Here is a 143,312-nt window from a genome sequence, read left to right on the forward strand (position 1 = left end):
CACACACACACACACACACACTTGTTTTTAATATGAAAGATAACCATAAGCTACAGACCCGGCTTTCCTTACAGATCACCTGAGGTGAGGAGGTAGAGACAGTAGGGGAATAGAAAGGGGCAAGGCAGGAGTTGGCTGATGTCCTGGGCTAGACCAGAGAAACCATGGACACAAGCAAGGCTGGTGTGGGCCAGTCCCAGGAGCCAGCTGGGGACTTACTGGTGCTGAACAGTCTTCTTCTTATAAGTGTGGAGGGGAGGAAAAAAATTAGAATTTTCTCCACCTATCATGGTTCCTAGTTGGCAAAGCATCAAACACAGAAGAAAAACAACAGCCCTTTAATAATGTGCAACACACACACATACACGCACACTTACATACATGCACACTTTCATACACACTCCTATATATGAATACACATCCACGCACACACATACATACCTATATACACATACACACATACACACATGGATGAGGCTCAGAGAAACGAATATATCTCAAAATACAGCCTAAGTATCAGCCTCAACTGCAAGGGGAACAAGTGGGAACTGGAATGTAGCTCTCTGGGAGACCAGAAGTTAGCATGCTCCAGACCCTGGGTATATCCCCTACAGGGCACAGAGTGGGCAAGGGTTACCTCGGGATCAGAAAAAGCCAGCAAACAAGTAGGTAGCCTGAGCAGTTCTCCTTGTCTCCCTGTGTCCTTCGTTGTGATAAAACCCTGAGTAAAACTGACTTGGGAAGGAAAGGGTTAATTTCAATTTAGACCTCCACTGAAGATGGGAAGCTGGAAGCAAGAAAGACCCCAGAGAAACTGAGAAAGAAACTGAGGCTTACAGGACTTACTGTAGGTGTTTTGCTCAGTGTGTGTGTGTGTGTGTGTGTGTGTGTGTGTGTGTGTGTGTGTGTGTATGTGTAAGAGAGAGAGAGAGAGAGAGAGAGAGAGAGAGAGAGAGAGAGAGAGAGAGAGTTTCTCTGTGTAATCCTGGCTATCCTGAAACTCCCTCTGTAGGCCAGGCTAGCCTCAAACTCAGAGATCCATCTACCTCTGCTTCCTACAAGTGCTGGGATTAAAGGTGTGTGCCACCTCACCTGATGCCCAGCCTTATTTCTTAAACAATTGAAAACCATCTGCCCAGAGGTGGTACCATCCAGAGTGGACTGGACCCTCCACATCAATCATTAATCAAGAAAATGCTCCACGAGCCAATTTAATGGTGGTTATTTTTCAACTAAGAGTTCTTCTACAGGAGCTCGGTGGTTAAGACAACTGACTGCAGGGTTGGGGATTTAGCTCAGTGGTAGAGCGCTTGCCTAGCAAGCACAAGGCCCTGGGTTCAGTCCCCAGCTCCGAAAAAAAAAAAAAAAAAAAAAAGAGCACTGACTACTCCTCCAGAGGTCCTGATTTCAAATCCCAGCAACCACATGGTGGCTCACAATCATCTGTAATGTGTTCTGATGCCCTCTTCTGGTGTGTCTGAAGACAGCTACAGTGTACTTATATAGAATAAATAAATAAATCTTAAAAAAATAAAAAAGAGTTCCTCTACAGATCTGTTTGGTTTTGTACCAAGTTCACAAAAACTGACCGGCACACTTGGAATGGAGGGCCAACCTTCCACAAAGATAGAAAGTTCCTTCCTTATAGATAGAAAGTTCTCCTACCAAAGGACAGCTTTTCCTAACATGTGTCTTCGTAAGGGTCACTGTTGCTGTGGTGAAACACTGTGACCAAAGCAAACTTGGAAAGGAAAGGGTTAATTTGGCTTCTAGTATCACAGTTCACCACCAAGGAAGTTGGAACCCAAGCAGCACAGGAACCTGGAGGCAGGAGCTGATGCAGAGGCCATGGAGACCGCTGTTTCCTGGCTCGCTCAGCCTGCTTTCTTATAGAATCTGGGACCACTAGCCTAGGGATGGCACCACCCACAGTGGGCTGGGCCTTCCCCATCAATTGAGAAATGCCCTACCAGCTTGCCTTATCTTATGGAGACATTTTCTTAATTAATGTCCCTCCATTACTATAGCTTTTGTCAAGTTGACCTAAAACTAGCCAGCACACCATGTCTCTTCAGTTTCTCAAAAAATAACTGACTTGTTGTTGTAATAATATAAAAATAGAAAAGTTATGGTTGTCTTTTACCCTGCTAGCTCTACACCTCGGTGCCCAAGATATCTGCTAGATATCTTGGCGGAAACACAGCCCAGCCGCACACTTTCCTACACTCAAACCCTCACATAAAAGAACACACAACACAATAATCTTAGATCCAATTGGTAAGATATAATTGCCCACTTAAGCATACAAAGCCCGGTACCATCCATCCCTTGAGAACATTAATAACAACATGTAAATACACAGAGCAGAATCTTAACATCACCTGCCATCTTGTCCTGCCACGGCTTCTCTCTCCTCTCTTCCTCCTGTCTCTTCCTCTCTCCCTTTGTCTCCTCCTCTTCCTTCAAACTTCTCTCCCGCCCATCCTTCCTTCTCCTCCAATGACAGGCCTCCTTCTATCCTGTACCTGCCCTTCACCTGTACTTTACAAATTCAATGGGGAGGCCCTGGTGAAGTCACCTGATTCCTGAGTTGGCAGCTGTCCTTGGGGCAGTGGAATTAGCATCAACATACAGATAACTTCCGGGCAAACCACAACACTAACTCAAAATAACTCTTATGGGAAAGAAGTGTCTTTTTGTTTGGCTGCTTCTGGTCTCCTACTCTCCTAGTTTGGGGTTGTTGTCCTGGTCCCATCATTGTCTGTGCATGGGGCAGCCATACTTTCTGTTCTAAAGGCTTGCACTCCAACTGTGGGGTTATCTGGGACATTGCAGCTGAGGAGTGCCTACGATAGTCACCACTGAAGCATGAGCATTGTCAGACCAGAGAAAGAATTTGTAACAGCCTTCTGGCGGCTTTGTTCTTACACACATGAAGAGAAGGAAGAGGAGGAGGGAGATGAGGAGAGCGAGGTGTCCTAGTTGGGGCTATCACTGCTGTCATAAAGCAAGAGATGACACGACCAAAGCAACCTGAGAAGATAGTGCTTTATTTGCCTTATGCTTCCAACATCACAGTCCATCACCAAATGAGGTCAGGACTGAAACTCAGACAGGGAAGAACCTGGAGGCAGGAGCTGAGGCAAGGCCATGAAGGGATGCTGCTTATTGGCTTGCTCAGCCTGCTTTCTTATAGAACTTAGGGCTACCAGTCCAGGGATGGCACCCTCCCCCCAACCCCCATCACAGGCTGAGTCCTACCTCATCAATGAATAAGAAAATGCCTTAGGGCTGGATCTTATAGAGGCATTTTCTGAATTGAAGCTCCTTCTTTTCAGATAACTCTAGCTTGTGTCAAGTCAACATAAATGTCGCCAGCAGAGATGGGAACTCAGGGAAAGAGGGAGGCAGTCTTGGTTTGGTTTCTATTGCTTGATAAACATCATGACCAAAAGCAACTTGGCAAGGAACGGATTTAGTTGGCTTAAATGTTCCAGTCACACGCGGTCCATGTGAAAGGAAGTGAGGGCAGAAACTGAAGAGACAGGAGGAACTCCTGGAGGCAGGAACAGAAGCCATGGGGTAAAGCTGCCTTCGAGTTTGCTCAGCATGCCTTTAATACAAGCTAGGACCACCCACAAGGCCAGGCTGTAAAAGTATTTTTTATTGGCCCAATGTAATTGTCATCTCAGAGGTTTACTGCCTCATCTGCTAACCTAGGCCTAGGCCTGGAAGCTTCTCATGTCTGTACCATCTAATCTAGGTCTAGAATGTTTTCAGCTTCTGAGACTTCCTGCTGAATTCCAGTTCATCCTTCCTAGTTCTTTCTGAACTCTGGCTGGCTGGTTCAGCTCAGCTGTTCCGGCTCAAACTCTTCTCTACACTGACTGCTTCAATCTGGCTTCTCTAGGCTTCTCCTGAATTGCTCTGCTTGGCCTCATACTAACTTTAGCATTCTGTTCTAGTTGGCGGGCTCCCTCTCAGTCTTTGGTTCGTTCTATCTTCACCTGTGTTTAGCTTGTTCTCTCTCTTCTCTCTCTCTCTCTCTCTCTCTCTCTGCAACCTGACTCTGTAAAACTGCCCCTGTTATAACTGCCTGCTTCTCCTCTTCCTCTCTGCATTGCTCCCTTTTCTCCTCTGTTCTTTTTTTTTTTTTTTTTTGGTTCTTTTTTTCGGAGCTGGGGACCGAACCCAGGGCCTTGCGCTTCCTAAGCAATCGCTCTACCACTGAGCTAAATCCCCAACCTTCTCCTCTGTTCTTGTGAGAGTTAGGCATATCTTATTCTGTCAAATCTTTCTCTGATCCATCACTTTGTCTGCCACTCAATCAGACATCAACTTTCAAGCATGGGTGCTTCCTTCTGCAAACTAACTTTACCTTCATTGTTTTGGATTAAAGGCGTGTACTAAGGGCATGTCTGCATTCTAGTCAGAGGGATTAAAGGTGTGTGTGTGTGTGTGTGTGTGTGTGTGTGTGTGTGTGTGTGTGTGTGTGTTAAGGCTGAGCCATACCACAAATAGGCACAGATTTTCCAAGTAAGCGACACAGTCTCTCGGTTTACAGTATGATCAAACACTGCACATGTCACTGTCCTCCTTGGGCCAATCACTATCACTAATTAAGAAAATGCCCCACAGATTTGCCCATAGGCCAATCTGATGGAAGAGGTTTCTCAACTGAGGTTTCCTGCTTTCAGATGACTCTAGTTTGTGTCCAGTTAGCAAAAAACATAGACAGTGATGGGAAATTCAAGTTGAGTGGGCCCATAAAAAGTATTTGGGCCCTCATCTTCTAAGACTGTAAGTCTACAAGCTCTCCTTTTCATGCCCTTACCAGATGTTTGTTTACTTTTCTGTTCCTATGACTAAACACCATGGACAAAGCACTTGAGAAAGGGTTTAGGCCACAGTTCCTCTTCCTGTCTGTCTTGGCAGGGAAACCAAGGCAGCACAAGGCAGAAGCAGCCGGTTGCATTCCACCTAATGTTAGCAGAGAGCAGTGCATGTGTGCCTGTGTGCGCTCAGCTAGCTTTCTTCATCTTTATGCAGTTCAAGATTTCCCTGAGTAGGGAGTGGTGCCGCTCATAGTGGTCTGGGTGCCCCACTTCAATTAATGTAGTTTATATAATGCATCACAGAATTGGCTGGAGGCCTATTTTCTATGATTCTAACTTCTGTCTGGTTGACAGTAAACAGTGATCACTATAACTACAGTTTTGTTGTTGTTGTTGTTGTTTTTTTTTTAAGTCACATAGTCTTTCCCCACAACTGGCCAAGGTAGAGAATGAGACTATGGAGTGCTCAGTCCTAAATGGGACATCTATAGAACGCTCTTCCCTCTGAGACGTAGGGATCACTGACGGACTGTGGAAACATGATAAAAGCCAAAGGTGATAAATGTGTCAAGGACACAGTGTTCTGAGGTACAACGGGATGCTGCACATATGAACTCACGGGGGTTGTGATAGTATGCTCTGGTGGTTTGAATTGGTGTGGCCCCCATAGAATCCTGTGTTTGGATGCTTGGCCGTAGAGAGTAGCACTCTTAGGAGGTGTGGCCTTGTTGGAGGAGATGTGGACTTGTTAAAGGAAGTGAGTGACTGTGGAGGTCTTAAATGCTCAAGCTATGCCCAGTGTGAAACACATCCAGTCTCCTCCTGGTTGCCTGTGGATCAACATGTGGAACTCTCATCTCCTCCAGCACCATGTCTGCTCCCATGATGCCATGCTTCCTACCGTGATGGTAATGGACTAAACCTCTGAAGCTGTAAGGCAGCCCCAGTTAAATGCTTGCTTTTCTAAGAGTTGCCAAGGTCGTGGTTTTGGTATCTCTTCACAGAGATAAAACCCAAACTCAGACACATGCATAAGGCCCATGCAAACTTAAGCCAGACAAAATCCAAGCACGGGGAAGCGGGCAGGAAGTTCTACCCTTACCGGAAGAGCTTAGACAACTGAAATTGAATTCAGAGAGAGAGAGAGGAGAAAGGAACCAGAATAGCACAGCAAGTTGGGTAGACAGGGAGTTGAAGTGGAGCTGGGGGAGCTAGGATGAATATGATTAGAACATATTCTACAAAATTCTTTAAAAATTAATAAAATTATTAAAAATTTAAATTCACAAAAGAAATTGTGTATACGTTTTCAACAAAATTGGTTGATACTTTTCTTGCCCCCCAAAAACAGAACAAAATAAAAAGGACAGAGTCTTCCTAGGTAGCCAATCCTCCTGCCTGGGCCGCCAGCAGCCCCTCTCCCTCCTTTCCCTGGCGGGTGCTGGGAGTACCTTCTCTGGAGTCTGTCTGGCAGGCTCAAGGGCGTCCATCCGGGTTTACCGGCAGATGCTGCCACCTTGAGGTCATATTCTGCCACTGCAACGCTCCTGTTTTAGGCTCACCAGTCTGATTTTCTTCAGGGTTCCAGGGCCCCCAGCGAGGTGCTCGTTCTTCTAATATTCCTACAATAACTAGTTCTAATCCAAGTTCTTTCTCCAGTTGACTCCTGTCCCCTCTCCTTGATATGGCTCATAGCTCCCTTAGAGCCCGAGGTCTTACTAACACCCTAAACACCCACATCTGTTTTCCTGGTGTCCTGGGCAGCTCACTTTGACCCAGTTTATGAGTGTGTCTAGAGAGTCACTAGCACTCGGGTAGGTCCACTCGAATCCATGACCACCAACCCAAGCCAGGGTTCCCCAGAATTCCCTACACATCTCAGCTTCTCTTTCACTTGATTCAAATCCCAGGACCATACCCCACCGGCATGGTCTGTCCTCCTGTCCACACTTTACAGAAAAGATTAAAAAATCACCAACTAGGAGTGTTCACCCTTCCCTGTATCCCCTACCCCAATTCTGCATTTACAAAGAGGAAGTTCCTCTACTGCTGCCTACTTAGCCTGGTCCCCTCTCTACTGCTCTTCTCACTGACTACTCCCTACCCTGCTCCAGACCTCCCCTCCCTTCCTGCTCATGAGCCTCCTGGACCCACCGACCTTGGCTTTCTCACACTCTCCTCCCCACCGCATTTATTTATTTATTTATTTATTTATTTATTTATTTATGCATTTATTTGCTTTCCGATCTCTCATATTACAGCTTCCTATGGAATTGCAATCCACATAGAGATCTGTGTGCAAACCCCACATAGTGTTTGCGAATGACTACACATGGTAGGTAACAAAGCACACCCTCCACATCCAGGGCCTTGTGCTTGCTAGGCAAGCACTCTACCGCTGAGCTAAATCCCCAACCCCATTAGTTACCTTTCTTACTCCTGTGATAAGCTATGGTGCAGAAGCAACTTAATGACGGGCTTTTCTTGGCTCCCAGTTTGGTGGCTCCCAGTCCTCCATCATCATTGGGGAAGGCCTGGTAGGAAAAGTGGTGGTTCTGACTGTTGCTGGGACCTGAGCTGGATTCCCTGAGCACAGTATAAGCAGCTTCTTACTGTGACTCTTTAGCTTCTTGCTGTGGCTTTGTTGCATGGTGATGGTCTCTGTCTTTTATTGCTGTGAAGAGACACCGTGACCAAGGCAACTCTTTTTTTTTTTTTTTTTTTTTTTTTTGGACCCAGGCCTTGTGCTTGCTAGGCAAGCGGCTCTACCACTAAGCTAAATCCCCAACCCCCTAAGGCAACTCTTATAAAGGACAACATTTAATTGAGGCTGGCTCACAGTTTTAGAGGTCCAGTCCATTATCAACATGGTGGGAAGCATGGCCGTGAATAGACAAACCTTGTGCTGGAAAAAGAGCTGAGAGCTCTACATCTTGATCCAAATTCAGCAGAAGAGAATTATATTCTTCACTGGGTGGATCCTGAGCATAGAAGCCCTCAAGGCTCACCCCGACAGTGACAAACTTCCTGCAACGAGGCCTCACCTCCTAATAGTGTGGTTCTCTATGGGCCAAGCATTCACACACATACGTGCATTCTAACCACCACAGTCTCTGAGGATGATCATCTTTTTGTGACCCAGGACTTATCCAAGGTGGATTCTCACTGGGCTGACCTCCAATTCACTGCTTAGCCAAGGATGGCCTTGAATTCTAGATCCTCCTGTGCTGTGGCATTAGGGTTGTACATCACCACACCTGACTAATATTCATCTCTAGATGGAGGAATTGTTAGGCTCCACTAGGCTCCTCCCAGGGACCTAGCAACAGCTTACATCATCATTTGTTCACTTGCTGCCTGCCAAGCGCTGGTGATCTGACATATAAAATGACTGCTTGTTGTCCCAGCGCCTCTCTCTCTCTCTCTCTCTCTCTCTCTCTCTCTCTCTCTCTCTCTCTCTCTCTCCCCTATGTGTTCCTGGCTGGCCTTTCTGTCATTCTCTGTCCTTGCCCCACCCCACGCCTCTGTGACTCTGCTCCATCTGTCTGCCCCTACCCCTTCTCCAGATCCTTATCCCCTCTCTTCCCCCAAAACAAACCTCCCTTATCCCACCAGGTCTGTCGCATGGTGTGATTTTTCAGGGAGACTCCTTGGCATGGGCCCACCAGATACTCGCTTACCTCCACCCACCGCCGTATTATGTTTCATAACAGGAGTGCCCAGGTCATTTTGGAAGGAAATTGAAGCAGATGGTGAAACTGGGTCACAGAGATCCCAAGACACTCTGGTGCCACAGCCCCTGCCTGCCGGGTCTTGCGTTTCTGCTCTGCTATAGTTGAATCTACAGTATCTGAGAACTCATAGGTGTTTCCTTTCTCATTGTCACAGCCACTGCTATTTCTATCCTGGTGCACCCACCCCATGCTCGACTCCACCTGCAACCATTTCTGCTTCTATCAAGATGAGTCTTTAGAAACCTTTAGAAGGACAGCTCCCAGGGTCACCAGATAACTCAGTGGGTAAGGGTTCAGGAACCTATGTAAGGGGTGTGTGATGGTTACGCTTGGCTCAGGGAGTGGCACCCTTAGGAGATATAGCCCTGTTAGAGTAGGTGTGTCACTGTGGGTGTGGGCTTTACGACCCTCCTCATCCTAGCTGCCTGGAATTCAGTCTTCTCCAAACAGCCTTCAGATGAAGAGGTTGAACTCTCAGCTCCTCACGGTACAGGACACTGCCTGAACACTGCCATGCTCCCACCTTGATGACAATGAACTGATCCTCTGAACCTGTAAGCCAGCCCCAATTAAATGTTGTCCTTATAAGAGCTGCCTTGGGGCTGGAGAGATGGGTCAGCGGTTAAGAGCACTGACTGCTCTTCCAGAGGTCCTGAGTTCAATTCCCAGCAACCACGTGGTGACTTACAACCATCTATAATGGGATCTGATGCCCTCTTCTGGTGTCTGAAGACAGTTACAGTGCACTCATAAAATAAATCTGTTAAAAAAAAAAAGATAAAAAAAGAGTTGCCTTGGTCATGGCATCTCTTCACAGCGGTAAAGAGGATTGATGAAGAGAACCAGATCCAGAGTTGTCCTCTGATCTTCACACTGTGGTATATGTGTGCTCTGTCTCACACACACTAATAAGAAATATATATTTTAAAAAGAAGTGTCTGGAATTCTTAGTTGGTTTTCTTTTCATTTTTTGGATATTTATTTATCACCGTTTGCTTCTGAAGGTGATTTCTGTCAATCAGCTGAGTCTCATTGTTATTCCCATTTCAGACCAGAGGAGGGCGCGCCTGAGCTGCCTGGAGAAAAGCAGTCCAGTCTCCCTGGGCGGCGGTAATAAACATCAGGGACTCTGGAGATTTGGGGAGCCAGATTCTTCCTGGTTCTAACTGCATCGGTTTTCGGGCGCCATCTAGTGGTTAATTTCTTATTGTTCCTGTGGCCCGTTGGCCAAAATGTGACTTAGCCACAGCTCCCAGGGCATGTGTTCCAGGGGGCCCTGAGAACCTCATTCATTCATGCCAAGGTCTATTAAGGCCCTACCGCCCTGTTCCGCTATGATTCAGTAGGAGGGTCCCTAGAGATGAGCATCTGTGCATTTTGCCAAAGTGGAGATCTGCTGCTAAGAGGAGGCCAACAAAGACCAGCTGCCAATCATCCCTGGGAAGTGCTACGGCTGCCTCTCTAGCTCTCACAACTCAGAGGCCAGGGTGGAAGTGTCTTTAACCTCAATCTAGATACAAAGTTCTGAGGCCGTGGTGGCTTGGAAGACCCCCACCCCCACCCCTATGCCTCTATAATTTAGTCTGTCCTCACGCTGTTTTCTCACGCTGCCAGCCACTGGGCTTCACAACCTTTGCGCTGAAGACCACCTGTCCTCTCTACCCCACTATAACCACTCTCTAGGCAAGGACCCTTTCTCCCCCACCCTCTGTGTAGCACCTATAAATTTCACTTTTTATACTTGAGTTGCTCAACTTAGTTAAGCCTGGCCCATTTCCTATACCCCCAGGATATGTCTACACCCGCTGACAGATCAACACACTTTTCTTGAATGTTCAGACCAAAGACCCTGGCAGCCTCCAGGCCTATGGATTTGCTGAACATGTTTTCGTGGGTCTTGGCTACCCAGGTAGTGAAAGCAGGCCAAGTGTGTATGTGTGTGCACACAAGTGTGCATACATCATGTGCGCTGCCTTCCCCTCGCCCCATAAACACCCAGAGAACCCATGGACTTCCTTTGTCTTGATAATTTCTTGCTCCAGACTGGCTCCCCTTTGAAATGGCCCCAGAGCCAGCCATAGGCTCTAGGGAGCCAAAACTGGCAGGGCCCACAGAAACCTCACATTTGAAGCTTAGCAGACCAATGTCTGGAAGAATACCATGTGTTAACGTAAGATCAGTCTCACCACAGGACTTCCCAGACCCTTAAATGCTTGGTGGCCATCATGAACCTCCATAACCAGACCAAGATCTCTCATTCCAAACTCAGGGGACTGGAGGCCACAGGGGCTGGGAACTGCCAAACTGAGGTCCACAGGGTTATGGGAACCAGCTTATGCAGAGGTACCCATCAGTCATGAAAATTAAAATATGTAGGCTTCCACCTGCAGATTTGTTCACAGGCAGGAGAACTGACACAGACCTATCGTTTTCATTAGCAGGCACAACCTGCAGGGAGAATCTTACAGAACACAGTGTTGTCTGTCACACACTTGGTAACAATGCACTCTCCTCCTTAGATGGGGTATTTGCTGGTGTGTAAACCACCAGATCCGCACCCTGGAAGCCAATCACACACTCCCAGTATATGCACATCAAGCTCCTCCTGCCCGTACAGCATCTGACTGACCACTCAGCCTCAGTTGGGGCACATCCTATTGACCGGGCCAATGGGTGCCAGCCTAAAGCCTTCATCTCTCCCTCCTATGCTCTGTGCTTTAAGCCCTGGCCCTAACTCGGTGTGCAACTGTCAGAAGGCCCATTTTCCCTTCTGTGGGATGGGGCTATTGAGCTGGGCCAAGGACTGGAGCTCTGAATGGTTGTGGAAACACAGAAAGAACAGGACACTCCCATCTGCCACTAAAAGACACTGAGAAGACATCAGACCAGGACCTGGATTTTTTTTTATAGACTAGGAAATATAATTTATTTCATAAAAATTAATTTTGTTACAAGAGGAATGCTAAAGGTTATTTACAAGTTGTTTACAGAATGAACGGGTGGGGCCGGGACTATCCCCAGTGGATCAGAACCCACAGACACACAGCCATGTTCACAGCCTGACATCCAAGCTCCCACACACCCGACCTCTGAAGGCGGGAGGAAGGTGCTGACTCAGATGCCTGGGAGCCTCAAGATGGGGACCAGAGAGCCCTGGCAGATCCAGGGATGAGGAGGGTCTCTGTCCCTCAGGAGGTGTCTAGCCAGAGCGCAGAAGCCTGGAGCCCCCTGAGGAAGGGCAGGAGAGGCACATTAGGAGATACACGGACTGACTGACTTGGGACAGCAAACAGGCATGTCCTCCTCAGTGGCACGAGCCTGGGCACAGAGGTCATGTCCACGTGTGGGGACAAGTGTGTGCGTTCTAGGAGGGGTGCCCTGATGTGCCCAAGTTGAAAAACACAGGCAAGCACACACACACACACACACACACACACACACACACACACACACACACACACACACGATGACACAGAAATACCCTGCAGGACCCGGCAACACCAAGCTGGCCAGGAATGGGAAGGGGAGGCGCCATCTCATTGGAGGCAGGAGTGGAAACCCAACCCAATAGCCCTGCCTGGCTCTGCCCAGAGTTGGCCGACATTCCCCGGGTGGCTGCTACCAAACTATGAGGTTGGAGCCCTGCCCCAGGCTCCAGCTCCAGCCTTTGTGCTCCAGATGCTGAGCACCTCCCAAGAGTCAGACCGTAAACTGGGACTCGCTCTCTACGTGCTCCCACCAGGGCCCAGACAGGCAGGTTTCCGAGGATGGGCAAATGCAGACCACAATCAACTTGTCTCTACTAGAGTCCCAGAGGAGTGTGGGAACCTAAGGGGCCTCGTGGAGCATCCCAGGATAAAAGGACACTTAAGCCCAGAGAAAGCGGTTATGTGCCTGAAGTCACACAGCATAGCTACAACTTGGTTCCCGGGCTTCCCGTTTCTATGTGCGGGCTGAGTATGCCCACGGGGACGAGCATCTTTGGCAGGAGGAGCTGAGGACACTCTATGAGGCACCATTCACCTAGATGCCAGGAGCACCTCGGTCTCAGTCTTAGAGTCCCACTTTAGGAGCCACTGCAGAAACCCAGGGCACAGACGCTCGCTGGGTCTGTGGCCATGAAACCTGCCTCCCCACAGAGGCCCCAACTTTCAAAGCTCAGGACCTGCCCAGGCTGGTCTCAATGGGAGTTCAGGGAAGTTTTACAGCAAGTCTTGATTCTACAGTAAGTATCCTTCGATAGGATCTCTATGTCTACAGTGAGGTCCTGGTCTCCATCACTGCCTGTGGGCTGAAGGGACAAGAATTCATCTCTTCTACTGTGGCCCTGTGGAACATCCCAGAATGGGCTGTGGCCAAAGGTGGGTGGAAAAGTTACCTTCACAGCTCCTGACTCCAAGCAGTTAGATGAGTGGGTAAACAGGGTACGGACTGGCTAGTACCAGCCTAGACACAAAGCCATCCAACCTGGGAGGGAACCATCCCTGGAATAGCCCCTCCCTCTCAGTAAGAGTCACACCCTTGGCCATCACTAGACCAGGAATCACCAAAGTAAAACAGACCTGAACAGTCTCCCCCATCACAGCTGGCCTGGGCCTCCATTTGGGTTCCCCAAAACTAGAGGAGGCCACAGAAGAGCACAGAGAGTGGGAGGACCACCAGGCCAGCCTCTGCTCAAGAGTTTAGCACTTGGTGTCATGGCTAAAACCCTATCTCAGCTCCCTGCACAACTAGGGACACTGAGGCCTTGCCACAGCAAAGTATTCCCCTGTGCAGTCTCTTGCTGACCACACCCATGCACACGTGTGCCCGAGAATGCACTTGCCTATGGCCCAAACCACAAGCACAGCCACTCTTAACCACATTCAAGGATAAAAGTTTTTTTTTCTTTCCTTACTTTTTTGTTTGTTTGTTTGTTTTCTTAAAAAGGACCTATCCAGGTATCTGGATGATAAATCATTTTCGTTCCCTAAGAAACTGGGTTTCTTTGCCCTTATAGTTTTTGCACTATCATTGCCCGAGTCTCGCTGACTTCTGAGGCTCATATTCTCTCTCTCTCTCTCTCTCTCTCTCTCTCTCTCTCTCTCTTTCTAAGTTTGTGGGCAGGAGAAAGCGAGCAGTTTGCTTGAACTGAACTTGACCTTTCAGAGAGGACCCGGGATAGGAGAGCAGTCCTTAGCCGAGGACCATGTGAACACAGAACTGAAACCCGTGGGCCTCCAAAGTCACAGGGCTGAGGGTGGTGTGTTGTGGGGGGAAAGCCTCTGGCCTTCAGCTGCCCCCGAGGACTCAGCCCACCCCAGAGTGAGCTGGGGAAACGGTGGGGCCGAGGATCCCCGCCTCCTGGCAGTAGAGCACAGAGTCTTTCTAAGGCTGGTGGTGGTCTGAGGGTTGTGGTGGGGAGGGGCGTGAGGGACCATTCCAGCTGTGAGCCAGGGATGGTGGAGGTTGGACACCCCCACAGAGAGGTTGCTAGGCCTCCTTTCACCATCTCCTACTGGCCCCCACAGGCCTGAGGTCACAGGCACTCAGCAATCGCCATCAGTGGTCATGGCTACCAGCATCTCACTCTTGCCCATCTCCTCCAAGGCACTGGCCAGGCTGTTGAGGTCCCCATCATCCTGCTGCCGAGCTTCCCAGAGGTCTAAGATCACGCCTGTGGGACTAGCTTTGGTGGCGAAGTAGTTCAGGTACCTGTTGGAAGGAAACAAAGAGAAATGTTGGCACCCCTGAGGTGACCAGCCTGTGAACTGGGAAGCCTCGGGTGGTGGGAAGACTGTGGGCTCCAGAGTCCCCTGGCCTTGAGTCTGAATCCTGTGTTCCTCAGTTGTAGGCTTTGTAGTCCTAGGTAAGTCAGTACACTCTAAGACTCATCTCTCTCTTGATCTCCTGTGAGCAGGTTTTTAGAGGTGGGGCTCTGAGCAAGCCCTACATCCTGAGCGTCTGCCTTCATCAACAGATAAACCCACGGAGGGACTCAGAATCTGCATGAAGGCAGGCAAGATGGTTCTGTGGGTAAAAGTGTAGACTTGAGTTCAAATCCCTGCAGCCAACATGAAAACCACATGTCTATAATCCCACTATTCCTTGAGCACTCCGCTTCGGGGGGATGGGAAACAGACAGAGGTGTCCTTGGAAGCTCCTGGGCTAGCTAGCCTGACACACAGGGCAGAACAAAGAGACCAAAGGTTATCTTCTGACCTTCATACATGCTTCATGAAGAGTGTGCTGTGTACATGCGTGTGCAACATCTAAATATGTTGTAGGCCAGGGCTGGACCCGTGGAAGGTGGGGCATGGTGGGAGGAGACCAGTCACTGGGGTGTGTCCTGCCCTGGCCCTTCCAATCTACATCTGAGGTGACTTTGCTTCATGACAGCCTCCTGCCACAGTTGTCAGCTTTGCTTTAATGCACAGCAGCGGCAGTGAAAACTGTGCAGGGACAAAAGTCCTGAAGCTGTGTGCCAAGATCCGCCTCTCTTCCTTTTAACTTCCCACATTTCCTCACACAGCTGATGAAGCCCAAGCTCACCCAAAGCACCCTCTCCTCTTCATCACCATCACCAAAAGACACAGGGACCCTGAGAGACCTTCCGGGCAAGCACGTCCCGTTCTTTCTATAAATCTTTTTTATTTTTATTTATTTTTTTAAGAGTTATTTATTATATATAAGTACACTGTAGCTGTCTTCAGACACACCAGAAAAGGGCATCATATCTCATTACAGATGGTTATGAGCCACCATGTGGTTGCTGGGATTTGAACTCAGGTCCTCTGGAAGAGCAGTCAGTGCTCTTAACCACTGAGCCATCTCTCCAGCCCCATCCCGTTCTTTCTGGCATTCACTTTCACTCTGGGCCTGATCCTGCTGCCCGAGCTTCTCTAAGGGTCAGAGCCGAGTCTCAGACCACCTATGTAGGCTCAGCACAAGGGAAACTGGATTGGGACACGCGCCCCACTGCTCTGCCAGACGCTGAGGATGAGGGCAGCGGGGGTGACTGCGGCTTGGGATACTCACCGGTCCATGGAGAGCTTCTGTGCCAACAGCCGCCAGTCATTGCCCCGTGAGTTGGGGGCGTCCAGGCTGTTGCAGATCTTCTGGCGGATGGACAGTGGTATCTTGAAGGCATAGGGTCCCAGCTGTGTGGTGGCAGCATTGCCAGGGGCAGAGCAGAGTGCATCCAGGGAGCCAGCAGGCGTCTGGAAGGGCGGGCACCGGAATGAGATAACCTCAGCGCTACACAGGCGCTCACCCAGTCTACCTGCCTGGGGAGGGGCTTCAGGGCGGAAGCTGTAGCTTAATTGGAAGAGTGCTTGCCCAGTACCCATGATGCACTGGTTTCTATGCTCATCTTTGTCTCCTTTGGGTTCTCTCTAGCTGCCCACTTCTGGAGGGCAAGGGTTTCTCGGTGTCCCATGTCAGTCATAGCCATGGCCTAGCCTACAAAGACTAACTTTGATATAAGTGGTTTTATGTGCCAACTTGACACAAGCTGAAGTTGTCACAGAGAAAGGAGCCTCAGTTGTGGAAATGCCTCCATGAGACCCAGCTGTAAGGCATTTTCTCAATTAGTGATCAAGATGGGAGGGCCCAGCCCATTGTGTGTGGCACCATCCCTGGGCTGGTGATCTTGGATTCTATAACAGAGCAAGCTGAGCAAGCCAGGGGAAGCAAGCCAGTAAAAGCAGCATCCCTCCATGGCCTCCGCATCAGCTCCTCCCCTTCAAGTTCCGGCCCTGTGTGAGTTCCTGTCCTGACTTCCTTTGGTGATGAACAGCAATGTGGAAGTGTAAGCTGAATAAACCCTTTCCCCCCCAACTTGCTTCTTGGTCATGGTGTTTGTGCAGGAATAGAACCCCTGACTAAGGCAGTGGGGAGCAGTCTAGAGAGCACAGGTGAGCTGCCTTGGGCGGAGTTGGCTTGAGACCTGTATGGAGTGCTTTTTGCTACACTGGTCAGCTTAGGGTCTGGGCTTTATCCCCGGCTTAGTTTGGATTTAGTGGGTGGGAGCCATAGGCTGGTCCTTACCCTGACCAGGTTCAAAGCCAGCCTGATGGCCATGGATAATACATTGATAGGCCCCTCCCTGAGACTTCTTTTTCCCTTAAATTTACAATGTAGCTAAGGACAATCTTGAACTTCTGATATGATCCTCCTGCCTCCACAGCCCCAGCCCTTGAGACTTCATCTTCCACGTGGGGACCATTACGACCCTCTCCCCATGGGCGTGATACCTTGCTATGGTAATATGTGTCCCGTGAACTCAGTAGGCGACTGTTGCTTACTCTAGGTGACCAGACCCCTGCTGTGACTCAGGAGGTGAGTATCGTTGTGGCAGATGCTGGGGGGTGAGGTGCTTTAGCCCCCAGGGTATCAGTGAGCCTCACCTCAGCCAGCGTGGTGTGCAGCTGGAAAATCTGGCCTTCCCCTTCTACCTGCCGCACGCAGACCTTACAGGTGAACTCAGTGGAGGCTAGGCTATGTCTCTCCAGGGTGAAAGTGCAGTGCAGGGCTTTCTGGCTGCCGTTCCACACATGGTAGAAGGGAATCTCCTGCAGGAAAGGTGGTCAGGGTTTCAGGTTAAGACCAGGCACTTGGAGAGGTGGGTGGGGCCCAGCCTTAGAGAGGGCTGGGCTCTAGGGGCAGATGAAGTCTCTCTGAAACAGCCAGAGTAGGGAAAGACAGGTAGCTGAATGGATTTAGGTTCTGGAGGGAGTTGAGAAGTGGGCCTGTGTGGGAGGGGGAAGACAGAAGTTTGAATGTGCATAAACACAGAAGCTGGCACGCATAGGGCCTCAGTGGTGTTGTACATTCCAAAATGGAGCAGAGGGACTTGAGTGCCAGCGACGAGGAGAGTCAGTCTTCAGGCTAGCATTCAGATGGGTGTGGCCCCAGACCAGCAGCTTGAAGTATAAAAGGGGCTGAAGGGGGGTGAGGGCCACGAGCATTTGTGCTGGGGGAGGTGCAAAAGGGGACAAAAATGTGGCTGTTTGCGGCTGAGAATTTAAGCTTGGGCTTGAAGATTGCTGGGAACATGAAGAATGGTAAAGTGGGGAAGAAAGGACAGGGACAAGAGACCTAGGAAGCCGGGCTTCACTACAAAGGATGGAGTAGTGGTCCCCCGCCACCCTGCTACCCCTCCAGGAGCCCAGTGCTCACCTGGTACTTGGCCAGTAGTTTGCTCCTCCAGTGGGCATGGGGGATGTCATGGAGGGAGAGGCGTAGGTTGTGGTAACTGTCCTTAAAGAGCAAAGGCTTGGGCTCCTCCACCAAGTAGCCACCCAGAGTCCTCTCCAGCTCTAGGACCTCCTGTTGGGGGAGGGGGACAGAAGGAGGGACTTGTTACCCTTAGCCTAAGGCTCTTTGATACCTCAAGTTGCAGGTCTGGGGCCAGACCTGTCTGGTCCAGTTAAGAAGGTGTTTCAGTTGAATAGATGGGCAGATACACCAGTGGGTGAATGGAAAAATATGTGGGTAGGTGGATAGATAGATGATTGATAGATGATAGGTAGATAGACAGACAGATGGATAGATAGACAGACAGGCAGACAGATAGACCAACTGACCAATGGCACAGATAAGTGGACAGACAAACAGATAAGTAGATAGATGAATGGATGGATGCGTTGTGGTTTGCCCTGGAGCTATCTGTATTTTGATGCTAATTCCGCTGCCCCCAAGGACAATCTTGTACTCAGGACTCAGGTGACTTCACCAGAACCTTCTCCCCATTGAATTTGTAAAATACAGTTTAGGGGCAGGTACAGGATAGAAGGAGGCCTGTCATTGGAGGAGAAGGAAGGATGGGCGGAAGAGAAGTTTGAAGGAAGAGGAGGAGACTAGAAGAGAAAGGAAGAGACAGGAGGAGGAAAGTGTGAGAAGCCATGGCGGTGACGTTAAGATTCTGCTCTGGGTATTTACAGGTTGTTATTAATGTTTTTAAGGGGTGGATGGTACCAGGCTTTGTATGTTTATGTGGGCAATTATATCTTACCAATTGGGTCAAAGACTATTGTGTTGTGTGTTCTTTTATGTGACGATTTGAGTGTAGCAAAGTATGTGGTGGCAGGAGACATGGGCTGCCGAGGAGTTGGGATGTGTTTCTGCCAAGATATCTAGCGGCACCGCGGTGCTGGACCAAGCCGGGTAAAAGACAACTGAAACTTTTTTATTTTTTATATTTTTACAACAACATGGATGGATACATGGATGGATGGGATTCATGAATGAATTTAAAGGTGGCTGGATAGATAGATGAACTGCTGGGAAGGCTAAGTAGATAAACAGACAATAAACTGGATGGATCATACATGGGAGGACAGGGGGATAGGCAGACACACAAAGAGAACATGTAGGTGGTTAAAGGGAGCTTGGAAGGAGAATTACATACATGCAGAGATAGGTTAGACATACGGTAGGATACTGACAGAGGTCTGCTGGAAGGACAGGGAAACAAAGATGGATAAATGATGGATGGGTAGATGATGGATGGGTGGGTGGATGATGGGCGGGTGGATGATGGGTGGGTGGGTGGATGATGAATGGATGGATGATGAATGGGTAGATGATGGATGGATGAATAGATATATGGATAATGATGGATGGATAGATGGGTGATGGATGGGTGGATGAATAGATGGATGGACAGACAGATTGATGGACAGGTGACTGGCTGGCTGGATAGATAGATGGATGGATGGATGATGGATGGGTGGATGGATGGGAGGGTGGAAGGATGGTTGGATAGATGGATGGATAGATGATGGATAGGTGGGTGGGTGGATGATGGATGGATAGGTAGATAGATGATGGGTAGATGATGGATGGAGGGTGGAAGGATGGGTGGATAGATGGATGATCGATGGATAATTAGATGGATGATGGGTGGATGATGGTGTTGTGGATCTGGTTTATTGCTTATATTATGTTAATTACATGGGAATTTGCACGTCTACATGTAGAATGCCGAGGGTCCCTGCCCCTTGTTGGCTTTGACTGGTAAATAAAGATGTGCAAGAGGCTGGGCAGGGAGACAGAGGCAGGAGACTTTTAGGATTCCTGGGCAAGAAACACAAGCGAGGGAAGAACAGGCAGAACCGCCATGCTGGGGAAGCAGAAGGATCAGGTGTGAGAAGTACAAGACAGGGGTTGGGGATTAAGCTCAGTGGTAGAGCGCTTGCCTAGCAAGCGCAAGGCCCTGGGTTTGGTCCCTAGCTCCGAAAAAAAGAAAAAGGGGAAAAAAAATTCAGGAATATCACAGGGAAGAGTGGGTTAGCTGTGGGAGGTCTGGAAGCGCCCAACCACTGAGCTGTTTAAGGCATAATAAATATAAGGCTCTGTGTGTGTGTGTGTGTGTGTGTGTGTGTGTGTGTTGTGTGTGTGTGTGTGTGCGCACATGTGCGTATGTGTTTGTGTGTTTCATTCAGGAATCCAGAACATTGGGGCAAGTTCCTCACTACCCACTGAGTAGACTAGAGTGGATTAACCAACTACAGTAACCATCGTGATGGTTGGATCACTGGATGGATGTGTGGGTAAACACAGATAGATACACCAATGAGCAGGAATATGACTAGAACAACATCTGAAGGAAAGATACACGAGTGAAGAGTTGGATACTAGCAGGATGAGCACACAGGCTGTTTACTGAGTAAGAGTATTATGTATATACAAGGGTAGAGGGTGGACGGACAGGTGAACGAGTAAAGAATGCAATCAGGCCAGAGCGCGGCAACTTCTCCGCCGATCTTCACACCACCCTCTGGCTACGATGAATACCAGCCCACACCAGTGCCACGGGATCCACTGGAAGGGATTCCCAGGGGTGCCTGCCCCCCTTTTGGAGACCTCCTGGAATGTCAGGGTAGAACGGTCCCACAGGGGACATACTTCTCCCACAGGGCCTTTTCACCTGAGTTGCATCAGTCCCCAGAATGCAGCCTGAGAAAGCCACATGAGACAGAGTGAGTAGGAGAGACCACAACAGAGCCGGGAGGAGGCACTGGTCCTCCAGAAAGAACTGTGAGATTCCTCAGAAGGCTGCCGGAAGGGTGGAGAAGAGAGCCAACTCTATCCTCCAGTGTCACCCCCACTCCATCTCTGCCCCTGCCTCTCTCCCTCACTTCTGTCGCCACTGCCTTTTCTTTTGTGTCTGCTAGAAGCCCATGTTTTCTTAGCTAATCCCACCACCCTGGTCCATCCACCCTATTGACCAACCAATCACAGGTTCAGGCTCAACTCCTGGACACTGCCACTGTCTGAGGCTTACCCTCTGCCTCTTGTAAACACACACACACACACACACACACACACACACACACACACACACACACACACACAAGCATACCTGCAGGGAATTCTACAGAGTACCTGTGAACAGGTGTCTGCTATAGTTGGGCCCCCTACCACTGGATAGCATGACCTGAGCTTACATGTCTCTCCAGGCCTCTCTCTCTCACACCATTATACAAATGCACACCCTACACTGCTCACAATGCTGAACCACACACCTATCTCGGCAGAAGGTCGTTCTGTGGGTCCGAAATGCCCTTCCTCTTCTCTACCCAAAGTGACTACTTGCCACCCAGGGCTTAGGTCTGAGGTCCACTCTCTCAGACTTCTCAAAGATTTCTGCTGCTGGTCTCCCACCTCCAGCCCAGAGCTAGGAGCTGTGGCCTCCATCCCTGTCTGAGGGTCCAATGTTGTTCTGAGGATGGTGCCACAAAGAAGTCTGAAGGAACCACGCACCCGGGGAGGGTCCTAACAACCTGGCTGGGCTGACGCCCTGCAGTGCCCTGGCCCGCTTGTACCTTCAGTGCTGCAGGAGTGTCCTCCAGACAGTAGACCCTGAGACTATACTCCAGGGAGGTGCAGAGGGCTGGGGCGAAGATGGCTAGCTGGAGCCGCTTGACTGCGGAGCGGGAGTAGGACTCGCCCGTGAACACGTAGGTACCCAGCTGGTCCAACAGGATGTGGCAGGATTTAGCCTCTAGCTGGCAGTAGCAGGGGGTGTTCAGAGTCTCCTCATCCAAAGTCACCACCTCCTGCGGGGGACAAAGAGGAGGTTGTCATCGGGGTTGAGATTAGTCAATTGGGGGCAGTTCTGAGAGTCAGTCACCTCACCTCCCAGTGGCCCTGATGGGCCTGGGTCTTGAGCTGGAAGATCCAGTCTCCGGCAATGACTTCAGCACAGTGGGGCACAGTGAGGACAACAGGGCGGCACAGGAGGAGGCCCGTGGGCCCGCAGGTCACCGAGGGGCTCAATACTGTCTGGGAACCTTCCGAAAGTGGGCTGAGTGGGGAAGGGCAGAGGGAGGCAGGAAACAAAGGCCAGAAGTAGTCATTTAGTGAGAGATACTCTACTGTTGCGGAACTCCCAACTCTACCCAGGACCCACGCCGAGGCAAGTCTCTGCCCTCTGTGGACTGGGACCATATCTCAAAGGGAGGGGAAGGAAGATATAGCATAAGGAAGTTCTAGATTTTTGCTGTCACAGCAAAACAGTCTCAGCCAAAGCTTTGCACAGCCTTAAGACCTGAGGCTTTAGAGAACACTGTTTTTTCCTTTCCGGTCTTTAAAACAAAACAACAGAACAAAAAGGAACAAAATTGTTTTGAGCCCAGCCGCGATGACAACCTCCTCTTTGTCCCCCGCAGGAGGTGGTGACCTTGGAGGAGGAGACTCTGAACACCCCCTGCTACTGCCAGCTGGGCTCAGTGGTGCACGCCTTTAATCCTGGCGCTCGGGAAGGCAGAGGCCAGCGGATCTCTGAATTCAACGCTAGTCAAGTCTACAGAGTGAGTTCCAGGACTATTCAGAAATAAAGTTAGACCCTCATCTTGAAAAAACCCAACAATAAAACCATTTGGGGTGTGTGTGTGTGTGTGTGTGTGTGTGTGTGTGTGTGTGTGTGAATTGCTTGTTCATGTTCTATGTTCTATGTCCGTGTTCAAACTGAGATGGTCAGCTTTTCTTTGTAGCCATGATCGTTAATCTTTGCTGTCAGGTTAACTGAATGTGGGGTCACCAAGAAGATCCAACCTATATGTGGACCACAATACTTGTGGGCTGGAGACCCAGACTGAATGAAAAAGAAAGAAAAGGGAGGGGAACCTTGGACACCAGCGTTCATCCCTCTCTGGTTCCCAACTCTGAATGCTTCATGTTCTTGTGACCACAACTAGAGGGACTCTCACCATGGCGAGCCCAAATGGAGCCCACCTCCTTAAGTTCTTATCATGCATTTGCCATAGCAATGGGACATACGCAATACGGTTGTCTATAAATCCCCTTCCCATAGGAAAGGTTTGCTGTTGCATTAGAACATGCTTTCTCTGAGGGGACACTGGGCATTGAGGCCAAGCTCCAAGGGGCAATCAGAAACGCGTGTGCCCAGTGTGGGCAGAGTGGGAGGGGCGCTGGCTGACCAGGGCTGGCCTGTCTACTCACAGGGTGCTTTCAGTCTTGTTGATACGTAGATACAAGTCATAGAACTTGCCCTGGGGAATGGCTCCATTTGGTACCAACAGGCTGACCCCTAGGGAGGAAGAGAGGCCATCAGGAAGGTCACCAGTAGGGATGAGAAGGATGGGGTAGGCTCTGGTTCCAACTTAGGGAAGGGAAAGACTCGAGATGGGGGGTGAGGGAGATACAGGGAGCACCAGCGCCCTGGGCAGGAACACAGTGGCCTAACACTGCTGGGGGGTCAGAGCCTCCAGTGTTAGCCTCACTCTGGCTTGGGACAGGACTCTGAAAAGCTGCCAGTCTCTACTTCACAAGTTGACAAGAGCCTTGCTGCCAGTTAAAGCCAGGGCTGCTCTGTGGGACTAATGATAAGAACCACTCTCAACCCAAACGGAAGTGAAACCCCCTCCAAGTGGTTGACCCAAGACTTCCCTGGCCTAGAGAGGCCCAGGAAGTCTGACCTCAGATTTTCTACCAGACTTCTCTATGTATAATCTGCCCAAGCATAATCTGCCCCAAGCTTTCATTTCCCATCTGAGCAATGGAACCGGATGGAGGCCTACCTGTGCCGGGAATGGTCAGCCTCCCACCCAGGCAACCAAAGGTGCCACTGACACTGCTGCTGGGGTCTCGAGGGAGGCCCAGGAGGTGCTGGGAACCAAGGCTGGCGCTGCGCAGGTGCAGGAAGTGGGTGTCCCGGGAGAAATCGCCTGGGTATGTACCGGGTGGTAAGACACCCAGCAGGTCGGCTCCATCAGCCAGGCCAGCCCCAGAGCCGATGGTGCTGGAGTCATAGACCTTGATCTTGAGGCTGGGCAAGGGATCCAGAAGGGGTGAATTAGTCATAGGGATCTTGTCGGCAGAGTCCTGCAGGGCATACACAGGTCCGCGGTAGATGCCAGCACTGGCCGTTAGGTCCGGAGGGGCGGATGGGTGCAGGAGCTGTGGGTTGCCTGCAGGGGTGGAATGATGGTTAGAACCACCGTTCCCACTCCTCGCCACACTGGTCCTGCCCACTCTGTCCCCTCCAGGCCTTCTGTCCCAGCCACATGTCTAGCCACAGGAGGCTCAACTGCCACCTGCCACAGGAAACTCTGGGGCAAATGGGGGCGGTACTCCAGCTCTGGTGACAGCTATAATGCTCTGGGAGCCCCACAGCCATTTCTGTCCCACCAGGCTTCTCCAGGTCCTTACTGGGCCTTGCAGTCTTGAAGTTGACGGGGTGGAAACCACCAGTGAGGGCAGCAGAGGAGTCAGTGATGTCCGTGTCGAAGTCCCGGCAGTTTCTCCGGTACACGATCACTCCTACAGCCATGAGAACTGCCAGAACCACAAAGACGGCCACCACGAGGCCCGCATACAGCGCCACGTCTCCCGACGGCTCCAGGGCTGTAGACGCAGTAGGGTTAAGTGAGGGGCAGGCCCTTTGGGGTACCAAGGAAAATCTAGATTCTAGGCTTCACCCGCCAAGGCAGATAGATGGTGGCCTCAGGCAAGTCTCACAAGCTCCTCTCCCTTAATAAGTTGTCACAAAGTCTCCACCCTATTGCCCGCCCTCCCGGTACAGTGTGGAAGGAAGGGGATGGAACCCACAGGTCTGATTCACGAGCTCAGTCTGGCTCCCTGCTGAGGAGCCAGCGGTGTGAGGCTCGGAAACACGAATCTACCTACGTGATAAAGCTTTGCTGCGAGCCCACAACAACTTCCATAAGGCCAAACATCCTGGTTCCCCCCGAAACCATCTTAAGTAGTCTCTTCACTATGCATCGGGTGGGAGCTGCAGTGGGGGTAGGGGTGGGGTGAGAGGCAGAGCAATGGATGGAGAGGTGGCGAGCAGATGGTGAAAGAAAGATGGCACCCGGGGAGGCCACAGCACAGGTTCAGGTTCACCGCCTTCCTCCAGCAGGGGGCGGGGCTGCAAATTGCTACGCTCTGCTACTAAGCAGGAATGTGCAGGGTCCACAGATCATTCTAGAAGGGTGGAAATATCCTGGCCCCATCATCCTGGGTATGTGGCTACTGAAGGCTAAGCTGTGAGGGCTGCAGTCGAGGAGCTGTGTTTCCTAATGAATTTAGTTTTAATTAAGTGATACAAGAATTTTAAAAGCCACCCGTGGTAACTAGCACACCAGCCAGCTCAGGCGCAGCAAAATGGAGGCTACCCAACAGCTGCTCTTTGACCTAACTTCTTTTGGGAGCTCAAGAATCACCTGTGCATCATTAAAAACAGGGAACTCTGGGAGAGGGAGTCCGAGTTACGCCTGGCTTTCTGCACCCTTAGGCCAGCCCACAGCCACACCTGGTAGCACGGAAGGCCATGGCTTCCTGCTCTGGGAAACTCTCTACCTCACCTCAACAATCCCCCCACCCCCACCCCACCTCCCACTCCCGCAGCATCCTGGCAACCTTGGGAGGCGCTACCAACTCTTCCTCAAGGCTGGGCTCCCACTTCTCCGGAGGCTCCTGTCTTAGCTGGAGCACGCTCTCCCCTAAACCTGGCCCCACAGTCTAATAAAGTCCACACTCACACTGAGGGCCACTTGCTTGGTGATTTATACCCTCTAAACCAGCCCCCGGCCTGTCCTCTCAGTGAGTGGAAGACTTCCCTGCAGATTTTATGATTCCGGAACTATCTGGAAATTGTTCTTCAATTACCACAGGCTGCTCTGAAAGAGAGGCTGTGTTGCCCTGACATTGCTGTCACAGCGGTAAGGGCCCTTGGGGTGGGAGGGGAGTCCTTCGGGAGCTGACTCCAGGCAGCAGCACTCAGACCAGTGTTAAGCTGGGAGGTGCGGCCCAGATGCTAGGGATAGGGCATGGTGCAGAGGTGGACGGGCACACCACTGTCTCCTGAGAGAGTCCCAGAGGGACAAACACTAAGACCACCTGCTTTGGCCACAAAAATATTTAGGTTCAAGTCCTGGCTGTGCTACTCCCTGGATGTTCCTTGGACAGGTTTCTTCCTCCTCCTCTGAGACTCAGTTTCCCATTCTCTAACAGGAGTGAGTGTAAGGGGGAGTCTGGGGCCTTTCTGTCAGCCGAGAGTCTCATTGCCTCTCCGTGACAGAAGTGTGGCAACATGCTTGACGTGCAGGGATCCTGTGGGGTTGTACTGGGAGGAAATAACATCAACCCTTCCTGCCTTGGACCCCACACCCATGGAAAGCCAGCCAAGGAGAGCCAGGAATCCCCAGAAGAAAGAAGAGAGGCGTGAAATGGGACTTACGGCGGCTTTTAGGGTCGTTTAGAGTTCTCTGATCTGTCAAGGGAAATAAACGGAAAGACCATAATGACCCAGGTGACAGAGAAAGGGTGGCAGAGGAGGTGACGGGGGCATGGTATGGATGAGATGGAGGGCAGAGGCTCTCTGGCTGCTCTGCTCAGAATGAGCACAGTAGCCAAAGGCTGGGCTAGGGCAGAGGGGCCTGTCACCCTTCTCCAGAGCACTCACTCAGCACGCACAGCCCATCGGTGCAGTTCTTGGAGTCAAGTAGCGTCCCGCTGCAGTCACGGCCTCCGTTCTGGGGCGGCGGTGCCATGCACTCGCGGCTGCGCCAGTGCGCACACTCTGTGCTGCAGGCGGACCACTTGCTCCACTCAGTCCACGCTCCATCCACTGTAGGAGTACAGCATGGGCACGGACACGCAGTTAGGCAAGCAAGGGGAGACACAGAAACAACACACACACACACACACACACACACACACACACACACACACACACCAATCAGTAAATCCACAGAGCGTCGGGCTGGGGACAGTTAGATGCACTTGGTAGACGAGGGTAAAGATACTCAAGGTTACTGGCACAAAACCTGGGCGAGAAAACAGTCACACGGGGTCACACACACACACAACCAGAGCACAGGCACAGAGTGGCAAACGAACCCAGAACCAGGACAAGACAGTCAGGAAGGAGGCTGCTGACAGTATGTGTATCTGTGGCTAATGGGCATCTCAACAGATACATGCAGGGAGCTCTCTGGGACCCCAGCAGCCCCTGAAGCCAGGCTCAGCCCTGTCCAGCTGCAGCTCAATGCCTCTGATCCCAGCTCCCAAGCAGCCTGGGACTGAACCAGAAACTAGAGACCATAGAGTACACTGGACCTGGGCTCTGTACCGTCCCAACTCTATACCTATCCCATGGGCAGAGGAGCCAGGATGGGCTTGTGGCTCCTACCTGGGCACACGGTGGTGCAAGCCGTCTTCTGGAAAGCCTGTCCCTCGCAGAAGGCACCTCCATTGAGTGGGGCTGGGTTGGTGCAGGTCCTAGTACGTTTCTGCCAACCTCGGCCGCAGCGGTTAGAGCAGGGTGACCATTCTGCCCAGCTGGACCAACCTCCGTTCACTACGGGATGGGCCATCACATGACTAACATGGATTTGGTTTCCTCCAGGTCATTTCCAGCCCATCACCCACCTTTACTAACCCAGCCACGCTGGGTGGAGCCATTCACCCTTGGGGCTGGGCACTGAGATGCCACTGTTGGCACCTGAGAGGGTCTAGGAAGTCACTATCTCATCCTGACCTGTTGTACAGTGGTGCAGTAAAGTTGTTAGAGGAGTAACACCTAACTGGAGTCACACGGTGTGTGGTGGGTACTTGGTAGAGGGTAACAGTTAATGAGGGTCACCCAGTGTATGATGGGTACTGGTAAAGGGTGACACCTAACCAGGGTCACACAGTGTGTGATGGGTACTTGGTAGAGGGTAACAGTTAACTAGGGTCACCCACTTTGTGATGGGTTACCTGGGATTTGGCCTGGGACTAAATCTCAGGAGAGGACTCCCTACTAAATTTTAGACACCTCCACTGTGGTTTTCTCCTGTCCTTAGATCCAGAGAAACAGCAGAAAGCAGCAACAGGCCTGGACAGCATCCTTGGCTGTCTGGCTGTGACCCTGCCTTGGGACTAACTCAGGAGAATTGGGCTTTTTATAGAGAGGGCCAAAGGGTCCTGAGAAATAGCGTGCTCCCATCAGGGGACCCAGAGTCCTGACTTGGCCACCTATCTATCTGTACTCTCCATACAGTTTAGGGGGCCCACTGGCAGTTTAGGGGGAAGTGGCAGTGGGGGTGGGGTGGGGGTAGGGGATGGATTGCTTCAGGCCTCCACCCGAGAGCTCCCACCAGAGGGCACCCCAGGTCAGGATTGCAGCACATGCCAGCAAACACCCATCCGCACCATAGACGATGACTGTGGCCGTCGTGCTCCGGCGCTTGGCCACAATATTCTTGGCCACACAGGTGTAGTTGGCTGTGTCTGAGAGGCGCGCCTGGCGGATGATGAGGTTGTGGTCAATGGTGAGCAGGAAGTTAGTGTCCTGAGCGGGATCGATGACATCTTCATTCTTGAGCCATTCCACCTGTGGAGGGGTGGCAGTGAGGACTCATCGTCTGCCAATTGACACCAAGAATGGGTCTCCCGCAGAAGGAAGGGGGCGTCCAAACATAACTAGAACAGCGGGTCCCGCCTGTGTCGTTGCCTATGCCTAGGTTCACGCCTGGCACAACAGGTACCGGCAGGGCTGCAGCTTTACCAACTGTAAGCTGGATCTTGAACAGCGCCCACCCCATGAGGCTGGGGTGAATGTGACCTGCTGGGCTCAGAGAGGTACCAAGCAAGCATAGGCTGCTAGTGTCTGCCCCTCCCAAAGTTCCTAAAAGCAGCAGGACCCTGGGTTTGGTCCTCAGTTCTGCTACCCACCAGCATTCATAACCTAGGTGGTCACCCCATCCCTCTCTCTAAACAGTGACCTTGCCCACACTGCAGGGCTGCTGAGGAGATCAAGGCCCAACAGGTGGCAACCACCACTCTGGACCCCACCCATTGCCTAGGAGGGCACAAGCAGGAAAGGCCAGGCGCCCAAGTTTGGGGGCCTCGACGGCCAAGACGTGAATGAGAGGCCTGGCCTTTGGTAGAAGGCTACATGTCTCCCATGAATGCCTGGACACAGGGTGTGAAAGGGGAAAGAAAGGAAGGTGGTGGAGTGGGTAGCGCCTAGACACACCCACCGAAAGCCAGTGGTGTCCACAAGTGTGGTTTCTGGGGTTATGTCAAATAGGGGTGTCAGAGACCAAGACCTTTCCTTGTGAGGCTGTTCCTACGGAGGGCTGGGTGGGCTGTGGGGTGAATGGGGTTCAGAAGCACAGGCAGAACCACAGGACATCTGGAGCTGCTGGTCTATACCCTACCTCGCTGGCCATGCCCACCTCCTCACCTCAGCCACAGGCACTCCCTCTGGTGGGCGGCACTGCAGAAGGACCTCATGATCCAAGGGTACCTCCTTCGCCAGAGGCTCCTGGTCAAAGTTCTTGCGCAAGTCTGAAGAGAGTTCAAGAATAATATCAAGTGTTGAGGGCAGCGTGAAATGCCCACTGTGGCCACTAGGGGGCAGGGCACACCTAAGGAACTGTTTACAGGATCCCTTTACCTGTGGAATAGGGTTCCCCTCCCTGACTCTGGACCTTGCCTGGAATCTTCCAGCTCCCTTTTCCAGGTTGCTGGAACCCCGGAGCCTGAGGAGGCCTGGCCTCTGGGTCTAGGAGCCCGTGTAGCCTAGCATACCGTGGAGGGTATTTCTCTTCCTGACCTCAATGGGGACGTGGGGGGAGGGATAATCGGGGAGGCATACAGGCAATGCGGATGTAGGCTCGGCGACTCTTGGTGGTTCCCGAAGAGCTCCAGGCCACGCACTGACACCAGTAGTCCTCGAGCCCAAAAAGTTCCTCCACCTGCTGCCGCGACACCTCTATCTGCACCTCTCGTATTCGCAAGCCTGAAAGGAGAGGACACGTCCACGGTGGCGCCGGAAGAAACCTCTTCCCTCTACCCGAGCCTGTGGCTCGCCTGCAGAATCCCACTGGCTTCCATCTGGATCTATCTATGGCCATTTCCCGGGGCAACGTAAATACCAAAGCAGAGGGAAGGACACAGGGCCCAGAGAGGTTGTATGACTGCTCCACAGTCACACAGCCAGAGTGATAACGCCCCGGAGGGTCTCTTCTGTTTTTAAGAGGGTCTCACTCACTTGTGTAGCCCGGGGGGTTTAACAGGCCAGTATCACACTGACAGTTCAATCGGGCTTGCTTTGCTTTGCTTCTAATTCTTTTATTTATTTATTTTAGATGATTGGAATTTCAAGTCTTGAACCTGCCATCCTCCTGTCTCAGCCTCCAGAGTAGCTGAAACCACAACCATACACCACAAGACTGCAGCCCCAAACCAAAATGATCGTTGACAGAATACTGCAGACACTGCAGGTTTTGGAGCATCTTGAATGTTGTGTTTCTAATTTTGTTTTCTTTTCTTTTCTTTTTTTTCAGTTAGGGGGCACTATCTGATTCAGAATCTGAGCGAATTCAAAGTCTAAAAAAATTCTGAAATCTGAAACACTCCTGATCCCACGTGTCTTAACAAGGGCCACTCAACACGTGTGAATCTTTTCCTTTATATCAAGAACAACTTCCGACAAGGAAACATACCATGGATATAACTGGAAACAGTACAGAAAGTATGGAAAGATGGAGAGACACTGCCTGTGTTGTCTTGTCTGGTACACAACTGCAAGACTGGCCAACTGTGAGGGAGGAGGGGACCCTGAGGCCCAGGGGGCATCATGGCTCACTCTGTGGCATCTCTGAGGAGCCCAGTTGGGGCTGGCCTCACCTGTGGCCTCATCCAGGCTCTCCTGCGTGACGTGGCCTTTCTGGCTAACCCACTCGCCATTACACTTGAAGTAGATCTGTGTGGCAGGGAAGGCTCGGCAGTGCAATTCCACTGGCTTGTTCTTTACGATGTAGGCATCCTCTGGTTCCAGCAGGAAGTGAGGCAGCTGCTCCGCGGGTGCTGATGGGAAGGAGTCTGGGAGTGCCTGGCCACCAGAGTCAATGCCTGTGGAGGGAGAGTACCATGAAGTCCGGGCTGGGCACCTCATCCTGGGGACCTGCACCACCATTCATGCAACGTCTCCAGAGCCTGCAGTTTTCCGGCCTGGCCAGCCCTGGGAGGTTAGTGATCCAGAGACAAGGACACCGCCATTAGATCTGCCCATATCTCCAACTCTGGCTCTGATTGGCTTCAGTCACCTCCCACGCCGAAGCCTCAATGTACCACAGGTTGGCGCTAAAGCATAAACCAGGCCAGTTCTGCCTCAAAGCCACCATCGCCCTCTGCGGCCCCACTGGGGACACAGAGACATCCAGGACCTTCGGGGTGTGTTGTGGGGAACATGGTAATGCCAAGCCCAGGGCTCTAAGCACTCCACAGGCTCTTCTCTGGCTCATACCCGCAGCAGAACACAGGGGAACCCTTAAAGCACACAGCTAGGCTAAGCCGGCGGCCACCTCCTCCCCCATGTGGCCTGGTGGAAAAGCCTGTGTCTCTGGAAAGAACAGCACCTTGGGAGGTGAGACAAACAGGAAGGGAGGAGAGCAGGCCAGGCCTGTGATTGGCCACAATTCACTTAGGAAAATTGGCTTTACATCACAAATTCAGAACAATCAGGCAGCAGCTTGGGACAAGCAGTGGGGGGCTTGTGCTCTGTGTTCACTACTGGGAAAATGGAATCAAATACAGGGCGCCGTGTGTGTGTGTGTGTGTGTGTGTGTGTGTGTGTGTGTGTGTGTGTGTGTGTGTGTCCTCCCACCAGCAAAGTGCTTGTAGAGGCAGAGGGGTCCCGGGAGGCCTATATAGGGATCATGCACTTGTCCTTCAGGTCAAAATGTTGCGTGTGGCCCTAAGGAACCCCCCTGTAGGCAGAGGGGCAGAGGATACACAGTCCTTCCGTAAGACCAGAATAAACAAAACATGTCTGTTTTTTCTCTCTATGCACCAGGAGACTCTCCTAAGGCATGTGCGCGCGCGCGCGCACACACACACACACACACACACACACACACACACACATACACACACCCTCCCCAAACCTAGTGGTTAAGGAGAAGCCAGCCAATGGGATGCAAAGCCATTGCTTCCAGCCCTTTCTATATGGACCAGAGAGTGTGTCTTATGGGTATCCTGCTCTTGTTGCTAAGGAAGACTGGAGGGAAGTTCCAGCCTCCTGATAGGCTGCTTTGAAGATCACACAGTGGTTTGGAGTGGGCCTGGCACATTGCCCCATTTTAGTCTTAGCAAATGCCCACCTAAGCAGTGAGTCATTGAGTACTTGGGAACAGCTGAGTTAATCAAATTCTTGCAACAACCCTCTAAGGTGTGTTCTGTTGTCTTCATTCATTTGATTGCTTGTTTGTTTTTCAATACAGGGTTTCTCTGAGTAGCCCTGGTTGTCCTGGACTCACTCTATAGACCTGGCTGGCCTTGAACTCACAGAGATCCACTTGCCTCTGCCTCCTGAGTGCTGGAATTAAAGGTGTGCGCTACCACTGCCCAGCCTGCTGTCCTCATTTTATAGAAGAGAAATTGAGGCTCAGAGAGGCTGGCTGACAAGTTGCTCAAGATCATATGGTTGAGCTAAGGTTTGAACCCAAGAAACAAAAAATCTGGCTATGCCCACCACCAACATGGTGCGGCATGTGTGGTAACCACTACCAGGTCCTCTGGCAACAGCCAAGGATGAAGTACTGGGGGTTCCTGGGGGCTACTCTGCCTGGCCCTGCTTAGAGGAGAGTTCCTAGCCCCCAGATACAACTCAAGACCACCGTCAACACAGCCACCTGTACTTTCTAGCCGTTAGTCGCTTTATCAGTTTTAATGGTATCACAAGGCCACCAAGAATTTATTATTGTTGTTGTTGTTATTGTTATTGTTATGATGTAGTCAGAGCCGAGGAACTCAGTATGAAAGCTGTTGAGTCATCACTCACAGAACACCTGGTTCAGTCACACGGCCACGTGCACCACTGCTCTCCTCACAACAGCAAGGAAACTGAATCAGCATAAATGCCTATCAATGAAAGAAAATGAAAATGTGGTAGATACACACAGTGGAAGTTTATTCATCCACAAAAATAAAATTCTGCAGCGAAGGGGGGGCAGACCTGAAAATTGTCACCATAAGTATGGTAACTCAGAGTTATTTCATGTTATTTTTCATAGGTAGATCTATGGATCCTAGTTTCTAACATACACACACACACACACACACACACACACACACACACACACACACACACACACACACACCCCTTGGCTGCTTTGACAGACCAACAATGACTCACAGGTGCCACCTGCTGGCCATTCCAGTCATGACACTGACCTTGAAGATCACAAGACCAGCTTCCTGGTCTCTAGGGATCCCAACCAGCACGCTAATCATGGTGAGGTCACACAGCCACCTCACCTCACCTCAGCCCCCAGATTCTCAAACTCTTTTGTCTCCTGTCTCTAAGGCCAGGTTTGAGTCAACCCACACTGCTGTCCTCATAGGGAGGAGTTCACTGTTCTCTTGGCCAGGGACACAGGTGGATATGGGGACCAGTAAGCTGTGCAGGCACTGTATGTGGGAGATCCGAGTCGCCTTAGCAGCCTCAGTGACTGTTCTGGAGGACAGAGGATGTACCACACTTCCAATGGACTTCAGTGTTCAGGTCAGGAGACATGATGGACACGGGCAGTGGGAATGGCGAGATTGTTCAGTCCACAGGCTTCTCCCCAGCCATGAAGACACCGAGGTGTCAGGATCTAAGGCACTAGGGTAGGCAGGAGGCAGAGCAAATCTGATCGTCCTGCCCCAGCCTCCTGAGTGCTTCAATTATAGGCACATGTCACCTCACCCCATTCTAGTCCTTTTTTTAAAAAAGATTTATTCATTTATTATATGTAAGTACACTGTAGCTGTCTTCAGACACACCAGAAGAGGGCATCGGATCTCTTTACAGATGGTTGTGAGCCACCATGTGGTTGCTGGGAATTAAACTCAGGACCTCTGGAAGAGCAGTCAGTGCTCTTAACCGCTGAGCCAGCTCTCTAGCCCCATTCTAGTCCTTTTATGAAGAAGGAGTAGCTTTGCTTTCCCTGAGGTGACCTTTGACTCCAGGCTCAGGCTGGGCAGAAGTGGGCAGGTTGTCTAGAACCTTCTCTGACCTGGTTCAAATCCTCAATCCGAATTAGATCTGAGAAGGTGGTTTGCCCTTTGTCTGCTAACTTCAGGGGGTCTCCATGAGGGTTGTCACCCAAGGAACCAGATGAAAATGTGCCCCGAGAGCAGTGGTCCTGCAGTCTGGGCAGCAGGTGGGGGATGGCCTCCAGCTACGACTGGGCGAGGATCTGGAGATCTGTACTTCGGGTCCTCGGCCATGGTCACCTGAACCCTTTGAAGAAAGTTGTCTGGACCCCTGCATGTTACCAGCTCAGAAATGAGAGGCACTAACAACATCACACAACAAACTAACTCTACCAGATCAGAGTTCTGCTTCAGGCTGGCTGCCACAGGACAGGGAGGCGAGGAGGGGGTAAGGGACGTGTGCACAGAGCTGCCCCACGCTGGGCACATTTATCATCAGTCCTCACAGTGGCTCCTCAGCCCCTGGACACTAGCTAATTCTCCCAGCCCTGACTCCCACTGCATGGAGAATCTCTCCCATTCACTGTGGGCCGCTGTGCTCGGTTGGAAGCGGGCAGAGCTGGAGGAGACGAGCCAACTTATTATTATGTTTTAAAAACACAAACCCCACAGGGTGGACCCCTCCTTGGACGCAAAACACTGCCTCCATCTGGCCCTGGCTCCTGTGGGGTTCAGGCTGCGGTCCCCCTCAGAGGCTGTTACAATGCCCGTTACTCATGACAAATGGGGGCTGGCCAGCTTGGAGGATACCAAGTTGTTCCTAACAAAGAAGGCCTCTCTTACCCAGCCCTGTTCCCACACCCTCCACAGACCCATCCATGCCCATGATGTCATTTCCTGTGATGGCCACAGGAAGCAGTCTTGCCAAGAGGGCTGGGACTTGCAACCTCAGGAGGGTCTCCCTCTGAGGCTCAGACATTCCCACTTACAAGAGTGGGGATGGACACACGGTCCTTGGGGAAGCTATACTGCTGCCCTCCCTCCGGATCCTTCCCCTGAACCCTGGGTTCTCTGGCATGGACACCTTCATAGTTAACTTCAGTGCCAGGTTTGGTGGGGTCAGAGCCCTGAGGAATGGTCTTCTGCTTCCTCCTCTCCTAGGTAAGAGGACGAAGGTCTTTTATCCCCCCTCTTCCAGAAAATGACCTTCAATCTCACTCGCGGCATTTAAAAGCCTGTATGGTACCACACACACCAGCCAAACAACATGTTCCATTTTACAGGGCTAGAAACTGAGGCTCAACAGCTAAAGGATACACCCAAGACCATCCAATCGCATTGATGATCCTCTGGACCACTGAGAATAGCTGTATCTGTCGTCTTGGTGAGAATCAGGCCTTGGCCTCAAGCCTAGCATGTGGGCCCCTTCCCCTTGATCTGACCCTCCCATGTTCCAGACCTGTTTGTGGGCACCTCAGCCAAACAATGAGCTAAGCTTATACCCACAGGATCACACACTCCAAACCAGAAATCACCCATTACCATCTCCCTACACATCAAAACCATATCCTGGCAGGGACAGAGGCTCCATTCCTGCGGCCCGCTACGATAATGCTGCCATCTCTCTTCAGGGGATGCCAGCCTTCCACCCTTTTTTTTATTTGGTGACTTGCAATTTCAAATTCCACCAAACACTCAGCTGCTTCTGTGGACAAGGTGGGAAGTGCGTCCCTGGTACATGGACGGGGTGGGAGTGTGTCCCTGGTACATGGACGGGGTGGGAGTGTGTCCCTGGTACATGGACGGGGTGGGAAGTGTGTCCCTGGTTCTGTGGACGGGGTGGGAGTGTGTCCCTGGTACATGGACGGGGTGGGAGTGTGTCCCTGGTACATGGACGGGGTGGGAGTGTGTCCCTGGTACATGGACGGGGTGGGAAGTGTGTCCCTGGTACATGGACGGGGTGGGAAGTGTGTCCCTGGTACATGGACGGGGTGGGAGTGTGTCCCTGGTACATGGACGGGGTGGGAGTGTGTCCCTGGTACATGGACGGGGTGGGAGTGTGTCCCTGGTACATGGACGGGGTGGGAGTGTGTCCCTGGTACATGGACGGGGTGGGAGTGTGTCCCTGGTACATGGACGGGGTGGGAGTGTGTCCCTGGTACATGGACGGGGTGGGAGTGTGTCCCTGGTACATGGACGGGGTGGGAGTGTGTCCCTGGTACATGGACGGGGTGGGAGTGTGTCCCTGGTTCTGTGGACGGGGTGGGAGTGTGTCCCTGGTACATGGACGGGGTGGGAGTGTGTTCCTAGTACTCTCTTCTTTCACCCCACAGCCAGATGCTGTGGATAACCATTTGATGCTTCAGACCACATGGCAACCCCACTCCTTCCTGTAGCCCCGCAGCCTGCAGGCCCTTCCCCATTGGACTGGAGACTTTTTCTTTTGCCCCCCTGGTCTCACCCTGGGGCGATCTTGAGAGTCCTCTGTAGTCCCTGCAACAGCTTCCCTAACCCCACTTTAGAAACGCACATTTCAGGGTTGGGGATTTAGCTCAGTGGTAGAGCGCTTGCCTAGCAAGCACAAGGCCCTGGGTTCGGTCCCCAGCTCCGAAAAAAAAGAAAAAAGAAAAAAAAAACTAAGGTGACAAATAATACAGGAATGTTCTACACCATCCTCCAAACTCTATATACATGTACAAATAAATGTTTAAAAAAAAGAAACGCACATTTCCTGCTCTGAGCCATCTGGGCAGCTCCAGCCCCTGGGACAACCCTCCCTGACCTCTCTCTTTAGACTGTGTCCCTTCCCCAGGTTCCCAGCTCTTCCGGAACCATCTCAGCTCCAATGCTGTGAGCGCAGGGCATTCCTGAGACAAGCATCCCACACCAGCCCCTCACCTTCACTGTGTCCTTGGCGTACAGACCCTAGGTCACTACAGAGCAAACTCCATGGTGGCCCAGGGCCCTGTCTGTAGAGGTGGGCCCACTAGGTAGGCTTTTCTCTGTCTCTGCTGCCCAGCTTCCTTGGAATCAGGGTAGCAGTTGGGGTACAGGAGAGCCTGGGCCACAGAAACCGACTGGAAAGCCGGATCCTCAGAGCTCAGCTGATAACTGTCCCCCGAAACAGAACCAGAGAGGGTATGTTTGGGCCTTCGATCACACAGCACATGATCAGTAGAACCACTGGGCACTAGACCCCCAGGGGCATCACAGGGACTTTATTTTAAAACTCTTTCCTTTGAGCTGGGGGCAAAGTTCAGCAGTTCAGCACTTAACCAGCATGCATAGGCCCTGGGTTCAATCCCTGACACATATAAGTAAATTTACTTAAAAAAATAAATAAATTAATTAAATAAATTAAATAAATAAATAAATAAAAAAGCTTTGGTCCGTTCTGATTGTAAAGATAATCATACTGTTGACATTAAATGACATTAAGAATGGTTTGGGAAAAAAAAATATAAAAGTAAAACCCAACCCGTTCCACCATGCCCCTTGATGGCTTAATTTTTTTTTTTTCGTTTTGTTGTTCGTTTGTTTGATTGGTTGGTTTTGGGTTTTTTTTTTTTTTTTGGTGTTTTTAAATTTTTTGTTTTTGTTTTTCAAGACAGAACTCTGTATAAGAGGTTAGCTTTGAACTCAGAGAGATCTGCCTGCCTCTACCTCCATAGTGCTGGGATTAAAGGTGTGCACGGACACACACAGCCTAAATATTTTGTTACTTGAGAATTTCACACAGGAGCATAGGCATGACCTCTTCCTCCTTCCCCCTCCCCCTCCTCCCTCTCCTCCTCCTCCTCTCAGTCCTCCTCCCCCTCCTCCCTCTCTTCCTCCTCCCCCTCCTCCCTCTCCTCCTCCTCCCCCTCCCCCTCCATCTCCATGCAGCGGGCATCAACCACTGACACCTCACAAGCATAGGAATTTCTCATCTCTAGGCTTCTACCATCCCATGCCCTTCTTGGTCTGGAAGCCACTGGTGCTGTCTGACACCCCAGTGGGCTGTCCTCAGAGTGTCCACTTCTCACAGGGCCTTGATTTTCCCATCTGGGACATGGGATCATTTTAATTTGCTCTGCCAATTTCAAGACGCTGGGCTTCTTAAATTCAGAAAACCCTTTCTTCAGCTGGGCTGCCGTGTCAGCCACCGACTCCTCTTCCTTTAGAAGAGAAAGAGGTGGCCTTCAAAGGGGGTGCTGGGGTGCGGGCTTATAGCATTTCTTTTTTTTTTTTTTTTTTTTTTTTTGAGACATGGGTGTTGTTCTGTAGCCCAGGCTTGCTTTGACTGGCAGCAATCCTCCTGCCTCCTGAGTGTGGGATCTCAAGCATGCAATTACGCCCGGCTTGGGCTTGACGGACAGCCTCGGGTTTCCAGGGTCCCAGGGTAGACTTCCAGCCTCTGTGTGTGTAGCCTGCTCTCTGATGACACAGAGCTGTAAAAGGCTGATGCAAGCTGGAAGAAGGGAATGAAACAGACTCCGTGGGGCAGATGGAGCTGTTGCCAGCCCCGGGGGACATAGGTCCCTGTTTCGCCTGCCTGTTTGCGACTGCTGATGTAATCACCAGGCCTCCTTGGCTCAGGGCTGGGCCTGCTCACCTGGTTTTCCAAGTGAGCTGCAGGTGGCAGGTGAGAGGGCAGGAGGGCAGGGGGGATGACACAAGCGTCCACGGAACTGCAGGAGATGCACTCCAGGTCACAGGACCCACTGTCACTTCAGGGGAGCTGGCCCCATCTCTGATGTGTCCGTGGCGTAAACCGGAGACACAACAGGCTCTTGGTTAGTTCCCACCTGTGGAGTTCTTGTGTGGAATAAAGAAGGAAACTTGGATCTACGGAAGAAAAACACTTGAACGGTCCCGGATCAGCTACTAGCCCACTGGGCGACTCTGGGCCAGCTGCTTTAACCTCCTGAGACCTCAGTTTGTTTATCTGTAGAGTGGGTGTGGTAACATGTACCCACCCACCGCTGAGGCAATTGGGGGCCAGAGAGTGAAAGCACTTGGGCACTTGGGGACAGCAGTACTGGGTGGGTGGAGGAGCGGAGGATCAAGTGCTGGGATCTCAGGAAGCTAGAGCCACAGGCTGGGCAGACAGCGCTCAAGAGCCTCCCCATGGGGAGGAAGCAAGGAAGAGGATAGCCAATTCCCCAGGGTCTTGAAGGAGCCACTAGAAACATGCTGGGGCAGAGGCCTGCAGGGACCCCCAGAGGCGTTGGGAACAGTAGGCTGCATGGTGAGAGTTGGACCCTAGGGGAGACTAGGCCTCCGATTATGGCTGTGGATACTAGTCTTCTAGAGCACTTCCTCTGACTTGTCTAGGTCCAAGGAAGTGTCCCTCCTCTGCATGCTGTTTAAGTTCTTAATTGTGTGTCGGATTGACTCTGATCAATTATGGTCAGCTCTGATAGGAGACTTTTCACAAGGAACCAAAGGAAAGACACGGCTACACAGTGCAGGTCTGGTCCCTGTCTCTCCCCCCCTCCCACCGCTCCACCCCGCCACCACTCAGAGAACTGGGCGACACCAGGAGGTTCCAGTCTAGAAGCTCCGAATCTCTTTATTAACGTCTAGGTCATATATAGGATCTCAATCACTGGTGTTGTCACCAAAAGTCACATGGTTACTAAATGGCAGAGTCAAAGCTGGGTGTCCAACCCCGGGGCAATGGATGTGCCACTGGCAAAAAGCAAGCATGTCCCTTAGGCTGCTTCCCCTGGACGAGCTGTGTGCGTTTCTAAAGGTCTTTAACTTCCTCCTAATTCAACACCTGCCCTTGATTTAGCCCAGGGCACACACAGTCATTGTCACCCGGGAAGGGAAAAGGTCTCAAATATGGGGACTGGAGGCTGTGGCCTTGGTTAGCCCAGCGAATTCTCTCTCAGACTGTCCGTCCTCTGGCTCCTTTACTCGACATTTCTGAGGTTTAAGAGTGGCTTGTATCATCCGGGTGAGGGACAGCCACCAACTTCCCCGAGTCCCCTGGGATCCAAAGTTCAAAACAATAGCAGCCGGGTTGCCCTTGATGTGGACGTTTTGTAGGTGGCTAATTTTAGCTGAGGACTACAGCTTTTTCCCAGCCATGTCACTGGTCACTGTCTCAGCCCTGGCCCTGGACACAAAAGGTCTTGCTTTTCCTCCCCAGCTGGGAGCTAAGGGCTGCCTGGAGCTCAGGACAATTCCCTTTGTGCCTGCTTCCGGGTGGCTCTTAAAACTCAGAGAATGGTCAGCCTTGAGCCCTCGGCCCTAGCTCTTTGGCCCCTCAGTCTCTACCGCTTCAAGGTCCCCTTGTTATTATTCCCAAGAGGCGGCATTGGTGGTGAAAGACTAGCAAATTCCTTCCGGTCAGGGTAGAGTGAGGGACTGAAGTGCTAGCCGCAGTTCAGAGAGGGTGTGAGTGGCCTGAGGTCACAGAACACCCGGGGAAGGACTCACCTTGGACTGTGCATCTCTCTACATACATCTAGGTCAAAGCCGTATGCAGAAATTCTGTCACCTCCACCAGGGCTGCCTGAGTTTCACCTTGACACCATCTGGAGGTGAGAGGCTGCCTCCCCACTTCGCTGCCCTGTACCTGGTGACTCCTGGCTCCTTCCTCAGGCCTAACTGTCCTCCTCAGAGCCCTGCTCTGCCTGCAACCCCTGTACCACCACCAATGGAGTCCTGTTCTTCCTCTGGCTTGTTTTTCTTTATGACCCACGCCGCCTCCTACCCCATGTCAACTCCTACAGATCAGGCGCACTGGTCGCTTCCTTGTTAATATCCAGGCCCCTCCAGACCCCAGGGTCCCAGGGGACGGACGTTCTGCAATGCTCTGCAACAGCGCATTCCACACAGACAGCCGTTAATCATATGTGTGGGTGCTGAGGAATCTAAAGACCTTGGGACAGGAGCCTGGAGACCCCGCTGTGCCAACTGAAGCCACAGGGTCCTGGGAGAGTGACTGACTGAAGTTCTTGAGGCTTGGGGCAGAGACGTCTTCGCATATATTGTAATCAGCATGGCCTCACCACGTCTTCACTTTGAGACTCAGATAGAATGAAGGCACTACTCTGCCTATTACTGTGCCTCTGGGATATCTTTAGTTTTTTAAGGCGGGGCCTCAAGGAGCCCAGGCTGACCTTGAATTCACTGTGTAGGCAAGGATGACCTGGAGATCCGCCCACATTGCCACACCTCTTTCTGTAGTGCTGGGGATTGAACCCAGGTCTTCATACGTGCCAGAGCAAACGCTCATCAACTGAGCCATGTCCCCAGATGTTTCTGTGTATTGTAGATGCTTACGAAGTGCTTCTCTCGCATGAAGTACTGAAGCCCCTGGACTCTCCTCTGGAGGCCTCACCTTCCCACACAGGCAGGGGGAATAGGAAGACTTGGGGAGCTTGCCCAAGGCCAAGGACAGCTCCCACCCCCCAGCCAGCTCCCTGTGCCTCCCTGTAGAGGCAGGCCACAGAGTAGCCGGGCCCCTGCAGCCACTCCAGCCGGCCAGCATGCTGTAATTAGAGTGCTCCTTGCAGGCCCTGGTAATGAGGGGGTGTCTGGTGCCAGCCGTAATTACAGCCTGGTTGGAAGGCGCAGGGGCCGGCCTCCAAGCCACATTACAAAGTCTGCAGCGGGACTCCCGCCCGCCTGCTCCCTTTTTATGGTGCTGGTTAAAGGGAGGGACAAAGAGTTGATGGGGAAGCCAGCTCAGGCTGGGGGCTGTGTGCGGTCTTGGGAGAGTTGAGCCCTGAAAGTCCGGGCCTGTACTGCTTTGAAATTATGCTCCTGCCTCACCCCTACCCCACCCACGCCAACATTCCCATCTGAGGTAGAGGTCAGACATGCAACGACACCAACGGAGACGTCCATGGGGCTCTCACTTCGGCCCAAGGTCATAAGCCTTGGACGACAACCTCACCACAGTTAGCACACCTATTTACTTAGCTAAGGTTTAAACAACTCAGCCTCAATCACATAGCCAGTAAGGGCAGATCCTAAACACCGGCCTAGCCTGTGTCCCTGATGCCAGTGGTACAGGGCGAAGGGCAAGGACGGGCTCAGCCAAGCCTGAGAGGCCTACAGTTTGCATGCCGTTTGGAAACTTCCTCTTTAAAAGATGAAAAACTTGAGCCAGGGTGCCTTGTTTAGCATGCTCAAGACCAGACACTGGGTTTGATCACCAGGAATGGGGTCCAGAGGTAAGAATCTCAGACCCATGTTTTGGCAAGTATGCAGGATCCAAGGATACAGTGCCAGCACAGCAAGGGCCTTGTCTACACCATCCTGAGCCTTGCTGGCCTCAGGATGTTAGTGTGGATGGGAAAAGTTATTCCACCGGGTAAATTCTGTGTGGCAGTCTGGCACAGCCCCCGTCTGCCCACCAAGGCATGACAGACATCACTAATCAATAGCAGCACATCTGGACAGTGACTGCATCCGTGCCCTTTTTAACACAGAGTACAGTGAAGAAGAGATTCCACAATCCCCGATTTAACGGGTCCCTACCCACCCTCTCTCAGGAACATCACCTGGAATTGGGTGACTTAACTTCCTTAGAGACCAGTGTCCATGCTCGGTCAGCCTGCCACACCAACCTTGTGGATATGAGGCTTGGGTGGGCTCCTGTTAAACCCTAGTGCAGACCAGGGGCCATTGCGATGCACGGACCCAAATGCAGCTTTTGCAAGGAGCGTGTTCCCTGCAAAGCCATCCAACACAGCAGCAAGCATCTTTGCACTCGGCCCCTGTGCCCCTCTCCCTTCCACAGCCCAACACCAAACACCAGGCTCCAACAACTACTAGCCACTCGCCACAGGCAGCCCACCATGCCGGAGCCTCTAAGGTACTTCCTCTCGCCCACTCTGCCTGGAACCCTCCCTCAGAGCCTCTCAATAGTGCCTCTAATCCTAGCTGTTGCCAGCTTCAAGAGAATATAAGAGTTGCCCTAGAGGTTAGTGTGGGCTGGGACAGGACAGGGTGGACACAGCTCTTCCAGCCCCAATCTCTCTTTCACAGCTTAGGTCCCGGGCCTCTGGGCACTGCATGGAAGACAAGAAGCTCTTGAGGCAGGGACGCAAGTAATTGCCTCATCTGCTTTTCTGAGCCAGGACTGGAGGGCATTTTTCAGAAGGGCACTTTAATTAGGGAACAGGGCAGCTAGCCACCAGGGCCACACCCTGTGCAATCAGAGGCCTATATAGTCTAGGCCCAGCCTGCTCTCTGACCTCAGGTAGCTTCTACCTCCCGTGTGGCTTGGGCAGGGGCCACAGCACCCCCATGCCTCCTCAGACTGTGGCCTCTGGCACAGAGCACTAGATTCTAAGATGTGTTTCCCGTGCAGAGCTCAGGCTCTTGGAGGTGGGAACGGCATCAACCAGGCTAGTGGAGCCAAGCGGCCCCTCGTGACAGGGGCAAAGGCGCCAAAATCCCTGTGCTGGGCCACCGAGCCCTGCTCCTGCATGTCCCCACCAGCAGAGACAACAACAAAAGTCCCTTTTGGCCACTGCCTTGCTTCTCAGAGTTTCAGCTCAAACTCTAAGCTGTGAGGTCCCATGTGTGGTCCCCAGCAATGTCATTCACCTTAAGAACTGCGTGCCCTGCTGTCTGTCTCAGATGAGTGACCAGGACAGTGCTCCACCCTCCACCTTGCCCCAGGCACCTGGGTCGTCAGTCTCAGGCCTCCGCTCCCTTATTTACTCCTCTATAAAATGGGAGTCACACTGAGACTCCCAGGTGACAGCTAAGGCAGTTGTTGCACTATGACAGTGACCAGGCCAGCGCAGGGCAGGGCACTGGAGCTCAAGTCTGCCCCACAGACTCTTAACTATCTGGCTATGGGGCTGAGCCTTTCAAGCTTCCCAGTCTTGTCCACGGTCTTGGATAGGTAAACACTACGGTCTTATGAATGCAAAGTACTTTATAAACTGTAAAGGGCTGCCCAAGTCTAAGTTTAGTCATTGTCATTCTTCTAATTATCTACTTTAACTCAATGACTCACCTCCACCCTGCCCAGGAGAGCCACCTCCATCCCAGCTCAGCCTGTAGAACTCTAGTGATATCTGCTTTGTAGGAACCCCAACAGGCTTGCACCTTGAGGCCCGAGCTCCTCCTTAGGTAGGGCAGGGTCTGTCATCCTCAGGCAGAGTGGAGGAAGAGGGGCTTTGAATGCCTGGTTTTCTGGCAGGAGGACCTTTACCCATCACTTGGATGCTCTGCAGGACTAGGAACCAAATCCAAGAGAAACGGCCACGCATGTGTGAGGACCATGGTGACTAGCGGGCTTGGGTGGGAACAGGGTAAAAGCTGGTTGTACAAGTCCATCCTTGGCTCCTTTTGCCTTTTCCTGATAAGAATCTGGGATGATTACCCAGGAGACCCCATGCTGTTTGACTTCTGGCAAAGCTTCCCCACTCCACCTCCCCTCCTCAAAATAGGCAGTGCTTCTAAGTTCAATGGCTTGTCCTGAGACCTGGGCGTCAGGGGTAGAGGTTCTAAGAAAAGTATTTCAGCTGCTGTGGAAAATGCCATGCTATCATGGCGTGTGTGGTGGTGTTGGTGTTGGTGGTAGGGCCAAGAATAGGTATGGAGGGGTGGCTGTAGCCTTGACCCTTAAGAACAAGACTGGGGGAGGGGGGCTGGAGAAATGGCTCAGTGGTTAAGAGCACTGACTGCTCTTCCAGAGGTCCTGAGTTCAAATCCCAGCAACCACATGGTGGCTCACAACCATCTGTAATGGGATCTGATGCTCTCTTCTGGTGTGTCTGAAGACAGCTGCAGTGTACTTATAGCATAAAAGAACAAATAAATTAAAAAATAAAAAAGAACAAAACTGGGAGAGACTACCAGGCTTTGGCCTCATCTGCAAGCCTTCCTCATCTCAGTATGCTGCTCATCTGCAGCAGGCGGGCAGAGACAAGCACAAAGCAATCCGTGTGGATGCCTCCAACCCCACCAAGGTAGAGGCTTGCCTCTGCTCTACCCGGATATCTAGCTCACCCAGACACGGAGGGCGGCTTGTCCTTAATAAAAAGGAACCAACACACAGGACAGGAGCTTGGCTTCAACAGCTGTGAGATTTTAGGCGAGTGACTCGGCCTCTCTGAGCCTCATTCCTCCCCTGTAAGTCCCTAGAGAGGTAAGAATAAATCTACTCACACATGGCACCACTGGCTAGATGGCCGACATAAAGGGGATGCTCGAAAAACATTCCCTAGTTAGTTATCATTTTTTTTCTGGGACACTCTGTCTAAGTCTCCAGCCTTTATTTTCCTAGCTGCGAAGTGGGCACACTTCCATGGGACCTTCAGCAAGACACACACACACACACACACACACACACACAGAGAGAGAGAGAGAGAGAGAGAGAGAGAGAGAGAGAGAGAGAGAGAGAGCTCGAGCAGGCGCTCAGTGTTTGTGGGAACCACTGAGACCGGGTGACTTGGCAGCGTTCTCTGCACACCTGGCCACAGTCACCTCTCAGCCTTGCAACAGGCACGCGTTGTTGTCAGGTCCCAGGTGGCTGTTGGGCCCCCGGCCAGAAGCAACACCTTCCCAACCCACACACACCTCCGAGGAGCACCTGGCATGAAGAGGGAGCTCGCCGCCCAGCAGTGGGATGCCAAGGAAAAGGGATACCAGAGCCTACGCAGGTGGCCCTGGGTGCTGCCCACTTCTCAGTGGGGTCCAGCATGTGTGCACTGGCCACCTAGGTGACTGGTCCTGAGGCCTTCATCGGGAGGAGGCTGAGAACACAGCCGTTCTTAGAATCCGAACCATGGTCAGCATTTGTTCCCCATAGGCTTAGAACGCTCAACCCCTGCCTCCTGCCTTTCCTACGAGGTAATAGAATCATTCCATTTAGCAGGTGGGGGTGGGGTGGGCAGAAGCCCCGCAGAAGTGAGTGGCAGAACACGCTGAATTATGGGTGGTGACATCTGGGGTACAGTCCCTTCCTGCTTGCTCCTCAGTGCCTGACAGAGAAACCACAGGATGCTCCAAGCAAACGAGGGACCCACTTGGTTGTGGGACCAGTGTCCTCCAATGTCCTCTTGGCTTCTCCAGGTCTATCTTCTCTGCTCCCTCACCCCATGCTGGCTGGGCTGCTCCTGCAACTCAGCAGAGAGGCAGGGGTTGTGGGCTCTGGACTCAGCTCAGTAGCGTGTGACTTTGGAGAAGTCCTGACCCTCCTCCAGCCTGCTTTTTCTCCTGTCAGTGAAGGGTCAGATGAAATGCTTAGATAGTCTATGATCACCGAAGATCACTTACACACAGAGGCTGGGGGGCCGCTGAGCATCTGGGACCTCGAGTCTGAGTTCACCTCTTGAATCCCCACTGGCTGCCCAAGCAAGGTAGTCTGAGGAATGCCAGGCCACGCCAACCTCCACACAGGCACCCCCTGGTCTCCATCTGCTCTCTCCCTGAGCCTTCTCGCCTGGGCTCGGGCCTCTGTCTGAGTTCCCTAGGCTCCCATCCTGCTCTTCAACTGTGGTGGCTGCCCCTGTCACTAGATCCATTCCTGGCAGAGCTATTTCCCTCTGTGTGAGCTTCCATTAGGCAGGAAATACACCGGTTATAGGCGGGGCACAGGAGGATAAGGTGACCATAAATCACTAGACTCTCCCCTCACCACCACCAAGGCTGCCGGCTCCCCATCGCCTCCCTTCCTGGAGGAGCGGTGCGTGGCTGCGTGCACGTGGCTCAGTGAGGGGCCATCTGCGCAGGTGCAGCAGGCATACAGGGCTCACCCAGTCACTTGTGAGAAAGCCTCTATGACCGTAACAGTTCAACTTTCTTCATGGTGACACCTGGCTCTCCAGAGGGAAGGGCCCACCGACGTTGGGAAGAGATCAATTCACTGAGACTTAAATGATTACCGCAAGCTCGCAGAACACAAATCTAACTCCGCCTCAGGAGCGCCCGCTCCTCGGAAAGAATTCGACCCAGGAAATGTGGGTGTTCACATCAAAGAGCGCAGCCTCGTCCCTATTTACAGATACCTCTTCCTCGACACACCTCCCCCTTTGCAGCACGCGACGGATAGCACTTTTGTTTTGGGGGTACAGGGTGCCGGGAGTGAGGGAAAGCTCAGCAGATCTTCTGAAAGTCGCGTCTGCGCCGGGAAGGGTGAGAATCAGCCTGCTAGCTTAGCGGGGTACGGAGCCTCTGGCTTCCTCCGTGAACAAAGTTTGGTTGAGGAAATTAAAGGAGATCACAGGGGTGATATTAAAGAGCAAATTACTTTAAAGGGCTTCCGCTTGGTCCAGATCTGACTGTAGATGGATGGTGCTAATTACCAACAAGGAGTGGCCCGAGTTGTGAGGCTGGAGCTTCTAGGGGTTCTGGAAGTGAGAGCCCCCCTGCCCCGCCCCGCCAAGTGCCTCCTTCAGCCCCTCTCCCCCAGCTGGTGAGGCACGATGATGGATGGAAGATTCTGCCACTTCTGCGTCCATCCTCTGGTACTCCCGAGAATGAAGTTGGGAGGTGACTCTTACCCCAAACACACAAAGCGAGGGCATGACTTTCCACCTACAGTTCCACTTCTGGGAAACTCTCACGAGGGAGTCTACTAGCTGTGATCACAGAGATGTTCGCCACAGCATTACTTCCCAGAGTGCAATGCCCCTCTGGCAGAGTAAAGGAGGCCTGTGATGCGAACTGCAATGCGCTCAGGTATGACAGCACAAGCTAAGAAGTCTGCGGCACAATTATTCAAGGACAGTCCCCGGGGGGTGTTACATGAGGAGATCAGAGAGATACTAAGTACATGATTAAACCATAAAACAAACCCGGGCATGTGCCTGAGAGGAAATGTACTAGCAGGCAAGGAGGAGTCAGGTCTGGGTGGAATTACGAGTGTTTCTCAGAACTTTTTTTTTGTGGGGGAGGGGGACGCGGGGCGGGTGCAACTGAACTCATCTGGACAATGTAAACAAACAAGCAAACAAACCTCTTCCTGGACTCCCAGATACTTGTGAGGGCAGCCGAGCCCGGAGTTGTTTCAAAGGCCTCGGGGATTCTGGGAAGTGAGCTTCCCCAGTGAGTGGCAGTTTGGGCAGCCTGGGGGCAGGGAGCCCAGGGGCTGCAGCTCTCCATCAGGGGCTGCACCTGCTCCCACAGGAAAAAATACCTCCGGGGACCCTCATTGTTCTCTGGCTAGGAGCAAAGTGAGGGGCAAGGAACAGAGCTCACTCCAAGCCAGGAAATAAATCTCCCCTCCTTCACTCAGGTCAGCTCATTTGATGGGGACCTGCGGGTCTGAGGACTCGTGAGAAAAATCTCCCCAGGCTGGGCCCACGCCATTGAGTAGACTCCAGGGGCCCATCCCAGAAGCTTCCTTTGGCTATTTCCTGGCATTGTTGACCCCATAATCCCAGCAGCAGCAGGACATGCTACCTAGCCGCCCTCCCTGATCAGCAGACTGTTGGGACCCAGGTCTTCCTGGACCTTGTGAGATCTGATAATCTGTGAAAGAGGAAATCCCCCTAACCCCCTTCTCCATCAGCTCCACGGACACCCAACTCCCCAGGTGCTGGTTAGGAAGAAGCCATTCAAATTTGCATAAAATTTACATCAATTTGCATAGCCACCTGCTACAGTGGAGAGCGCACTGAACCAAGACTCACACTTTGGAGCCCGGTCCCAGAGATATGATTACTGACTGCATGACCTTGAGCAAATCACTGTCCTCTCCCAGCATCAGTCTCTCCCTATCTACAGAACCAGGGGGAATGCATTGTCAGGAAGTGTGGGCCTGGAACAGCTGTGCAGGACAGCAGGAAGACAGACAGACAGACAGCTGGGAGTGGGTCACTACTGTAATCCCTACTTCGGGCAGGTGCTTCTTGAAAACTTCCTGGGAGACATGGATGAGACAACATCGCTAACTTCCTGGCTTCCGTCACCGTATCCCCACCCAGGCTGTGGGGACACGCAGGGAAGCACCCACACTCTGGCTCTCCCCAGCTGTCCCAGAGCTCCTCCCCTAGGCAGCCGCTGGGAAAACAGTAACTCTGGCACCCTGGAAATGCTTTCAGCCAGGTGCCAGGGAGCTCGGCGGGGCCCCGGGGAGTAGGAGGTGAGGCCCTGGGTTGTCCTGGAACCGGTTGGACACAGCACATGCACACACATACACACACTCACACACGCACGCACGCACGCACGCACCTTAGCTTAGACCAAGACAAACATGGAGACCGGTGACATCAGTCTGTACACCAGAGTCCTTGGGCCTGCTGCAAGTACTTCCCGTGTGATGGAAGGGGAGGAGGTGGAAAGAAAACTTCATTCCTGGGGAACCGCTCTTGCGGCTCCTTGCATCAGGATCTCTTGGGCATGGTGTGGGAGGAAGGGCAGAGGTCACCAGCATGGGGCAGCTAGAGCAGCTGTGACCAGGTTTTGGAGAAAAGGGCAGGAGAGCTTTGGCAGCAGCGACATGGCACTTCCCACACTCTAGCAGGGGTGAGGCAGGCTTTGGACTGTCCCAAGGAGTCTGCTCCAGAAGCATGGAGCACAGACTGAACAGCAAAGGAACATGGGGGTTGTTGTTAGCTGCGAGAGTACTTGCCCCGCATACATCAAGTCTCAGATTCGATCCCCAGCACCGCATAACCTAGGGGTGGGGTGGTGGTACAGATCTGTCATCCCAGCACTAGGGGGACAGAGGCGGGAAGACAAGAAGTTCAAGAGCAGCTTGGGATGTATAAGACCCCGTGTCTCAGAAATAAGAAAAAAGGACTGAGCAGGTAGCAAGGGAGAATGCCTTACCCTTGGAAGTCCTCTGAGGTCTCCTGCTCTAGTAACCCTCTACCCCTTCCCATCCCACCCCCATCATGCCACACCCACGACCAGAAGCAGGTGGTGAATATAATGCTAGTGGTTTTTATATAACCCATGGTTTCCTTGGCCAGGGGGGAATGGTCCCACCCACAGTTAAGATGGCTCTTCCTATATCAGCCCATGCGATCCAGACGGTCCCTTATTCTCAGAGGCTAATCCTACTTGAACAATCCCCAACAGGTGTGCCTGGAGACCTGCCTCCTGTTGTGGCATTGGCAGTTACTGCTACCCATCATCGGTAGTGTGACCTAGGTCCGATGCGATGTGCGAGGAGAGGTGTAAGTCTTTTAAGGTGAAAAGGTGGAAGTTCTCTACGAGCAACCGGGGGATAACCCGGGGATAACCCCGTAGGAACCACTATGGAGCAGTAACAAGATGTTGTAATTTGGTCCTGGATCTATGACAGTGTATTACCGTGTCCGCAACCCAAAGCAGACATCACTAATCGATGCTGACCTGGACAGTTTCCTGTAGCTCTAGAACTCTCAGCTCAACACACCAGGCAACAGGCGCAACAGACCAGCCTCAGGCTTCCTGACAGGAGCCTTTTAGGGCACCTTTACCCTTGGGCTAAAGGCACGGACTGGCTGCTTGAATCCAGGGAGGTTGGGGTCAGGGACAGGAACTAGGCTGGGACACACAGATGCTCCCCTCAGGAATGGGAGAGAAGGCACAGAGGTTCTTGGGGAGCGATGGTTGAGGCCTCCCAGGAGGACTAGAGCATGCAGTCAAGGAAAGAGATACTGTCTGGGGTCCGGTTGAACAGATGGAAGCTCAGGGTCATTCCTGGTTGGTGGGGGAAGGCAGGGGGCTCGCTCTGATGTCTGCCTTGCTGGTGCTGTGTCACTAAAGGCGTCCAGAAGAGCAAGGGCTGCAGCTCCGGTGTGGTAAGAGGCCTTTAGCAAGCTGCTGGCTCCATGGTCAGCTCTGGGCTTCCACACCTAGAGTTGGGGGCTGTCTGGCACCAGGACAGACACTCCAGGGGATAGGGAAATGGGCACCTGTAGCCACCGCCACCCCACTTTGTACCAGGCTATGTTGGGACTTAGACTGCTTCTGCGTTCCATCTAGGCACCAGGACCAAGCTCCGTGTGCACAGTGACCCATGGCCAGAGTCATCCTAAGTCCTCTATCCCTGCAACATGGATGACCCACTCCACAGAGGACTGTTCTGCCAGCTCACTACGGGCCTTCACCCTCCTTGTGAGTTGGGAAGGAGTCAGAGGGAGTCCTGCCAGAGCCCCTTCTGAGACAGTAACAGCTGTGAAGCAAATTCAGGGCGACAGCTCCAGATCCGAGCGAGGGCCTTGCCCAGATAGTATGGAACTGAGGCGCCTGCCTACGAGGGCAGGGATACATCTCAGCCAAACAAGCTCGTGTGAGGTCATCGCTCTGGTCGCTACTGTCCTTAAGCCTGGAAAGTCAGGGGCCCGAGGTGAGGCAGGGGAAGCTGGGCCAGGATTCTAGAGGGAGCCGAGAACCAACAATCCCAAATGTGGTCCCCTTGGCAGCACTGTTATGTCAGGGCAAGAGCTTAGGCTGTGCCAAGGCCTAAGCTGGCAACGTGCCTGAGAAACCTGGGTGGAATTCACGTGTGGTGACAGGCCAGGCCTAACGAGCAAGCTGGACATGTGGCCACCTGCCTATACTCCTCATGGTCTTAGGGGTGTCGGGTGCCCCTAGAGAGCTACACAAGGAGGGACCGGATGCCTGGCCATAGAATAGCTCATGTGAATGAACACCTCCCAGAGGCCCAATGGCCCCCATCAGAAGTGGTAAGGTTGGGACAACAGGTGTATGCTCGTCACTTGCGGGAACATTGAGGGGTGGCACACGGGTACGTGAGTATCTGATGAGGAAAGCATTTATATCTTTCTGTGGGGGTGTACACACTCCAGGGAGGACCCTGAGACCCCCTTGTCTCTGTGTGACTGCCACAATGAGTGCGAACCGTGATTACAGACAGCCTCCTGGTGCGCTGGTAAGGAGACTGCCACCTTTTCCGGCTCGGCTCCAGTCACTATGTATGCAAAGAAGCCACTTTTAAAACAAAGACCTTGGACTGCAGAGAAAAAAACGCTGAGATCCGTGGGACCATGGAGCTCAGCGGATCTCCACCGGTCTACTGGGGGCTGTTACATGAACCGCGTGTCCATTCTGCCTAATGCATAAATTACTAATGTAAATTAAAGGCTAATTGAAGCCCTTTAGGCCCTCAAATTTAAATTATTTAGCAGGTAGTCAGGAATAGGAGAAAAGGGAGGAAGAGCGGAGTTTAACACCCAGAGGAAAAAAAGTGCCAGCTCAGGGGGAACAGGCAAGGCGCCCCTCCTCGCTCCTCTGCCAGCTTCCAACTGTCTGCTCTGGGACTCCTCCCGGCTCTGTCTACAAAGCCTTCCTCCCGGCCATGTAGCCTCCCAGGAGGACATTCCTGCTTAGGTAAGCACCACTGGACCAGCAGCCAGGCTGTCTCTCCTAGGGGTGCTGTGGGCAGGGCCCTGCACAGACTTCTTCAGCTCCTTGGAGGCAGGATCTGGAGAAGCCTCAGGATGACCCCCCCACCCACCCCAGGAACTGAGAACTAGAACCAGGGGGCTTGGGTTTAGATTACTGGGGGAGGAGGGTAGCCGGGGTGGCTGGCCATATCCAAAAAGGAGTTCCCCATCCTTTCCCAGAAAGCTTGAGTTGGGTCAGCAGGACACAGCAAGACCGCCAAGTCACTGGGGAGCCATCCTTCTCCAGAGCCCTGAATCCCAGGCACGCCTAGATAGCAGGGGTGATTTTCCCTGAACCTGCTGTGTATGAAGTATGGACGCTTCCAGTTTGGGGATAAAGCCATTCACTGCCCACGCCCTGACCAGGACTCAGGGGGTGCAAAGAGGAAAAGCCTGTGCTTGGGTTCCTGAGTCGGCGTGGGCATGGCGTGGGGGTAAATGCCAGGCAGAGTACAGAGTCCCTGGGACAGTGACCGCAATACCCACGGCCAACTGTGGAGCCATTAGCGAGGACGTGGGCCAGGGCTGCTGACACCTTTGCCCTCCAGCTCATGCGCTGGCTGAGAGCTCTTCTCTCAGAGTGTTCATTCAGCTCCCGTGGTGCCACGCCACTTCAGATCGGCATTCCCAGCGTCTGGGGTGTTTCCTCTTTGGCACTCCCGTCATCTCTGACTTTACAGCTTTGGGACAGGGATGTCCCTTAACTACCCTGATTGTCTCCTGGAACTTCTGCCAAATGGCTGGGGCTCAATTACTGTCCAATGACTGGCTTTCCTTCTGGACAACCTGCCGGGCCTGAACATGCCACTGGTGGGTGGACAAGGCCAATGACGTTCACACTGGGTTTATGCTGGAATCTAAGCAAAGGCTCAGCCCAGACATCGCTGGCGCCAGTGCCCTTGGAGCAGCAGAGGCAGGACCAGGCAGGTTCCTGGTCAGATGGGGGATGGGCAAGAGACTGGCAATGCCTTGGGCGGGAGGTAAGCTGCGGAATGCTCGGTGCTCCCCTGTGGGCCTAACTCAGTCTCACGCCACCTTGGACACTGCTATGGCTCTATGGTCCAAGAGGGAGAGCATGGGGTCAAAATGGTGCTTGTTCTGACAGGATAACCAGCGCTCACTGTGTATCCATATGGCTTCCCTCCTCAACTGATTACCCATCACTCACCCAGCAGTTTTTGATCGACGGTTGGCTGATCCTCAGTGCAGAAGGGGTACCAGGCTCCCACAGCACCTTCTGCCTCTCCTAGGAAGGCTCTCTTGACAACCCAGGAGGGGAGATTCTAGCATAGACTCCATCCTTCTCTAAACCCACCTGCCCCTGCGTTAGACAGCCACGAAGCCACCCTGCTCCTTGGGAAAGCCTCATTGATATTCTTTCCTGGGGCCTTCCAGCTTGCTGGGACCTCTCCATGCCCCCTCATTCCCCTCTGCAGGGCACAGAGCGCCTTCTATTTCCAAAACCCCAAGTCAGAACACCCTGCTCTCTGTTTCTACCTTTCTTGCTTTGTTTGTGTCGCCCAATGTTGTTTGCAACTCCTGATCCTCCTGCCTCAGTCTCCCATCTGCTGGCATTACAGGTGCATATCACCATGACAGCTCAGACTCTGTTTTTTGCCTAACTTTTCATAGGTGGTAGCCTGATCCCCACCCCCACCCCATTAAGCTATCAGCTAGGAGGGGGTTCAAACTTGAGTCTATCCTTGAGACACTTGCTACCTCCACCCAAGCCAGCTGCACGACTCACGGAGAGACAGGGGATGAGCCCCAGGCATGCTCAGGACATCAGATCATTTACAGAACAAGCCTATAGGCTATATTATTCAATCTATTAATAGGAGACAAGGCCACCATCCAGGACACACAGGGGCAGAATACAACTCCATGGCATCCCTGCAGAGCTCAAGGACCTCTCGACTGAGAGTGTGTGTGAGAGACCTTAGAGTACAGCGGGGGATGGGCAGGCGACTAGAAGAGTTCAGGTCTTCTTTACGAGGTTATGTGGCCAGGCTGGGGTGTGTGGTATCCAGCCTGCTGTCTTGATCAAGGCTAGGAAGGCATCAGATCTGGAAACATATACCTAACACGTCCATCTTGTCTCTCATCATCAGAAGCAGCTAAGCTAAGCTGCCTCTGATCCCTCCAGACCACCCAGAAGGACAACTCAAACCTCCAAGCTTCTGTGTCCTTGGGACCTGCCTACGCCCAGGCTGATGATGCGCTCTGAACGTGAAGGGAGGTAGGGACTTCTGGGAGCTTCTGGCTTGAGTCTGGGTGGCACTGGGACTTCACACTGTGAACTAGCTTCCAGGTGAAAATGACAGAGATGCTCTAAGGAGGTCCCAGCTTCCCTCCACTTTCCCAAGCACCAGCTTCCCAGAGAGCTAGAGTCACGGACAGCACATACACCGTGGGGTATAAAAAGAACTCTTTTCAAAAGCAGTCCCCGAGGGCGGGGGAAGGGAGGCCGATGAGAAAGGAGCCGGAGGACAATAGTGAATGGAGTTAGGATTATTTCCTGAACTCTGACTCCTCGTGGGAACGAGGTTATGAAAAGCTTTTCTTAAAATGGTTATTATTTAGTGGGCTACCCAAAATAAACACGTACATCCATCGCACGGAGCCAAGCAGGAAGCAAGAAACATCTGGGAGACATCTGGCTGCTGGAGAAGAGGGAAGTGGTGGGAAGCTGGTTGGGGAGGGGCTGGTAGGGGCCGGACGTCTGTCTGCGTGCAGTGGTCACCCATGGTTACACACTGCCATGCCAGCACGCCAAGTCCGTGGCCCAGTTTGGAACACAAATCACACACACACAGAAGCCTGCACACAAGCAGGGGGGGGGAGGCGGGGGGAGAACAGCCCCAGCTCATGGCACACCGGAGTAGATGCATTCAGAAGCAGACACCTGTGCTCAGCATCCTCCCCTCCTCCAGATTCTCTGGGAGCTGCTGTGAGGACTTCAGTGTTTTACCTGATCCCTCTGGTAACCTAAGAAAGCAGAGAGGAAAGTACACAGTGTGGAGGGGATAGGAGAGCTGGGACTACCCTGTTCTGTTCTAAGCAGGGGGAGACCTAGGGCAGTTCTTCAGGCTCCCCTGGATCTGCTGCCTCCTTCAGTAATACCAGCTGAGAACAAGCTGAGGAGGTTAGGCCCAGACCCCAGCATCCAGGAAGAGGACAGTGCCATATTCTTGAGACGTCCAAGAGTAGGAAGCCACCCTCTCGCAGCGGTCACAGGTTTAGATTGCAGACAGGAACGTCACCTTAGTCTATGGAGACTAGAGGCAGCCTCCCAATTCAACACCGGGCACCCTGGTGTTGTGACATACTTCCTGTACCTGAGAGACTCTGAATGCCACTCACCCCACAACGAGACCCAGAGGTCCAGAGAAGAAGTGTAGCACGCAAGGCAGAGGATGTTTCTGGTCTGCTGGGACACGGCCCCAACCCTCTGAGGGAACATGATGGTCTAGCAGGGGACGGTCCCTTACAAGAGCCAGAACCCCAGCGCCATCATCTTCCAACTGCAAAGAACTGCTGTGAGCTGTGTCCACCCACGCTGCCCTGTCTCAGAGGGCAAATGACAGGGGCTGGACCGCTCTCCGCCCTCTCAAAGAAGAAAGTCCTGCTGGGTAGTTGTGGCCCCCAGAAGGTGCTACCCGCCCACAGCTCAACCTCTATTCTCTCTGCGTGGGCTTCCCTCTGGGCAGAACCAGCCTGTAGGATTCTGAAGTGCCTCAGCTTCCTCATCTGCACAAATGAGACTGTCCCACTCTGGTGACACGAGGTGTACAGCAAGCCTATTACCTGCCCTGGAATGCAGAGACCCTCCCTATTCTACTGGGGTTACTACATTAGCTAATTACGAAGGGCCTTGCCCCTCAGCCAAGCAGACTGACAAAAGGGGCCATTGCAGCCTCTAAGCGCCAGGCAGTGTGTAAGTCCATCACCACCACTGGTGACTGTTCATCTCTTCAAGTGGGGTGGCACCCACTGCAGGTAAAGGGCACCTTGACCTAACTCAGGAGTTTGAAATCACTCCAAACCTGGTCATACCCTACCTAGTATCCCAGAGGCACCACTGCGATCCTGGGCCCCTGGGTGGCACTGAACACACAGAACTCCCCCTGGGCCGCTAACAGGAGGTTCCCCAACAGCTCTATCAGCCTGTGGTTTAGAGATCTCCTAGGGATGGGTCAGGCTAAGAAGACCTGGCCAGAGATCACTGCAAGTTCAAGTCCAGACCATCCCTTGCACAGGAACACAGTGACTGGCACATTTCTGTCTCTGTGCCCTCGTCCTACTTGGCGTGATACCAGGTTCCAGGAAGCAAATGCTGGCAGCTCTCAACAGCTCCCACAGGGCCAAGCTGCACATGAGACCGCACCCCATATCTAAGGCCTTCAAAGCCCCTGCGACAGGCGGGGCTTGAGTAGGACACCTTCGGGGGAGCTCAGAGTCCCTCCAGAGACTGCCTTGGCTTAGGTGACCTACTGGGCTTCTTGGACCTGTGTGGACCACCTGACCTCAATGGAAGAGAATCCCCGGTACACAAGACCTTAGAGGGGATGGAGAAATATGCAAGTTGCCTGGCTCCCCTCCTTCCTCTCCTGTAGCTGGAGGACCTAGTTTCTGCTTCCATACAGGCCGAGGGCTCCGAGCAGGCAGGCCCTGGCACACAGGAGGCCTTTTGATGGGCTCAGAGACGCACCGATTCTAAAATTAAACAATCCCACAAAACTTACAGCTTCAGGCGGCTAGCTTCAGAGAGGGTCATCCAAACCTGCCCCCTAGGCTGGAATCCTCATAAAAGCCACCTTCCACCTTCTTGGTCCTTGGGTCTATCTATGTACTGGAGAGTCTACCTAAGACACAGGCTGGGAAAAGCAAGAACACACATTCTGCTCTCTCCCTACTCCACTCCCACCCACAGTGGGACCAGGCACCCACTGGGAGGCACCAGGCTGAGGAGTAGTGAGGTCCTAATGGGTACAGGAAGACAAGATACTGTCATACTCTGGCCTCCGCTCTGATGTAACTATTCAGAGGTCACTGCACGGCGGCGTACACCTTTAATCCCAGTACTCAGGAGTCGGGGGCAAGTGGATCTCTGTCAGTTCGAGGCCAGCCTTGGCTAACCAGAGACACCATGTCTCAAAACAAACAAACAAAAAGTCACCACATGGGCCTGTGGGAGGCCAAAGTCTAAGGAATGCAGAAAGGGTGAGAGGAGACTAAACTTACCAAGCTTCACCAGTCACCTTCCCGACCCACTGCCTCCCATGCCACAGTTTGGGCCTATCACAGGCAGGCCATGGTACCAGCCTCCATGGCTGGGCTACTGGCTGCCCTCCCTGAGACCTGCCTTTCTTTGTGGAGTCTTAAGGACCCTATACTAGAGAAAGGGCAGGCGGCACTGGTGAGCAATCCACATGCCCTTGGTAGCAAGCGGCTGGCCCTGAGCTGAGGAGGGAGGTCTAGAAGGGAGGGGATAGCAATTTTAGCATAAACACAGTCAAATTACACCAAACCTGTAGTGGGCGTGAGGGCAGGCCGCACTGGTCTACTCATGAGGGGCCCAGCTCATGATCTCTGGGGCTACTGCTGTAAGCAGAGCTTCTGAGGAAAACCCAGAGGTTCAGGGTTGGGGAAGGAAGGGCAGAGCTTACTGCTCCCCACTCTCACTCGTCTTAAGCTCCCTTTACTGACTCTGTTTCCATCTAAGATCAAGGCCAGTTGTCCCACGGGCTAGCAATTCCCAGTGGACAGGCACAATGGCTTACACACTGCTATATTGAGCATCCAGCTCAGACCTACACTTTTTAAAAGAAAGCATTGCTATTTTATTATTGTTATTGTTATTATTATTATTAACTATTTCATGTGTATGAGTGTCTTGCCTGCATGAATCTGTGCACTACACACGTGCTTGGTTCCCGAGGAGGTGGTGAGCCTCCAGGGTGCTGAGAACCAAACCTGGGTCTTTCACAACAATAACAAGTGCCCTTAACCACGGAGCCAACTCTCCGGCCCCAGAGACCTACACTTCATCACGTGGAGACCACAGGACAGAAATTCAGGAAAGTGACCCAAAGAACCTAGTTTCAAGTCACCCGTGAGCCATCAGAACATCTACCACACCCACCCACCACACCCACTCCCAGGGAATCCTGCTCTGGAGGAAAGAACTCCCAGGCCCTCTCGGTGACCTCTTCATGACCTTCTCACGGGTGGGATGGAGAGGTGAGGGTCCTGCCAGGGACCTGCATGTGGAGCCCCCAGCTGCACACACGTGATGCACCTGACACACCTCGTTCATCTCGTTCCTTAACACGCTAGTTCCTAGGCTTGGAGGATTCTCTTCTGGGTAACTAGGCTCTAACTGGTGGAGCTGCTGTCTCATGCAAATTTTTGTATGGGAAATGCTTTCCCCTGAAATCCAATCACAATTCTTTTTTTTTTTTTTTGGTTCTTTTTTTTTTTCCGGAGCTGGGGACCGAACCCAGGGCCTTGCGCTTCCTAGGTAAGCGCTCTACCACTGAGCTAAATCCCCAGCCCCCCAATCACAATTCTTACAGCCGCCTGCTACCCACCAGTTAGGTACTGGGAAGACGCTTCAGCCAGCACTCAGAAGAGCCAGCACTCAGAGGAGTGACCCTTCTCTAGGTTACGAGTAGCCCGGGCGGCCGGGCAGAGAGGGCAAGCTTAGGATGGCTTGCACAGAGCCCCTCAAACCGGGCTTTACTCTCCCGCCCTCCACCTGGGGGCAGCTCAGAGATGAAAGAGAAGCAAGGAGGTTGCTTGCCTCTGTTTGCAACTCTTTCCTGAGGAGGTCCAGACACTCCCCCCTCCAAAGTCTGGAAAGAGGCCAGGAAGACAGGTTAAAAACCCAGTCATGAGCCCTGTGGGCAACAAGGAGCTGAGGTGGAAGGATATTCAACAGCATGGAGGGGTGGGAGACAGAAGCCAGAAGCCTGTAATGGTAGCAGGTCTGGCCAGTGATCCACCCAGACCAGCTCTGGCCTGATCCCCAGGGGAGCCCTGTGAGAGGCATGGTGGGTTCTGGTGGATTTTGCCTGGTTCTCCTGATCTCTACTCTGAAATATGAGTTTCAGACCAGTGCCTGGCATTCCACCTCATGGAAAGGCTGGGGTCCGTAGTCTCCGGTAGGAACTGCGGCTTTCCTGTTTCCACCCTCCTATTTATTCAGATGCCCAGATTCCTATCTGGGGGTGGGGGTGGAGGGAATCAATGATTGTAATTGTTTATGGGAAAGTTAATGAAGCACTGCCTTTGCTGTCCCTACACCTGTGGGAAGATGAGGAGGACCAGGTCCCCTGCATGGGGGAACCTCACCCCCACCTCCTTAATTCTTTCTCCCAGCTCAGGTTACAGCCTGCTCCCACTGCCCCCACCCCTACTGCAGACCCTCAGGCTGGTCACAGCTAAAAATAAACTCAGTATTGGCATACCAGCACACACCATTACTCCCCAGGAAAGATGCTTCCAGCTTCCAGACAGGGGTCGTTGGTCTGAGGGTGGAGTCAGGAGGCTTCCAGCCCAACCCACTGCACACACTGCCTATACACACTGCTTAGCACAGCGTGTATAAAGACAGACGTGGTGGTAGTGACCCTTCCACTAACTGGTGCTAAGAATGCGCCAGGCTCCGTGCTAAGGACCTTCGGTGAATTTACTTCCATCCACATTAGGGCTCATCTACCCATTTTACAGACCAGAGAGCTGAGGATGGGATCCGCGAGAAGGAAGAGCGAGTTTCAGATCCAGGCTCCAGTAGGAGCAAACAGGCCAGAGTGCTCTCTGAACTTTGTGGCAATGTTATATGGCAGAACGCTATGGATTTTGTTGTGTAGTTGAAAACGAGGCTCAGATAGGCTCAGTAGCTTATCCTAAGGACTAAGGGATGGGAGGGGCGGCTTGATGCTTGATAATCAGTTATCAGGGCTTGTGACAATAAAGAGGGGACTTTGGTGGTCCCAAGGTGGCTTCTGCTCACACCCAAAGGGACCAATTCCTTCCTTATCCTCCACTGGGCTTCTGGCCTTCCCTCACTGGGACAGGCCCCTAACCAGCCTGCATACACTCATTCTCACCCTCACCGTCCCCTAACTTTCATAGTCCTGGAGACCCACCCATGTCCAAATATCCCTCCCCCCACCTCTCTAAGGCTTCAGCCATAAGGACCCCAACTCCTGAACTGTACAATGGGAGCTCCATCTAGACAGACACTTTCTTCCTCTCTTTCTGAGATAGTGTTTCCCAGTGGAGGCCTGGAACTTGCTCTGTAGACCAGGCTAGCTTTCAACTCAGAGATCTGCCTGCATCAGCCTCCCAAGTGCTGGGATTAAAGGCACACCACCACCGGGCTATAGATGAACGCATTCTTTCGGTAAGTGAAATTCTGGGAGCTCTTTGGATGTTGTTTGGGTAGTCTGGGCACAGAGGAAAGTAGGAAAAAGCTAAGGGCTCACTACTGTCAGGACCACAGAGAGCCCTGCGATCTTTGGGATGTTCAAGGAGGAGTGTGTGCTGGGAGACCCAGAATGCACAGAGAAGAGGCCATGGTCTGGGTGAGTCAAGGCGGGACAGGAGACCTGGCTCCCAGAAGCTCCAAGAGGTACTTTACTAAGTGGGTGCCCTGCTGATGGCTTAAGGACAGTTCCTCCTGGCCCTAGGCTGTAAATTTATGAGCTGAAAGGCTGGGGTTGGGGGCAGGGGCGCTCAGGAGGAAACCAACCCAGGCCGATAGATTCTCAGCCTTAGGGCTCCAGGTCCAGGAAGCCATAAAGACTATCTCTCTATAGCTAAGCTTTCCCTCCCCGGCGGGCATTTTAGAGCTGGGGAAGGGCCAGCAGGGAGGCAGGAGGGTTGGAGGGAAGGGAAGGTAGGGAGTCTCGGGGAAGCCTGCACAGTCAAAGAGTGCTAGGTGGGCTAGCCTTTAAGTTCTGCCCTGTACTGGGGGTCCCTAGCCTGAGCTATAGCATGGGCTGACCTCATAATTATGGGTGTCCCCTCTAACCACTCTGGGAAGCTGGAAGTGTCAAGAAAATGGTGTCTGCTCCCTCCCAACCCTACCAGAAGACACCCTCAGTTAACTGCAGAAATATGAGATCCGCAGATCAAAAGGAACTTGTTCAAAATCACAGAGGTCATAACTGACAAAGATGTAAGGCAGAACAGAGGGTTCCCACCTCCCAGTGAGGCAGGGCTTGTGAGGCGGCCCTGGGAGAGAGCAGACCAGACTTGCCGGCTGGCCAGAGGGTTTGGTGTTCCCTTCTGGTCCGGAACGGTTATCCTCTCTGTAGACTGCCGGTGAGGCCAGAAACTCTGGAGGTAGGGAATGGGGTTCAAACCATCATCTGTCTCCCAGAGTCTCTTGCTGGGTTCTAGTTCTCTGGCACTCCCTCTCCTGTCCCAAAGTGTCCTGAGCCCTTTCCAGGCCAGCTGCTCCCACAGGATGTGGATGTCTGACTGGCTGGCTGCAATCTCTACCACATCCCCTCTGGGCATGATCCAGGCCCAGGGTTGAGGAGTGCTGGACCACAGAAGTGACTCCACCCTCAGTCCCATCCAGGCCCAGCCTCTAGTTTACACACTTGATTCTTCCAGAGAAAGCCAGTCAGTCCTACGCTTAGGAAACCAGTCCTGAGCTTGGGGCTAAATCTCCTGTGGAGTTTAGCAAAGACAGAGAGGGGTGAGGGGCTGGGGAGGGGGAGGGATGGTGGTGGCTGATAACTGGTTTCACCTCCGTCTTGCTCGGAGCTCTCAGCCCGGTCCCTGGTGGCCCCCTGGAGAGGGGCCGTCTGCAGATAATCAGGGGACAGATTTGGAAAGGAGGAGGAAAAAAGCACCCAGGCGCCAGACAGGATCCTTATCTGCTGGGGCGGAATGTCAGAGGCAGCACACTGGTACAAGAGGCCTGGGGGAGGCCGCATCTGCATCTGAGCCTGGGGGGATGGGGGGGAGAGACACAGAGGGGACCTGCCTTGGGTCCTAGGGGACAAACATTGGGGGGGGGGACGACTTTCTGGCCCAGACAGGGAGGAATGCAACCTACCCGGAAAGGACTAGATGCCACATCCTGTAACCCCTCCCCCTCCCCACCTCACTCCCCACCCCGCTCTAAACTCTCACCTCCCCCAACCGAGAAGGGAGAGGGACCAAGATTCCCAAGGACAACCAGACCTAGCAAGCAGTCCCTAACTGGCAGGGCTGTCTGAGTCACAAGACTAGCTGGGTCCCCTAGCTAGCTGGTGCTCCTGCACCCCAGAAACACCATGCAAGTTCTACCCAAAATTCTAGGACACTTAACCCGAACCACCCAACCTGGAAGATAATACCACACAAAGGCAGAACCAAGCAGCCCCAGGAAGGTCACGGAAGAGCACTATGGCCCCTCAGACACTCGCAGTGAAACCTCAGGCTGCATCTGGCTCCAGTGAGGAAGGCACGTTTCTGGTGGGCACTGTGATGGATTCCCTGGCTGGGACTTCTTTCCTGGCCTCTTTCCCTTGTGTCAGTGTCAAGGCACAGGCCCCAGGTTCCTGTTCAAGTACAGGATCTGCCACTGTGAAGCATCTATTGCCTGAGGCCTCAGTATCTTTAGCTATAAAATCGACTTTTCAGATCTAACATCCCAAGGCTCTACAGGGCACCTAACGGCTCCTGAGAACCTGAACTGACTGTATTGAGAAAGCCAGGAGACTCGGATAGCTCACACAATATCCACAGAACATCAAGTGGTGTCCATGTGCTCTGGGACATCATGGGCTGCCCTGGGCCACCTGTGGACCCTAGTTTTAACTTCCTGGTGACCTCTGCCAGGGGCAGTAGCTGGTTCATATCACAGGTAGAGAGCCATAGAGGGAAATGCCAGCAAGGTTCTGAAGCCTGAACTGGGGGGGGGGCATCTCTTCTGGGCCCCACCTCCAGTCCCAGGAGGGCCTGGCTGGTTTGTCCTTCAGCTGCCAGCAGCAGAGCTGGTCTCTATTAGCTACTCTGGCTGCTGAACGAACAAGGAGCCCAGGACAGAGTGCAGAGCTAAGAACAAAAGCCAGGCCAGGCAGTGGCTGCCCGTGGGGCTGAAGTGATGGACAGGGACCCGCGGAGCCACGGAGCAGGGGAGACAATGGGAGTGGGTGGGTGACCGGGCAAACAGGTTCGTTAGGTCGGTGGAAGGGACATTGAGATCTAGCAGGAACCTCCGGCATTTTCCGGGGCTGTTATTCTAAGAGGCTTTTTATTTATTCAGAGGTTGGGGATGCGGCTCAGCAACTGTCAGCTCGATATTTATTACAGGTGCATCAGCCTGGACCGCGGACCCCGTGATGAGGTGACCACAGGACCCTCTTCCCCCATCTCCTTAGTGTGGCATATACTTGGAAACCTTCAAGGAAAGCAAGGAAAGACAGTCAAAGACAGCCCTTGGTTTACTTTTGGGGGAAAACTGAGGCATCACCCTACCTCAAAAGGTCACAGAGCACACTGGTCACTGTAATAAACTAATGCTCTGAAAGAGAAAAGACCACATTCAGAAATGCAGTAGCGACCTGCCTGTCGCCCCAGATGATCCTGGTGCCAAGACTGCAGCCTTGCCTCCAAGGTGCTCAACCTCCCACTGCCTCAGTTTCCCCCTCTGCATAAGCAGGGTCAAGCCTTCTACCCTGGCTGCAGGTTGCAACTAGAATTTGCTTATTCATCTCTATGTGGCTCAGGACGTGCTAGGGTTGGGGGCTTATGTCTGTCTATAGTCACCAAGTGCCTTCCTTATTAGGTCTCTAACAAAGGCTTCTAAAGAAGGCAGAAGCAACCAATAAATCCTCACCAAGAGTCTCTTCCTAACACACTGAAGACGTGTAAATGACCCAGTGCATTGCTGGGAGTGCCAACAGGCGGAAGTGGTGGTGACATCATGCACCCATCCGGCTCCGAGCCTTCCAGCAGCCTGAGGTCAGCTCACAGAGCCATGGCACCTCCCCCCAGCAGCCCCGTGCTGAGCCAAGAGGAGCCTGGCACTGCCAGCACTGGGGCTGGGCTGCCAGCTCGGATTCCATGAGTCTCTCCTTCCTCACGTACCCTCTCTGTGATGGCTCCCCCACCACCCCAATCGCATCCCTGAACAGCATTCCCCGACAAACGTGAGAGTGCTGCTTCTCATATAACACATGAGCTGTGGTGTGAACTTCTGGTAAATGAAGATCTTATTTAAACTGCGTGCTATCAGGGGAGAAGAGACAGGTTCCAACACAGCTTAGCTGTCTTGCCAGAAAAATGGAGGTGCTGGGGGTGCTGGGGCCCAGAGCCATCAGTATTTCAGAGGCACTGGGAGAGGGGCAACAGGACCCTGGATGGCACTTTAAAATTTATCTGGGACAGACAGGATACCAAATTTCCTAATAGGGTTTGGTAAGGTTACCTTACCATGGAACTGCTCTGTGGAACAAAAGAATGCCACAAGGTCACAAGGCATCTGCAAAAGGCAAAATTTGGGTGGGACATGAGGGCCCAGAGTATACTAATCGCAGCCTTCTGCCTTTGCACAAGAGCTAAAAAGGAGCTGGAGTCCCAGCATCCAGGTCCAAGCCTACAGTCACTGTGGCTGGAAGTTCTGAACAGATCTATGTACCCACTGTTCAGCTGCAGTTGAGGGGATACAGGCTAGAATCACTGGGAGCCTTGCAAAGGCCCAATGTCTAAGCCAAACCTAGATCTGCAGACCAGGGTGGAGAATGGCAGGTGTGTGAACTCAGGCAAACTCTGGATGACCATTCTGTGACATACCTATCAAGCAAATGTTCACTGAGGCCTACTCTGTGTGGGACACTGTTCTGGGCACAAGGACATTCTCAAGGGACACAGCCTTGCCCTTGTGGAGTGAGAAGCCAGATAAAGTGGAGAAATCTGTGTACACTCGCATGAGAACTCCAGGTGGAGGCAAATGCTGACTGGCTGTTAAGAAGCTTTCTAAGAAGGGACATCTGAGATGACGCAGGCCAAAAAGGTGTCAGTCCAGGCAAGTTCAGGGTTCCAGTGCTCCACACTGGAGCAGATTTGCCCATGTAGAAACAAGGGTTCTTCTTCAGGAGCTATGGAATCCACACTCCTGCCAACACCCCTCACATTCACAGGGCGCCCATGGTGATTTCCGGCCATATTCGAATGGTGGGATGAGGTCAATGGACATTGAGAATCTCCACTGGGCTATGGAGGACATTAGAAAGTGTTCAACGGGAAGAAGGAAGGGATTCGAATCTACTAAGCTAACCTCCACCTAACAGGTGGGGAAACTGAGTCTCAGAGAAAAGTGTGCTGCTTAGATGTGGCATCTCTACCTCGAAGGGGGATGGGGACAATGACCCCCGTTGTGTCCTAGCTGCCCCTTCAAAGTCATCACCAACAACAACCCCTTGCACCAAACTCACTCCAAGTCCCTGTCACTCAGTTGCTCTCTAAACAGCCTGTTCTGGCCATGATTCAGGTCCGGGACACACTTGGGGCACCTCCAGGGCTCCCCCAGTTTGTGAAGGTAACATCGATGGCCTTTCCTCTCACGATACCAAAGCCACTGAGGCAGACAGAATGGTACCAGATAAGACTATGGAGTTGGGGGGTTGGGGATTTAGCTCAGCGGTAGGGCGCTTGCCTAGCAAGCGCAAGGCCCTGGGTTCGGTCCCCAGCTCCGAAAAAAAAAGAAAAAGAAAAAAAAAAAAAGACTATGGAGCTGGAAGCTTGGTGGGATCTGGAATCTCCCTTGTAGGGCACACAGCTCAGCTGCACCGAGAAAGAAAATAGGACACAGTTGGGTTGGAGTGACTGGCCCAGGGAGAGGGCAGATGGGAGTCTTCAGAGGTCCCTGCTCAGGAAAAGCAGGCTGGATCACTGGTCAGTCAGTGGACAGACAAGTGAAATCGATTTCCAGCCTGGCGATTGGCTTGTGGAAAGTCATCCCTGATTCTACCTTTGGGGTGAGGCCTGGAAACCGGCCTGTGCGGCCTTGGCTCTTCTGGACGCTTGGAATCAGTGGCTCCCTCTCTGAGCTCAGAGAAAGGGGTGAGTCCTGCTCAATCAGTAAAATGTTTGCCTGGAGTTTGATCTCCAAAACTCATATTAAAAAAGGTAGGCCTAGTGGAACACACTTGGCAATCCCAGCACTAGGGAGGCAGAGACAGGCTGATTCCTAGAGCAGCTGACTTAGAGCTCTACTAAGTGAATCCTACACCAGTTAGAGACCCTTTCTCAAAAAGAGGCAGATGGTCCCTGAGGAGGGATGCCCCAGACTGTCCTCTGGCCTCCTGACACGTCAACTTCACACACAGGAATACATATATACACTAAGCGTGTGAAGACCCAAGCCTCGGGAGGTGTCTAGCAGGACGTGATGCTCACACAGGCTTACTCAAGTCCAGGAGTCACTCTCATGTGCCCTGGGAACTGCTGTTTACCGTCCCTAAAAAATCAAAGGGCAGTTCCTTCTATCCATAAACACAAGAATTCTCTAGAAAGAGCCTGGGGGTGGGGGCGACCCAAGAGTCCCAGCACTCAGGGATCTTGCATGGTTTCCTTTTTCAGCAGCATCCTGGCTCCTGGCAGTGGGCAAGTGCTCTGGTTCAGTAGCCAAGGTGGGAAGCAGGGAGACTGCCTCACCCAACTCTGCCAGTGGCCCTCTCAGAAGAGGCAGACTCTCAGCCCCGCCCCTTCCTCGGCAAGGCCACAGGATCCAGGTCAGGGTGGATTGCACTTTCTAGGTGCTATAAACACTCACTGAGGGCCAAGCAAGATTCTCAGGCTCGCACACACTCTTCCAGTCATTGCCTCTAGTGCCTCCGGCTTGCCAGGCCCCGTATCTCCTGGATGAGGCTGGCACACTCCTGTGGCTACAGGGCCCTGGTAAACATGCTATCCCTGGCCATACTTAAATGGCCAAGGGCTGCCTTGAGGCTGGGGCCATCTTTAGAAGAGCCCCATCATTCCAAACCTGTCTTTACTCTGACCCAGTCACATGGTGGAAAGTCTGCACTTGAGAGGACAGCCCCAAGTCCGTCTGTTCAGTCAGCACCCGTTGCTCTACCGGTAATTGCTAAGTGTCTGCCATCTTCCTCTGGCCTTCGCGCGCGCGCACACACACACACACACACACACACACACACACACACACACACACACGCTTGCTCGTTCAGCAGCCAGGTATGCAGTCAGCAGGCTCTTTGCATATTTCCTGTAGTCCACAGAGCAGAACCCTCATCAAGTATCCTTCCAATCTCCTCTGCTTTGATTGCTCACTCGCTCGTGTGCGCTCTCTCTCTCTCTCTCTCTCTCTCTCCCCCCCTCCCTCTCTCTCTCTCTCCCCCTCCCTCTCTCTCTCTCTCCCCCCCTCTCCCTCTCTCCCTCTGGCTCCAGGCAGCCTTCGATTGGCTTGGCCTGTCCATGGTGGACCAGAAGGGAACAGACTGCACAGGCTGGCCTGCCCGTCTTCTAAGAACTGGTGGCCAGCAGAGGCTTATGTAACTTCTACCGGGCATAGCAGATGGTACACTGGCTCACGTGCCAGCCAAGCCGGAGCTGACGGTAACCTGCCCTGACATGGCACCCGGTCTCCTCTGCTCGTGAGCATAGGACACATACCAGGGCATGAGGGCATGGAGAGGTATGGAAGGTGGCCCAAACATTCGTCATTCAGTACTCACAGCCCAGCCAGGCCAGCAAGCAGGTTCCAGTGCCGTGTAAGAAGGGAACATGGTGTCCCTATCGCTGCCCCACTTTTTGGGCAGTGGCATCTCTGGGTCACAGCCTCTGGGGGGTTCAGACAACAATTTTCAAAACAGGGGCCTCGCCTCTGCAAGTTGCAATGCAAAAAAGTTGCGGGGCTGTTGGCTTACTTGTCTTTGCCCAACTCAGTTTTTGGGTTTGTTTGTTTCTTTGTTTCTTTTCCTGGTGGGTTGGATGAAAGTCCCCAAGGGTCTGTTATCCCTGGGTCACACAGAGACTCGGCCTTTGAACAGAAGCTTCCAAGCTCAGAAAACTCCACCTAGGCATGGAGTCGCGACTTGAACCTGTGATATTCTGACTCCAGGATGGACCCTGCTTATTTGATTAGAGGAAGGACAGAGAGAAAGAGGCTGCCTAATGTTACCTTGCAGATCCGCTTTGGGACTGAGATTAGAACCAAGCTCCCAAGATTCCTCTGTGTGTGTGTGTGTGTGTGTGTGTGTGACAGACAGAGAGACAGACAGACAGACAGACAGAGACAGAGACAGAAAGTGAGACAGAGAGAGACACACCGACCAGAGGAGAAGGGGAGGGGAGAGGAGAGGGAGAAGAGGAGAGGAGGAAGGGAAGACCAGACCAAGACAAAATTGGCAAGCCAGGAAATGTGAGGCCAGATGAAATTTGCAGCAGGGGTCAATGTGTCCAGCAGCCCGGTCTGCTTCAGCTGCCAGACAGGAGTTCAGATCAGCCTGTGACTCCTGGCAAGGGCCAGTGGGTACCCAGCTGTGAGGCTGGTATTTGAGCCAGGCATCTTGCTGCCTCAGCCAAGGGCCGGGGGATATTTATCTCTTAGGAATACTCTTGAATGTTAGTGCTGGATGCACCAAGGGCAGCCTCAAGCAGCCTGACCCTGCAGCCAAATCTGCCATCCTCACAAGGCCCAATTCATGCCAGGAAGCTGGGGGCAGTTGCTGTGGAGGGCTGGGCCTGGACTCAGCCCCTGGCCCTGTGCCTCCCTGCATGCTGCTTAGTCTGCACCTGCTGCAGGCTGCAGAGCCAATGACCATGCAAGGGCCACTCACTCTGCGCAGCTCCAAACAGTGATCGACGGGCTTGGGCACGCAAATCGGAAACGGCTTTATTTTTGAGATACAGTCGTATGCGGCCCTTGCTGGCCGGGAACTGGCTTCGTGCACCAAAGTGGGTCTTGAACTTATGATACTCCTGCTCCTGAGCCCTGGGGTGACAGGTGTGTGGCACCATTCCTGACCAAATGCAAATGTTCTACAACCTAGTATGTGTCTAGTCTGCTCTCTGCTACCCACGCAGCAGGGACCAGGACACCTCGATGCAAAACTTCACTAATTCCTTGTGACTTTATTAGATTTATGGAACAAATTCTTTCTCGCTCAAGGGCCCCCGACCACCTAGTACTTAGCACTTACTGTGCTGGCTCAAACAAGGCAGAGCAGAGGCAGTGAGCAGAGGGCTGGGCCCTTCCTACTCCCCAGTTACTCACCCAGGCAGACAGGCACCGGTCAGAGCTCCCTCCTGGCCAGTGGCGCCTGCACATAGTTTCCTCTCTGTCTCACTTTGCAGCCACCTCACATCTGACACTACTGGTCCTCGGACACATCAGGCTTTCCTTTGACTCCTGGTCACACAATGACTGATGTCACTGCTGACAGCCCTGTTCCCATTACTATCTCCTAGTCATTTCAACCCGTCTCCAGGAGAAAGGACACAGGTGGCCCTGTGACACCTCTGGTCACCCCTGGCTCTGCCTCTGCCCTTCTGTGTTACAAAATGACTTGCAGGGGTCTTGGAACAACTTTCCTGGCATTTCTGATTCAACTTCTTATAAGCTCCGCATCTCGAGCTAGGCGCCGAGGCCCGGGGTTGGGGCAGCCGGGCGCCTGATAGCATTACCAGCCGCTTTGCTTCAGCTCCATCTCTTGCCGCCAGTAACGCCTCCGGGCGCCACACGGGGCCTCTGGGGGATCGCAGACTACGGGTGATCAGAGCTGGAGATTCTCTGAGCTACTAGGCAGCAGGGTGGCCACCAGAAGCTTTATAAAGCTGGCCTCTTTCCTGCCACCCTGTCCCCCAGCTCTTCCCCCAAGGAGGACGCTGCCACCAGGGGCTCTGTCCCTTGTTCTCTCACAGAATCACACGGGAGAGCATGGCCCATCCCCCCACCAGAGCTCGGCCCAAAGGAGTGGTAGGGCAAGGCAAAATGAGGAGGCACAGGACTTCAGAGGACTGGACTGGGGTCAGATTCAGTCACATGGCTCACCAGGGAACTGAGAGCACCAAGAGGCTGGGCTACCTGGCCCAGGAACTGGACCAAATTAAAGCCATGGGCTCTTTGCTCAATGCTGAACAGAGACCGCAGGCTCCAGAAGTCTTCTGAGTCAGACATAAATCTAGAGTCTTCCTTGTGGGGCTGTAGACGACTCTGTCTCCACATATGAACAACTCCAGGCATTCCACTCCACGGCCCAGTCCCCAGCTCCGAAAAAAGAACCAAAAAAAAAAAAAAAAAAAAAATCAAACCACTCCACGGCCCAAACCGCTGAGCCTCCAAGGGGGTACTCAAGAGCCACCCTTCTCTCTCCAGGAAGCCTTTCCTGACCCCAGGCCCCCAACACACACTTCCTGTTGTTTCTAATCCTGCCGGTAATAATGATGGCTGCTAAGAGAATGAGACCTGTGTCAAGTGTAGGGCTGGGCTGGGGTTCCTGTGACCAATGTGTACTAGGAATCCTCACCCCTGCCCTGAAATCAGCTTCCCTTGGTCCTAAAAATGAGTAGAACCGAGACAGACACAGGCTGTCTGTCCTGTTAAAACCGCTGTAGACCCCTTAAGCCTTGGCGGGTTCTTTCCTTCCTTCCTTGAGTCTCCTGAGCCCGGGGCTCTCCGTCTTTGAGCAGAGATGCTTATGGAGCAGGGAAAGTGAGCTTACTAAGTCCTAGAAGGTAATTTATAGGCAGGAGAGCATAGAGAGAAAGAGAAAGAGAGACAGAGACAGACACAGAGACCCAGGGCTGCATAATGCACACATGGGCATCCCTGTCAATAAATCGACTTTCCGGATGGGCCTCTATAAAGCAAATGAAGTGAAGTGGTTCTGGGTCGTTGGTTGCTCTGTCTGCTGCTAACTGCTAGCTAGAAAACCCCACAGTCCTTAAAGATCTACCTTCTACCTCTTCTAGACTCCAAACACAGATGGGGAAGGAGAGCAGTCAACCCTGACCCAGAGAGGGAAAGATCGCCCATGGTCACAGAGCAGAGGAATAAACAGTAAGACCCAAGTTCAAGGCCCAGAGGGGCTGGGCCTCCAAGCCCTGAGGCTCCCTGTCTTTTCCAGATCCCCCCCTTCTCTTTCTGAGCTTGTGAACAGTGTGAGCGGACACTACTCGCTAGGCACCCCACACCCCCAAAACGGTTCTATGAGGATTTACAACCACCCCTCACAGAGGAGGAAACTGAGGCACAGAGATGAACTGCGCCAGTAAATGACACTGAGGGTGAAGGAGTTGGAGGAACTATGTTGGCCTTCTCAGATCCCAGCTGGCCAAGTCAGGGCCCCTACCTGGCAGCTAAGGCCCTAGGGACTGGCCCCTGCAGAGAGGTATCAGAGGAGGTATATGAAGACTGGGGTTTGGGGGTGAAGACAGCAGGCAGGGAACTCACCCCTAGTGCCCCAACAGGATTCCACCCCACTTGCTAGGCTCCACCCATTTCTAAGAGACACAGAAGAGACAGAATGTAAGAAACCTTTCCCTCTCAACCCTCTGCCCCAGGTTCTACCTTGAGCCAGAGGTGCTGGGAGGGGCATCTTCAAGGCCCCCCAAGTCCTGGATGGGGGAGGGAACTGGTGGTGGAGCTCCAGGCCATCACCACCTCTAGGAAGCCCCCAGGCTTTCAGCATTTTTCTGCTGTGCTCTCCTCTGTTGTCTTCCTGCAGCGCCCAAGACTTTAAAAGCCATTTCCTCATTTTTGGAATGGAGGTCAGGGTGCCTACAGACTGTGACCTCTTTGGGGACCAGCATCAGGGCCTCTGTGACTGATCTGGGCCAGGCCTGCCTCTTCAGTTTTCCAGGAATGCATGGGGTTCTCGAAGGCAAGCTGAGTCCCACACAGAAAAGGGTTTTACAAACTATAAAGGGCTGTGCACATGAGCTGGGGTGTGAGCCTCCTCAAATATGCTGTCTCACCTGAGAGTAGAATGGCAGTGGTCCTTAGCATGGGCACAAACAGGAAGGGCAGGGTGCCCTCCTTCAACCAAGGCAGCAGTGAGAGGAATGGGAGAAGCTCCACAGAAAACTTCAGAGACCTCCCCGAGAGAGGGTCTGCAGGAGCCAGTCAGGTGGGAGGGTTAGCCTTCACATCAGCCCCCCATACCCCACCCCCACCCCAACAACCATGCTCTGTCTGGGTGGGCTGGGGCCGAAGGAGCAGCACAGAAGACTAGTGTCAGCTTCCTGGGCTATCTATGAGTAACCTTTCTTCGTCCCTCTAGGGCACCCTCAGCTTCCTGGTCCCAGCTTCCCCAACAACAGGGTCTGGCACTCAGGCTAGATAGCCAGAGGGAGTCTCTAGCCCTGCAGGACAAATGGCAGGTCCTGTCCTGTCCTGAAGAGGAATCCCCAACAAGGTACAAAGGACGGAGCTTCCCAGGCCTTCCATGATTCATTACACACACCTATGTACACCCAAACAAAACGTACCACACCTATATGACATTGCACACCCCCACATGCTCAAACATCCAGGGTCACACACACGCCACACCCTCTAAACAAAAGGTGGAAACCGCAGCACACTCTGGTCCCCCTGCACACTTCGCCTCCACACACACACACACACACACACACACACACACACACACACACACCCCTAAGAGGGCAATAACATCCCCCCACCCCCTCCTTGAACACTATTCCACCTGCCACCTTCCCACCTTACACTCTCTCAAACACTCCTCAGCGCACAATCTCACACCCACAGGTCCGCCTCGCTGGAGCCTGGGAAGTTGTGATGTGCTGGGGGCACCTTGGGGGAGCTGAGAAAGAGGGGCGTCGGAATGGAGTGGGACATAGAGCTCAATGGTTAGGTGGCACCTTTGAGCTCCGAGGACAGGGCAGACACACATCGATTTAGATTAGGTGGGGAGAAGGGAGCGGTGAAGGGACACAGGGAACAGGAGGGCTTTGGTGGAGAGTGGTTGGTACTTGGGGACACCAGGTGACTGTACGGAATCCAACCTCCAAGCTCCAAAGATGCTAATCAGGCAGCTTTGTAGAGAAGGGAAAAACAGGAGCTCCTAGCAGCCCCAGAGCTTTGGGAGGGAAAACGACACAAAAGGAGGGAGGGGGTAGACAGCTGATTTATGCCTGCACTTCAGCAAATGTTTTCCCTGCCATTAGCCTCGGGAAGCCTAGGAGCCAGAGGAAGGCGCGTGGGGGGTGGGGACCTGTGGCTTAGGGAGCTCAGTCTGGGCTTGTCTGCCCGCCGGCTGCAGCGGAGTTCCGTTCCGATCCACAGCCTCTAGATCCGACGATCCAGATTTGGCTTGTCAACGAACTCCCTGGGAACAGCCGGCAGTCGGCTTCAGAGTGCCAGTCTTCTCCCAGAAGGCTTTAGGAGGGGCTCACTTGTTGCCCTAGCTTACCAAAATGGCCCGGGCACCGGGGAGTGTGGGGCAGGAGCCCCCCTCATCTCCCATCCCCACCCCCGGTGCGATGCCCGGACCGGATCCAAATGGGGCAGGAGGTGGCGCTCCAGCCCAGATTTCAGGACCCAGCCAATCCGGAGGGTAGCAGGGTTCTCGGTCCCTTCGGACTCATGCTTTTTTTCCTGAATGATTCTCATTATGGGATTCTAAATTTCCTTTAAAGGGGTGAGGGTGGGGGGAGCACTGCCCGCACTTGTTTGGGTTCATTCTGCCTTCACAGCTTTAATGACTCCATTTGTGGAAGCTGTTTAGGAAGCTGGTGGAGAGGCGGAGGAGAAGGCCACTAAGTAGGGGAGCCAGCTCAGGCCTGGCAGCAGCCTCCCCCTTCCCCCTGGAGGCCATCTGCCTAAGCAGCAGTTTCTCTGGGCCCAAGGCCACCAACCTCAACTCAGCCCCGTACCCAGCCCTTTGCGTGGTCCCTACAGACCTGAGCTTCCATCTGCCTCCTTGCTACCTAAAACTCTACTCCGGAGTCCCCAGGATGGTACCAGCCCCAGGGAGGATTAGGTAGTGTTCACTCAGGATCACCAGCCTTGCTGCCCAAGCACCTGAGATGGAAGGGATACAGCTCACCCTGCTGTCTCCCAAAGTTCAGCCCATAGCCACCCTAGACATGGGGTGACTCAGGCAAAGGACGCTGGAGAGCCCAAACCTCAAGCTATCCCGGACGGAAGAGAATGGGGTCATGGTGCCTTTCACCTAAGGATTCCATAAACAAACCAGTGGAGACAGTTGGGCTCCCAACTCTACAAATGAATGTGACCCTGCTGTAAACGGTTGCCATCTGACTCACTCTACAGGCTAAGGAGCTTAGCCGTTGGCCTATGTTTTGCTACAGCCAGTGCTGGATGTTGGTGTCATTTGTGAGCATCTACCCGGTCTTAGGAACCCTATGCCCAACCCTTGGTCCAGCTGTGTTCTGTTGAGCAGGATTCCTGCTTCCCAATCAACCCTCCCTCCCCATTCCTGCTACAAGTCCAGTGAAATCCAATTGCCAAAGGAATTCTACCTTTCAGTGCCCTACTTAGGTAGCGTCTCAATTTCACTCAGCATCCTGAACCCAGGGAGGGCCGTCCAGCCTTCCGGTGAGGGAAGAAAGGTTGAAACAATAGCTGAGGCAGGCCCTTGGGCCCTGAGTTCGAATCCTGTCTCTGCTGAGCTCCACTGTGACCCTGGGCAACTCCAAACACTTCCCAAAGCTCCAGCAGTTAAAAACATGGGGGTTGTCAGGTCCTACGGAATTCCCCACTATGCAAGGGGGAGGGGAGGAACCAGAGCGGAGAGATTCCGGGGAGAAATTCCTCTCCTGCACTTCCACACTTTAATGAGAAAGCCCATTAAGACACTTGGATTTCCATTTGTTTAAGCGAGATGGGTGCCCGCTTCGGTGGGTGCAGAGGGAGCTAAGGGTTAAGGCACCAACCAAAAGCCACAGAAGCGGCACCAGCTCAGACACTGGGAAAACTCCCGCTTTAATTGCAGCTTTAAAAGACTGATCAAGAGCTCTCAACTCCAGCTCAACCGTCCCAGCCAGAGGCCTTGGAAGGGTTGCATGAGTAGGGAGGGGTAGAAGGAAGCTCCCAGAGCAACCCAGGGCCTTTGAAGTGGCCTCTCCCAGCCAGTCACTTGCTGGCTGGTGTCTTCCTAAGGGCCTGCAGTTCTAGGGGTCTGGTTTTGATTCTTTCACCACCAAACAGTGCAAAAAAAACAAACAAACAAACAAAAAAAAACAAAAAAAAAACACCAAACCAAAACAAACAAACAAACAAAAAAACCCCCCACAAAACACAAAAAACCTCAGCACTCTCAAGGAGTTGACTACCAGAATCTCAGGAGAAAGGAGGAACTACCTGTACTTTGTTTGGAGCCTTCCCAGTAATCTCTCCTACCTCGGCAGCAGATCTCAACACAGCCAGATGGAAGGGTTCTGAAGGGCACCCCATCCCCCCAGTCGAAGTTGACCTAACTAATATAAAGGAGCCCAGTGTCCTAGTCAGAAATCGGTGTGAAGAAGATGAGATGTGGAGAAAGACTGAGCTCTAGCCTCGCTTTGCCCCATCTGTGAAATGGGATCAGGAGGGGGTCACTGGAAAAAACCCAAAGAGCATTCTGGTAGAAAGATGCTCTGTGCCTATGGCATTGGGGAAACCAGGCTGTATGGGAGGAAGAGGCATGCTCTCCCTCCAGAAGGTAAGAAAGGCAGCGTATTCTAGGCAAAGGAAGGCTGCAGGCAGACCCCAGCAGCTGGCCCTTCTCCAGACTAGTGGGCAGGAGGCCCCCCCACCATACCATGGAATGAACACAATTCCAACACCGCTTCAGCTCACTGGTGAGAAATCAAAGCTGGGTATTACAGGCCATTTCTGACTGGGCACCGTTCATGCCCAAATCCATCAAAGCCCTGGGCCTGGGGCTTCTTCCGGGGTAGATGGGGGCTGAATGCTTTGTTAAGCAGAAAACGAAGGCCACCTCCAGCATTCCTGGCCCAGCCCACCCACCCAGAGCCCAGCAGTCCCATTTTTCTCTAAATGGAGCCCCACCCCCAGTAACTGTGGTATCTATTCCCGATCCCACTACCCTGCTGATAAATATGGGGGGGAAAAACGTTTCCCAGGATGCAACCTGGCCCACATACTATTTGCAAAGACTTCACTCTACCCTCCAGACACCCCCAGACACTCTTAAACAGAAACTCACACCCAATCCTGCCCCTCCCACATCTAAGTGCACCCTTTAAAAGGAGGCTGGTTATTTAGCGTGCCTCCTCCCCCTCCCCATCATTACCTTCCAACTTCAAAACACTGCTTTAAATACCCGAGTCTGCCCAAATCATAATTAACTTGGATCAAATGATTGAGTGTTGTAACTTTACAGCACAAGGCTTGGGGAGAAATAAAAAGTGGGGGGATGTGCTAAAAGCAAGCTCAAGCCGTGGGAATCGTTCGTTCCAGAGGAGGGACCTTTAGCTCTAGAAGAAAGAGAGAGGTGGGGAGGAGGGGAGAGCGGATGCCATCATCACTGAGGGTGGTGGGGTGGGGAGAGATGCGTCAACTCAAGCACTTTCTGCTAGTTTTCTTTCCCCATTCTCAGGGAGGTCTTTGTATAGGGTGGTCCTCCAGTCCCCAAATCAGCTCCGAGAGTTGATTCACCCTAATGACAGTTCACCTGCTTGGGTACCAGAGAGGTTGGTATGAGTGTATACTTTTCCTTCCAAGGAAGACTCAGCCCCCTTTGCAACGCCTAGCCGAGCTACTACAGAGCTAGCAAGACACTTCCACGTTCGCGGTGAGAGAGGAGAATTGGGGACTTTATAAACTTAGGAGTCCGCCAAACCCTCTTAGAGCATCTTTACTGGGTCCAGGGGCAGTGCAGAGGCGAGCTCACCTGGTCTAATCCCCGGACAGCGAGAACGTCAATAACCTATATAAAACAGGCAAAGTCGAAAGGGGACACATTACGCCCCTCCACTCTCTGCCAACACTCACCCCAAAACAATCCACCAACCACAAAACCTTTCTATAACCGCCCGAGCCGTACCTGCGAAGAGCACAGGACTCGGCCCCTCCCCCTTCAATAGCTAAAGCCTTCAGACCTCGGCTCCCCAAAGGCCGAGGGGAAGAAGCGCTTCCAGGGTTCCGCAGTCTCCCGCTCTCTCTCCGTGACCCGCAGAATGCTGCTCGTGCAGCCCGAGGGAGCGTATACTCAGACTTAAGTTGCAGGCGAACCGCAGCGAACGCACACCTGGCTCTGGCAGCGACAGTTTTTCGGTGGCAATCAGGGGTCACTTGGAAGTGAATCAGACCCCACTCCATGGTTAGCAACTATCCTTGGAGGCAGGAGAAGGGAGCTTCGAGCTTACGTGGCACCCAAGGTGGCCACGCGTCGCCCCCTCTCTCGGGCACCGAAGCTGCCTTTTAACTTGGGTGCGTCCATTGCGTTCTCCGAGCGCAGTGACTCCGCCAAGAACCACCCGAACTTGCAGTTGGACGCTGGGACGCGCCAGAACCACATCCCCTATCCCACTTCCTCTCGCTCCTACCTGCTAAGCTCGGTGTCGGATCCCAGCAGAGCAGCAGCGCCAGCAGCAGCGCGCCCCGCGCCCCGCTCCGGGCCCTCATGCTCCTGTCGCCCGGCCGGGGCGCCTCTCCCTCGGGGTTCTTTCCCGGTCCCCAGCCTCGCCGCCTTCGCCTTCGCCGCCGCCTCGCCGTCCTCGCAGGCGCCCGGCAGCGCCAGCCCGTGCCCTCCGTGGGCGCAGCGGCAACCACGCAGCGCCGGGAGACTGCCCGGAGGCTCGGAGCGCTCCGGGAGTGGACGCCGCTGGGGAACCCGGCTCTGGTGCGCCCTTTCCGCGCTCTCCGGCGGCGAGCGCTGTCCGCGCCCTGCTCCGAAGTTGCGCGATCCCAGTGGAGTGCGCTCAGTGGCGCTCGCAGCGGCCGCGCCGCAAAGTCTGTCCAAGTGGGGTGTGCGCTGCCCTCCGCGCCCTGCCGCTCCCCGCGGCTCGGCGCCTTCGCCCGCCCCGCTGCTGGCCACAATGCCCAGCGCCGCCGCGCGCTCGCCCTAGAGTCAGCGGGCCGGGGCGGGGACTCACACGATAGGAGGCGGGGCCTGAAGGACGAGGGCGGAGCCATGGGGCCCAGCGAGGGGGGGTACCCTACCTCTGTGTAGGCGCGGCCGAGCTGGGGCCTATCAGAGGGGATCCTTGAAGAACGTAGGCTCCAAAGCACCGGAAAGCCGGTTCACTGAAAGCGGCCCGAGTCTACCGGATTTTCTTTCCAAAAATAAAGGAAATAAACATTCGTGCCCTTCTTAGCTTGGGTGTGAATCAGCTTTCGCTTTTGATTCTGTCTCAAAAGGGGTGGGGGGGTGTTTAAGAAAAATGTCAAACACCCAAGTCCTGCTGGAGCGGAGGATGTAGGTGGGGAGTTCCAGCTGTGGATATTTGGGCATGAGTTCGGATAGTGATTGGTTCTATTTGTCTCCACGACCCAGGACAGAACTAGAACTCTACGTGGGATCCGGAAGGATGGCTCATCCTGGGATATGGTGAAACAGCCCAATTGATAAAAGGACATGTGTGGGGAGGGGCCTGCTGCTGTGCTTGGCTCAGTGTATAAACTTGGTTCCGCTCCTTAAGTACTTGACCTTGAAGGAGCTGCTTAGCTGTCTCCGTCATTGTCACCTGTGAAATGGGGAATAATGATGTCAGCTGTCTCCTTAGGGATTGAGGAACGGAATGTAGGAAATAGGAAGAAAGCAAGAAAGCGGGGCGCAAATGGTGGCAAGTCTTCCCAAGGTTCTTGAGGGAAGCCGTCATCACCCAAGGGTGATAAGCTAATGTGACCAGATGAGACTTGGGAGATAGACATCACCTCACATGAAACTATCAGCATTCCAGTGTGGAAGCCCATGAATAGGCACCATTTCAGCTAATTCCACAACTCTATGAAGAAGTACCATATACACTCTTTTATAGAGGAGAGAAGTGGGACCATTGGTCCAAGCTTTGAGTGAAGGTGTGAAGGGGATAGGGGAAAAAACCCTCCAGGTGAATATGGTGGCCCACACCTTTAATGCCAGCACTCAGGAGGCAGAAGCAGGACAATCTTGGTGAGTTTGAGGCCAGGGCGCTTACATCGTGAGACCTTGGATGTGGTGAGAGGAGCACTTGGGGTCTCTCCCTGAGGCCTAGATTGGCTCTGAGAAGGAGCTGACAGATACCAAACGTCTCCTTGCTGCCCCCTATCCCTCATCGGCTGACCAGGTAAGCTTTTCCTCCTTGCAGATCTGGAACAGTCCTCTTCTTCAGGAAGAGAGCAGCCTAGCCAGGCTCTGAAGTCCTGTGGGAGGGTGGGAGGTTTACAAAAGAACCTAGTATTTCCAAGTTGTTCCTAGATTGGAGAAGAAAGGGTTTGGGAGCCATAGTTGGTGGTGGTAGTGTGAGGGCAGAGAAGCAAGGCCCCCTAGCTGTGTTTGGGGGAAAGGGAGCAAGAAAGTAGGATTTCTGGACACCCCCTGTATCCCAACTCCACCAAATGAAGACTGGAGATCTATTGGAGGCAGTGGGTATAGGCAACGCCCTGCCTCATGGCTGGCCACCCAGGGCCAGGAGGGCGAATCGGGTGGAGTGAACGCCCAAGGCAGGACTTCGGTTTCTGTGGGCAAAGGTAAACAGGCTATATTTAGCCTGGCCTGGAACAGCATGAGCAGCCGTAGTGGCTGAGCACACCCAGCCTGTTCCACCCATGTCAGACCGCAAGCATGCAGCCATATACGCCCCTGGACAGTTACACATATCCGCACAGGAACATACCAGTAAATACACAACAGAGGCACACAGGTGCAAGATGACCTTCCCTGAAACACCCTGTGTACAAGCAGGCATCCACCTAGAAAAACACCTTCAGCACAGAGCCCTCGAGATTCAAAACCCCAAACATACCTCCAGGCATATACACAGAGACCTCTGACTGGAAAGGCAAACAGGTATTTGGGTATTTAAAGACTGGCAGGAAACACGAGGGGGCCTGGGTACCAACACTTGCATCCCATGCTCAGACCCAAGACCCAGGCAAGGAGGTGGAAGATGCTGTGCCTGGGAGCTCAGTAGACGCTGCAGCCCCATGCTCCCCTGCTGGAATATCGCTGGTGTTTCTTTAGAAGTTGCTTAATTCCTTCTGGGGAGAGAGGGGCGTAGGAATAACAAGCATTTCTCTTCTTCCTACCTAGCCCCGATCCACCCTTCAGTCTGGAAGCTCTCTCTACTTTAAAAAAGCAAAATCACTTTATTCTAATTAACTCACAAATAAAAGCGCCATACAGCTAGCTTAAGGCGGCTACTGTAATCCTTGTGCCTTCGCTTTCGGTCTCTATCTATCTCAGTGAACATCTCTGTGCTTAGAATGACCAGTCTGAGGCTATGAAGCTTCCATGGGGCTCTGCACTCTTACTGTCAACTACAGTTTTCATTCAGTTACACACACACACACACACACACACACACACACACACACGTATGCACGCACACACGCATGCACAAATTATAACAGAGTGAAAACTAGATTAAAAATAATATTCAGGGGTTGGGGATTTAGCTCAGTGGTAGAGCGCTTGCCTAGCAAGCACAAGGCCCTGGGTTTGGTCCCCAGCTCCGAAAAAAAAAATTCATGGGCTGGAGAGATGTCTTACTCTCTCCAGAACACTTTACTTTTCCAGAGGTCTTGGGTTCAATTCCCAGCAACCACAGGGTGCCTCAAAACCATCTATCCTGGGCTCTGGTGCCCTCTTCTGGCATGCAGGTGTACATGCAGATAGAGTACTCGTATACATAAAATAAATACATCTTTTAAAAAAGATTCATATCCCTTCATGACTGTGTGTCCTTTTGGTTACCACATCTGCTCACAGAGGTCTTGCCTCTTATCTACCGTGTCTCCCCCGGCCCCACCTATGTGAAATCTCAGGGAGATGCGCTTTTTAGTCACTTGCAGCTAGCTCTTCTTTAGTCAGAAAACCTTATCTTTGGCCCTCAACTGGGAATGACCTCTTCTCTCCCGTGTGTAAGGCCCCACAGCCCTAGGGGTAACACAATGGAGGAATTGTATAGAAATTTCCAGAAGCGTCTTTACACCCTACGCCCTGGCACTCAGTCAGGGCAGAGGGGCGCTGCTTCTAGTTAAGTAAAAACAAGGGCACTGGTTTGCTAAGGTTGGCCTCCGTTTTTTCCTATTTATCAAGGCATGACAATAGTTTCCTGCACACAGTCGGAGGCAAGAGAAAAAGGGAGGCCTTATTGATCCAAGGCCATAAGAAGGAGTTCCAAGACTCCACCTGCATGCCTTGGAGGCTTAAGTGCAGATGTGGAGGACTGTTTAGGGGCATGTTTAGGACTGGAGGCAGGGAAATTTTAATTGGGGCACAAACTGCCTTGAAAGCTTGAGCCAGCGTTGACCCTTGTGGAGGCTGCAGGTGCTTCGGGGAACAGAACCACTCTCAACATGATAGCATGTAGGACTGGAAGTTGGAGCACAGATGATGGATGTACCTCTCAGCCCCCATCCACACTCTCATCCCGACTCCCCACTGTTCTTTTTACCTGCTTGCTGAGAGATCTTACACTTACCCTTTCCTGGCATCAGCCCCCTCCGTCGTAAAAAGGAAATAATCACCACTTCTCAGGACTAAAAGGAATATGCACACATACTCTGATCTACCTAAGTAAAAACTACCTATTTCATAACAATTATGATTTGAAAGCAGCCTTTGGGGCTCCCTGAGAGAGTGGCTGGCAGCTTGGATGTAGCATTTCCAGCATTGGCCATGCTCGCAGGTGCCACTAGGCGGCGCACTGCAGCCTCAGCCTCCTCTGCGCCGCAGCAGGCTCTGCGAGGCAACTAGGCTACGGAACAGTCCCTGTCCACTCTTCTGGGACCCTCCAAAGAGAGCTTTCTCTTCCCTAGGTGATGGGAGTTGGTGTATGTGGGATTGTGAGTGGGAAGAGTTGAAAATTAAGTTCGCTAGGTCTCTCCTGATTAGTTCCGAACAGAAGGACTAAGTCATTTGTAAACTGCAGAAGGGAAGTGCCTGTGGTTGAAGTCCTTCAATTTGCAATAATATTAGCACACTCAATGCTAATCCTGGCCTAAGTCCTTCACATGCTAACCACACACATGGTAGGGACCCATTCACAGATGAAGGCAGTAAGTTGAGGGCAATGGCGTGTCTAGTCCTACCCCAACAGAGTGGATCACAAGCTGGAACTTAATTGAGATCAGGGGCCAGCGAGATGGCTCAGCCAGCAAAGTGCTTGCTGCAAACCCAGGAAGACCTGGGATCAGGTCCAGAACACCCAGTAAAAGCCAGGGTTCAGTGAGTCCCGTAAACCACGAGCTGCTGGAGGTAAGCTCTAGATTCAACGAGAATCCCTCTTTCAAAACAATCAGGCAGGGGGTGATTAAGGAAGACACTTAAGGTCATCCTCTGGCCTCCACATAGATGCACACACATGTGCACACAGAGGAGCTCACACGATACACACAATATATAAAGAAATGAATATAGCTGGTGGGATGGCTCAGTGGGTAAAGCTGCTTGCTGCTGTGCCTGGTGACCTTGTGCCTTGTATCCTCATTCTGCGACGAGGTCCCAGTCAGGACCTATCTCACGGTGACTCCCTAGGGTCCTGTTGGCTGTGGCAGTTTCTCAGCACCCCACCCTCACTTCCTATGACCCTGTCAGCTGAGGATGGCCGGCTAAGTATTTTGGAAGACGTTTCCCATCTGGTATTTGCCCATCTTGACATTCACGATCATCTCCGAGAGGGGTATCCGATTTTCCCTAACCACAGCACTTCAGCTTCTATGGTGGGCACTGATTATGGGCAAGCAAGCCTTTGACATGTCCTGGGTGAGGTCACCGCCCTAAATTTAGGATGCTGGGAAGTATACACAGGAGCAAAATATGAAGCTGTAAATATGGGAAAGGGAACAAGAGGGATTCAAGGCATTAAGACGAGGGACAAAGGCCCTGAGGCAGTGAGAGGTGGCAGGTGTGTGTGTGTGTGTGTGTGTGTGTGTGTGTGTGTGTGTGTGTGAGAGAGAGAGAGAGAGAGAGAGAGAGAGAGAGAGCGCTGCATGATCACATACCAGGGAAGGAAGAGACCAGAAGGGATGGTCCCAGCCAGGGCAGTGAGAGGTGGCAGGTGTGTGTGTGTGTGTGTGTGTGTGTGCGTGTGTGTGTGTGTGTGTGTGTGTGTGTGTGTGTGAGAGAGAGAGAGAGAGAGAGAGAGAGAGAGCTGCATGATCACATACCAGGGAGGGAAGAGACCAGAAGGGATGGTCCTAGCCAGGGCTAGTCTCGTGTGCTAGACCTGAGTTCAATATTAGGGAGGTAGCAGGTTCTCACAGCTGCTCACTGACTGCAGAAGGCCTCATGGCTGCTGTGTCAGGGAGCATCTTTGGGATTGTGTGTCATGGTAATCTAAGGTGGGGTGGACAGTGATGGTGGTGGCCACTGAGTGATCCTACAAGAGGACCTTGTCCCAGGGCTACAAGGAGTCTACCTGGGAGATACACAGAGGGAGAAAGAGGTGTCTGCAATTTGTGCCACAGTGTTGGAGAGCTGGAGTCGGTAGGAGAAGCCGTGAGATGGTGAGGGCGTGTGGCTGGGGGAAGTAGAGAACTGGAGTTTGGATGCTCTGAGCTCGCCATCTCCCCGGAGCACACAACTGTGGACACAGCATTGACTGGTGTGCTCAGAAGTGGTTATCCCTTAAAAGATAAGGACACCGGCTAATGACCGCATGGATAGTTTGAGCCCTTACAGCCAGACGTGCCAGATGAATGAGCTGTCAATCACTGTGATAAGCGAGAAGACGCCTAGTGATTCCCCCCCACCCCCCGTTAAAAACAGGGAAACTGAGACTTAGACGACCTTACTTAGCTATAGAGACAGAGGCAGGTTCAAACCCAGGCAGCTGGTTCCAGAGCCCATGAAGCCAACAGACAAGGCACACAGAGCCTTTTGATCCCTGACTTGAAGGGCTGAGGTAACTCCCATGTCTTTGTGTTTTAGGACACACTTCCTTGCTGCTAGCCACCTAGTTTACTCTTGGAGGTTGATGGCAATTGTGAGCGTGTTAAACTGGAAACCAGGGAGTTGGAAAGCCGTTCGGGGGCTTAAGTACTTGAAGGGAGAGTATGAGGACCTGCATTTGTATCCCCAGAACCCATGTAAAGCCAGGTGTACAGCCTCCGTTTGGCAGAGACAGGAGAATCCATGGCAGCTCTAGGGCCCGATAGCCCAGTGTGTGTAACAGTAGACAGCAAGAGACAGCCTCAAATAAGTTGGAAAGTGAGGTTTTCCTCTAACTACTGGGAGGGGATGTGAGAGGAGAGCGTGGAGAGGAGGGAGGGAGGGGGGAGGGAGAGAGAGAGAGACAGAGACACAGAGAGAGAGAGAGATACAGAGACACAGAGACACAGAGAGAGAGACAGAGGGAGAGAGAGACAGAGGGAAAGAGAGACAGAGACAGAGAGAGAGAGACAGAGACAGAGAGAGAGATTTGTTTTGTTGTTGCTGTTTTGTTTGAGTCAGGGTTTCTCTGTGTAGCCCTCGCTGTCCAAGAACTTGCTCTAGAGACCAGGCTGGCCTTGAAGTCAGAGATCCACCTGCCTCTGCCTCCTGCGTGCTGGAGTTAAAGACATGCACCACCATGCCTTTATCATCTTGCCAATTCTGGCGAGAGAAAAAAATACTTATGCTCAACGGACACAAGCAATTACTATGAGGACCTCCGTTCAGTTCCCAAAAGCCACATCAGGCAGCTCACAGCAGCTTGTAACTCCAGTTCCGTGACGATCTGACGCCCTCTCCTGGCCTCTCTGAGTATTGCATCGATGTGGAGCATCCACAAATTATCAGGCACACCCTGATGCATACATACCCACATTAATAAAAATATTTTTTTTAAAAAGTGAAAATAAAATTCCCAAAGGAAAAGGAGTGATCTGAGGTTTCTGTTGGGTTCTCACAACCAGCCCACCCCATCAATCCCTCCTAAGTCACAAATGGGAACCATGGATATAAAGGTCAGACAAAAGGAGGGAACACAAGTTACTGCCCCACCAAAAACAAAACAAAAAAAAACCCCAAAACAGCCTTTTTCTGTCTTCTCACAGTTGACTGTGAAGACATTCCAACATCAATGTATTCAGGTGAATAGTGAGATACCTTATGTAATAAAAACATCTACAGTAATCTTATTCTATATTTATCTTAACAGTGTAGTAATTCAGCTCTTGGCAATACAATTTCCTTTTGGTCTGTCCAGTTTCTGTATTGCTTATAAGACGCTTCCAATACTGAGCACGGTATAATAGACGGCTTTATAGAATCGAGTACAGTATCTGTCCCTTTTAGAGAGGGCAAGGCCACATAATCCACAATATGAGGTCCATACTTAAATCAACTTCTTTACGAAAGGCGGCTTTCCCAGAGACTTGTGATTCTGGATGGTTTGTGTTGAGGCAGACTGGCTGACGCTGAAGTTATAGCTGTCACTTAAACTGAAGGCAAGAAACAATTCAGAAGGAATTTGGAACAGAGACGGCCTCCTCTGTTACGTTTCTTGTGGTTCCGCGTTCACTGCCGGTTCTCTTGAAGACTGAGCCAGCGCTGAAGATAACGGACTGTCATTTTTAGGACGAACGCCAGACACATCCTCCAGTGGGAGCCATTCAGGGCTGATTCACACGCACTTTCTGGAAGAGCGGGAGGAAGGAGGGTCTCCCGTAGAGAATGGTCCCTCGGGATGGGCTGGCAACCAAGGCGAATTTATTTTCCATTTTTCTAAGATATACATTGAAAAGCCTCACTTCAGTAAGTGAACAGTCTGGTAGGGGAGACCCAGTGAAACCCCTCCTTCTGAACTCTAACCCCATCTACCATTAGCACTGGAATGGGTACTCATCGGGAGTGAAGTCGTCCACACACCTGCTTCTGAATACTTGGATCTCCCTCGGCTTTGTTCATTTGCTACAAAAATCTCTTCCACTCTGGACTGTGAACTTGGCCCTGTCTAGCTTTCAGTGTTGGCTGTTCCAACACCACCATGCTGGTTGGCATGTTTAAAGTGGGATCTCGCCGCTGTTAGATGTGTCTGTTGAGAGATGTGTACTCTCTCTGAGCACAGCTTTCCAAGATCTTACTCGTTTACAAGTTGTGTGACGGGGTATTTTCAACAAGGCAAACCTTGAGCTGCAGATGAAGGGAGATATAAAAAAAAAAATTTCCAGGAGCCACTGCCCAGAGATCGCCCCTTCACTCAAGGACACGAATGGGAACGAAGACCCAGAAAGACAGGGCTGGAGAGATGGCCTAGCAGGTAGGAACGCTGGCTGCTCTTTCTAAGGATCCGGGTTCAATTCTCAGCACCCACGCGGCAGCTCACTGTTATCTGCAACTCCTGGGAATCCACTGCCCTCCTCTGACTCCATGGACACCAGGCAGATGCACGGTACACACACATACATGCAGGCAAAGCACCCATACACATAAGATAATAAAACCCCAAGAGAGACCTAGAGAGACACTACTGGGTGTGCATGCTCTCTGAACCAGGGAACACTGAAGGTGTCGAAGACCAAGGTCAAAGAAAGGTCAAAGAACCCCTACAATCAGGTTCTGGTCTTCCCTCTCAAGGCTGCCTCCCTCACCCGCTCTTCCAAACTCAATTGAGGTGTAATTTACACACAGACCGTAAATGTGAAGTTCTGTGGAACCCGGCCAAGCATGAGCATGAGAACTAGGAACCCAGTCAGGACAGGAACACCTCAGCCCTCCCAGAAGACCCCAACCCTTCCTCAGCCACATCTAAGAGCTCTGGGAGAGTGCAGGTGACACTTGCCTGTCCCCAGAAGTCATCTAAACGGAGGCAGAGGATGTCCTCTGTAAACAGCTTCCATCTCAAAGCCTCATGACTTGCTTAACCAGCTTGTTATACACGGGAAGGTCATCTTTTGTAATTTCTTAGTCATATTAATTACTAGAGTGTACCAAATGCTTTTCTTCTCTCTCTCTCTCTCTCTCTCTCTCTCTCTCTCTCTCTCTCTCTCTCTCTCTCTCTCCCCCCCCATTCCTTTAGCTATAGATGTTTGGATTCTTTCCCATTTTAGTCTAGCACAATCAAAACTGCTGTGAATATTCTTAAGCAAATATAATTTTTTGTGGACATATGTTCTCATTTCTCTGCTGTGCATACCTATGGGGGCTGGGTCATCGGGTGAGTATATATTTAGCTTTCTCGAAAACTGCCAGGGGACCACAAAGTAGCTCAGCGTGTGCGAGCATTTGCTGACATTGCAGAGGGCCTGCCTGGGTTTAGTTCCTAGCATTCACATCGGGTAGCTCACAACCACCTCAACTCTGGGGGATCTGGCGCCCTCTTCTGATCGCCACAGGCACCTGCACACATACAGCCTACATCCACATAACGTAAAGATTTTTTTTCCCCTTTCTTTTTTTTTTTTTTTTGTTACTACTGTACTTTATTGTGTTCAACCAAATCACCATGTTACAAAAATAGCAAGCTGCCATAATAAAAAATACGGCTCCTCTATCCAGCACCAGATAGCATCATTTTACTTTCAAGCCTAGAAATTGCACACTTGTATATAAACCAACCGAAGATGAGGATTGAGAGTTCATCTTGGTGGATTTTTCCTTTGATGAATATGAAGTGTCCTTCCTTATCTTTTTTGATGACTTTTAATTGAAAATTGATTTTATTTGATATTAGAATGGCTACTCCAGCTTGCTTCTTCTGACCATTTGCTTGGAAAGTTGTTTTCCAGCCTTTCACTCTGAGGTAGTGTCTGTCTTTGTCTCTGAGGTGTGTTTCCTGTAGGCAGCAGAATGCAGGGTCCTCATTGCGTATCCAGTTTGTTAATCTATGTCTTTTTATTGGGGAGTTGAGGCCATTGATGTTGAGAGATATTAAGGAATAGTGATTATTGCTTCCTGTTATATTCATATTTGGATGTGAGGTTATGTTTGTGTGCTTTTCTTCTCTTTGTTTTGTTGCCAAGACGATTAGTTTCTTGCTTCTTCTAGGGTATAGCTTGCCTCCTTATGTTGGGCTTTACCATTTATTATCCTTTGTAGTGCTGGATTTGTAGAAAGATATTGTGTAAATTTGGTTTTGTCATGGAATATCTTGGTTTCTCCATCTATGTTAATTGAGAGTTTTGCAGGATACAGTAACCTGGGCTGGGATTTGTGTTCTCTTAGGGTCTGTATGACATCTGTCCAGGATCTTCTGGCCTTCATAGTTTCTGGCGAAAAGTCTGGTGTGATTCTGATAGGTCTGCCTTTATATGTTACTTGACCTTTTTCCCTTACTGCTTTTAATATTCTTTCTTTATTTTGTGCGTTTGGTGTTTTGACAATTATGTGACGGGAGGTGTTTCTTTTCTGGTCCAATCTATTTGGAGTTCTGTAGGCTTCTTGTATGCCTATGGGTATCTCTTTTTTTAGGTTAGGGAAGTTTTCTTCTATGATTTTGTCGAAGATATTTACTGGTCCTTTGAGCTGGGAGTCTTCACTCTCTTCTATACCTATTATCCTTAGGTTTGATCTTCTCATTTTTTAAAAGTTGTATTTCTATATAAAACTAACTTGTCTGCACATATGTCTGTATATCATGTGGTGACTGTGGAGGTCAATAGAGGGAGTCAGAGCCCCTGGACCTGAAGTTACAGATGGCTATGAGCTGCCATCCAGGTACTAGGAATTAAACCCAGGTCCTCTGGAAGAGCCGTTAGGGTTCCTAACCACTAAGCCATCCTTCCAGACCACACATACATTTTTAAAAGTAAAATAAAACTGGCAAGACTTTCTAAAGAGTTGGTGCCATTCAATCCCCTATCATGAATGTGTGAGAACCCAGCTGCTCTACATGCTTAGCAGCATTCGATAGGCTGGGCTGTCACTCCATGTTAGCCAGGAGACGAAAGAGACACCAGTTTAGTTTTAGTTGCCCCATCCCCATTGTTGCTGGGCTGATGCTGGGCACATTTCCAGGTGCTTATCAGCCATTTACTAATCTTTCTCGTGAAGGGTCTGTTGAAATCTACAGCCTCATTTTTATTGGGCTGATTGTCCTGCGGACTGGCAGGAGCTCTTTAAATATAACGCATACACCACGCGTGTCAGGTAGAGGTGAGGTGAGTCTTCTCCAGTCAGCAAACTTCCTCTCCCTTTTCTTAACAGTGTCTTTCAAAGCAGTGTTTTAGTTTTGCTTTCTTGTTTTTGTTTTGTTTTGAGAGAGGGTCTCACGGAGCCCAGGGTAGCCTCGAACACCCGATCCTCCTGCCTCCGCCTCTCACTACGTCTAATTTTTTTTCCCTTTTTTTTCAGAGCTGGGGACCGAACCCAGGGCCTTGTGCTTGCTAGGCGAGCACTCTACCACTGAACTAAATCCCCAACCCACTACGTCTAATTTTTAAAGCTTGAGAGAGAGCGGGTTTTTAATGCTTTTGTGATCATAGTCACTTGTGTCACCTGTTTCCTTCCAGGTAATCAGCCTCGAGTTTAAATGTGTGAGACAGTCCCGACTGCGGCCTTTTCTCTACACGACCAACCAGGGGTGCCAGTGCCATCTTTTGGAAAGATTTCCTTCCCCATTGGGTTGCTGTGGACGCTTTGATCAGAACCAGCGGACTGATCTCGGTTCTGGACTCTTGAGGACAGTACCTGACTCAACCCTAACACCACACTCTATGTGTTATGGTAGATTATGATGTTTTAATTAGGTTCTTTTTTTGTCCGTTTGTTTAGTGTGGGAGGCCCGGGTGAGATCAGAGAACAACCCGTGGGAGCTGGTTTTCTCCTTCCGTCATGTAGGCCCTGGGGACCGAACTCAGGTTTTTAGGTTCAGTGTCAAGAGCCATCTGGTTGGCCCTACAGAGGTTCAAAGCTCATCTTCAAGTCTCCTACCCTGTTTGCAGCTCTTAACATTATTTTGACAGTCTATGTTTCAACTTGTCTTGGAATGAGGTAGTTATGGTTTTTACAGTGAAAATAAATCTTAATGTGAATGCAGTATACACTCGTCTAAATATAAAACAGTCAAAAAACATTGCCTGGTATGTAGATCACGTGGCTGAGGATGAGAAGAAAATCCTCCGACTTAATCAATTTTCCTATGCTAAATATGTAAGTCAATTGATACCGTGCATGTCAACAGTGCAGAATATGGAACGAACTTTCACTTCACAGCAATGATGGCTGAAGGTTTGATGCCATGTAACAAAGTGGGAGTGATTCATGACCACGGAACGCTCACATATCTATCCATGTGTGTATCTCCACTCGGGCTCCTGCCTTACAGCACGTGCCTGTAGGTCAGGACAGTTCTTAGCAGCTGGCTTTCTCTTCATGCACCACGTGAGTCCCAGGAATGGAACTCAAGGCTTAGTGGCATTCTGCTAAGCCATCTTTCCAGCCCTCAAACGCGTAATTCTTCTATCCTAATATGTTTCTAATTGTGAAGAGTTAGGTGACTACCACTAGATAGATATCCAATCACAACATGTATGTATTTTACGTGCCATGTTTTATGGGTTTTAAATCTTATTATTATTGTTACATTTATTCTATAATTATAACAATTATTTAATTTTATAATAGATTATTATTAAATTGATTTATTATTAATTAAACTTTATTCATTATGGTAGGGGATACTAGTAGAGGTCAGGGGGTTGGGGATTTAGCTCAGTGGTAGAGCGCTTGCCTAGCAAGCACAAGGCCCTGGGTTTGGTCCCCAGCTCCGGAAAAAACAAACAAACAAACAAAAAAAAAACCCAAAAAACAAGTAGAGGTCAGAGGTCAACTTTGAGAGTGGGTCCCCTCCGTCCACCTTCTTTGTGGGTTCTGAATATGGAATTCAGATTGCCTGGCTTGCTCACTGAGCATCTTTACTGGCTGAGTCCTTACAAGCTCACATGTAGTGTTCATGATGTTGTTTGTGTACCTCTGGTCCTTTCCTGTGACCGTGAGGCTTTATACAGTAACACAGAACATCTAAAAACCACATGTGGAGGCCTCCGGAAGACTTGGAGATGCCGTCAGCCTTTCAGCTCGGTGGGGTCATGGGTATGGTCTCAAGACACTCACACACTGTCACGTCAGAGATCCCATGACCACAGGAAGGATGGGGCTGTCTCCCTTAGTGAGGAACTCTGAGATTTGACTTCATTCTAGGTCAGTTCCAGCAGGGCAGACAGAGGGGTTGGAATGAGTTAGCCCTCAGGAGGGAAGATACAGAAACTGTGATATAGAAGCTCTACCCTGGGGTATGCAGATGCTCCCAGAGACAGGTGAGCTCAGAGCTGCTCCCGGTAGGCAGGCCTGTACCTGGGCTGCGTTATTCTAAGCACACGGAAATGCAGCGGCTCTTACAGAATGGGTTACTGAAGTACTGGGATGCTTGCTAGCCCTATGGCTAGCTCCCAGGTCTTTGGCAGACATCAGGTCTCTGATTAACACTCCATCCAACATCAGAGGATCTTCATCTCTTCCCCAAATAAGAATTTTGCTCATTTCCTGGTCCTTGTTCAGGTAGACTGGGGTCCTCGGACCTGTTCCTCTTCTTCCTGGATTTCTCCCAACTGAGCCGAACTTTACCTCTGAAATTCCATTGAGAGTTTCAATGAGTGCCTTCAGTGGGCAAACCCCAAATGCTATTCCATGCACTCACACAGGGAACTAAGATGATTGCAGGAAAAAATGGGGGGCGGTGCTAGCTGTTCCTTAGAGCCCAGAAACATTAATATTGATATTATTATTAATAAAAGAACTTGGGGGGACTCTTGTAGGATAGCACTGAATGCAGACACCAATTTATCAACATCATAGACGATCCCAAACACAACCAGCTTCTCTCTTTATTTTCTTGTTTTTATTTTTCTCCTCAGGATTGCTTTATATCTTGGAACAGAGATTCCTATTACAGTTATGAATATGTTTTTAACTTGTATGCAAGCAAAATGTTTAAAATCGCATGTCCTAATAGTGGGGGGGGTGCAATTGATGTTTATCTATTGATCTTGTATCCCCTTCAACAGACAGCAGCAGCAAACTAATAGCGCTCGTTTTGTTCTCCAGGGCTTTGAATTCCACACTACCACGTCCAGCTCGGTCCCAGGGACTACCCCAGGGAGGCTCCGGAATGAAGAAAAGACAAACAGAGAAAAGCTGGGACCCGATGGACCGGGCTCTCTGACAGAGCAGCCTCAGCACCTCCGAAGCTCTGAGCATTATGAGGTGGACAGGAAGGCGGGACTATTGCATACACTTGAACAAGGAGGCGGGGTTATTCCAGATAAACAAGGAGGCCGGTCAGCTAATCTCAGTAGGCGTGGTCTCTGGTGAGCCGGCTTCCAGCAGTTAATACCTGGGGGTAGAAAACTGTGGTGAATATTTTCTGCACAGATGGTCAGCATTTGCACGTGGACCAGAAGGCTTTGCTGTCCCTCTGAACCTCATCTGGGAAAACCTTTGCCACTCTTATGGGGTTTAGGCACTGGGGACTATGTCAAGAGTACATATTTATGGGCTGGAGAGATGGCTCAGTGGTTAAGAGCACCCGACTGCTCTTCCAGAGGTACCGAGTTCAATTCCCAGCAACCACATGGTGGCTCACAACCATCTGTAATGGGATACGATGCCCCCTTCTGGTGTGTCTGAAGACAGTGTGCTCACATACATAAAACAAGTAAATACATCTTTAAATAAAAAGAATACACATTTATTCAGGGCTTCCCGTGCTCTCTGTGCCAGACACATATAGTTAAATAAAGCATCTTTCTGTTCCTTCCCAACCGACTTACAAGGTATTTATTTTTTTGCATTGTGCTGTCAGAGAGCCAAGAATGGACATCTTTGCCTGTTCTAGATCTGAAATGGGAGGTATTTATAATGTCTGCACCCCTCTAACATTCTTATTCTGAAGGCTAGTCTCCACGGTGATGCCATGGGAAGGTCATGAGGGTGATTAGAAGCAGGGGCGGTTTGAATACGCTTGGCCTAGGGAGTGGCACTATTAGGAGGTGTGGCCTTGTTTGGAGTAGGTGTGTTACTGTGGGTGTGGGTTTTGAGACCCTCCTCCTCGGTACCTGGAAAACAGTCTTCCGGGTGCCTTCAGATCAAGATGTAGAATTTTTGGCTTCTCTGAAGCACCGTGTCTGCCTATACCTTGCTTCCTACCAAGATGATAATGGACTAAATGTGTAAGCCAGTCCCAACTAATTTTGTCCTTTTTTTTTTTCTTTTTTCTTTTTTTTTTTTTTTTTTTTTCCGGAGCTGGGGACTGAACCCAGGGCCTTGCGCTCGCTAGGCAAGCGCTCTACCGCTGAGCTAAATCCCCAACCCCTCCAAGGCAACTCTTAAAAAGGACAAAATTAGGGGCTGGGGATTTAGCTCAGCGGTAGAGCGCTTGCCTAGCGAGCGCAAGGCCCTGGGTTTGGTCCCCAGCTCCGAGGGAAAAAAAAAAGAGTTGCCTTGGTCATGGCGTCTCTTCTCAGCAATGAAACCCTAAGACAGAAGGCAACAGGCCTTACGGCTCTGTCCTCCAGAGATTATGTCAGCCCCCTTGGCCCTTCCATCTTTTCTACCAAGTGAGAACAGAATGTTATTTTTTCTACCAGGTGAGGATGTTGCAAAAACCATGAGCTATGAAGCAGGCCCTGCCCCAACACTGCATGTGAGCTCGAACACCCCAGCCTCCAGAACCATGAGTCATGTATTTCTATTATTTATAACCTAGCCAGATCCCAATTATTTATTTTGTGCTACAACAGGTTTATACTCAGGGAGAAAAATATTTTCCATGAAGATGCATTTTCTTCTAGAAAACGTACTTTTTTTTTTTTTTTACTGGTTTAGCATCTGAGTCAGTGATCCATGCTGAGTTACTGTGTTTGTTTGTAACGTTGATTTTAAGTGCATCATATATCTGCCTGGTGCCTGAGGAGACCAGAATAGGGTGTTAGATCCTCTGTAGACAATTGTGAGACACCATGTGGGTGCTGGGAATTGAACCCTGGTCCTCTGGAAGAGCAGCCAATGCTCTTAACCGCTGAGCCATCTCTCCAGGCCCTGGGTTACTTTTTGTGAACATTGTACAAGGCTCCAAGGCCTCCCATTCTCCTCCTTGCCCTCTGTCTCCACTCCCTGTTCTCCATCTTCCTCCTACTTTTTTTTTCTTTTTCTTTTCCTGTCTTCAAATATCCAATCATTCTGGAATAATTTGTTGAAAAGACCATTTTGAGGCTGGAGAGATGGTTCAGCAGTTAAGAGCATTGACTGCTCTTCCACAGGTCCTGAGTTCAATTCCCAGTAGACTCACAATCATCTGTAACAAGAGCTGATTCCCTCATCTGGTGTGTTACACACACACACACACACACACACACACACACACACACACACACACAGAGTGAATAAACCTTATTTTTTTTTTTTTTTTGGTTCTTTTTTTCAGAGCTGGGGACCGAACCCAGGGCCTTGCGCTTCCTAGCTAAGCGCTCTACCACTGAGCTAAATCCCCAGCCCCCATAAACCTTATTTTTAAAAGGCCATTTTGTACCCGGCCTTTTCCTGAGTCCAGGTTAAAACTCTGCTGTGTACCCAAGAGCAGGTCATACCTTATGCCTTTGTTCATCCGGCTTTACTCCACTCTGCTTTGTTCTGAAGGTGCTGCCTTGTTAACGGGTCTTGACATCGTGCAACACTAGCTCTCCAGCCTGGGTCTTCTCTTGCAAGGGAGTTCTGACTACTCCAAGCCCTGAGCTATTTCCGTGTAAATTTCAAGACAGCCGGTGGATGTCAGCTGAGAAGCCTGCTGGGACCGTGATTGCCTTCTATTTCTCCATTGAGTTTGAGATCTGATATTTTAACGATATCGGGTGTTTAATTTGTATCCACAATGTCATCTGTGGTGTGTTCAGAAACATCGCCTGTTTTGTGGGATCTCTTTCCACACACCTTGCATTTCAATGCTACTGCGCATGCGACTTGGGCTTTTACAATTTCAGCTATTTGTCGTCAGCAGGTAGAAGCACAATCGACTCTTTAACACTGATCTCTTCTGTGACATTGTGAAACTTATTAATCCCTCTAGCTTTTTTGTAGCTTTATCAGGAGCATCGCGTCATTTTTTAGCAGAGAGAGCTTTATTTACTTCCTGTCGATTCGGCTGCCTTTCTGGTTGTCTGAAGGTCCTGGCTAGAACCTGAAAGATGCTGTATTGAAGAGCTGAGCACTTGAGCACTGGGCTGATGAGAGGGCTTAGTGGGTAAAGGGGCTTGCTGCCAAGCCTCAGTTCAAGTCCTAGAACCCACATGGCGGAAGGAGAGAACTGACTCCTGAAAGTTGTTTTCTGGCCTCCGCATATATACACTGTGGCATGTGCATACCCTTTCCTGTACTTACAACATAAATGAGTAAGATGTTTAAAAAGAAAAACAGTGCCAAGAGTGGGCACCCTCCACTGTTCCCATCCTGCACCTCAACTTTCCTCACTTAATGCCTAAAACGGAGGTGTCGGCAGTGTCCTTTGTCAGATCTAGGAGCCCCCATTCAACAGTCCTTGGGAGCTGAGGATTCTTTTTTTAACCAACAAAGGATGCCAACGATGTCACATTCATTAAACTCCTCTTTCTTTCTGGCAGGACCTTGAACTCAATGCTGAGGAAAGGTCCAGTGTTGCCACTCTCTTTCTCAAAAGCAGTGCAGTTTAGCAGGTAAAGGCAGAGGTTGTGGAGTCAGGTTTCTCATTCCGGTGCTGTGCCACGCCCCCAGCCCCTGACTGGTGGATCCTAGGCAAACATTTTATCACTGAGCCACGCCCCCAGCCCCTCACTGTTGGATCCTAGGCAAACATTTTATCACTGAGCCACGCCCCCAGCCCCTAACTGTTGGATCCTAGGCAAACATTTTATCACTGAGCCACGCCCCCAGCCCCTCACAGGTGGGTTCCAGTCAAAGGCTCTACTATTGGGCTATATCTCCAGTCCTTTTATTTCAAGACAAGATCTCACTAGGTTTCCCAGACCGGCCCTTAATTCACTCTGTGCCTCATATGTGGTCCTCCTGCCTTAGCTCCCTGAATAGCCCTCTGCAGGCACAGCCCTGGCTCCTCTGCTTGACAGAGGTGCAGCTTTGATCAAGACTTGGCCATCGCAGGCTCAATTTGTGCATGGAGATAAGTGACCTCTCGTGACTGTTGGTGAGGAAGGAGGAGCGGGCATTGTGACCAGCCCAGCGCCTGCTGGGATAGGATTTTCCCTTAACAGCAGCTGCTACATCCCTCAAAAACAGAACTCACATTTTCCTGGAGGTGGTGGTTTGAGGATGCTTGGCCCAGGGAGTGGCACTATTTGGGAGTGTGGCCCTGTTAGAGTAGGTGTGGCCTTGTTGGAGGACATGTGTCACTGTGGGCGTGGGCTTTAAAAGCTTCATCCTAACTGCCTGAAAGCCAGTCTTCTAGCAACCTTCAGATGAAGATGTAGAACTCTCAGCTCCTCCTGCACCATGCCTGCCTGAACACTGGAATGTTCCTGCCTTGATGATAAGGGACTGAACCTCTGAACCTGTAAGCCAGCCCCAATTAAATGTTGTCCTTTATAAGAGTTGCCTTGGGCATGGTGTCTGCTCACAGCAGTAAAACCTTAAGAGAGTCTCCTTAGCCCATCTCTTGGTACCAAAAAGTCCTTATTAGGCATCCTTAGTTTCCCCCAAAGTTTTTTAACCTGCTCTGCCTCAATGTCATCCTTCAAAGTCATAAGTGCCGATGAGGACAACTGCCATGTTTCTGAAGCCTGTCCTCTGCTCCTCTTCTCTAAGAGGTGCATTGAGTCCCTTGTGCTGTCACTTTATCTGGAGATAGGTCTGTACAAATGTACATCTTTAGAAGAGGTTACAGAGTGGCTCTGATCCAGTGGGACTGTGTCCCTACAGACAAGGCAAACCTGGACACAGATGTATACAGGGAAGACAGTGTGAGGGCAGTGGGGGAGGTGGGCAGTCAGGATGCTCCAGCAAAGGCCACGAAACCTCTGTCACCAGTGATCATGGCTGCTAGACCAGGCTGGGAAAGAAGCCAGCATGGTTTGCTGACTTGTAGGGAACACAGCCTATTCCTTGAGCTATGACTTTTAGCCTCCTCAACTGTGAGATGCTGTGTTGGTTTAAGCCCCTGTATGTGTGTGCTTTGTTACAACAGGCCTCGGACCTCAATAAGCACCAGGAGACTTCTAAGTGGATTCTGGGTGATTGAACCTGGGTCCTCACACTTCCGAGGGAAGAAGCACGGTGCTGACTGAATCATCTGTCCCATTTCTGGAATTTCTTTATTTGTTAAAGTTTATTTTATTGATCAGTTGAATTTTATAACTTTTGATGACAAACTTTTTTACAAAGTTTGATGACATTATATTGACTGTGGGAGTGCGTGTGAGCACTTGTGCCACCGTGCACCGGTCAGAGGACAACTTCCAAGATTCAGTTCCCTCCTATCAGGTGGGTTCCAGGGATTGAACTCAGGTCGTCGGACTTGGCAGCAGGTGCCTTTACCTGCTTAGCCCTCTTGCCAACCCTGAAAAGTTACTCGTGTTGGCTCTGATATACTACCACATATTCCTACTGCCCTACTGCCCTTCTGCCCTACTGCCTTCTCTGAGGCTCCTCATCTGAGAGCCCCAACCCTGCATTACCCCAATCTCTTTCAGAAAAGCAGCTCCCAAGATCCCTCTCTTTCTCTTTGGCCTCTTCCTCTTTGGCTTTGTTCTCCAACACTGTCCTTCTCACACTCTCTGTTTGGTCACCTCTGTTCCTCCCACAGGAGCATCTGTATCCCTCCTGTATACATCCGTGTATCCTCCCTGGGACCTAGCTGGAACCTGGTTCCATGGTGTTTTCATAATCCCTCTGTAGTGTTTTGAGTAAAAATGACCCTCATAGCCCATAGAAAGTGGCACTACTAGGAGGCGTGGCCTTGTTGGAGTGGGTGTGGCTTGGTTAGGGGAGTTCATCACTAGGGGGTGGGCTTTGAGGTCTCAGATACTTAAGCCATGCCCAGTGTGGCAGTCACTTCCTGATACTTCGGGAAACAGTTATAGAACTCGCAGTTACTTCTCCAGTACCATGTCTGCCCGCATGTCCCCATTCTTCCCGTGACGATGACAATTCACTAAACCTTGAACTGTAAGTCAGCTTCAGTGTTTCCTTTACAAGAGCTGCTATGGTCATGGTGTATCTTCACAGCAATAAAACCAGGAATACAACATCCTCCTTTACTAGGAGGATGCCCCAAAATCCACTTAGACACTGAGGCTCCTGGAGATCAGGTGACCAGCTTGCTACTGGTCAGATGGCTCACCTGGGTCATGGGATTTATCAGGTACCTCTGAGACCCAAACCCAACCTCTTCCTGGCCTGGGTCACATTGTCTACTGCACACATCCTGGGCTTCTAGCCTCTGTCCTGTCAGACACCATGTTCTAGCTGCACAAACAAGCTCTCTTCTTGGTGATGACAGAGTTCTGGGTCTGGTCTGGTCTTTTCCTGTTGAACAGTCACTGTGTCTCCCATAGAGCCTCTGCAGGGGAAGCACATGGAAAATCAAAGATTTCCTGTGAAGACAGCACATCCTCGGGTGCCTACTAGTGATCGCGTAACACCCCATTCATCTTCCCCCTCTTTTAGCACTGGTTTGGAGACTGTTGATGCTTGGGGGCTGGGAGACAGGATCTGAAGAGGCTTCCCAGGTGACTTACCCCTAGTGTTCTTGGTGGTGCTGTCCACTAAGCTCCTGCTATATGCTAGACTCTGTGCTGTTGTTCCATCTTCTCTCAGGTCCTCCCAGGCTATGGCCCCCTTGAGTGGAAGAAGGCTTGGCACTGTCCGGCAGGAATTCCACCCAAGCTGACATGGACAGTAACAAGGGTCCCAGTGATGGTGGGCTGCCAGGTTACCAAGTTGTTGCTGCTCCCTCCTTCTGGGTCTCAGTTCCCCTGGTTGTGAAACAAGGGACCAAATGGTTCTTGGACTTCTTGCTTGTCTCCAGGGCTTCACAAGAAGCAGAACACATAGCAAAAGCCTCTAGAGTATCACTTGGTCAGACATGGTGGCAATTATATGGCACTAGTTTTGGGAGATATGAAAAAATGTCTACTTTTCCCAGATAAGGAACTGAGAAGAGACCAAAGCAATAGTAACGCCAAAGTCCAACTTGGGGATCAATGAGTTTATTGGGATTATTGATAGCACCGTGGGTGAAGGGTTACTATCAGAAGCTTGGATACTCAAAGGCAGCTACATCACTGAAAGCCCACCCCAGCATGTGTGACAACTCATGAAAGCTGGAATCCTAGATCTCCCCCAAGACTTGCAGGCAGCTCCTCAAGTTGGAGAATCTCTTTTTTTTTTCCAACACTCCTTAATGTGATGTAACCTTGGGAAGGGAAGGGGTCCTATGAATCTGGTAAATTTCAGGGATTTTCCTGAGACTTGTAAGTTGTCTACTTCCTGGGTCTTAAGAAACTTCCTTGCAGGATGGAATATTTCAATCAGGAGAAAACTACTGTATAACAGAGACACATACATTGCAGAGGCAGGAGAGTTGGAGGTTCCAGGTCATCTTCAGCTACAAAGTGACTTTGAGGTCAGCTTGGGCTACATAAGCTTCTGTGTATAAACATCAATATGCTGCCCATCTCTTTCCACAGGGCCTCTGCTTGTTGGCTTGTTCAAGTGCACAGAGAACAGAATTAGTCATGGGTGGTGGGAAGCGCCTGAGGAAGTGCTGCCTCTCCCAGCGTGGTACTTGTGTAGTGGGGCCCAAACACAGAGGTGGGCTCATAAGGAATCTTGGCGGCCGGAGGTTGCTTTTGCTAGAGGATCATCAGTCTTTGTTTCTCACAGGCCCACACTCTGAGCAGACACGGGTGTTCATATGTACAGACAATGGCTCCTCTTGCCAGCTTCTTGCCTGATCTGTCCTGACCTTGCAAGACACACATCTGTACCTGACAAGATCAGAGCAAAACAGAGAGTCCAGAGGAGCCAAAATCTTGCAGAGCTATGGCATTTCCCTGAAAAGCTGTGAGATCAAGAAGTCTTTCTGGTATACGGTGACTCGCTTCCTGGAAGCTAGCCATCTGAAGCGATGTGGAGCCTCCTGAGCCACCCGTTTTAGGAATGGTGGAGTCGCCATCTTGTTTCTGTGAATAGTAACTGTTCTCTCTGGTGGGATTGGTAAATGTCTCCAGACCCCGCCATACTAACCGCTTCACATGATCAACAAGGTCCTGCAGCTCTTGCCATATGGGGCTGAGCATGCTCAGTAAGCACCACAGAACTTCAAGGCAAAATCTTAGTTTGTTGACTGAATACACTGATGGAATGGCTCTAATCTGGTTTGGGGGTTTTGCCCTTTGGTGTTTTCAAAGCTGTTTATTTTGTTTTCACGTTTTCAGTGCTAGGGAAGGGACCTAGAACCTTCAACACTGTACTAATGTGTTACACACACACACACACACACACACACACACACACACCCGCTTTCCCCTCAGTTCACCTTGGGCTATTGCTGAAAGAGGAGACTGCCTCAGGCAGGAATGTTTGAAGGGAAACAGGAAGGAGAATGTTTGAACCCTTTGCCGGCCTGTGACGTCACCCACTCAGTCTGTTTGTCCGTTTAAATGTAGAAATTATTTTCTATCTCCTCCACATAAATGTCTGATGGATTTTGGGTGTGGGGCAGGGGGACCCATGCAGAATTTTGTTCCTAGGTTTTCTCTTTGTGACAAGGATCAGCTTAAAGGTGGCTTCAAAAGCTGCAGTAGAACCCATCCCATGAAATGTATGCAGGGAATCAGGGAGAGAGGAAGGATGCAACAGGCCAGGCCAGCCAATCAGGTTCTTTTTGGCCTGAGACCACCCAACCTCCTTTCTCTAGACAGATCTGGGCAGTTTCAGGCCAACCCAGCAGCTTTAGAGCTTGTAGCTCGAGTGCAGACATTTCCAGTTTGAATTGTGTCGCACTTCACTGGGCTGTGTTCCTCTATAGCATCGGAGCTGACAGGCGTGACAGGAGTCACATCTGAGGAACTGTCCAGCTTTGTGCTCTCCTGGGTGCCTCTTCGGAATCCAGCCACAGGAAGGCTGCCATGGTGGGGAGTGCGGAGGTAGGCAAGCCGTGACCTCTGCCCTGTGCCTGTGCAGATGCTAGGTGAATCAGAAGAGAGAATGAAGCCCGCTTTTCATGCCTGGACACACTGAGGAAGTCGCTGGGTGTGGGCTGGAGACATCCAAGGGAATGGGGACATTAGAACCTGAAAACAGACCCCCAGTCCTTACACTGCAGCTCTGGATTCTGGGTATCTTGAAATACACACACACACACACACACACACACACACACAGAGACACACAGACACACACACACACACAGGACAGGGTTTCTCTGTGTAGCCCAGCTCTCCTGGAACTCATTCTGTAGACCAGGCTGGCCTTGAACTCAGAGACCCACTTGCCTCCACCTCCTGGGTGCTGGGATTCAAGGTGTGTACCACCACTTCCTGCTGGAATCTTAGAATCAAAGCATTCTTCCCCCTCCTGTTGGAGAACACACAGACGGGGGTCCTACGTGCCCTTGGAATCATGAAGATATCTTAGGGTTGGTCACATCCGCCTGAGTCACTTAGTGGCTAACGCATGTTCTAAGGAGACAGTGAAGCCAGTATCGGAGATCTTCAGCGCTGTCAGACGGTAAAAATAATGCTAGTGACATGCTGTCTTTCTTCACAGTGTTAGCGGATGCTTTTAGCATGAGGAAATAGTTCCAGAATGGGACGGACCCTCCAAAGGAAAAATAATCAGCTTGGTGTCCCAAGACAATGGACAATGGAAGGCAGAACGTTCCACGGTTCCATCCCAAGCGTGAAAACACGTGCTTGGGATGAAATTACAAGTGAGGCAAATCTGACATGAAGAGAAATGATAACCAAGTAAAGATCGGAGGCCAACAAAACCGAACCAGATGCTGGAGAGAGGCGAGAGCTGGAAGCTGCTCCCTGGAACCCATCCATCTAGCCAACTGTCCACTGCCTGGAAATGGGAAATCAGAGCACATGATTGTAGGCTTAGATGTTTAAAAAGCCTACTTTTTAGAAGGGTTCTGAAATGCTCTGGTCCCCCTCAGCCCACCGTCCAAAGGTAGGGGAGAAGAGATGACAAGTAGGAGACATGGACCTGTTTGAAGTAGTTCTTTGGGGTGTGATTCCAATCTCTGTTTGTCAGGACGCCAACAATACAGTTCGATAACGTTAAGATACCAAACATGAATCAGCAGCGGCAGCACGATCTAGCGAAAACCGCCAGGCTTCCTCCAAATCGGCACGAGTCAGTGCGAGCGACCAGGACCAGCCAGAACACTAAGAGTTCTTCTCTGCCTTACCTCTCTCAACAAAGCAAAGATCAGCCAAGGTAAAGACACGAGGCCAACAGAGTGTTGCAAGGGTAGCTATGCAAGAACCCAGTCGCTGACCATTGATTCCTATCTGTACTCTTATTACGCGTCCTCCAACAGGTCTTGCCTCAGCAAAGCACCACATGAGTCTGTCTTAGCAGAATACCACGAGAGTTTCATCGCATGACATATCCAGAAACTTTTACTCCACATGATTTAAGGGAAGGTCCTGAAGTCACCACCAGTACAGCTTCTAGTTTTTACAGTCAGCTGCACACATCATTTTAACATTTTTTCTTGTGTGTGGTTCGTGTGTATATGTGTGTGTAGGTGCACAGGCGTGTGTGCGCATGACACGACGAGGCCATAGGACAACCTCCAGCGGGGTCCATGTAGTTTTCCTGAGATAGAGTCTCTCACTGGGCTCACTAGGCTGGCTAGCTGGTAAGCCCCAGGGCTCTACGCCTGTCTCCACCTTCCTGGTGCTGGGATTACAAACCAGGTCACCATGCCCAGTTCTATAAGCAGATTCTGGGGACCAAACTGAGGTCCTCATGCACATGTAACACCTGGTAGGCTCCAATTTTACATTTCTTGGTGGTCACATTATAAAAGCAAAAAGAATTTTAAGGTGGCATTAATTTGGGTAAATTTTCAACACGTTCTGAATACAATTTACTTCAACATGCGATCAATATAAAAATGATTCTTAGTTATTATATTCCTTTGGCGCTGTCCTGAAACCTCATCCCGATTTGGACACTATCGTTTCATTAGAATTACTTGATCAGTGTTTGCATTTCATAAAATTTATCTCAATAAAGTACTCACATTCTTCCAAACATATTAAAAAGTTTTCTAATAAGTGAATTGAGTATTTCTTCTTAAATTTAAGTGAATTAAATTAAGTAGAATAGGAACCTGGGCTCCCTCATGACTCCAGTCCCATGTCAGGTGCTCAATGGCCATTGGTGGTCATGGCCGCTATTTTGATAGCCTGCCCTCCTCCCCTTCTGCTAAGGTCCTTGGCTACCACCCTTAGTCCCAAGAATCCTTGGTCCTCAGAGCCATCTCTAGCCCTTGCCACCTCTTGAAGGGTCCCTCAGCAAAGAGACCACCATTTCTATATTTCTATGAGAGCCTTGCCTTGTCATTCCTGTTGGGAGGGATAGAGCCAGATGTGTCTCTACCCAACAGTCAGTCTCTCTCTCTCTCTCTCTCTCTCTCTCTCTCTCTCTCTCTCTCTCTCTCTCTCTCTGTGTGTGTGTGTGTGTGTGTGTGTGTGTGTGTGTGTGTATGTCGCCAGTCTTTGCTCCTGTCCCTGTAGCTTATGGGGACTTGTCTCTCAGCAGCAGAGCCAGGCCAAGACCTCCCTCCGTTTGCCCAACCCCCCACCTGTGTCCCCCTTTTCCTCACTCCTCCCGGTATCAGGCTAACCTTGCAGACAATCACAGACACATGGATTGTTACAGCCAGCCTATGTGTGAGATCCTCTTAGACTTTTTCCCCACCTTCAGAGATATGAACCCTGTAGTGTCTGAGGATGCAGTAGCCAGGGTGTCAGAGAATACGAACTCACTGGTGCCATAGCCCACCCAGGGCAGGTTCACAACTTCCACTCAAGTTCAGGGGTTCCCCCAAGCTCTCAGAGCCTGTTTCCCCACATACCCAATAAGATTGTTTACGCCTTTGACCATGGTGACGTTTGAAGGGATAGTCAGCGTGAGCTACTCAATCTAGCACACACCTGGATTACCCCTAATGGTCTAGGAATAGTCACCTGGTCACACTCTGGGCCTCTTGCTAATAGATACCATCTTCAGGCCAGTGTGAACTGAGGCTCCCTGAATCACAGGACCCCTCTGACCCCCAGGTCTCCTCTTTTGATGACCCATCCAAAGAAAGACTGGCTTACTCCTTGGAGGGTGTCCTGTGAACCAGGCTGTCAGATGAATCCATGTCCTCAACCTTTCTGGGCAAACACTCACTCTCCCTGGGCCCCTGTGGCTGCTGCCATGTCGCCCATGGTACCTTGAACCCACCAGGGATTGCAAAACCAGCAGAGATTACACTTGCATTTTCAAATGGGACAGGTCAGCATCTTCTTAGGTCTGTTCATGTGTGTCCCCCCAACTGCCACACTGTCACAAGTACCTCTATGACCACAGTGAAGAAACAGATATCTTTTACCTGTCTGGCACATCAGGATATTCCCCAGAAGAGCATGCCTGAGATGCATCTCCCAGGGCAGATCCTCAGGAAAGAGCAGAAACATGACCGGAAGATCCAGAGAGGGAGACCACCCTAGAGATGCCCCAGAATACGAATACAACTTTCCCGGAGTTGAGACCAGGTTTGCCCAGATGCCTCAGGGTCACCTGTTTATAAGACACTGCTCAGAGCATGGCAGTGCTGGACGGGACCACTGTGAGCTCCGAGCAGATAGCCTTGGACCATCTGATGGAGGGCTGTTAAGAGTCTTCAGTGTCTAACCTTGTTCGGTTCATTTGTGTAGTTTTGTTGGTTATAGGCAGAACAGGCCTAATATAGACTAACCAAGGTATGTTGGTTTGTGCCCAGGCTGCCCTTCCTTAGCTGTGGCTTCTAACCCACTTCCTATCCTAGCAGTTTGGGGGGCCATTTCTCAGTAAATTCCCAAGATCTCACAGGCAGGTGGATTTATACTGACATAATGGAAATGTTTCATTTTAAAACTAAGACGGGCGTGTGCACTGGGATGGGTCCACCTAGCATCCTGACAAACGCCTTATTTCAGGTTGCCGGGCAGAGTTCTCTAACTTTCGACCGAGTGGGGCACTTGTGTGATATGCCATAGGAAGTTGGGCCTGGCTGTCACCCCAGCCATTTGGGAATCTGAAGTAAATGGCTTCCTAGTAGTTTGAGACCAGACTGGACAATATGCTTGTCTCTAAGGGGAAAGGAGGAAGGGAAAGAGCAAGAAGAGGATAAGAGGGAAAAGGGGGGATAAAAGGGAATAGGAGGGGAAGAGAAGAAGAAAGGGGGAGGGGAGAAGCGGAAGAGGAAAAGGGAAGGGAGGAGAAGGTGAGGGCAGCAATGATACTCTATAGGAGGGTGTACCAGAACTCTGTGTGTGTGTGTGTGTGTGTGTGTGTGTGTGTGTCTGTGTGTGTGTGTGTGTGTGTGTGTGTGTGTGTGTGTGTATGCACACACACATTCATGGTGAATTTAGACACTAAGTCAAGACCACCCAGGCCAGTTGCTTTGTGAGACAGGAAGTGCCACCCCTTGGTGATACCTAGTATCCTTGCCTTACAACAATGGCTGAGGGCCCAGATCTGTGTGTGGAGACCAGGACATCTGCTCACCACCGACAACGTGCAGCAGCACACAGCCTCCCTCAGTGTGACCACTATCATGGGTGCTGGCTCCCGTTTGCCCTACTATGTTCAGGAGAGCCAGGAATAGGGAAGCACAGGGCGATTTCCCTCAGGTGCCTGGCGGATGATCTGGTGGTGCCTTGCAGATGAGCTTAGAGCGGCCCTGTCAGGGAATGCTGCCCAGCTCTGGGCAACCTGGCAGCGGGAGACAGAGGTTAGGGTTCTGGAGTCCCTTCCACAGAGCTACTCTGGCCCTGGCCCAGCTGCCAGCCCAGCTGCTATGTGTAGATAGAGGTAGGGTGAGCCCCAGTCCCTGAGGAGGCAGAGGAAGCAGCCAGGCCCAGCAGAGATGGGAGGGAGCTGCCTCTCTGATGTTTTGGTCACAGCTCTAGGCTTGGACCAGGTGAAGAGAGAAGGTGGCACCATGGTGAAAACATCCTCCACACTGCAGGGAGGACCCACCCCTCCCCCTCCTGCTGGGGCCAGAGCTGGGCTGCCAAAGGAGGTTGGTGGGGGAGGGTGATGGGAGAGGTTAGAGGCATCCAGGGACCCTGGAGGAGAAGGGATGCTATTAAAAATATAATTTGCTATGTGTGCCTTTTCTGATTACAAAAGCAATGCATATTCATTGTAGAAAATTTGGAAAATAGAGATAAGCAGGGGGTAGGGGGAGGCAAATAAAACCTGCTCCTAATCTCCCCACTGGGGGACAACTACTCACGAAAGCAGTGTGGTGGTCAGGAGCACAGGCAGGGACCCCGGACACAATGCAGACAGTCTGTGTAGTACAAAATGCAGTACACAGTCCTGGGTTCTAGAACTGGGACTTAAACAGCAGCTGCGGTGCCACCCAGGTGGCTGGAAGATCAGAAGGTCAAGGTCATCCTGGGCTACAAAGGGAGTTCGAGGCTAGCCTGGGCTACATGAGACCCTGTCTGACCACGCACGCAGGCATACGTGCAGGCATGTGCACTCGCACGCATGCACGAACACACACACACACACACACACACTCACACACATACACACACATACACATGCACACACGCACTCACACACACACACTCGTGCCCGCAGCCTGACTGGCTGGAACCCCAGCTCTGCTACAGCTGGATGTCTGACCCTGAACAAGCGTCTGACCCATCCATGCCTCTGAGAATAATGAGTCTCCCCTGAGTCTGCTGGAAGAACTAAGTGGAAGTTCCTAAGTGTCTGGCGCATATTAAGAGCCCAGTGAGACTGTGTATGACAGCAAACACCTGTGATCCCAGCACCTAAGAAGTGGAGGCAGGAGTTAGGGTCATCCTGAGCTTTATCAGGAATTCGAGGCTAACCTGTGCTACGTGAGACCTTGTCTCAAAAAGATAGACGTCAAATAACAAAAACCCAAGGGAGAAAAGGAGAAAGAATGGGACCAGTGAATGAGTGTCAGCCCCGGCCACCTCCAGTGACGGACGGATATCTTAACAACCTGGCGAAACCAGGCCTCTTAGTTTACTTGCTAGCTTTCTTCTAGGCTGAGAAACAGGACCCAGGCCCTGGGTGTCTGAACACCTAGAATTGGGGCCAAGCCTCAGCTGGATGCCTACCAGTCCACAGACATAGTCCTCAGTGAGCACCTTCGACATCCACAGATGGGGAGCAGGAGAACAGAGAGGCCGGGACAGGGGGCGAGTGGGTAGGGAGAGAAGGAGGGAAGAGAAGACAGGTGCAGGAAAGATGGAGAAACAGCCGTTTCTCTAGCCCTTGATCCTCCTGGCTAAACCACACATCTTCCCACAACTTTCTGAGGCTACGCCACTCCCCCACCACACTCCCACCCTGGGGCTTCTGCTCTGCAGCCCTTCACCAGCCATGGTCTGGCCTGTCAATAATTCATGGCTGGCATGATAGAATCGCTATCAATAATGCACGCACGATAATGTTCAACAGCTCTGAGCACAATTGTGTTACCCCTAATGTAGCAGGAGCAGGGTCCAGCCCCCTAGTAGCTCCCTAAGAGGACCCCCAGGGCTCAGGAGAAGAGTAAAGCAAACCAAATCAGAGCGGCAAGGGCCTCTTCTGTGAGACCAAGCGGGACCCCAACAGGGCCAACCAGCTCCCGCCTCTTCTTTTTAACCACCTCACCCACAGACACGGGAGCACCACCAAGCCCAGCCCTGCTACAAGCAGTAGTTCAAATCCCACCACCCCACCTGTGAGCCAGTGGCCTTGCCTGGAGGCTCCGCTCTGCTGAGAATGCAGATGTGGGGTGGGGGTGGGGAGAATTGGGGTGACACTTTGTATGTTGACAGGGTTCAACAAAGGTCCAAGTTTTATTCAGGCATACAGGGTGTCATGCAAGGTTGCTCAGAAAGGGGTTTCCTGTAGGACAGGCAGGCAGGAAATGTGCTGTGCGCAGGGCTATAGGAGAGAAGGACCTCATGCCCTGTGTAAACTGAAGACAGCATCACACGGGTACTTGGGTCCAGGGTGCCACATTCACTTTGAGACATAGCTTTTTCAATGTAAAACCTTCATTTTAAAATTGGTGTTAACCCCTTAAGGGCTGGCTCCGTGCCTGGAGGCCAACACAGATTAACCCAGTGGTATTTTTGTAGATAGTTTTTTGGTCTTAGATTGCTTTGTTTGTGTGCTGGTCTCCTGTTATATATTATGGTTTCTGAATTTGTAGGGTTTTGTTTTTTGTTTATGTGTCTCATCGTTTTGCCTGCATGTATGTCTGGGTACCATGTACTTGCCTGGTGCCAACTGAAGTCAGAAGAGGGCATTGGATCCCCTGGAACTGGCATTAGAGCCAGTTGTGAGCCACCATGTGGTGTTGAGAATTGAACTCAGATCCTCTGCAAGAATCACAAATGCTCTTAGTTATCCCTAAGTCCACTGATTTTGTGTTTTTATGAGCATTATTGTAGTGTGTGTGTGTGTGTGTGTCTGTCTGTCTGTCTGTCTGTCTGCTTTCCTGCCTGCCTATATGTGTTTCTTGCTTTGTGCTTTCCTCCCTCCATCTCTCCCTCCCTCCCTCCCTCCCTCTTTTTCTTTCAGGTTGTTCTCTGTTTTCCCAAGAAAGGGATTTCTCAGTGAGTACAGAGTAGCCTGGAATTTGGCCTGAATTCGGGGAGCCTAGTGATTGGGTCTTTACCTTGTGGAGACGAAGAGTGTACGGGGCCTGGTGGGTAAAGCTTCCCCAGAGTCTAGAGAACCTGGTGAGACCCTAGGCTTCAGCTCTGGGGTACCCCTAAGCCTCCCCACCTTAAGCAACCTGGCCTGTGATGCCCACTGAAAACTGAAACCCAAGCCTCTGAACCTGAACACTGCCACGTGCCAGCAATCCTGCTTCCCAGGAGAGAGTGCCCCCCCCCCCCGGAGAAAGTTGCTATCCAGCAGCCCCTGCGGGAGACCCCTAGGACTGAGTCTGGGGAAGGCCAGCTTCTAGGGCTAAGCTCTGCTTGGGAGCCAGCTGGAAGCATGAAAATCACTGGAGTCTCACCCTTACTGTAGTGTTTTCCTCATCCTCCTTAGGCTGATCTTACGCCATTCCCTTGATCAGACCCATGCGTGAACAACCCAAGTCAGAGTCTAGTTGAAGCCTAACCTCAGGGAGCACGTGAATTAATGCTGAGCCCCAGACACGTAGCCGCATGCCGCATGAATCTTGGACACACAATACGCGTGCCACTCGGGGCCCTTAGTTCTTTGGCAGCTTCCTTTTAAAACGCACACGCAGTCACTTCCTGCTTCACCATATCTGGGAGGGGTGCCTTTCTCCTGCACACCTGTGGCCCGGCCCCTCCTGAAATATTAACCTGGCTCTTTATCAATGTTTCATCCATTCTCTGCTCCACATCACCCCTGCGACCCATTTCTCACTTTCGAGCCTGGAGCATGAAAAATGGATGCGCTTGCTCCACCTGCCCTGGCGCTTTGGCCCAGGTTTGGGACTTAACAGGAAGTGATCTTGTTCACACGTTCTTCCAATCATCCGATTCCCCAGCCCCTCGGCACCTCCTGCCCCGCTGGGCTCAGCATTACCATGCTTCTGCCTTTTTCTGGGCATGCCTTTGTGCTCTCTGCGTTCCAGGCAGGGAGAAGGAGCCATGTTTGATCCCTACAGAGACTCATACTTGCCCAAGGCCACGCAGTGAGCAGTCGATTTTCTCAAAGGGACTAGAGCTGGTTCTGAGGGTTATTGTTGTTCTAATTTCTTAGATCAGGGCACCCCCACTGCCTCTCTTCTCCACCAGTATTGCCCCTAACCCCGAATTCCCTAGACCAGTGTTTCTCAAACACTGCCTACCTTGCCTCGTCCCTGTTCTGTCTCAAACTACTTCCTCTCCGGCAGATGGTCCACCTTCCCAGACCCTTGCTGAGGTGTTCTTTAGAAATGTTTTTTTTTTTCCTGAGCCAGGCTACTGCTTCTCAGTTATCACTGAGGATAACTAACCCCCCGGGGCCTGAAGGTTCTGGCATCATCCCTGAAGACTCTTGTCAACCCCTTCTACAGAAACAGCAAGACCAGACTGGGGGACCCGTTTTCCCTGCAATGGCCGAGGCAAGCGTCTCTGCTGGTCATCTATCGTCTCATTAGTCCGGGCTATTGAGGAACCACAGAGAGCCACAACTCTTGACTCTTGGTGGTCATTCATCCCTTTGCGGGTTTCCCAATGGCTACTTTGTTGCTCCCTGCCAGGCTGCACACCCTGGCAGGGCACAGGCCCCAGCTTTGACTACGACCCCTCAGTAACGAGCTTGGCATACACTAAACGTTGGCTGAACTTGAGATCACCGCCCCACCACAGCACTTAGGCAAGACTAGGTTCTGGGAAGACACTGACCACCTGCAGAGCTGAGGGCTGGGCTCTGCCTAGAACCCAGCTCCTTGGGTTTGTAGGACAAACGTATACCTTGCTTAACCTCTCTTCTACTTTGCTTCTCCATCACTCTCTGATCCAGGAAGCACTGTCTTTCCATTGACAAGAAGCACCAGCACTGCTGTCTTAGGGACCAACCCCCCCCCCCCCCCCCCCGCACTTGCTCTCTCTCACTTGTACAGCGGAACAGAGCTGCATGCCCTGAAGCAAAGAGAGCAGAATGGTGCCAGAGGCTGAGACCCCACACACAGGTGTCCTGTTGCTTGGTAGGTGGCTATAATTAACAGTACCATCTAAAAACATAAATCTGCAAGCAGGGGGGTTGGGGATTTAGCTCAGCGGTAGAGCGCTTGCCTAGCGAGCGCAAGGCCCTGGGTTCGGTCCCCAGCTCCGAAAAAAAGAAAAAAAACCCTGCAAGCAGGGATTTTAGAATGAAGGCTCAGTAGGTGTCCGAGGGGCAGATGTGGTAACCATCCTGATTCGACCATGCAGTGTATATATTCATGTCTCAAACGTCATGTACACGCTGCAGATATGTATGGTTCCAGTGTCGATTAAAAACAGAATAATAGGCTAGGGATATCGTTCAGCTGCTAGAGTGCTTGCTTAGTTCGCACAAGGCGCTGGCTTTATCCCCAGTCCTGTGTAAACCCTGTGTGATATCGCATGTATATAGGGTGTGGAGACATAAGGATCAGAAGTTGAAGGTTGTTGGTATTCTGTCTAAGCTCCACCCCCACAGCTACCTGGCAACAGCCAGGTATACTCCGCCCCACAGTTGCCTGGCAACAGCCAGATATGCTCCGCCCCATAGTTGCCTGGCAACAGCCAGCTGTGCCTGACATTATATAAGGGGCTGCTTGGCCCCTCCTCACTCTCTTGCTCTTTGCTCTCTTCTCTTCCCTGCTCTTTCCCTTTGTCCCTTCCCTCCTTGTTCCCCTCCCCATCCCTTCCCTCCACGTGCTCATGGCTGGCCTTTCCTCTCCTACTCTTCTCTCATTAAACCTCTCCACGTGGAACCATTTGGCTTGATGTGTTCTGTCTGGATGTGAGCCAAGATTTCTGCCCCAACAAAGGTCACGCTCTGATACATTGTGATTTGAAGGCAACCTGGGACACATAAGACCCTGTCTCAGGAAAAAATAAGGTAGGACCGTCAAAATGACTCTGAGGCTTAAGGTGTCTGTAGTCAAGTGGGACTACTGCCTTTGATCTCTGGGACCACATGATGGAAGGGGAGAACCGACTCTCTCAAGTTGTCCTCTGACCTCCACAGGTAACACAGTACAAGTATGCACACGCATGCACAAACACACACATGCGTGCATGCATGCATGCGGGCACCCAAACACAAAACGTAAAATGAAATGAAATGAAGTATTAACAAACCTGGAAGACCACCACCCATCCCCCACAATGCTAACACCATTCTTGTCAGGCTGCTCTGGAGAATCAAGAACAGCCGTTCTCAACATGCTGGCCACAGACTAGCATGCTGGGTACCACCTGGGAACACACTCGGGAGAACATTTTCCAGGTCCTGTCCAGACCTACCGAATCAGGGTCTCTGGGGCTGGGTCCAGCAATCATGTGTTAAGCCTCCATGTGACCCTGATATCATCATAGGGTCCAGAACAGCTGATCTAGAAGGAACAGCTGTCCGTAAAAACCTTTTTGCAAAGCCCTTCCTGCTGCTGCCCACTTGCCCACCTTCTGCCAGCCCTCCTGTCCACTGACCCTTGGAGGACATGTCTCTCCATCCAAATCTCAGACTGAAGCAGGGCTCCAGTGACAGGCTAATGTGATCTGCATCTGACTGAGCCAGTGAACCTCTAGGACCTCCTGTCCATGGGCAGAGAACCAATTACACTGAGGACATAGCCCTGCCCAGCCTGGGCTGAAGGGGTCTCTGGGATGCATGAATACTGAGAGTGAGGATCTGGAAGAAGCCGTGGTCACAAGACTTGGTATCACCTCAACAGGGGTTGGCGGCAGGGGTGGGTTGGGTTGGGGGGAAGGTAATTGGCTTATTGACTAGCTGTGGCTTTGGGGTCACCGGAAGGACCACTTGCTCCCCTGTTCATCGTGAAGTTATCCAGTGACCTGGGATGGGAAAGAAGTTAATGGGGGCACAGACAGCTCCAGGATCAGGCTGGAGAGGAAAAGGAAGTTGGCATAATGGTAGTCTTCGTGATAGCCTGGGAAGGAGGCTGAGTGACTGCAGCAAGAGCTGGGGGTTAGGATGAGGCTAAGGCTAGACTCTGAGTGCCTTTGGAAGCCTGCCCTGCTGTACCCTGGGTGGGTGACCTTAGATAGGTGGAGGATAGCTGGAGCCAGAGGCAGTGTTGGCTTTGGACACTGAAGCAAGGACCCCGGGACCTGCCCTCCAGCTCCCAGAAGGGCTGACAGGTGTGGGCAAGAATTCCAGAAATGGCCCAACCTAGGTTCACATACTTAGGGTCTAACACTGGAACCAAAGACTGTCTTGGAGAATATTCATGGCCTTTAAGCCATGGTTTGATTAGTTGGGGAGTCGCTGTTGATACTATGAAATCTCCTGGTAGCCCTTACATCCCTGAGGTCACCTGGTGTTGTAGAAATAATTAATCCCAACCCGGAGTTTTGGCCCACCTCTGAGTATTTGGTTTTTGGATAAAAGACACACAACCTTCATATTTATAATAAGTCTTTTTTTTTTTTAAAAGATTTTATTATTTATTTATTATATATAAGTACACTGTAGCTGTCTTCAGATACACCAGAAGAGGGCATCAGAACTCTTTACAGATGGTTGTAAGCCACCATGTGGTTGCTGGGAATTGAACTCGTGACCTCTGGAAGAGCAGTCGGGTGCTCTTAACCACTGAGCCATCTCTCCAGCCCTTATAATAAGTCTTAATCATCACATGAGCTGGGAAGATGTCCATCCTCTATGCTATTGTGTCTATTTCCCAGCCAGTAATCCCATTATATAATTTGCCATATTTCCTCTGGCTGCTCTTAACTCCAATTAGCCAACCCACATGGCCATTACTTTAAGATTCTTAGCCCATGGCCCCTTCTCACCCCCACTCCCATGCTCTTGTTGTTCTCCTCCAACCCCCAAGCCCAGGAACCCAAAACATCTCTGTTTCTTCTGCCCAGATATTGGCTGTTGGCAAATTTATTCACCAATCAGAAATAACTTGGGGGCAAGGTCACATAGCATCAGTTGGGTCTATGTGCAGACTCTCTGGACTCTCTCATCTCTGGAGCAACTAGGTCTTGAGGGCCTACACTTAACATTGTAATCGAGAAGAACAAAGCAGACCTCAACAGTTCTGGTGTGTGGGCCCTATTCCAAAATGGCTGTTGGGGAGGTCCCAAGCCTTGTCATTGAAGAGTTCCCTGGGGGCCAGCAATGGGGAAGATATCCAGTAGAGTCCTCAGGTGCTAGGAAACCATGCTAGGAACATGACTCCCGAGGCAATGATGGAGGGGATCCCACTTGGTATCAAAGTCCCTAGTCTGGCAGGGAAGGGAGCTCAACTAGATGCCAACAACTAGATGCCAGTTGCACATCATCTACAGGTTCATGTGCCCTTGGGTCACAGAGCAGGGAAGAGGGAGGTATGAGGCTCTTCCTGGGTTGCATCCATTCTGTTGTTCTCTTGGGAGTTTGCTTAGCTGGTGGAGGCAACTGTTCACACTTGGGCATACCCTGAAGGCAGTCCCATTTAGCAGTGTTCTCCTGAGACTCCCCCACCCCCCCCCACCCCTTGTGAATAGCCAGCTCCTCCCACTTCCTTAGGTCTGCTTAGCTCTTCTAACCTTTCCCAGCTTTCAAGCACAGAGAGGTATAGAATCTCCAAGCCAGCTTTCTAGGGCTTGAGGTTTTCCTGTCTCTGGCCTTTATTTGACCTGGCTTCCATTTTTCGTGGTGATGATTAATGCTAATTACCAGTTGGACAAGCTTGTGGAAGAGACAAGCCTTTGGGCATGTCAGTGAAGGATTTATCCAGATTTAATTGGTTGAGATGGGAAGCCACCGTGGGCAATAGTCCTGGACCGGGTGAAAAGTGAGCTGGGTACCAGCTCGTCTCTCTTGCTGACTGTAGGTCCTGCCTTGGTTAGGGTTTTACTGCTGTGAACAGACACCGTGACCAAGGCAAGTCTTATAAGGACAACATTTAATTGGGGCTGGCTCACAATTTCAGAGGTTCAGTCCATTATCATCAAGGTGGGAGTATGGCAGTGTCTATGCAGGCATGGTACAGAGCTGAGAGTTCTACATCTTCTAGAATGCTGGCTTCCAAGCAGCTAGGATGAGGATCTTAAAGCCCACGCCCACAGTGACACACCTACTCCAGCAAGGCCACGTGTGCTCAAACAGGGCCACACCTTCCAATAGTGCCACTCCCCGAGCTGCATATGCATATGCAAACCCTCACAGGTCCTTTGTGCTCCTGCCACTGCCCTTAAATCATAAGCCAAAATAAACTCTCCCTCCAGTTACTTTGGTCATGCATTTTGTCTCAGCAATGAGGAATGTAAATGTATCCACTCTGTTACCCTTAGCAACACCTCTGATCCTTTGTCCTTCCTCAGGAAAATGTGTGTGGCAGAACCTAATGAATAAAGACTTCAAGGGACCAATCACTGGGCAAGGAGTAGGTGGGACTTCTGGATCGGAGAGAGGAAGAGGGGAGATAGGAGAAGGATACTCATGTTTGGGAATGGGAGATGAGTTTGGAGGCACAATGTAGATAGTGGAGTCCCCCCTCCCACTCCCATCTTCTACCGGAGGATTTATAATTTAGAATAGTTTACAAACTTAAGATGCTAGTTTCTGCGCCTAGCAATTGTGTTACCTGCTGATTCTAAACTAGGTGGTTTGTTTTTTTTTAAAGATTGATTTACTTAAAGTATATAAGTACACTGTAGCTGTCTTCAGACACACCAGAACAGGGCATCGGATCCCATTACAGGTGGTTGTGAGCCACCATGTGGTTGCTGGGAATTGAGCTCAGGACCTCTGGAAGAGCAATCAGTGCTCTTAACTGCTGAGCCATCTCTCCAGCCCAACCGATTCTAAACCAAGTTTGCGTGGTGTTTTCCTTCACACAGCGACTCAACTGAGTTCCAGAGAGAAAGGTATGAGGGCAGAGGGTGGGTTCGGGGGAAGTGCACCCCAGTTAGCTGTGGAAATTTGGGAGTGTTGATTGGATTGGGCAGTAGCCAACGGAGGGGAGGAGAGAGAGTTTTTTTCAGAGCTCTGAGTCAGAGTCTGCCGGGCTGGTAACAGGCCAGCCTGTCCACCAGTGCCACACCAGTAGTGTGGATGGCTTTTTACATATTTCAGGAAACAAATTTGTCCCTCCCAAATTCTAGGAAGCCACTGTGTCTCTAGGAAGTCACTTATCTTCATCTGTAGCATCCTCTGCTCGGCCATCTTCCTGCCTCACTGTGTTCCACTGCTGCTCTTAGCCTGTGGTCAGCCTGTCCTCTGCTTCCACCTCTGTGACGGACTCTAGTGAGCCACCTTGACCTCTAGTGAGCGGTGCCATCCTTCTCCAGGTGACAGGGTAGAGCACCCGGAAAGTGTGTTTGTGGAAATAGCTTCCTGGGGCAGTTCTTCCCCTGGTTGCCAGGCAGAGGTGTTGAGAAGACCAGCATCAGAATGTGACTGGCCAGCCCTGGAGAGTACAGTTGGTAAGATGGCGATTTCCTGTCAGGGAATAAGTCCTGAGTTCTCCACCTGACTGGCTGCCTGGGTTTGGTGTCTTCATGAAGGCTTGGAAGCTTTCATGAGCACAGGTTGGAAGCAGGGCTCGCCCTTTGTGGTACATTTTGGGAGAAGCAGATGTCACAATCCTGCATCTTTCATGCTCTGCCAAGCTGCTGCTGGCCTGGAATGGAATCATCTCCTCCACTGGGTCAGCCAACCCCAACCAAAAGCTTCCTCTTCTCTCCCCTCTACTTCACTGCTTCCACCTCCAGGCATGGTCCTTGTATGTAGAGCTAGCAACGGTGTGCAGCCTCTTTAGTTATGGGCACCAGGTCTAACCTTGCCCCTCAAGCAGTTAAAGGAGAATGCATTTGCATACTGTGGCTCCGTGCTGACTTTGGTCATAAGGAGCAGATGTATGTCAAAATAGAGCATGGAGGCCACTGAGGTGAACAGAGCTTCATGCTCTGACTTATTGACTCTTTTGCCATGTTCCTGGGAGGAACTCATGTGCCCTCTGTCTTGTGGGCGAGGCTATCAGCCAGTTTGGAAGGTTTTTGCCCATCTCGCTCTCAATCGTGGCTTCCTTTCCATCCCTTTACATTTCTGGCTCTGCTAAGGTGTCCAGGATCCCAGAAGTCTGTGTTCTGTTAGAAGGAGATTCTCTGAGTCATGAGAGAACAGCTGCTGTCTGAGTCTAGCCGACCTAGTGACCCAGTGGACAAAGATATGACAGTGAGCATGCTCCTGACCTCAGTGCAATGGAGGCTGCACTAGAGACTCTCAGAAGGCGAGGCTCAGCCTTGGGCTTGGGAGCTGCTTTGGCACCTGTCTCGGGGAGGCAGCCAGCCGCTGTCTCCCACTTGGGGGTTATGGGTCTGGTGTATGAGGAGGTTTGAATAGGAATGGCCCCCATAGACTGGTGTGTTTGAACGCTTGGCCGTAGGAAGTGGCACTATCAGGGGGTGTGGCCTTGTTGGAATAGGTGTGGCCTTGTGGGAGGAAGTGTGGGGGCAGCCTTTGAGGTCTCGTATGCTTGAGGTATGCCTAGTGTGGAACACAGTCTCCTTCTGCTGCCTGCAGAATTCTCAGTTCCTCTAGCACCATGACTATCTGCATGCTGCCACGTTTCCCACCATGATGACAATGGGCTAAACCTCTGAAACTGTAGGCCAACCCCAGTTAAATGCCATCCTGTATAAGAGCTGCCATGGTCATGGTGTCTCTTCACAGCAATATAACCTAAGACAGTGTGCATACACAAAGGGAACTGGAAGGCTGAAGAGAGAAGAGGAGAGGAGAGGAGAGGAGAGGAGAGGAGAGGAGAGGAGAGGAGAGGAGAGGAGAGGAGAGGAGAAGAGAGGAGAGGAGAGGAGAGGAAAGCCTTCTGATCTCTGGGGGACCTGGAGTTAGCTGAGGTCTTTGGGATTCACCATCTGGAAGCTTTCTTGGTGGCTTCAGATTATCCTGTACTTTGGGGGTCAGGAGGCTCAGCTAAGAATGGGCCAATGACAAGGCTCTATTCCTGCAGCCACCCAGCAACTAGATGTGATCGGAGTGAATATTCAGGATGCTGGGAGCATCTTCACTTTCATCGTGTTTACAGAGACTGCCTCAGACTTCCACAGTCCTCTCTGCCCTGGTGTTTACAGCCTAGGGATCTGGGACAAAGCTGGGAACCTAAGGACAAAACTGGGACTGTGACCTCCTTTCAATGTGTCCCATTGATTGAGTCAGCCTGATTACCACAGGTTTCTAAGGGGACAGGGAAAATGTTCTGGCTGAGAGCAGGGCCTCTGTTGGCAGAGTGGCTGCTGTGGCTCCACTCCTCTCAGCCGGCTGCGACCGGTTTTGAAGGCTTTCCCCTCCTCCAGTCTTCTACTTGTCACTCAACAGCAAGAGTTTGGAAGGACACATGGCAGGATGACCAAATGGCTTTCTCTGATGACAGTCACTCCTGAATGAGATAACCAGGAAATGAAATCAAACAGAACAGGGCTCCTCTGCTTTCTGATGGCCACGCTATTCTCTTCTCTTATACTTTAGACTTCCTTCTGGGATTTCCTTTCTGGCTGAGAAGGCTGCCAAGGGAGGGTCCCTGCCTTGTAGAGACCGCACTTCAGGGTTGTTTTGTTGAAGAATGCTTGTGCTAAATATATGCAATTATTTCCATGTCATAGACCACTGGAAACATGATAACAAACAAGATGGAGGTCTTGGTTCTATATTTCTAGTCAGTGGTGGTTTGTATATACTCGGCCCAGGGAATGGCACTATTAGGTGTGAAGTGTGTCACTGTGAACGTAGGCTTTAAGACCCTCATCCTAGCTGCCTGGAAGCCAGAATTCTGCTAGCAGCTTTCAGATGAAGATGTAGAACTCTCAGCCCCTCCTGCACCATGTCTGCCTGGATGCTGCCATGTTCCCGCCTTCATGATACTGGACTGAATCTTTGAACCTGTAAGCCAGCCCCAATTAAATGTTATCCTTTAGAAGCCTTGCCTTGGTCATGGTATCTGCTCACAGCAGTAAAACCCTAACTAAGACGTAGGTGAAACATAGCTGGGTTCTACCAATTCAGGGCATTTGACGCTGACACTTGCTCTCAGCCCAGGGTAAGACCATGCCTACAGGGATGTTCTAGCATATGGGACTACTTAACTTGCATGAAGGAAATGGTGGCAGCAACTCCCTGGTTCCCACAGTCTGGGTCATGAGGTATGTTCTTTAGGCCATTGTGAGCTTCCAGCATCACATTCTGACTTTTGTTGGCTGCCTATACTGGTTTTCCTTACACATTGACTCCAGAGAGCTAAACATCACGTTGGGCATATGCAGTCACTAAAGCAAGCAGGTGTATCAAGCTTTTTTTTTTTTTTTTTATTAACTTGAGTATTTCTTATATACATTTCGAGTGTTATTCCCTTTCCCGGTTTCCGGGCAACATCCCCCTCCCCCCTCCCCTTTCTTATCGGTGTTCCCCTCCCCATCCTCCCCCCATTGCCGCCCTCCCCCTGTATCAAGCTTTAATGATCTTTCTGGAAGAATAGATGCGGCCTTGAGGTTGAGTTTGGGCTAAGTATAAGTGAGGAAGCCAGTTAGCATAGAAGTGACACCCAACATCCTAAAGCAGATGGAATGTCAGAAGTCACAAGGTCACAGGGAGAGAGAGGCCCAAGTATTTCGCTTCAAAACCAAGAGGAGTATAGTCATGTGAGCTAAGGAGTGTCTGACAGACTCCATTCATAAGAAATAGGATCATTTCAGTCCTTGGCAAGCATGGCTGATGATGCTCCCTGGGCCTTTGTAGTATGGACAGCAAGGTCCAGACAGCAGAGCGTGTTCCTCAGCTGATGTCAGGAAGATAAGCCCTGGCTAAGAAGAATATGACAGCTAACTAAGGAGATGGCAGAGGTGACAGAATAGGGTGTCTAAGGGCCTGATTGTCAGTGACTAGACAGAAGCACAGGCAAGGCACAGAGAGCAAGGGGTTGGTGGTCAGGTGGTCGAGGGGACAGCTTCAAGACAGGTCTCATGTGGAAGGGACAGGGAGTGTAGAATGGGGGCATCTGTGTGGCTTACCGAAGCATGTGACTTGTCACCCTTTAGCAGCTGTTACATCCGTGTAACAGAAGCTGATTAAAGGCATCACGAGGGAGGGTAGATGACTTTAACAAAATGGGTGTTCTGGTGTCTTGCTCACAGTGTCATTCTCCTCTTGGCAGGATGTGGGGAGAAGGTCTGTTAGAGTTGACCTTAGGCCCTGATGGCCTCCCTTCTCTGTGGTCACCCTTCTGCCCTTAGTCCATGCCTAACCCTCCACTCTCGGGCTAACTCACTGCATCTTTCTTTTGTATTCTCTCTCACTGTCCCTTGCCTGTACCTGGCTCTCAACTCCTGATGAGACCAGTTTGTGGGGGACCATAGGCCTTTCAGGAGTGTGTACCATCTGGTCATTTCTCAGAAAGATGGTTACCTATCTCTATTGTTCCTCTGTTCTGCTGCCTTATGAGCGTTCTACAATGATCTAGAAAGTTTATCCCATGTGTCCATCTTTTTATTAACAATTTTCTAACAATTTAATTGTGTTTAATTAAAACACAATTCCATCATTTTTCTCTTCCTTTTTCTTCTCTCCAATCTCTCTCATTGACTCCCTTTCTCGCTCTCAAATATATTGCCTCTTTTTTTTTTTGTTACCCAGGCAGACCCAGACAGACAGACAGGCATGCATGCACGCACACACACACACTTCTAAATATATAAATATAACCTGCTCAGTCTATATAATGTTACTTGAATGCATGTGATCTTAGGGATGACCACTTGGTATTGGATAATCAACTGTAAGGCTCATCTCTGGGAAAGACCATCCCCCACCCCACCCCATAACATACCATAGTTTTTTGTCTAGGGTTGGAGACCCATGTCTATTGGTGGTGGTGTTCAGCCCTTGGTCATGAAGCCATGTTGTTGAGACTATATGGGGGTAGAGTCTCTGACGTTTTTAGGAGACACAATCTCACAGTGAACCTCCTGTTTCTCTGGATTTTACAGTCTTTCAGGCTCTTCCTCCACAATGTACCCCGAGCCTTGGGTGCAGGACTATCTAGCCTTTTAAGCCAGAAAGAACTCTTCTGTTTAACATTCTTCTTAAACCTTGGCCAAGTCCTTTCGGTGTTAGTTACTACAGTTTACTAACAGTAACTAGTTAGTTACTGCTACCAGTTTACTCTGGTGAAGCAGAGTAGAATGCTGTGTTCACAGCAGTGGATCTATTTGCAACAGAGATAGAAAGAAACATTCAGCAGGGACTAGATGTGGCATTGTGGATGCTTAAACTTGACCCAAAGAACATGGATGGAGTATCTGTATATGAACACACAAAGCAAGTAGACGGTTACTAACTAATGTTGGTCAGCACTACCTGCAGTGTAATTACCAGCCTTTGATAAGATAATGATCAGGAGACAACCCTTCCATAAATAATACTCCCAGGCAGTATTATTAGAGAAGGCAACTTCTGGTCATTTCTGCAATATCAGTATTTATAATTAGAATACTAAGGAGGAGACAGGCCTAGTGGTTTGCATCTGTAATGCCAACCCTCAGGAGGCTGAGGCAGAATCATGGAGAGTCTGAGGCCAGCCTAGGCCATGTGACTTTAAAAAAATAATAGATTCATAGTAAATCAGAGACATGGTTCCTGAACCAGGAACATGTTGGTGCCAACTCCTGAAGTCGCAGGCTAGACTGTTTTGAGCTTCTATCACATCCAGATGTGGATATGTGCTAAATTCTAGTCAACAGATTATGGCCACAAATCCTTCTTATCTGAAAGCCCTCCAAGTCTTGCTTTTTCTCTCATCTACAGTGAAGACCAAGGGCCCAATGGAGGGCAGAGCCACAATGTAGAAGGAGGCTGGGCCCTGAACAGGTGCTGAGGATTCTGACCAGGAAGATCTACATTATTCTGAGAGGTAAATGAACAATGTCTTATCCATGGAGATGGATTATTAGGACAGCTAGGACTAATTACAAGAGGTAGCATGAACCAGTACTGCTGAACACAGCACATAGTTGCCTTTAACTGTGACTAACTTACTGTTTCTGAGAGGGCTCATTGTTTAGCTGTTAAGAGCAGAGGATTTAGGAATACACATACTGGTCTCAATGTGTCTTTAGTAATACCACAATAAAATGTAGGTATGATTTTTTCCCCAACCTACACTAATAAGCATTTAACCTCCCCTCTAGCCCACCACCCATCAGAGGTAGCAGAAAAGTTATTAGGACATGGGGGAAGTAAAACTGTTTAGAAATAGTTCTTTGGGGGGGAGTCCAATCTTTGTTGTCAGGATATCAACAGTTCAGTCCTATAACAAACACCAAATATGAATCAGCAGCTGCAGTCCACTCCACTCGGTAGTCACCACCCATGAACCAGCAAGTGCAGCTCAATCCAGAAAAACCCACAATGCTCGACAACCAGCCCTAGGCTGTGGAAGTAACAAGAAGCTGCAGGAAGTTCTTTGGTGAGTTTCTCTTTGGCCTCACCACAGGACCAATACATGCATGTTGTTAGCGAAGGCTAGAGAGGCAGAGCAAAGCAAACCAATCCTTGAGCTCTCAACGTGTTGTGGTTTGCCCTGGAGTTATCTGTATTTTGATGCTAATTCCACTGTCCCAAGGACAGCTGCCTAGTCACATACTCAGGACTCAGGTGACTTCACCAGAACCTTCCCCCCATTTAATTTGTAAAATACAGGTGAGGGCAGGTACAGGATAGAGGGAGGCCTGTCATTGGATGAGAAGGAAGGATGGTTGGGAGAAAAGTTTGAAGGAAGAGGAGGAGATGGGAACGGAAGAGACAGGAGGGACAGCCCAGTAGCTTCGGGACAACATGGAGGCTGAGGTTAAGACTCCACGCTGTACCTTTACAGGTTGTTATGAATGTTCTTAAGGGATGAATGTGTACCAGGATTTGTATGTTTAGGTGGGCAATTACATCTTATCAATTGGGTCAAAGGTTATTGTGTTGTGTGTTCTTTCATGTGCAGATTTAAGAGTGTGTGCATCGGCTGGTCTGGGCCACCAGGGAGTTGGGATGTGTGTTTTTTGGCATGGAAACCTGCCTTGGGAACTAAATAGGTAGAGAGATTGCTGCCAGGCTCAGAGAGAGGCCTTTGGCAATGTGATATGGGATGGAGCAGAGCAGGTGAGACACTTTTCCGATTGAGATTTAAGATATCTAGCAGATATCTTGGAGCACTGTGGTGTAGACCTAGTAGGGGATAAAAGACAGCATTTTATTTTTTATATTTTTATAACAGCATCACTGTCTGTGGGGTCATATTTACATTCCTTCTGGACATCGTGCGTCCTCTCATGCGTCTTCTATACCAAAACATCCTTTCACTTGTGTCTGCTTTGAGATAACATTCACATCTGCTTTTGCAAAACATCCTTTTGCTGTGTTCCCCAGCTGTCGCCCACCCCCAAATCATTTGACATAACTGATGTTCCAAAGAAACCAGAAGTTTCTACTTCTGTATCACAGTTCTAAGACATGCAAACAGAGCAGTTCTTGAGAGCATTTTTGAAGGAAGAGAATCTTTATGAAGTCATAATGGAGCTTTCTGAGGATCCTCTGGACTCCCCCCGCCCCCATCCCCAAACCCCTGTTCCAGAGGGGCAGTTCTAATAGGGCTGAGTGCAGTTTGAGAGACATTTTCCTACTTTATGGCTCCTCTTCACTAACTTACAAAGCAGTGGCCACTGTGGGAGCCTCGGAGCCCAGAGCCCAGAGCCCAGGGAGAATGGCACCTGCATACGTGTGCCCAGGGATAGAGACAGTGATGAGGATGGGACCCAAGAGACCAGTGTGCCAGTGTTCCCGAGGGATCCATGAGTCACTCTGGAAGATCTTGCTTGCCTCAAGCTCCTTTTTATATGGTTGTCTTGGGGCATTTTCGAATATCAATTTCTTGGAAACTTTTTTTTTTTTTTTTGGTTCTTTTTTTCGGAGCTGGGGATCGAACCCAGGGCCTTGCGCTTCCGAGGTAAGCGCTCTACCACTGAGCTAAATCTCCAACCCCAATTTCTTGGAAACTTATCAAGTTCAAGAAACAACAGTTACTTTTCATTGTGACTTTTGGGGTCTGTCAAGCGTGAAGCCAGTGACATCATGTCTACAGGGTAGGCACAGGTTGCCAGGTATAGCATGGCACCTGTGTATGGGACATGTTTCTATTGAAACAGCATGTTCTCTGAAACTCAGGATCACTGGGTGGCCCTGTGTCTCTGTTCCCTGCTTCATATAAAACTTCAGACTCAAGGACAGATGGGAGGAAGGTCCTAGTGGAATTCATTACTATACACAGACATCCATTGGTATAAAAATGTGAGGCCTCCAGTATGGACCACAGGCCCAACTATCTTACCTCACAGCCTCTCTGGATATCCAGAGAGTTATGATTGTCTGGTCTGTATCTACAGCAAGGATGAGACCTTCAGTCTCTTCAGAACCAATCCAAGGACACCTGTCTGAGAACCAGAGCTTTTTTTTTCTCCTCTCAGGGTCACACGGGCATGGCTTCCAGGGCTCTGATTCCACTGGGGGCTGTTTAAGGAAAGGCCAAGTGTACAATTTTCTTTTTGAGTCATGTGATCAGTCAAAGTCATGGATTCAGGAGGGGTTGGTATTAGATATAAGAGAAATATCCAATAATATCAGTGTAGGAAGAGAGCTCACTGAGGTTCCTGATAATAACTGAGTCTGGAGACATCCAGTGCCATGTTCCCCTTAGCTTCCCAACTCCCCAAGTAAGAAAAGCCCTAAATACTTCCAAGGATGCTCATGTATCCAGAAGTAGGAGAGTAGGAATCTAATCTCTGCCCATTTTATAAGGGGCCGCCAGGCTGTGGGACCATTGGCCAGCAATTATATTCTCATTGCACTTCTTTTCTTTTTCTTTTTTTTTTTTTCTTTTTTTCGGAGCTGGGGACCAAACCCAGGGCCTTGTGCTTGCTAGGCAAGCACTCTACCACTGAGCTAAATCCCCAACCCTCTCATTGCACTTCTAACCTCCAGAGGAGCCTATTCTTAGCCAAGAGCCTGGCCATAAACCTATTCTAAGAACATGGAGTCACCTGGACCATACCAGCAACTTAAGAGCTCAGTAGGCAAAAGTCTCACCAGCACAACCTAAAATACTAGAGGGAGACTTGTGGACCTATCTATGAAATGAGGGCGCCATGACCATCAATGGGAGGGGCCACAGTAGGAAACCATACACTCTCTGCTGTCAATCACACTAGCTCTCCTTTCCCGTGGGCTGCTCCAATTCCTCTAACACCAGTCAACCAGAGAGTCAGACTTGTAGGTGTCTCCAGTCTCCTTGTCAGCTAACCGGCAAAAAAGCTTTTCCTTGTTTCAAAAAAAAAAAAAAATACCATAGTAACAGACATTCAGCCCTCACTTTGAATCACAGGCTTAGTATCTACAACTGGTTCTCAAAAACCCTAGATGCCCCACCCCCAACCTGTCTGTGTGCAGAACTCAATGGACTTCTGAAACCTCCCACTCAGAGGTCAGAAGCACCTGACTGGAGGCAGAGGAGACCTTGCTCTAGATTTCTGTTTCAGCAACAAGGCTACAGACTGCCTCGACTCCTCCTCTCTTTCAGCAGTTGCAAACATAGGACTGCCTGATTGAAGGGAGAAACCATCTCAAGTGGGAGAGCCCAGCGCATGCTGCAGTCCAGGAAACACGATTGAAGACAAGCATCAGATTGAGGACCCACGGCGGGGTCAATGGTACCATCATAGTCTCTTACAGTACTTGGGCAGAGTGACATTTGAGCAAAGAAAAGAGGCTCATGAGAAAAGTGGTCTGTCAGATCCTAGGGAGCCTACTGTCAAAGAGCCAGCGTGGCAGCAAGTCCAGCTCAATCCAGCCATGAGCTATAGAACCCAGTACAGCTTCTACGTCCATCCTAAGACCCAGAACAGCTTGATCAGAGGTCCAGGATGTAGCCCAGGCTGGAACTGCACACTCCTCAAGGTTCCCAGCAGTGTCTCCTAGATGACTGCTAGGTCCAGCTACACACTCCCAAGGACAAATCCAGCATCAATTAGCACCGTATTATTAGCACCCTTAGGTAACTTCCAAGGTCACACTCTTATACATAATGATCAGAGACAACACATTCTTTCATTCCACCACCACCAAGGTCTGATGCAACCAGGGCAGTACAAACTGAATTGAAAGAGAGTTAACCAATGACCGTAGGCCATTGAACAGTCAGGTCCAATTAAAGAGCAGGCGTTCAGTTTTCTATGGTAAAGCTAAGTCCAAAAACACGGCAACAAGCAAGCGGCTGCTTGCATTTTCTTCTACAGCGTTCTGAGACTGGAGCTGCACTCTCCAAAGGGAAAACAAGTCAGAGTTGACCTGACCCTGCAGGCTCCTCCTTCATCTTCAGCAAGGCTTGGAAACCGAGTGTTCTCTGAGCCTTTGCTGGCCACTCAATGTGAACAGAAGACCAAGCAGCTCTCTCGTGACCTCCCTTATGGGCAAAGTTCATCTGACTTCGATCTAAGAGAGCTACCCTCAGAGGAGCTAATGGGGTTTTGATGGCTACTTCAATCCAGAAGGCTGGGTGTCCTTCGCAGGTGGGGACTCTTTTGAGTAGAAGCAGGGGGTGATCTGTAACAAGCTTACACAAAGAGGGGTAAGTGATAATGCTGTGATTGCCCCCTAATAGGGGGCCATGTATTTCCAAGAGCAGACGTGCTGGTCTTCACTCTGGCTTTGTGCAGAGATCATCTTAGAGATGACAGAAGCCCTGTGAATCAGTTGTGAACATCCTCATAGCTCCTGCCCCAGCTTTTGTTCTGTGTTGACTGAAGGCTGTATATAAGGAGTCTTCCGTCTTGTTTCCTAACACTTCATCATTTTGCTGCTGCCTGGGGTTCTTAGAGCGGAGAACCATGACACCCAAGACCAGTCATGGTAGAGTTAGAGCATAGGTTGAGTCCAGGATCTGTTGAATTTAAGGAAGTCTCCCTGGGGTGCTTATAGACCATGCTATCGGCCTTTGAGCACGGATCCTTAATTAAGCTCCCCTTCAACCATCAAATGACTCAGAGTCGGGTCTGGTTTCTCTAGCATCCCAGCCCCAGGGTTTTCCCCCTTGGCGGTGTGAACACTGTCCATCTACCAGTTTCTTCCTGCACATGTTAAATTGCTGGAGGTGACATCAAGGGCCATAGACGAAGGTTACATGAGTAGCCTGAGAAGAATGGCCTCTCGGTTTTAGAGGACAGAGGGCTGAGCTGAGGTAGTTTCCTGTAATGCCATGAGAAGGTCTGCCCCAAGCTTCCAGAGACAGATTTCTAGCCATGACCTTGGTCACTTGTAGAAGCATCGCCCCAGTTGCCATTGGCTCATGCATGTCTGTAGTCTGATTTCCTATCATGAGGAATGCAGTTGCATTATACTCCAGTTCATTTTAATGACTTCCTGTTCACTTGATTTCCTCCTAAAGCTATAACTTCAGATAAGATTCCATTTTGGGTCCAGTTGGGTAGGACCTCATGGGTCTGCTGAGTCTAAAGCTAGCCCGGACCATGCTACAGGTACAGCAGGGTCTGTCAGACTTCTGCTTCAGCCATTGCCACAACGGGCTCAGTTGATTGCCAGCCTCAGTTTAACTCAGGTCTTTTGTGATTATTCTATAACTTGTCTAGTTATAGACATCCTTGGGTTTGGTGATAGGACCCTAGAAAACAGCATGAGATCAAGTTGGCAAGTCATGTAGACAACTTTAGGAAGTATCATATGCTCCAGGTTTCCCGTTTCCTCCTAGATTGCCATTTTTTCCTTGTTTATTTTTTGCCACTAATGGCATGGTGATGTCTCCTCTTTTGGAAGCTCATTCCTCACCAGCTTGGTCCTCTTCAGATTCTGGCAATCCATCTGTGGTGTTTATAAACATCATAGCTCCCATGTGGAAGTGGCCCCAGAGACATTGACTTGGGCTTGGCCAGCCCTCTCTGGCCTTGTAGACTGCCTCCAGGTCCTTGCAAGTCCTTGACGTTAGTCATCTCTGCTCAACTCATGTCAGCGATGGAACTCTTCTGCTTGGCTTCAAAGTCTCTGTCTGGAGAGACTGTGTACCTGGAGAGGGCTTTGTACCTGGATAACAGATCACCATCAGCTGGGCAGTAGGACTTGCCTCAAGGACAGTAAATGCTTCTGTGGAGGGAAGGGACTCCAGGAGACCGTTTGTCCTTGGAAGCAGATGGTAATTAGGAAAGTACCAGTCACCTACACCGGCACGTAAGCTCATATTACCTGCCAGTGTCCTCCAGACTTTTATAGGCATGAGAGCCAGGTGTCTTTAGAGCACCTGACTCAGGGGAAAGATTTCTGGTATATTCACAAAGGTAACTACTTGAATTCCAGTAAGAAGGGGTTAACCAGTCATGGTTGTGCCACAGACTGGAGCTTGAGGTGTGAGACATTTGGCTGAGAGTGGTTACTCATTGGGTTACTCAATGGGGTTTAGGTAGACCAGATAATCCTTGTAACCTAGGGGTTGTAGATCATAGTGTCTCCTGCAGTTGACAGTTTTGACCTGGCTTTGTCTGTAACTAGGGATCTTTCCAGACTGGACTCTTTCTCCATTTTCTGTCTTTGTCTGGCCTTGTTGCTCCCTGGGCTTCATGCCCAGAACTGAAGTATTCAAGTTGCTGGGTGGCCAGAGCATTTCCCTATTGCCCAGCACATAGGGAGAAAGAGATCAGATTGCCCTTCAGGTGCCCTGCCTGCCATTTCCTGGGGGTAGAGATGTCTTCTTGTGTTTGCTTATGGAATCTCAGTAATCTAACATCACTTCAAAGTTGGCTTGTGGTTCTGAGAATTATTTCTCATGCACTGGCTCACTTTCCTGTCCGAAATATAGGGATTAGGGTTCTATTTCATGGTTCTATTTCTGGACTCCATGTTATCTTGTAGAATTATAACTTAATTGTCCCTCTAGACTAGACCAGTGGAGACAAGGCATGCGCTCCTTCCTCTCTGGAGCCCCGTTTTCACATTGACCCCTTTTCAAACATGGTTGGAAGCAGAGTAATGTACTATGCATCTCTGCGATGGGGTGGGTCTCCTTGTTGAGTAGGCCAGTGAGTTACGAGCCATGAAGCTTCCGAAGTTTCTTGGTGATGGATGAAATTTTGTCCTGTGTCACAATCTCTTCCTATGCTGCTTCAACTTCAGTTCTCTTGATAGGGGTCTATTGGAGGAATTCTAGCTGGGAGAATGGCTAGTCACTTGTGCCTGGAGGGACAAAAACTGAAGGGGTCTCAGGGACATAGTGCCCATAGATCCCAATTTCTCCAACAGTGATAGGCGCTCCAGCCTGGAGCCTTGTGGGAACTTTCTGCTGATGCAGATCCGGAGACTCAGCTGAGTCTTAGTTTATCCCCCCACCCCCTTTTTTCTTTTTCTTTTGGTTTTTCAAGGCAGGATTTCTTTAAACCTAACCATAACCCTACTACTAATACTAACCCTAAGCCCTGGATATCCTGAGACTCACTCTGTATATCAGCCTGGCCTCAAACTTAGAGATCCACCTGCCTCTGCCTCCCGAGTGCTGGAATTAAAGGCACGTACACCACTGCCCTGCTTATTCAGCTGACTTTGAGGTTGGCCCTTTCTGGTCCTGTGTGGCCGAGTCTGAGGACAGGGCACTTAGTCTCAGCTAGAGGCTAAGTCCAGGGCTCACATGGGAGCCAATGGAAGGGACTAAGGCATGATGAGGCCTTATTAGCTAAGGCAGAAGCCACCCACAGAGTGTGTCTCCCGAAGACAGTACAAGGCATAAGACTGTTTCCTCTTGGAGGACTTGATCATTTCCTGGTCTCAGATGTCACCGCTCTCCCTATAGTCATAGCAGAAGAAGCTGAGCGCATTGCCTGCACAGACTGTGTACATGGTTATAGTATTCCCATCTGTATAAACCCATTCCTCCCCTGTCTAAGTTGTCAGCCTAGGACCCATGGCAGCTAGACGACATGTAGCTTGGTCTATAGTCTGGTGAGTTCAAAATGTATGATTTTATTAGCAAAGTCTTTAGTCCCATGGACCCCTCCCTAGGAACCCTTCACTGACTTTAGGTGGTATCGGACATTCTTTGTCTTGCAGGGCACACAGAATATCCTAAGAGTCATGGCTCATGGTGGCCAGTGGTATAGTCACCTCTAGAGAAGTCATGGGGTGACGGACTCCTTCTTTCTGGTCTGCTGTTGGCTTCTCTCAAACATTTAGGACTCTGTAGGTCTCAGACCCACATCCTTGTGGGAGAGCTCTGTCTTCTGCCAGTGCCTCCACTTAGGGAGCCCTCCTGACACAGCCCTGACCCCATGGACAGTGTTCCAATTTGGCTACTCTTTGCTTGGTTCTTCCTCTGGTTTTGTCTTGCGCGCTAGGGCAAGTCTGAGGTGGCTCCGTTTCTATGATGCCCTTTGTACTGTTTGTAGCCTTGATGCTCAGCCTTCTTGGTAAAGTAGCTGGGAGGATCTTTTGGTTCAGCCTGGCCAAAGGGTTTCCAGTGATGTCTACCTGGATGCTTTCATGTTCTGGATCAATCCCTGAGAGTCGTGGAGCTTATGGGGTGGAGGGCGTGTTTTGAAGCCTATGGTTGCTACATCATCTGCAGGAATGCTGGGAGATGTCCGTCTTTCTGCTCATGTGGAAGTTTCCACCTGTGATGGTTTAAGGAGCATCCCCTATGTTTCTCTAGAGGCTCTGGCTGTTCTCCCAGGAGCAGTAGATGACTCTTCCTATGGGAAAGATGTTTCTAGAAAAGGATGATTACTCATGAATATTTCAGAAATCCATGGCTCAATGATGCACATGGACTATTATTATGATAGAGAAGGATGGCAGCTGTCTTCCTGTGAACCACACAGCCCCAGGTCCTCTTTATCCATAAAAACCTATAAACATCAGTCTTTCCTAAAAGTGCTGGCCACTCTCTCAAGAGGTCTGTGACAGAAATGTCTCTCCCATGTGATGTATTCTTGAAATACTATTCACAAGTGTTTGTCAAAGGCATCACCGACGCACACGTTCTACTACAATGAGGTAGACACACCCATGTGTACATAGACATCACACAGATCTAGTTAAGGTCCAAAGCTCCTCAAACCACCATCAGAGAATGCGATAGATAGGCAACTTGCTTACAAGGGTTAACAGTGTGAGTCTCTTCAGAGTTGTGGGGGACAGAATGATTTTCTGCATGGATACTGGCCTCCACGATGGACTAAGCATGTTTGTAAACACTCGTCTGTCTCTAGACTGACTCACCTGTCCTGCTATCTCTGACTGAAGGGATGATCAGGAAGCTGGCCGCAGGCCTCTTTTGGAAGTGATGATTCCTGAGGTTCAGTGTTTAAAAACTGCTCCCTCACAGATTCACTCATGGGACCTATGGCACCTTCCTTCTCCTGTCCAAGTTGTCTCCATTCTATCTCTCCCTCCAAAAGCAGTTACTTTCAGAATCTGGGCATGTTACCTGCCTACAGTATACTTCCTTACCCCTCTTTGTACCCCCAATGTTTAGCCTGCAGAGTTAACTTCCCACTTTTAAAAAGATTTATTACTTTTTATTTTTCATGTATGAGCGTTTGTATACCTTATGCTTGTGCACTGCATGCATGGTTGGTGCCTGCAGAGGTCAGAAGAGGGTGCTGGGTCTTCTGGAACTGGACTTATAGACAGTTACGAAGTTGCCATGTGATTGCTGGGAACTGAGCCTTGGTCTTCTGCAATAGCAGTCAGTGCTGTTAACCATGTAGCCCCCCTCTCCAGCCCTCTTGGTCCTCTCTCTTAACCTCTTTTACTTGACACTGCTAAGGTCAGCAGCTGAAGAGATAAGTTTTGACCACGTTATTCACATGAAGATTGTTACTGGCTGAATTCTTGCTTAGTCAAGCCTGGGTCCAGTGCTTTTACAAGAAAGTTATTGGTTTTGATGACACTCAGACCACCTTTAGAGCTTTGAATGTGGATCTGTGCCCTCTTACTCAGCGTCTGAGATCCCATGTAAAAAATTTCATAGACAAAGAACAGAGACTGGCCTGTGTTAGAGGTGGACATTACGTGTGGCCCCTGAGTCCCTGCTTCTGTAACCCTTCGAGGCTCCTGCTGTGTCTGCCTTCTGCTCCTACTGGATCAGCCTGCTCTGCTCCTTTCTCTGTCCCACGAGCCCCTGACCAGGCTGTAGATTCCACTGAATCAGACTCGCAAATCTCGTAAGAACACATGATGCTCAGACGCTGTCTTACCGACTTAGTTTCTTTAAGCCGATGTTTGGCTCTGATGCCCTAGCTTATGTACCTCTGGTAGAACTTGAACCTTTCACAGCAGCAGAGATTAGCAGACTTCCTGCATGTCAGAACCTGGTCAGTAGACCCTGTTTGTAGACGCCTAATGTTCAACTGAGTAAGGAGACCATCTCCTCCATCTGAGGTTACCAGAGCCCTGAACCGCAGGGTTCCTAAGTAGGATGCCCTCACCACGCCCACATGGCAGGTTTGCTGGTCAGTGTGCCCAAACCCAGTTCTGAGCTGAGCGGCACATGGAAAGAGTGTGCTTGACTTTTCCTGACTCAGTGTGTAGGGATTCAGGCAGAGATGGACCGGACCTTGGCCTCGAAGCACAGACCATAGTGAAGACCCCCAGAATCTCTGTCATCTTCAAGAACTACTTGGTGGCCACGTGGTAGTATGAGAGATGCACAGTGCTGCAGCTCAGAACGGCTTCTTTCTAACGGCGACTTGCTTCTCTTGTGTTTCTCCCTGTGCCAGCGATTATCTCAGGGACCAACGGAAAAGAAATATTTTATAGGATGTTAACTCGTTGCCCTCTCTCTTCCCTGATGGGCCCTTTCTGGCTCACTTGTGTGTGTCTGGCCTACTGGCCATCTGTTGTGTGAGATGCTCAACGGTAGGCTGTCTTAGTCACTGTTCTACTGCTGTGCAGAAACACCATGACGAAAGCGGCACTTATTAAAGAAAGCATTTAACTGGGGGCTTGCTTCCAGTTTCAGAGGTTTAGTCTGTTGTTATCATAGCAGGGGGCACACCATGCAGGAAGGCACTGGAGTAGTTGAGAGCTACATCTTGATCCTTAGGCAGAGGGGAAGAGGGGGAGGAAGCAGGAGGGGGAGGGGAAGGAGGAGAATGAGGGGGAGGGGGAGGGGGAGAAGGAAGGGGAGGGTGGAGAGAGAGACTCGTCTCTGAGCTTGGCATGGCTTTTGAAACCTCAAATCCCACTCCCAGTGTCACACTCCCTCCAACAAGGCCACGCCTCCCAATCCTTCTAATCCTTTCAAACAGTTCCATCCCCTTGTGACTAGGCATTCAAATACATGAGCCTATGGGAGCCGTTCTCATTCAAACTGCCACACAAGTCTTCTCACCCTGCCTTTCCCAGTTCCTCTCCTGGGTGTAGTCACTCAGATGCCGCCAGCTCTCAGTACAACCTTGACTTGTCTGCCCGGAGGACCAATATTTTGTTTTCCACCCTTCAGGAATGTAACAAAATGATACCAGATTGTTCTCTGGAATAGCTATCCAGGGCATATTCCCACCACCCAGAATCCCTACTAAGAATCCACACAATCCAGCTATCTAACACTCAGCAACCTAATTGGCATGAAGGGATTCCATTGTGGCATTGGCATTTCTGAGTTTGAGCATCTCCTTAGGAAGCGCTCTTAAGTAGCCTTGACCTTGCCTTTCCCCCTTGGTCTCATTTTAAAGGATATTTTCTACATTACAGATGCTGACCCCTGGCTGAGTTTACACAGTGCATGTCACTCTAGCTTCTGTAACCTGATTTTGAGCTCAGCGGAAGTGACTTGTTTATTCTGGTCAAATTCACTTGTCTGCTCTAGGGTTTATGGCAGTAGTTTTACAAAGTCACTTTTTAGTCCACAGTTACCTAATGTATAACACGCAGTGCCTTCTATTATGTTTCTAATAAAACTAGGCTCTTACAAAAATGGCTGTGTCTTAAAAACTTCTCTAGATGATTAGAGGCTTAGAGTGGTACAGCTCATAACTTGCTGTGTATAGGAGAATGACTTTGAACTTCTGATTAGAGCACTGGGATTATAAGCGTGCTGCCATGCCTGGTATTGGACCTTCTCTCCTTTTCCCTCTGCCGTGAGCTGGCTTCCCTGTCTTACTTAGACAAGTTTGTCCTTTGACCCAGATTTGCGACCACCATTTTCATACATGTGCATCTAGGCCTTGCTGTTTGCTTTGTGTATCCTTGTGTACAGAACTCACTAGCTTTGTCTCTCTGGTCCCGACAGGTGGGACAAGTCCTCTTCTTGTTGTTTTGTTGTTGACTTAGACATTTGTAGTTTTTTTTCTCCATAGAAACTTTAAAGTAATTCATATTTAAATAAGAGAATTTGAGATCATGTTGACTCTATAGACTAATTGAGAGAAATAACTAAGACTCAAATAGTTTTTGTCTTAAACTAATTCTCTTATTTTGTTAAATCTGCTAATTCCTAACCAGGGGCTCACTTGATAGACTTCATTTACATATGCAAATGAGGACACTCCATGGTAGACGTCACTGAAATCAACTCTCATTTCTAGAATATAGCTGCTGGATCACAGCATAATCTTGGTCAGCAACCTCTCTAGTGTCTCATGTTCTTGTTCACGGGGTACATAAACTGAACTTCCCCGAATTGGGTATCAGTCACCATCCAGAGCGGAAGGAGAGTCAGTCGTTCTTTCAGAAAGCTGAAGGGATACTGAAGAATGTAGGCCCCACACAGGAATGTGTCCTCAAAAAGGGATAGGATTTGGGTGGTACATAGTGTATCAGCCAAGGTATTCACACTAGGGGAATCCCCATGCATGTGAATAAGGGGTCTTGGGCTGGAGAGATGGCTCAGCCACTAAAGGCTAGGCTCACAACCGCAGATATAAGAGAATAAAGAGTCCTGGTTCACACCTCTCTCAGGTATAGGGTAATATCTTCTGCAAAACTAATAAGGAATATATGTTCCAGTCCTGTGCACGCACATCAAAGTGGACCTCAGCAGACCTGGTGTGTCATAAGTCTGGCTGTCTATGGCTAGGGAGCACTCCCTCTCCATCCCTTCGGGGTTGTCCTACTAGTAAACATACTACCTTTCCTATTTGTCAACATCTTGCCTGGCTGAAAGGAAAAGTATTGGCTCAGACCAAGTCCTCGACACAAAGGAGAGGTGTCTTAGAGGGACAGAGGACAGAGAATATGAGTCAGAGACAAGACATAGAAGATGAGGGAGAAGGGGAAGGGAACAAGAGAAAGGGGAAAGGGTATTTGTCCTGGAGGACAAAGGATTGCCTCTGGAGAGAGAGGAGACCGATGTGTCATATAGGCAAATGGTTGCTTGTAAAGGTAAAATGGGAAATCCCATATTAGGGTGAGGTACTTCATTTTAATTGGGCGTGTTGATCAGGTGAGCCAAATGGGACTTTTGATTGCTGGATTTCAATACTTTGATAGCTAGACCTTGGTCATCCGTCTCAAGAGGAGGAAGTGACCAAATAAGGGAATGGACTGTGGTGCGGGAGGGCTGCTAGTGTTAGGAATGGGATCTAAGGGTTTTTAGCAAGGCAGAGGGAATTGGGGAGAAGGGCAAGGCCTGCCAGAGCCACGCTCACCAAAGCGCAGCTGACAGAGTCCCTTCGCTAGCTATTCTAGTCTCATTTCTGCTGATGTGATAAAACTCTCTGGCCAGAGGCAACTCTGGGGAGAAAAGGACTTCTTCCTCATCTCCCTCCAGGCCACAGTCCCTTGCTGAGGGAAGTAAGGTGGGAACTCTAGCAGGAAACTGAAGAGAAAATTATGGAGGGATGCCACTGGCTGGCAGGCTCTCTGGCTCATGCTTAGCTAGCTTATACAGTCTGGACCCATCTGCGTAGGGATAGCACTGCCCGCAGTAGGATGGGCCATCCTCCTACAGTTAGTGATCAATATCCCACAGACATCGTGCCAATCTGTCTGCAGCAACTGTTCGATTGAGGTGCTCCCTTCCCAAACGTGTCAACAGACAAACGAACTAACCAGGTCACCTCGGGCGCCTACTCCTGAGGACACAGCTGACACCTGCTAGTCTCTCTTCCCAAGAGCTCTTCAGCAGTTCTGCCATTTCCGTTCTCCTTGGCTGGTTCCCACAGGACTTCCCCTGGCAGACAGGTGCTTTGCAACAGGTTGTGCTCAGGACAGACTGTGGGTTCTCACTCTCTAGCCACACAGGAAATCCTCATGGCAGCACCGACTCATCGGTACACACAGTGGGGATGGGGCCACATGGTCCACATTCCAGAGGAAACTGTGGAGGACAGCAGTGTGTAACCATGGCTTGGGAGGCCAAATCTCAAAGGAGGTGTTGCGGGGGTGGGGGGCTCTGTCAGGCTGTAGGATCTGACAGAGTGCTCTGGGACAGTTGATCTCTCGGTTGGAGGCTGAGATGGGTGTCCCCTTTAGATTAGTTGGGCTTGGCATGCCATTCCAAAAGGTCACACCCTGGTGTTGACAAGCAGTGTCCAAGAAGAAATACTAGTAGCTGTTCATGAAACTGTTGGCTTCCAGAAAGCTCTGCTATTCTTGTATCCCTGAACAACTGACAGCTACTGTGGATATAAGACTACCATCGCCATCCCCGGCAGGTCCCTGAGAGCTTGCTTAGGATCGGTCAGTGTGATAGTGCTGCTGTTCCCTTTGCAGTATTGTCTTATTAACAACTGTCAGCTTGATTGTGAGTGGAAGCCATGTCACTTCTGACTCAAGGCGGTGAATGGCGTTGTGCCTCTCTCGTGCTCTCTCCGTGCTGAGGAGCTGCTGGGACCAGTGCGTTCACAGAAAACACATGCTCATTCTTTACCTGGGTACAGACCATAGCTTAGGTCCCGTTGCTTAGCTGTAATTATTCCTGGGGGGATGTTCTTGTCTATTCTCCTCACTCTGCTTGCACTCAATAGTCAAGGGCACTTAGGAAGCCCTGTGTACTGTCCCAGACACCTCCGGATCATCACCGTGGAATATGTCACTTCTGGGTCTGCTCACCCTTCCAACCTGAACAAGGCCTCCTGGAATCCAACTGCCGTGCTAACTCTATTTGCTAAAACCTGGAGGTATAAAGAGAATTTAAGGCTTGTCTTTGGGGAGCTGGAGGTAATGAGTAACAGATCATTGGTGGTGTGTGACAGCCCAGGGCTATAACACAGGCACAAGCCAGAGAAGTCCTGAATTGGCTTGGGAGGTATCCTATGCCTGTGAATCAAGGCTCAGGGGTCCCTGGATATTGGTAACAGGAGTGGGGTGGGGAGAGGGGAGGAGACCTGGTGGCACAATGGGGCTTCTGGCTCTACACAGCTGTCCTTGGGCCTACCGGCTTGGGGCCAGTGATTGCTAAGGTCATGCCTTTTAGTTAACTTTGCTTTAGCCATTTTGACTCAGTGCTAGATGGCCCCATTGAAGTTTTGGTTAGAAACAGCAATGCAGAGAGATCTCTGGCTATACTGACGGGGGCCAGGTCGGTGTGTTCTCACAAGTCTATCAAATATGTCCCTGGTACACTCAGGGACAGTTGACTCCATGTCCCCTGCTGTCTCTCCTCTTTCCCTCTTCCGTGCATGTTTCCAACTGCCCTGCCTGTTTCTTACAGGTGTGCATGTCCTGGGACTAGGTCTTGGTCTCCATTCTGTGTTCTGGTACTTTCTATCCTTACTCTGCCACCAGGACATGTTGCTAGGGACATCTTTGCTCTTCTCAAGAGGCCATGAGCCTTTTGGACGTTTTTGACATCCTTTTGTCTCTGCCCTGGTGCCAGGGCTCTGATGATGTTGCCTCTGAGGCTGCTCCTATGGTTCTAGATCTGACTCTTGTTCCTTTGGATTGTGCTGCATTAGCCATGACCGTCATCTTGCTGGTCCAGATGTCGGAGCTTCTTGTCAAGAACAGGCTGGCTTCTTGGGCATCCAGTGATCATGTGGATAGTAGCAGTCTCACAGTGGACTGTTCCCTGTCTATCAAGGAGTAAGGATAAAGCCTCCTGTGCTGGCAGAGAAAGGGAGCTTCACTTTCGGTGCCAGGCATCCTTCTAATGATGGGGCTTGGGTAGTTCCTGTGCCCCAGCAGCTGAGCTCTCCACTGAGCTGTTCCAGGGACACCAGTGAACAGGGACAGAGAGGGCTCCATGTGGTGGCTGGCCTTAGCTAGCAGTCAGATGTTTTTATGTTGCTACCATGCCAAAGGAGAATAGACTGATGTTCCTGTGCCCACAGTGTATCCTTGGGCTCTCTGTCCTTTTCATAGCCTCATGGGGTGAGATAGTCTTCCCTGTATAACAAAGGGGTGGCAAGGGCTACATATGTATACATCTCCACCCAAATAGAAGGGGCTTTCTCAAAGCCTTCCAAAATGGGCTTAGAGTGCTCTGGGGAGATGGGACCTCTGCCAATGTCCTCAAGTACCAATCCTAGGATTTGCTTAGACCAGGTTACGGAGTCCTAGCATGGGCAACAAGATGCCAGGGTCCCCGTATCTAGGGGAATGTATTTCTGGAGAAGATGGCAACTGGAAAAGAACACCAAGCAAGGGGAAGGGGCAGAGGGTACTGACTAGTTACTGCTCGAAGTTCCAAGGGCTGGAACATTCTGGAACAGAATGTTGACTGTGGCATGAGCGACACTCACTGAAGTGACATGAACATTACTGGGCCTGAGACAGGGTTGTTTTGTTTTGTTTTGATCATACTTGAGACACCTGGGTTCACTTGTCTCAGGGTCCTCTAAGACCCGCTGATGATTGTCCTTAGTGACAGTTGGCTTCTTAACACTGCAACAGTCTGAGAAATGATCAGGCTTCTGGGGGCAGTCCTTGTCTGAAGAGAAGTTTTGGGCCTCTTTGCTGGACACTGTGGTTTTTAGCTCCTATTGGGAGCTCGGTGTCTCATGACATAGCAGCAGCAAGGGTCTGGAGAACCTTTGATTTAGCAGAAGGCAGATCTGAATATGGGCTTTCTAAGCTATTGCATCTGCTTTCAGCTCCTTTTGGCAAAAGCCAAAACAAATACTGCCCCCCAAATGCAGGATAGGCACCTCCTTTCTCAGTCTGAGGCTCCCAGGGGACAACAGAAGTGTTGGGGGAGAAGCATGAAGGTTGATGTTACTCCTAGGAAGAGCCAAGAAGGCTGCTGCTGCTGCTGCTGAGAACAGCCCAACCCTCTATATGGCCAGACTCACAGGTAAGGAAGAAGGGGAAGAGGAGGAAGAGCAGGAGGAGGAGAAGGAGGAGAAAGAAGAGGAGGAGGAGGAGGAGGAAGAGGAGGAGGAGGAAGAGGAGGAAGAGGAAGAGGAGGAAGAAGAAGAGGAGGAGGAGGAGGAAGAGGAGGAGGAGGAGGAAGAGGAGGAGGAGGAGGAAGAGGAGGAGAAAGAAGAGGAGGAGGAGGAGGAAGAGGAGGAAGATGAAGAGGAGGAAGAGGAAGAGGAGGAAGATGAAGAGGAAGAGGAGGAAGATGAAGAGGAGGAAGAGGAAGAGGAGGAGGAAGATGAGGAGGAGGAAGAGGAAGAGGAGGAGGAAGATGAGGAAGAAGAAGAGGAAGAGGAGGAGGAGGAGGAAGAGGAGGAGGAGGAAGAGGAGGAGGAGGAAGAGGAGGAGGAGGAAGAGGAGGAGGAAGATGAAGAGGAGGAGGAAGATGAAGAGGAGGAGGAAGATGAAGAGGAGGAAGAAGAAGAGGAGGAAGAAGAAGAGGAAGAGGAGGAGGAGGAGGAGGTACTGGCTTGGGCTTCCTATTTCCAACCCATGTGTTCTTCAGAACCAAGCAGAGGCATGAGTGGGGCTAAGTTCCCTGATGCTTTAGCAGCAATGAGAGATTATACTGGGCTTTCCCAGAACATCTGGAGGAGGTTCTTCAAAGCCATGGTGTGCTCCTACTTAACCCAGAACTTGGTTTAGAGGCTGAGCTCGAACTGATGTCAAGACTATCGGCCTCCCGTGGAGGCTGCTGATGGGCACGCAGACCTCAGCAGAGAGCAGACCTGAGGACTTTGGTCAGAGGAGGCTCTCCAGCTGGCCAACATCACATCCGGCCACTGAATTTAACATGAGCAGTATGGAACACAGCAGACACAGCCAAGGAGTAGCCATGAAAGTGACAAAGGACTGCTCACCTTCCTCAAGCCTGCGGCAGCAGCAAAAGCTTCTATAAGGATTTGACTTGTCCTTTCAGGGTAGGTATCTAGGGTAAGTGGGGAGATAGAAATTCTGAGGAGACTTGGTGAGCTTGGTGAGTTTGGCTAGTCTGGCCCACAGGGTAGTTGAGGGTGTTTAGTACCTGGAATGGATTCCAAGGTCAAGCCACTTGTCCTTAAAGGACTGACTGTGTGCTCGGGTGCACACCAGAGCTTGTTTATTCCTCCTGGACTCTGAGGTTGAGGTTGCCACACATAGACTGGAAATCTGCAGTAGAAATAAGACTCCAGATATGAGCTGTTCTCGAGAGAGCTGTGCCTCTTTCTAAGTCAGCACTCCGTAAGCACGAAGCCATGTTAGCTTGTGCACCAAGATTGTGAAGCCCAATGGCGAGAAGCCGGACGAGTTGAGTCTGGCATCTCTCAGGCGCTGCTCGAGCTGGAGATGAACTCAGATCTGAAGACGCAGCTGTGGGAACTCAACATCACCGCGGCAAAGGAAATCGAAGTCGGTGGTGGTCGGAAAGCCATCATAATTTTTGTCCCAGTTCCTCAACTGAAATCTTTCCAGAAAAATCCAAGTCCGGCTAGTTTGTGAGTTGGGGAAAAAGTTCAGTGGGAAGTGTGTAGTCTTCATTGCACAGAGGAGGATTCTGCCCAAGCCAACCCAGAAAAGCCGTAGGAAAAGTTAGCAAAAGCGCCCCAGAAGCCGCACCCTGGCCGCAGTGTGCGACGCCATCCTTGAGGACTTGGTCTTCCCAAGTGACATTGTGGGTCAGAGGATCCGTGTGAAACTGGACGGCAGCAGGCTCATGAAAGTTCATTTAGACAAAGCACAACAGAACAACGTGGAGCACAAGGTTGAACCTTCTGGTGTGTACAAGAAGCTCACAGGCAAGGATGTTAATTTTGAATTCCAGAGTTTCAGTTGTAAAGAAAAGGACTGAATAAAGTGTCATTTATAGTTGAAAGAAAGAAAGAAAGAAAAGAAAGAGAAGGAGAAGGAGAAGGAGAAGGAAGAGAAGAAGGAGGAGAAGGAGAAGGAGAAGGAGAAAGAAGAAGAAGAAGATGAAGAAGAAGAAGAAGAAGAAGAAGAAGAGGAGGAGGAGGAGGAGGAGGAGGAGGAGGAGGAGGAGGAGGAGGAGGAGGAGGAGGAGGAGGAGGAGGAGGAGGAGGAAGAAAAGACTCCAGCTTCCAGCCTGCAGCCTGCAGCCTTCTCACTCCTGTCCATCAGAACAGACATCTGTGTCCTTTCCTTTGGCTCCATGGTCTTGTTATGGTTCATGGACGCCAGCCACATCAGAAACTCTCATGACCTGTGGGATGTGGGTTTCTGCATGCACCTCATTGGTAGGCCCTGTCTGGAGCAGCACAGAGAGCCCTTGTCTTCACAGCATCACTGCAGACAGTCCTACTGCCACACCATTTGTTCAAGAGCAGTGCCCAGAAGCCCTTTCTTAAGCTGTTGGCTCTGAGAGCTCTTGAGGGAGAGTTGGACAATATACCCAGGCCTAAGTCAATATTAAGATTCCCCAAAGCTTACAAAAACCTACCTGCTAGAAGTAGATTGGGGTCTGGGTCAAATGTGTCTCACCTCCTGTAGTCACCTCCTTAGGCATGACTAGAAACCATAGGCCTTGGCTAGTGCTGGGTTCCAGTCCTCTTGCTTTGTCTGTGGCAGAAGGGCAGGGTCATCTGTAAGGACCATGCCTGGGAGTAGCGAGTGATGGGTTGGGTAGGTGTGGGAGACAACGCAGTAGACCCCTGCCTTTGGACTAGACGGAAGATGTGTTATCACTAAGCTGGGTTCCGAGGGCTGAGACGCTGAGAGCTGGTCATTACTATCATGAGGACTCCCAGGTACACTGTGGGCAATGGGCGAAGGTTGAAATGACGGTCGCTTCGTCTTACTTGGCAGCAACAGTGCCCCTGGGCCCCAGGATAAAGCACCCTGAATCTGGGAGTCCAGCCAGCTTACATGATGGTGCGTTTGACTCCTATTTTTGAATGGGAGGGGACAAGTCCTAGCTGGATCTATGCCTTTCCCTGCCTGACAGGTTTGTTTTAAACAATCCACCTATGAGTTTCAGTGATTCTTAGCCACACTGTTTCCCCCACGGCACTGAATCTGACATAAGTCCCTTCTCTGTACGAATGAATCCACAGGGGAAGCTCAAGCAATCTTTCGTCGGGAAGCTCATCTCAGAAGCAACTGGCTTTGTGGAATGATGGGAAGTGATCCTGGGGCCTCCATCCTGGGGCTGCCTGTGGGAGGCTGGTTTGTCAGGTACACCCAGCCAGCTTAGATGCTGCTGAATCCTTTGCTAACAGCAGAAGCATAGCTTCTTCCCTACCCTAGATTTACCGAATTAGATTCCCATTTCTTAGATTCTGGTTCTGCTAGCCAAGAGGCCTTTGTCACGGAAGAGAAGACCCTTCTATGTAGGGGTATGACATTGTCCCTGAAATAGAGTCATTTGGTACTCTGTACCTATTTTTGAACAGGCAAAGGGGCAGCTTACAATGTTGGCTGGCATGACATCAGTACTGGACAGTCCATGCAGCAACGTCCTGCTGACCCAGGGAATCCACAGTCCACCCCTCCAAACTTAGACAGGTTAGCAGAGCCCCCGCAGGCCTGTCGAAGGTGACCTCTTGTTAAAGACAAACTTGGACTGTCCTACCATTAAGGAACCCAAGCAGCTGGATCTTCAGTGGGAGAGGAAATACAACAATGCTTCTGTCATAATTAAGGACCATTCTTTAATCTTATGATTAGTGTTTACCTAGGTCCTTT

At 50.8% G+C, this 143,312-nt stretch overlaps 1 protein-coding gene across 2 annotated transcripts; it reads right to left on the reverse strand.

Moving 5' to 3' along the window:
* Positions 1–11,466: 11,466 nt before the first annotated feature.
* Unc5b (unc-5 netrin receptor B) lies at positions 11,467–78,299 on the reverse strand. Of its 2 annotated transcripts, NM_022207.2 has the most exon segments (17): positions 11,467–14,263; positions 15,587–15,768; positions 16,957–17,121; positions 17,729–17,878; positions 21,379–21,612; positions 21,692–21,860; positions 23,018–23,105; positions 23,596–23,985; positions 24,227–24,421; positions 26,259–26,291; positions 26,484–26,648; positions 27,213–27,380; positions 28,217–28,397; positions 29,253–29,356; positions 29,667–29,810; positions 30,701–30,925; positions 77,806–78,202. In NM_022207.2, coding segments are annotated over 17 exon segments (2,838 nt in total). In that variant the 5' UTR covers positions 77,885–78,202; the 3' UTR covers positions 11,467–14,097.
* Positions 78,300–143,312: the final 65,013 nt, after the last annotated feature.

The sequence above is a fragment of the Rattus norvegicus genome, chromosome 20 (genome assembly GCF_021556685.1).
Source record: "Rattus norvegicus strain SHRSP/BbbUtx chromosome 20, alternate assembly SHRSP_T2T, whole genome shotgun sequence".
NCBI lineage: Eukaryota > Metazoa > Chordata > Mammalia > Rodentia > Muridae > Rattus > Rattus norvegicus.

Coding starts and splice junctions, on each gene's coding strand:
- Unc5b (XM_087598269.1), bottom strand. CDS start 77,884: ATGAGGGCCCGGAGCGGGGCGCGGGGCGCGCTGCTGCTGGCGCTGCTG. Junction 30,926..77,805: donor TCCGACACCGAGCTTAGCAG/GTAGGAGCGAGA, acceptor CTCCCTCCACAG/GCATTGACTCTGGTGGCCAG. Junction 17,122..17,728: donor AACTACTGGCCAAGTACCAG/GTGAGCACTGGG, acceptor CCTTTCCTGCAG/GAGATTCCCTTCTACCATGT.